Here is a 141,351-nt window from a genome sequence, read left to right on the forward strand (position 1 = left end):
GGACATGCGGGAAAGAGGGCTGGAGATGGGTGAGCAGCACGTCAACAAACCGTCACTGGAGGAACGGATCCAGAGAGCTTCACCATGGCAACGCGTCGGAGAGAGGCAGGTGATAAACCAAGGGCCCGGCGCACCCGAGGACGCCGGTCAAGACGCGGCGAACCGAGTGAAAGCAAAGCTGCAAGAATTTAGAAGATGAGGAGACGATGAAGCCTGATGCCTCCTTTTTTTAAGTTAAAGACTACACGTTGGCTGGGTAAGCAAATAGAGCCAGTAAACATTGTAGGCTACAGACAATATGTGCCCCATCCTCCTTTGTTTGTTTTTTGTTTGTTTTGTTTTGTTTTGTTTGGTTGGTTGGTTGTTTGTTTTGATGGGCAAACTGGAGGTTTGTTATTTTAATTTTATTCTTGTTACAACAGGAAGGGTACCACTAAGGAAGACTTGAAATGGGGAATTTTAAGATCAGCCCCCCCTTCCCTACAAATGAGACTTCTCTGATGTTTATGTTTACATGTGAATCGATGGAGAGAGCTATTAAGTTAGTGACTGTTGAACTTATCTAGTGGTATGAGAAGGCCTATCTTAGGTACGCCCCAAACCACTAGGGGGGGCCTTCTGTTCAGAAAAAGTTACCCCCCACTCCCACCAACAGGGAGACAAGGCCCATGGAGAGTGAGGTCCTTTTTTGCTGGGGAGTTCAGTTTTTGTGTTTGTTCATACCTTGTTCATGAGAAAACGTTGGTGGACAACATTACAGTGGAGGGACTAGGCACTATTTCAAGGGATATAAACAATGCAATATAATGATATAATGGTGGTGTCACTGAATATTAACGGCTTAAACAATATCAAAAAAAGAAATAAAACTTTATCTAAATTTAGGAGAGAGAGACTGCAGGTTATCTTTCTTCAAGAAACTCACCTATCACAGGAGGAACATGTAAAGTTTAAAAAGTTGGGCTACAGGAACTCATTTTCCAGTTCCTTTGGGCACAATCACAAGAGGGGCGTGATGATACTGATCTCTAACACAGTAAACTTTGAACTGATCAAAGAAATCAGTGACAAGAAAGGAAGATATATATCATGATAAAAGGTAAATTAGAAAACCAATTGGTGACACTGCTCAATGTGTATGCTCCTCCAGAAAGTGGAAAAGCATTTTATAAAAAAGTTATAAATTTGGAAACAGATGGGACATTAGTGTGTGGTGGGGATTTTAATGTGGTACTGAATTATGGGTTAGACACTACAAGTATGAGGAGGAACAAAAAACAAATTGATAGGTACACGAATACAATGATGTCAGAAATGGATATACAGGATGTATGGCGAGAACTTCATCCACTTGACCGGGATTATACCCACTATTCAGCTCCACATGCCATGTACTCCAGAATTGATTATTTTTTAACGAGTAAAGGAGATATACACAAAGTGAGGGAATGTAAAATAGGAGTGGCCGATGTGTCAGACCACAGTGCAATTTATTTAAAAATTAATTTGAATGACAGGAGGAAAAATACAGTATGGAGACTCAACGAAGGCATACTGAACAATATGAGATTAGTTAAAGAAATAAAAGGGGAAATAATTAGATACCGGGAGGAAAATGACAATGGGGAAGTTGATCCGACAATCTTATGGGATGCCCTGAAGGCAGTGATTAGAGGGAGGCTGATTTCTCACACAGCATTTTTAAAGAAGGTCAGACTAGAAACATATCAGAAACAAATTGAAAAACTGAAAGAACTGGAACAGCAACACAAGCAATCAAAAGATTCAGACATACTGAATCAGATTAAAGAAGTTAGGAAAAAAATAAATTATATATTGTTGGAAGAGGTGGAAAGGAAAGCAAGGTTTATAAAACAGACTTACTATGAGGGAGGATCTAAAGCCACTAAAGTCATGGCTAGACGCATTAGGAAACAACAAGTAATAACTAATAAACATAAAATAAGGGATGTTGCGACTAATAAAACTCTATATGAACCAGAAGAAATAGAAAAGATATTTGAGAAATATTACTATAACTTATATTCACAACCTACTTCTGTAGGTGAAGAACATCTGACAGAGATTCTAGACAACTTGGATTTGCCAACAATAAGCGCAAATCAGAATTCAATATTGACTTCAGAGATTACAGTAGAAGAGATTAAAGAGGCAATTAGTCGGGCAAAATCAGGAAAGTCACCAGGAGCTGACAGAATGGGAGCTTCCTTCTATAAAACATTCAAGGAAGAGTTAATCCCACTACTCCAGGACTCATTTAATTATAGTCTCAGATCAGGCAAGATCCCTCCCTCATGGAAGGAAGCCATTATTTCCATTATTCCAAAGGAAGGTAAAGACAAAGAATATTGCTGTAACTACAGACCTATATCACTTTTAAATGTGGATTATAAACTTTACACCTCAATTATAGCTAAAAGATTGGAGACATTTATGCAGGATTTGATTGACGAGGACCAGACTGGTTTTGTTAAAGGAAGACAAACACAAGATAACATAAGAAGGAGTTTACATGTTATAGAAAATATACAGAGCAAGGGGGAAAGTGCAGTCTTGGTAAGCATAGATGCCAAAAAGGCTCGATAGTGTGAGTTGGGTATTTCTATACAAGGTATTGGAAAAATTTGGTTTTAATAAAGAATCTGTGATTCTGTTGGTGTGACAATGAGTATTTTTCAAGATGGAAAAGTATAGAAATAGAGCAGGCGGGCGTTGAAGTACGAAACTTGATAGCATATAAAGGCCTACTGGGAAAAATAGGTAACCAATTGAATGTAATAACCAAAAATACAATTGAAATATGGAATACCGTTGTTGAAAGGTATAAACTAGAGAAAGAGGTAAAGAATTTGAGCTGGTTTGCATTTGACGATAGGTTTATGCCGGGGATAAATGACAAAGGGTTTAAACAATGGGCAAAAAAAGGATTAGATGAACATGAACAATATCGCTACCTGCAAATAAAGGATTATTATGAGAAAGAGATAAAAACTGGTACTGATAATGAGGTTGTTGAGGTATTTCGGAGAGCTTATGAAGGTAAAAAATGCAGAGTAATCTCAGTCCTTTATAAAAGTTTGATGTCATGTAGAAAGTCTTCCTCCCTTTATATTAAAGAAAAATGGGAAAAGGAATTAAAAGAACAGATAACAGAGGAAGAGTGGTTTAATATTTGTAAAACACAGTGCACGTCCACTAGCTCCAGGATCTGGAGAGAATTCAACTGGAAGAATACGGTCAGATGTTTTATAACCCCCAAGATTAGAAAAGGGGCGGTGTCTATTCAGCAGCCATGCTGGAGAGCGTGTGGCCACATGGATGCTGGCCATACACATATATTCTGGTCCTGCCAAAAGTTAAAAGGATACTGGCACAAAATATGGAGGGGTTTACAAAAAATAATAGGATACGAGATACCAAAAACATGTAGGATACTCTACTTGGGGAATCTAACACAAGATACAGGACAAAAAGAGGATGAGTATCTTGTTAAAGTATTGCTGTCAGCTAGTAAAAAAACAATTATCAGAATGTGGTACAAAGTAGACCCCCCGACGGAGGAGCAGTGGATGTGCACTGTGGAAGAGATTTTCACACATAAACTGAGACTACAAGAGACACAGTTTGAGGATAAATGTGAAAAATGGACAGATTACAGCAGACGAGAAGAGGACACCACCATTGCCACTGAACAATAAGGACATTGATATAAGGATGAGTGTTTAACTATGTATGTATGATGTGCCCTGACACTGTAATTGTTGAAATTTGAATAAAAAAATAAGTTAGAAAAAAAAAAATCCTCTTACCCTGTAGACGCTCAGCCAGCTCCTCCTGCTTCATTCTCCTCAGGAAGTGCACTGTGATCTTCAGAAATGCGTCTCTGCTGCTCCTCCTTTGCTCTTCCTCCTCACCGTCCAACACCTCCTCATCCTCACTCTGAGTCTCTAAGCATTCTGGGTCATCTGGACTCAGACCCCTCTGGACTCTCTTCAGCTCGTTCTTCACAAAAGTGACGATGTTCTCCTCCAGCAGCTGGAACAGAAAGATAAAGTGAACATTTCATTTAAACTGGTAGAACACAACATGTGATTCATGTGTCAGTCTGAAGGCCTGCTGGTCTAAACAGAGCAGCATGGACACTGTTAGGACCTGAATGCTACTTTACTATTTCATCTGTGGTTGATGGAGTTAATAGTAAAAGGTGTGTTTGTACATGTACACACCATAAATATGGAGTCCAGCTGTGTTTGATGCTGCTGTGCAGACTGATCACTGGGAACCTCTGAGCTCTGCTGCTGAACTCTGTGGAGAAAACATCACGTTTAAGGACATTTAATGACTCAAATCTGCACTCAGCTTATTAAAGATGTTCTGTCATGATGACTAAATGAACTCCTGTAATTGATGCTCTGATTACTGGATGTTAAACTCTTACCTTCCATCAGAAGGTTGTCCATCTTTAAACTTAATGAGACCACCCTTAGACTGGTCACTCTTCATGGACACACAGCTGGGTTCAGGAGAGTCTGCTCTCTGCTGCTGCATCCTGATATGAATAAAGAAGCTTCGTTGAGTCTCTGCTGCCCAGCTTCACTGAGTCTCTGCTGCCCAGCTTCACTGAGTCTCTGCTGCCCAGCTTCACTGAGTCTCTGTTGCCCAGCTTCACTGAGTCTCTGCTGCCTCCACAGACACCCAGCCAGCTCCCAAAACATCAGCCCCCCCTGCTGAGGTCCTCCTGTCTCTTGGTCTCCTTTCTATGTGGTTTTGTTGACACCTTGGTCTCCAATGTTTCTGCCCTGAGTCGCTCTTTCAGCCCCCAGAGTGGTCCTGCCCATCTGTCCTGCCTTCTTTCTCCTCTTTGTTATCTCCCTCCTGACCAGCCTGGAGGGACATTTGGGAGCTGTCCCTTGAGGGGCGACTGTCATGATTCCTGTTTAAGCTCTGTTTATGTTGTCCTGTCTGTTTCTGTCCCTGCCTTCAGTTTCAAACCCACCTGCTCACCTGCTGCCACTGTGTAATTCCCTCATCAGCTCCTCACTACATTTACTGCTCTCACTCATTGTCTTTCATTCTAGACACTAGATTGTGATGCTGTTCCTGTCTGTTCCTGTTCCTCTTGTTACCTGTTCCTGCTGGTTTCAACCTTATTTGAACTGCTTTCCCTTTATGGTCTGTAAGCCTGTCTGTTGACTTCTGAGCATTAAAGCTGTTTCCATTTAACCTGTCTGTGGTGTTTGTGCCTGGTTCACCTGCTCCGCCCCACATAACACAGGAGGTTTATTCAGCCCAAACAGCCAACCAACCATTATTATATTCTTACCTTCCATCAGCAGGTTGAACATCTTTAAACTCAATAGGCTGACCCTTCGACCGGTCACTCTTAAAGGACACACAGCTGGGTTCAGGAGAGTCTGCTCTCTGCTGCTGCATCCTGATACTAATAAAACAGACAAAAGCATGAAGTTAACACCAAAGAAATGAAGGATTAATCATCAGTTTAAATGTCAGATTAAATAGAAATGTTTCAGAACAGAGTGACTGATGAGTTCATATTGCTGCAGTGATGAAAAGAGGATGACAGCGACTTGGTCATGAGTCAACAGAAGAAGAAGGAAGTGAGGATGTTCCACAGCAGTTCTATGGCTCAGTAACAATCTGTGTTAACCTCAATAACTAAAGATGGAAATATAAACATCCCAGTTCACCTTCAGATGAATGAACACAGCATCAAGCAGTTTTTACTCTGTACAGACTCTGTTAGAGCAGCTACAAGGTGATCCAAACATCTTTTTAAAGACTGGCCCTGGTGCTTTATGTGTTTTCCGAGTGGAAATACTGCTCTGATTACTGGATGTTAAATTCTTACCTTCCTTCAGCAGGTTGTCCATCTTTAAACTTAACAAGACCACCCTTAGACCCGTCACTCTTCATGGACACACAGCTGGGTTCAGGAGAGTCTGCTCTCTGCTGCTGCATCCTGATACAAACAAACAACAAATCAAAGAGTTTAAAAAGATGAATTTTGAGCAGACTGTCAGCAGCTGAAGTTTTAGAAGCAGAATGAAAATCAGTAAGAAGACAGTGGATGAGAAACGTTCTCCTGTTCATCAAAATGTCATCTGATGAAAGATGCTGTCTCATCTTAGTTGATTAGTTGACTAATCAGTGGTTGAGCTCTTTGTTAACTCACAAAGTTAGTAGTTCATTCTGAGTTATTGTGACTTATTATTCAGTAGTTGAGTGTCAGATGTGACAGTGAGTGTGAATAATGATGGTGGAGTGATGTGAGTGGAGAACAGTGATGGACAGTTAGAGATCCTCATCTCACCTCTGAGCTTTGGTCTGGCTGTCATGTTCCCCACACAGAGAGCTTTTAGAGGGAGGGACTCCCTCCTCTCTGTCCTCACACTGATCCATAGCAGAGAAACAGCTGCTGGGAGAGCTGCACTCACTCACTACAACATGGAAGATGTTCAGCTGCTCAGTTCACATCCAGTCACAGAGACTTTGGAGCTTTAGAAACATGACACCACATTCATCATCAGAACTGAGTGAATGAGAAAAGTCAGTTAATTAACATTTTAAATGCACAAACATCAGTCTTCATCATGTAGTTTGTCCTCCAGTCACCTGCGTACTAAACTCCTGATTTAATGATCTCTGTGACGTTAATAGTGTCAAGTTGTAAAATAACTTTATTACAGTAAAAGTTCTGCATTCAAAACATGTAACAGGAAACATTTCATCAGTTTAATTAAATATCAGAAAGTCTTCAGCTGTTTCCTGTCAGAGGAAAACCTCCATTAACATGATGATACATTTAACATCTGCTCCCTGTATACTCTGTAGTATAGACTACTCCATAGTATACAGTATATAGACTACTATATAGTACACAACTGAGTATTTATAATATTATTATAGAAAGACCAAACTGACAAAATGGCGGACTGAGAGAAAAAGTGTGTCTGAGTCTGTTCTGGATCAAAGTTGATTCCCACTCAGTCCTGGACTAATCAGAGTCAGCTGTTAACTGAGCTGAGCTCCTCTCAACACTAACAGCAGCTTCACTTTCTGCTCTTTACACTTTTTACTGTCAAATCACTGAAAACTGTCACTTACCCGAGCTTCACACGGAGAAAATATCTGAGTCACAGCTGAGAGAGAAAAGTTAAACAACTGCTGCAACGAGGAAATGAACAGAGAGAAAAATACCTGCCAGGTGCTGCGTCATGAAACAAGTTCAACTAGTTTCTAGATGCTGGAAATGAGTTCAGGGTTAACCCTAACAGTACTGGAAGAAGTACTCTGATACTTTACTGCAGTAAAACTACTAATACACTCATGTACAAATACTCCATTACAAGTAAAAGTACTGCAGTATTACAGTGATGTAGTATGCAGTATTACAGTAAAAGTACTGCAGTATTATAGTGATGTAGTATGCAGTATTACAGTAAAAGTACTGCAGTATTATAGTGATGTAGTATGCAGTATTACAGTCAAAGTACTGCAGTATTATAGTGATGTAGTATGCAGTATTACGGTAAAAGTACTGCAGTATTATAGTGATGTAGTATGCAGTATTACAGTAAATGTACTGCAGGTATCACGAGTCATTACAAGTTTTCTCCACTAGGTGGCACACTAAGACCACAAATGAATCAGGATGCTTAGTTCAGTAAAGTTCTGGATCAATAAGTCCCAGGCGAAGCGTTCTTTAAACATAAATGATGAGTTGTCCTCACAGTAATAGTCCAGACTACGAGCTGCACGGACCAACAAGCCGTCCTCTGATGTGGAAGGATAACACGGAGCGTCTGCAAGGAAGAACTGCTCTGCTATTAAATATAAAGACTCTAAAATCAGCACACACATCAGTCTGCTCCTGCTCACACTACAACAGCTGTTTGGGAAATATATGCTGTTATCTTTTATTGAGATGAATCATTAATAACTTCAATATGAATCAATAACTGTTTAACAGTATTGAGACTCTAACTCTTTAATGTCTCTCTCAAACATTCCTCCTAATATAAAAAGATGTGTTATCCTCAGAAAACAATCACAGAAATCTAAACAGACAAAAGCAATCAAAGGAGATCGTTGAGCCGACAACCTATTAGAATAAATGAGAGGTGAAATTATACAACAATATATATTTCCCAAACAGCTGTTGTAGTATGACCATGAAGTGTACAACATTTATTATTACTATTATTATTATTATTGAAACATAAGTACCAAAGACCAATCATCAGTGTCTGTCTCAGCTCTTCCTCTTTTGTCTTCCTCTTCCTGGGTTTGTGTAAATCAATATGAAATGATGGTCTGCTTGCCTCTGATTTACTGTAACACCATAACACACTATTATATGTGAAATGACTCCAGAGTGAAGTTTGTTACTTAACATACAAGTAAAGACACATTAGCTTTTATTTAAGCTGCATTTTCACACTTTATCCTATATTCTGTATATTTGTGCTCATTTACTTTTTATTCACAATTAATGCTCAAGGAGATACTGAGACTTACTTTACTTTGATTTTCTTTTAACAAAGAATGAGATCAACCAATAATTGAGCTAATAAAATAAAAAGTGACAGATTGAATAATGTACATTGTTAGCATTGTAAGGTTATAGTTTGATCTTGTGTTTTAAATGTAGTTTAGTCAGCTGCAGCACTGTGAGAAGACTTCTTTGTGTGTTTCCTCATGTTTAGTTACTGCAGGGCTCCAGTAGAGGGAGAGGTGGTGTAGTTACCGCAGGGCTCCAGCAGAGGGAGCGGTGTAGTTACTGCAGGGCTCCAGCAGAGGGAGAGGTGGTGTAGTTACTGCAGGGCTCCAGCAGGGGGAGCGGTGGTGTAGTTACTGCAGGGCTCCAGCAGAGGGAGAGGTGGTGTAGTTACTGCAGGGCTCCAGCAGAGGGAGAGGTGGTGTAGTTACTGCAGGGCTCCAGCAGAGGGAGCGGTGGTGTAGTTACTGCAGGGCTCCAGCAGAGGGAGCGGTGGTGTAGTTACTGCAGGGCTCCAGCAGAGGGAGCGGTGGTGTAGTTACTGCAGGGCTCCAGCAGAGGGAGAGGTGGTGTAGTTACTGCAGGGCTCCAGCAGAGAGGTGGTGTAGTTACTGCAGGGCTCCAGCAGAGGGAGAGGTGGTGTAGTTACTGCTGGGCTCCAGCAGGGGGAGTGGTGGTGTAGTTACTGCGGCTCCAGCAGAGGGAGCGGTGGTGTAGCTACTGCAGGGCTCCAGCAGAGGGAGCGGTGGTGTGGTGCCTGGACGAAAACCACACTGCTCCTCCTGAATCCGAGGTTCGGACCCTCCTCTCCAGCACCCCCGAATGGACCTTACCAGGGATGCTGAGGTGTGTGATCCCCCTGTAGTTGGAACACACCCTCCTTCTTAAAAAGAGGGACCACCACCCCAGTCTGCCAATCCAGGAGCACTGCCCCCGATGTCCACGCGGTGCTGCAGAGTCGTGTCAACCATGACAGCCCCACAACATCCTGCCACCTAGGTGCTTTTTGACCACCTTGGCCACCTCAGCCCCAGAAATAGGAGAGCCCAGAATCGACCCCCAGGCCGTGCTTCCTTACCGGAAGGCGTGTCGGTGGGATTGAGGAGGTCTTCGAAGTATTCCTTCCACCGATCCACAACGTCCCGAGTCGAGGTCAGCAGCGCACCATCCCCACCGTACACAGTGTTGACGGCGCACTGCTTCCCCCTCCTGAGATGCCGGATGGAGGTCCAGAATCTCTTCGAAGCCGTCTGGAAGTCGTTCTCCATGGCTTCACCGAACTCCTCCCATGTCCGGATTTTTGCCTCAGCGACCGCCCTAGCTGCGCTCCGCTTGGCCTGCCGGTACCTGTCTGCTGCCTCCGGAGTCCCACAGGCCAATAAGGTCCTATAGGACTCCTTCTTCAGCTTGACGGCATCCCTCACCGCCGGTGCCCACCAGCGGGATTGCCGCCATGGCAGGCAACGACCACCTTACAGCCACGGCTCCAGTCAGCTGCCTTAACAACTCAATGTCCCCCGCCTCCCCCGGTACGTGGTCGAACAGCAAGGGCTCTGGAACCAGTCTCCTCCAGAGGGGTTGGACTCTCTTCCACTCTGGAGTTGCTGCTGGTGAGAGGCGCCGGGCAGGAGGGCAATATGTATGGATTATTCCAAACTGTGTTAATAAATCAGTTTCCAATAATAAAGGAGTTGCTGGTGAAATGTAATCTCATATCACATATGAATATAAATGTAACACCAGGGTTAGTTAGTTTATACTGAATAAACGTTTTAACCTCGTTAGCTTCATGGTTTCATTCATGAGGTTAAAGTTGATGCTTCTTCTTCTACTGACTAAACTAAATCACCTTATTAATATAATCAGAGTATGAACATGTTTACCGACCGAGATGAAGCTGAGACACGCTGCTGTTCATCACTTCCTGAATGGGAGGTAGAGCCTTCAGTTCTCAGGCTCCTCTCCTGTGGAACCATCTTCCAGATTTGGTCCCTACATTTAAGAGTAGGCTTAAAACTTTCCTTTGTGATAAAGCTTATAGTTAGGGCTCTTAGCTTATGCTGCTATAGGCTTAGACTGCCGGGGGACTCCCATGATACACTGACCTCTCTCCTCCTCCGTCTCTCTCTCCTCTCTACTCCAACCGGTCGAGGCAGATGGCCGCCCACTCTGTGTCTGGTTCTGAGGGTTCTTCCTGTTGAAAGGGAGTTTTTTCTCTCCACTGTTGCTCATGTGGGAATGTTGGATATCTTTAAAGTTAAAACCTGAAGAGTTCGGTTTAGAACCTGCTCTATGTGTAAAGAGCCTTGAGATAACTCTGTTGTGATTTGGCGCTATACAAATAAAGATTGACTTCTTCCTCTTCCTCTCCTCCTTCTTCTTCCTCTCCTCCTCCTTCTTCTTCTTCTTCTTCTTCTTCTTCTTCTTCTTCTTCTTCTTCTTCTTCTTCTTCTTCTTCTTCTTCTTCTCCTTCTTTGGTGTTTTCTGGCAGTTTACTTCCTGCGTGTCTCATTACTGCCACCACGTGGCCAGACGCTGCTCCTACATCAGTCCTCTGAACATCATCATGATCTAATCTGAGCCTCAGAACACAAACATGGAAATAAAATGCTTCTTCTTTTCATTTTTATTCAGCTGATACACATTTAATAGTTTGACCTGAGTTTATTAAATATCAGTATTAAAACATATATAACCTCACTATCAACCAATGGGAAGCCTTCATTAAAAGCCTTCAATGCTTGGAGCCAATGACTGTCAGTGTTACACTGCTAAAGGACACAGAGGTGATGACCTCACCTGCATTTAATAGAAGAACAGCTGACTTTATGTCTCCTAGCAACATGAACAGTTACATCATCTCATAGAATCATTAGTTTCTTGTGTTAATTAGAGATAGATAGTAAAGGAGCTGCTCATCATGTGTTGGTAGGCTGTGAATATTGAGACGCAGTAATGAACTAATATGAGACTTTGTTGTGTTTAGATGTAAAGAGTAGGGTTAGATTAGAGTTTATGACAAGACATTAATATCACATTCAACTTTCTTTATTACGATTCAAATCAAATGTGTTACACAATATTATCAGTTATGATGTTCAACAGGTAGGAGGCTCCTCTCTGCTCCTCACCGCTCCTCACTGCTCCTCTCTGCTCCTCACTGCTCCTCTCTGCTCCTCTCTGCTGCTCTCTGCTACTCTCTGCTCCTCACTGCTCCTCTCTGCTCCTCACTGCTCCTCTCTGCTCCTCACTGCTCCTCACTGCTCCTCTCTGCTCCACACTGCTCCTCTCTGCTCTTCTCTGCTCCTCACTGCTCCTCTCTGCTCCTCTCTGCTGCTCTCTGCTGCTCTCTGCTACTCTCTGCTGCTCACTGCTCCTCTCTGCTCCTCTCTGCTGCTCTCTGCTCCTCACTGCTCCTCACTGCTGCTCTTTGTTCCTCTCTGCTCCTCACTGCTCCTCTCTGCTCCTCTCTGCTGCTCACTGCTCCTCTCTGCTCCTCTCTGCTGCTCACTGCTCCTCTCTGCTCCTCACTGCTCCTCTCTGCTCCTCACTGCTCCTCACTGCTGCTCTCTACTCCTCACTGCCCCTCATTACTCCTCTCTACTCCTCACTGCTCCTCACTGCTCCTCACTGCTCCTCTCTGCTCCTCTCTGCTCCACACTGCTCCTCTCTGCTCCACACTGCTCCTCTCTAACTCCTCTCTGCTCCTCTTTGCTCCTCACTGCTCCTCCTACAGAGACACTGAGGAACCATAGCAGACTCTAAACCCAGCACACAGAGGTTGAGTGAATGTAGTGTTGAAGGTGTGGAGGTGGATCAGTGTGTCAGAGGAGACTCTGTAGAAGGACAGAGTGCCAGCAGGACAGTCCACATACACTGCTACTCTGTTAGAGACAGAGGAGATGGAGGAGGAGGAGGAGGAGGAGGAGGAGGAGGAGATGCATGTTTCTCTGTTATTGTGCCAGACAGAGTAACCATCATCAGAGCATCTCAGACTCCAGGACTGATCGTTCCCTCCAAACCAACACTCATCTCTGACTCCTTTCCTGCTGATTCTTCTGTAACTCACTGATATATAAACGGTTCCTCTCCACTCGACCTCCCAGTAACAGCGACCAGTCAGATCATTTCTACACAGCAGCTGAGACGAGGAGTCAAATCTGTCTGGATGATCAGGATATGACTGATACTCCTTCACATATGTCACCTTTCTGTTGTTATCAGACAGTTTGAGGTATCCGTTCATTGTGTTTGGATCCAGTTCCAGTTCACAGGCATCTGATGGAGAGAACGAGACACAATACAGCTGCAGTTTATCATCTGTTGATTTATGAACTACTTTACTGACACCATTCAAACTTAAAGCGTCTCCATGACGACTGTGTTGGCCTCATACCATCAGACAGAAGCAGGTGTGCACACAGTCACACAGCCTGATAACAAAGGCTGCATCTCAACTCTCTTATTTCATATTTCCTCCTCCATCCTGCCTGAACAGGAAGTAGTTCTGGTCCTCCATTTAACGTTGGTCCCAAGTCTTTCTACAGTATTTCTGCTCTGAGGAAACGTGAGAGCAGCCTTCACTCAAGTCTTTTAACGGCTCACACGCCTCCTTATTTATTGATGAGCTGCTGCAGCTGATCACACTGATCTGATTCATCACAACATCTCTGCTGTTTCATACTGAAGTGGAGACACATTACACATTCAGCTCAACTCAATCATATTTACATTTCATCTCCTGTGATTGGTTGTTGATGAGGTCACTGTTCATATCTCTGATGTTTGGTTATTGGTCTCTGACCTCAGGGAGGCAACACCTAATTATTCATTCATATTCATGTTTTTATTGATTTTTAATGATTATCTTTGATAACTATTACTTATTGCTGATAATCAAACCTGCTCCTACTGAGTCCCAACAACTGAGACATCACTGAGGAAGACCATGAGATGTGACTGAAAGCTTTGGACATACAGAGTAAGTGAACCTTTAACAGTTCAGTTAGAACATGAACAGTCAACATGACAGTGATATTCAGTAATATTCATGTTTGTTCATCAGGTTTGGTGTAAAGTGAAGGTCTTTGCACATCAAGTCTGTTATTTTCATCTCAAACTGTCGTCTGTTACAAACACATTTTAGTCCAAATGCTCCAAACAGCTGAAGTCAGTATGAATGAATGAACTTTATCTGCAGGAGAGACATGAGGGACATTTTGGAGCAGGTAGCGCCACCATGTGGACATTTATAAAACATTTCTCTTTTAACTCCTGAACTGTGACCAACAGAAGGACATTTCTGTTTCATGGATTCATTGGTTCAAGATAAATGTCAGTTTAGGCCACGCCCATTTCTGACTAAACACATTTTCTATCATTTTGAACTTTTTTCACTTCTTTTACATATTTCATCCAGTTTTTCTCAAAGTTCTCATGAATCAAACTGAAAACACACTCACACTTCCTCACACCAGGTTTCAGTCTCTGCGGTCCACCATGGTCCATCCTGGAGGAAGAGACAAAGACACAATCAGCTTCATACACATTCACTCATATCCAACATTAAACATGAACCACAGTCCCTCAGTTAGTCAGAGTGTCTGTCCCTCTCTCCATACCCGAGAGTGTCCATCTGTCCATACCTGAGAGTGTCCACCTGTCTGTCCATACCTGAGAGTGTCCACCTGTCTATCCATACCTCAGTGTCCACCTGTCCATACCTAAGAGTGTCTACCTGTCTGTCTATACCTGAGAGTGTCCACCTGTGAGTCCATGCCTGAGAGTGTCCATCTGTCCATACCTAAGAGTGTCCACCTGTCTGTCCATACCTGAGAGTGTCCACCTGTCTGTCCATACCTGAGAGTGTCCACCTGTCTGTCCATACCTGAGAGTGTCCAACTGTCTGTCCATACCTGAGAGTGTCCACCTGTCTGTCCATACCTGAGAGTGTCCACCTGTCTGTCCATACCTGAGAGTGTCCACCTGTCTGTCCATACCTGAGAGTGTCCACCTGTTCATACCTGAGAGTGTCCAGTCTCCAGTGTGGATCCTCCAGTCCAGCAGACAGAAGCTTCTCTCCTGAGTCTCCTGGATGATTGTAGCTCAGGTCCAGCTCTCTCAGATGGGAGGGGTTGGCACTCAGAGCCGAGGCCAGAGAAGCACAGCCTTCCTCTGTGATCAGACATGCTGACAGACTGAACACACACAACACTTCATCTAATGAGCTTAAAAACATTCTCAACTCAGTAAACAGGATTTTGTCTTTGAGGCCTTTATGTTCACACTCAGCGCCCCCTGCTGTATGTTTAGGTTAGTAGGAGAGTTTAATCTGATGCCATTCAGTTTTAACTGTGACAGAAGAAATGTCTTTAAAGATAAATATTATTTGACAACATTTGTAATGATAGTGAGAAGATTTAATAGAAATGTTATGATTGACTGGGGAAAACAAAATATTACTTCATATACATAATCACAAAGACTGACCTGAGAGTTTCCAGTCCACAGTGTGGACTCTCCAGTCCAGCAGAAAGCTGCTTCACTCCTGAATCCTGCAGGTTGTTGTCACTCAGGTCCAGATCTCTCAGAGTAGAGGACTGGGAGCTGAGAACTGAGGACAGAGCTGCACAGCTTCTCTCTGAGAGGTTACAATCAGTCAACCTGGAGAAGAATCAGTAGAATAGAAGAAAACTATTGTAAATATTAATTGAGCAAAGATTAATCTGGATAGTTCTGTGTGCACCTACAGAGCTTTGTTGGAGGCTTTGACCACTGGCAGCAGCCTCAGAAGAGCCTCCTCTGAAGCAGAGTATTTCTTCAGGTCAAACACGTCCAGATCTTTTTCTGATGACAGTAAGATGAAGCCCAGAGCTGACCACTGAGCAGGAGACAGTTTATCTGTGGAGAGACTTCCTGATCTCAGGTGCTGTTGGATCTCCTCCACGAGAGAACGATCATTCAGTTCATTCAGACAGTGGAACAGATTGATGTTTCTCTCTGCAGACACATTCTTACTGATCTTCTTCTTGATGTACTCAACTGTTTTCTGATTGGTCTGTGAGCTACTTCCTGTCTGTGTCAGCAGACCTCGTAGGAGAGTCTGATTGGTTTGCAGTGAAAGACCCAGGAGGAAGCGGAGGAACAAGTCCAGGTGACCATTTGGACTCTTTAAGGCCTTGTCCACAGCACTCTGGTAGAAACGTGTTGATTTGTCTTTGAACGCTTTAGACCACCTGGATGTTGTTTGTTCTTCTTCCAGCAGATTGACTCCAGACTTGATGAATGTCAGATGGACATGAAGAGCAGCCAGAAACTCCTGAAGGCTCAGATGGACGAAGCAGAACACCTTGTCCTGGTACAGCCCTCTCTCCTCTTTAAAGACCTGTGTGAACACTCCTGAGCACACTGAGGCTGCTCTGATATCGATGCCACACTCTGTCAGGTCTGATTCATAGAAGATCAGGTTGCCTTTCTGCAGCTGCTCAAAAGCCAGTTTTCCCAGAGACTCAATCATCTTCCTGCTCTCTGGACTCCAGTGCGGATCTGTCTCAGCTCCTCCATCATACTTGATGTTCTTCAGTTTGGACTGAACCACCAGGAAGTGGATGTACATCTCAGTCAGGGTCTTGGGTAGCTCTCCTCCCTCTCTGCTTTTCAACACATCCTCCAGAACTGTAGCAGTGATCCAGCAGAAGACTGGGATGTGGCACATGATGTGGAGGCTTCGTGATGTCTTGATGTGGGAGATGATGGTGCTGGCCTGCTCCTCATCTCTGAATCTCTTCCTGAAGTACTCCTCCTTCTGTGGGTCAGTGAACCCTCTGACCTCTGTCACCATGCCGACACACTCAGGAGGGATCTGATTGGCTGCTGCAGGTTGTGTGGTTATCCAGAGGCGAGCAGAGGGAAGCAGTTTCCCCCTGATGAGGTTTGTCAGCAGCACATCCACTGAGGTGGACTCTGTAACATCAGTCAGGATCTCAGTGTTGTGGAAGTCCAGAGGAAGTCGACACTCATCCAGACCGTCAAAGATGAACACAACCTGGAACTCTTCAAACCTGCAGATTTCTGCTTCTTTGGTTTCAGTAAAGAAGTGATGAACAAGTTCCACCAAGCTGTACTTTTTCTCTTTCAGCACATTCAGCTCTCTGAAAGTGAATGGAAATGTGAAGTGTATGTCCTGGTTGGCTTTGTCTTCAGCCCAGTCCAGAGTGAACTTCTGTGTTAAGACTGTTTTCCCAATGCCAGCCACTCCCTTTGTCATCACTGTTCTGATTGGTTCATCTCTTCCAGGTGAGGCTTTAAAGATGTCTTCTTGTCTGATTGTTGTTTCTGGTCTGTCTGGTTTCCTGGATGCTGTTTCAATCTGTCTGACCTCATGTTCATCATTGACCTCTGCAGTCCCTCCCTCTGTGATGTAGAGCGGTGTGTAGATCTGATTCAGAAGGGTTGGGTTTCCTGCTTTAGCGATCCCCTCAAACACACACTGGAACTTCTTCCCCAGGTTAGACTTGAGTTTACGTCGACACTCTGGAGCACCAGCTCCTGAATGAACAAACAACAAATGAAATCAGTGAGTGGATCCTACAGAAAGTCTAGAAATCTGAACATGTAAGTGTGTCTGTGTAGTTTTTCCTCCTCCATCAGTTTTATTCAGCTCATCAGTGGAGGACAAACAGCCTCTGATCTGATGCAAATGTGTGCAGCATATTTACAGCAGAGTTTGAAATATAAACCTCTCCCATGTTGCCTCCATTTCCTCTCCATCATGTTAAATCTGTTAAAATCCTCTTACTGCTCTGCAGACGCTCAGCCAGCTCCTCCTGCTTCATTCTCCTCAGGAAGTGCACTGTGATCTTCAGAAATGCCTCTCTGCTGCTCCTCCTCTGCTCTTCCTCCTCACCGTCCAACACCTCCTCATCCTCACTCTGACTCTCTAAGCATTCTGGGTAACCTTGGCTCAGACCCCTCTGGACTCTCTTCAGCTCGTTCTTCACAAAAGTGAGGATGTTCTCCTCCAGCAGCTGGAACAGAAAGATAAAGTGAACATTTCATTTAAACTGGTAGAACACAACATGTGATTCATGTGTCAGTCTGAAGGCCTGCTGGTCTAAACAGAGCAGCATGGACACTGTTAGGACCTGAATGCTACTTTACTATTTCATCTGTGGTTGATGGAGTTAATAGTAAAAGGTGTGTTTGTACATGTACACACCATAAATATGGAGTCCAGCTGTGTTTGATGCTGCTGTGCAGACTGATCACTGGGAACCTCTGAGCTCTGCTGCTGAACTCTGTGGAGAAAACATCACATTTAAGGACATTTAATGACTCAAATCTGCACTCAGCTTATTAAAGATGTTCTGTCATGATGACTAAATGAACTCCTGTAAATGCTGCTCTGATTACTGGATGTTAAATTCTTACCTTCCATCAGCAGGTTGTCCATCTTTAAACATAATAGGATGCACCATAGACCGGTCACTCTTCATGGACACACAGCTGGGTTCAGGAGAGTCTGCTCTCTGCTGCTGCATCCTGATACTAATAAAACAGACAAAAGCATGAAGTTAACACCAAAGAAATGAAGGATTAATCATCAGTTTAAATGTCAGATTAAATAGAAATGTTTCAGAACAGAGTGACTGATGAGTTCATATTGCTGCAGTGATGAAAAGAGGATGGCAGCGACTTGGTCATGAGTCAACAGAAGAAGAAGAAGGAAGTGAGGATGTTCCACAGCAGTTCTATGGCTCAGTAACAATCTGTGTTAACCTCAATAACTAAAGATGGAAATATAAACATCCCAGTTCACCTTCAGATGGATGAACACAGCATCAAGCAGCTTTTACTCTGTACAGACTCTGTTAGAGCAGCTACAAGGTGATCCAAACATCTTTTAAATTCAATTCAATTCAATCTTTGTTTCAGACCAGTTCAGTCCATAAAAACACACAAGAAACAAAACACATACTACAAGAAACAAAAAAAAACATATCTAAAAGACAAACACTCTCTCCAGTGCCTCCAAAAACTAGAGAAATAGCAGGTACTGCTCTTTTTTTTCATTTGTAGAGTGCCATCTGAAGTTTGTTAAATTCAGCCTTACTGTAACTGCACCACAAGGGGGAGTATACATTGAAGTACAAAAGGCTTTAAACAAAGCAGTTTTAACATTATGTGAACACATAACATTTGCGTGTTTCATGTCTACCTTAGTCTTTATAATCATAGATACACTCTTTTTTTTATGACTTATTTTGTATTGAAATTTTCTTTCAACAATTACAGTGTCAGGTTTTACACATTTTACAAAGCAATTATTCTCACATCAGTGTCTTTATTTCCAGTGGTGATGGTAGTGTTCTATAATCTGTCCATTTCTCCCTTTTCTCCTGAAATTGTTTCTCTTGTAAACGTAGTTTATGTGTCATTTTTTCCATTTCAAATATTTCTTCCACAGTGCACAGCCACTGCTCCATGGACGCTGGTTCTGCTCTATACCATAACCTTGCTGATAGCAGAACTTTAACAAGATACTCATCCTCTTTTTGTATTATATCTTGCATCAAATTTCCCAAATAAAGTATCTTACAAGCTGGGGTTGAGCATAGCTCAGCGGGTAGCGCACCCGCCCCATATGGTGAGGCTATAGTTCTCGTTGCAGGCGACCCCGGTTCGAATCCCGAGCCAAGCGGTCTTATCCTGCGTGTCATTCCTGTCTCTCTACACTGTCCTGAACATTAAAGGCAAAAAAGCCTGAAAAAATATACTTAAAAAAAAAAAAAGTATCTTACAAGCTTTGGGTATCTCATATCCTATTATTTTTCTTAAGCCCTGCCATGTTTTATCCCAGTATCCTATTATCTTTTGGCAAGACCAGAAAATATGCATATGGGCTACATCCACGTGTCCACATAGCCTTCAGTTTCCTTCCTGATGTTTGGAGTTATAAAAAATCTGACTATATTTTTCCAATTGAATTCTCTCCAGATCCTGGAGCTAGTATCTGTGCACTGCGTTTTACAAATATTAAACCATTCCTCCTCAGTTATCTGCTCCTTCAACTCGTTTTCCCATTTTTCTTTGATATACAGAGAGGAAGCCTTCCTACATGACAACAAACCTTTGTATAGGGCTGAGATTACTTTACATTTTTTCCCTCATAAGCTTTCAAAAACACATCAATAACTTCATTATCACTGCTATTTTTGAAGTTAACATCGCATTCTGTTTTGTACCTATTGTTGGCAAATCTAATTGGTCTAAAAATTCCCTTCAGTCCTCTTCACCCACTGAGGTAGGCTGTGTATACAATTTACTGTAATACTCCTCCAATATTTTTCTATTTCTTCTGGTTCATATAGGATTTTATTAGTTGTAGAGTCTCTTATTTTATGTATATTATTTAATGTTTGCTGTTTCTTTATACGTCTAGCAATACTTTTAGTGGCTTTAGATCCTCCCTCATAGTAAGTTTGTTTTATAAACCTAGCTTTCCTTTCCACCTCTTCCAACAGGATATCATCTACTTTGTTCCTAACTTCTTTGATCTGGTTAAGTATTACTGGATCTATTGTCTGTTTATGTTGGTGTTCCAGTTCTTTCAATTCTTCAATTTGTTTCTGGTACATTTCCAACCTGGCTGTTTTAGCAAAAGCTGTGTACGAAATCAGCTTCCCCCTCCTTATTACAGCTTTTAGGGCATCCCATAAGATTGTTGGGTCTACTTCCCCGTTATCATTTTCTTCCCCATATCTAATTATTTCCCCTTTTAATTCTTCAACTAATCCCTTATTGTTCAGTATGCCTTCGTTAAGTCTCCATACCGTATTTTTCCTCTTGTTTCACAATAAAACCATACATTACACATAGTTGGATGTTAAATTCTTACCTTCCATCAGCAGGTTGTCCATCTTTAAAGTTAATAGGATGACCCATAGAGTCGTCACTCTTCATGGACACACAGCTGGGTGTAGGAGAGTCTGCTCTCTGCTGCTGCATCCTGATACAAACAAACAACAAATCAAAGAGTTTAAAAAGATGAATTTTGAGCAGACTGTCAGCAGCTGAAGTTTTAGAAGCAGAATGAAAATCAGTAAGAAGACAGTGGATGAGAAACGTTCTCCTGTTCATCAAAATGTCATCTGATGAAAGATGCTGTCTCATCTTAGTTGATTAGTTGACTAATCAGTGGTTGAGCTCTTTGTTAACTCACAAAGTTAGTAGTTCATTCTGAGTTATTGTGACTTATTATTCAGTAGTTGAGTGTCAGATGTGACAGTGAGTGTGAATAATGATGGTGGAGTGATGTGAGTGGAGAACAGTGATGGACAGTTAGAGATCCTCATCTCACCTCTGAGCTTTGGTCTGGCTGTCATGTTCCCCACACAGAGAGCTTTTAGAGGGAGGGACTCCCTCCTCTCTGTCCTCACACTGATCCATAGCAGAGAAACACCTTCACACAAACACAACAACATGCTCATTCATTACAACCAGCTGCACATTACACAGGTCTGCACTGCTGTCTAACATCCTGTCATTATTCATTCCACCACCAGATGGAGCCAAAGTAACAAACTATTTAAAGACTTTCACTCAGCTTTAATGTTTAATAACTTAGTTTCTGAATGTTCCACTGACTTTTCATTTGCCTGATTAAATAACTGAATATCATGAATGAAAAGATGTTTTCAACAGTATTTCTGTCACCTTCTTTTAACACATTTCATAGTATATTATTATATGGCTTTTATTACCTGTTCATCACTAACCATCCCACCTGTGAAACAAACTCTCTCTGTTGTAACTGTGGATTAGTTAATATAATAACTGTTATAATGTTTGTCAGGTTCAAGATGACTGAATGAGGTGACCTTTGATACGACCAATTAAATGAATCAAACACACAATTACTGACTTCAAGAAACAGTTTTACAAAAACAACAGTCAATCACTTTAGCCGTACAATGAATGTCATCATACCCAAACCCTTTAACAGCCAGGTTCAGTTGTTGGCAGGGTGCTGTACCATTTGAAAATGACCCTAAAGATGAGTCTAATCTTTATATTATATGTTCATACTCATATTACTCATTTTATAGTATTAGCATCAGTGAAAGTTTACATAGTGCTATCATAGTGGAACAATGGGCAGTACAGTAGTAATATTAATATCAATGCACATTATTATTAGTAATAGTGTGACAGAGTTCACACATGAACAGCTAACTGCTCAGTAACACTTTAAAAACATGCAGCTGAAATACACAGGCAGGAATGGAGGCTCCTAATAAAGCTTTGAACCCAAAACTAGAGAAAAGAAAACAGCAGTACACTCTCAGAAGATCACACATCATCAGCAAGTATCCACTGAAATACAGGCAACCAGGGTTATACTAGAAACACACAAAAAGGACATCTCTGAATTTATATGGAGCTCATAACTCCTGGATGATTTAGATAGAGCTCAAGAACTGCACCAAGCAGCTTTAAATAATGACAAGAAAAGAAAAACAAAGTGAAAGTAAAGAAAAAGGATTAGAAACAAAGGCCCGTACTCTAACCAAACTGGGACTAACTATATTCCACTTGGAGATGGTCCTATAACAAGAAATATAACATGAGGCTATAATCAGTAAGTTTAGTGTCCTGATACCGATATGGAGACTTTTTAAAAACTTTAAATCATAAAAAAAGGAACAATAATACTCCGTGGTACATTTCTGCAACCAGCACTGAGTTTGTTCCTGTGTGTTTAACTACATCCGGTCTCTGAAAGTTATATTAGGATGGAAATATGTATATTTAGGTATCGATCCGCCATCACTAATAACTAGCAGCCAAACCAGCGGCCTGCTTAATGTCGTGATGACGTCATTATATCTGCGATCAGTTGTCTGGAAACCTTCATTACAGTGATACGGAGAGATTTCTCTGCTTTCTACAGGGTTCAATACATTTCTCACTTTACATCATATTCATCATATTTGTATTAATACACTGCCTACCTCTTCCTCGCGCTGCTTCTCTTCCGTGTTCGCAGACAGGTGAAAGAGAGAGAGAGAGCACTCACCTGTGTTTTAGTCCCGCCCACCATGGACTCAGAGAGAGACTATAAACCACTGATTCTAATTATTATATATTATTAAAACTCATTATCAAACGTCTTAACGAGCTTCAGCTGCTTCATTACTAATAATTAGAATCAGTTGTGTTACAGTAGAGAGAAACCTGAAACATGCAGAGTATTTATTATTATTATTATATTATATATTTTAGTATATAACTAACCAGTACTACACTAACAGCTATAAGATGCTGCTCCAAGAAAACTTTATTTAGCTATGTGAATATCAGAGTCGACAGTTTTTACACTTAAATTCAGCTCAGAGATCATTTAATGACTTCGTCCACCATCAACATTTAAACACAGCTCCAGTAGCAGTTTGTCCCACAGCACCTGAACGTCTCTCCTCCGTGTTTGCAGACAGGAAGAGAGAGAGAGAGACGCCCCTCTGCTTCTGAAGACGGAAACTCAAGTTAAAATTAAAGCTGCAGCAGCGTTGGGAGGGACCTCGCCCCCTGTTAGGGGCATTTAGATGCCTTCAGACCCGGCTTTTATCTAACACTGCAATAAGTAGATTCTCTCTCTCTCTCTCTCTCTCTCTCTCTCTCTCTCTCTCTCTCTCTCTCTCTCTCTCTCTCTCTCTCTCTCTCTCTCTCTCTCTCTCTCTCTCTCTCTCTCTCTCTCTCTCTCTCTCTCTCTCTCTCTCTCTCTCTCTCTCGACATTTAGACTGAGCAACACTTTGATGAGTCAAATAGTAGAGGAACTTATTTCCAGTGAAACCTGTAGATATGCTGACAGGCTGCACAGATATATAAAAACATAATAATACAGTCAATAAACTGAGGCACCTTTTCCTCATCAGGTACCATGAGTCATTACAAGTTTTCTCCACTAGGTGGCACACTAAGACCACAAATGAATGAGGATGCTTAGTTCAGTAAAGTTCCGGATCAGTAAGTCCCAGGCGAAGCGTTCTTTAAACATAAATGATGAGTTGTCCTCACAGTAATAGTCCAGACTACGAGCTGCACGGACCAACAAGCCGTCCTCTGATGTGGAAGGATAACACGGAGCGTCTGCAAGGAAGAACTGCTCTGCTATTAAATATAAAGACTCTAAAATCACCACACACATCAGTCTGCTCCTGCTCACACTACAACAGCTGTTTGGGAAATATATGCTGTTATCTTTTATTGAGATGAATCATTAATAACTTCAATATTAATCAATAACTGTTTAACAGTATTGAGACTCTAACTCTTTAATGTCTCTCTCAAACATTCCTCCTAATATAAAAAGATGTGTTATCCTCAGAAAACAATCACAGAAATCTAAACAGACAAAAGCAATCAAAGGAGATCGTTGAGCCGACAACCTATTAGAATAAATGAGAGGTGAAATTATACAACAATATATATTTCCCAAACAGCTGTTGTAGTATGACCATGAAGTGTACAACATTTATTATTACTATTATTATTATTATTGAAACATAAGTACCAAAGACCAATCATCAGTGTTTGTCTCAGCTCTTCCTCTTTTGTCTTCCTCTTCCTGGGTTTGTGTAAATCAATATGAAATGATGGTCTGCTTGCCTCTGATTTACTGTAACACCATAACACACTATTATATGTGAAATGACTCCAGAGTGAAGTTTGTTACTTAACATACAAGTAAAGACACATTAGCTTTTATTTAAGCTGCATTTTCACACTTTATCCTATATTCTGTATATTTGTGCTCATTAACTTTTTATTCACAATTAATGCTCAAGGAGATACTGAGACTTACTTTACTTTGATTTTCTTTTAACAAAGAATGAGATCAACCAACAATTGAGCTAAATCAAATAAAAAGTGACAGATTGAATAATGTACATTGTTAGCATTGTAAGGTTATAGTTTGATCTTGTGTTTTAAATGTAGTTTAGTCAGCTGCAGCACTGTGAGAAGACTTCTTTGTGTGTTTCCTCATGTTTAGTTACTGCAGGGCTCCAGCAGAGGGAGAGGTGGTGTAGTTACTGCAGGGCTCCAGCAGAGGGAGCGGTGGTGTAGTTACTGCAGGGTTCCAGCAGAGGGAGAGGTGGTGTAGTTACTGCAGGGCTCCAGCAGAGGGAGCGGTGGTGTAGTTACTGCAGGGCTCCAGCAGAGGGAGAGGTGGTGTAGTTACTGCAGGGCTCCAGCAGAGGGAGAGGTGGTGTAGTTACTGCAGGGCTCCAGCATAGGAAATGGTGGTGTAGTTACTGCAGGGCTCCAGCAGAGGGAGCGGTGGTGTAGTTACTGCAGGGCTCCAGCAGAGGGAGAGGTGGTGTAGTTACTGCAGGGCTCCAGCAGAGGGAACGGTGGTGTAGTTACTGCAGGGCTCCAGCAGAGGGAACGGTGGTGTAGTTACTGCAGGGCTCCAGCATAGGAAATGGTGGTGTAGTTACTGCAGGGCTCCAGCAGGGGGAGCGGTGGTGTAGTTACTGCAGGGCTCCAGCAGAGGGAGCGGTGGTGTAGTTACTGCAGGGCTCCGGCAGAGCGGTGGTGTAGTTACTGCAGGGCTCCTGCAGAGTGGTGGTGTAGTTACTGCAGGGCTCCAGCAGAGGGAGAGGTGGTGTAGTTACTGCAGGGCTCCAGCAGAGGGAGAGGTGGTGTAGTTACTGCAGGGCTCCTGCAGAGTGGTGGTGTAGTTACTGCAGGGCTCCAGCAGAGGGAGCGGTGGTGTAGTTACTGCAGGGCTCCAGCAGAGGGAGAGGTGGTGTAGTTACTGCAGGGCTCCAGCAGGGGGAGCGGTGGTGTAGTTACTGCAGGGCTCCAGCAGAGGGAGAGGTGGTGTAGTTACTGCAGGGCTCCAGCAGGGGGAGTGGTGGTGTAGTTACTGCAGGGCTCCAGCAGAGGGAGCGGTGGTGTAGTTACTGCAGGGCTCCAGCAGAGTGGTGGTGTAGTTACTGCAGGGCTCCAGCAGAGGGAGCGGTGGTGTAGTTACTGCAGGGCTCCAGCAGAGGGAGCGGTGGTGTAGTTACTGCAGGGCTCCAGGGAGAGGTGGTGTAGTTACTGCAGGGCTCCAGCAGAGGGAGCGGTGGAACTCAGGGCGGATCTCATCCACCCCAGGGGCCCTACCACCGAGGAGCTTTTTAACCACCTTGGCAACCTCAGCCCCAGAGATAGGAGAGCCCATACTCGACCCCCAGGCCCTGCTTCCTTACCGGAAGGCGTGTCGGTGGGATTGAGGAGGTCTTCGAAGTATTCCTTCCACCGATCCACAACGTCCTGAATCGAGGTCAGCAGTGCACCGTCCCCACCGTACCCTAACCCTAACCCTAACCCACAGGCCAATAAGGTCCTATAGGACTCCTTCTTCAGCTTGACGGCATCCCTCACCGTCGGTGTCCACCAGAGGGTTTGGGATTGCCACCACAGCAGGCAACGACCACCTTGCGGCCACAACACTGGGCCCCATGGGCGAAGGCCGGGCCACCAGGCGGTCGCCCCCGAGCCCCAACCACAGGCCTGGCTGCAGGGGGGGGCCCCGGTGACCCGCGTCCGGGCGAGGGACACGGAAAACCATTTATCGTACTCATCATTGGGGTCTTCTGTGCTACCCTTTGTCTGGCCCCTCCCCCCGGACCTGTTTGCCATGGGAGACCCTACCAGGGGCATAAAAACCTCCGAAAACTGAGCTCCTGGGGTCATTGGGACACGCAAACCCCTCCACCATGATAAGGTAGTAGCTCAGCAAGGGCTCTGGAACCAGTCTCCTCCAGAGGGGTTGGACTCTCTTCCACTCTGGAGTTGCTGCTGGTGAGAGGCGCCGGGCAGGAGGGCAATATGTATGGATTATTCCAAACTGTGTTAATAAATCAGTTTCCAATAATAAAGGACTTGCTGGTGAAATGTAATCTCATATCACATATGAATATAAATGTAACACCAGGGTTAGTTAGTTTATACTGAATAAACGTTTTAACCTCGTTAGCTTCATGGTTTCATTCATGAGGTTAAAGTTGATGCTTCTTCTTCTACTGACTAAACTAAATCACCTTATTAATATAATCAGAGTATGAACATGTTTACCGACCGAGATGAAGCTGAGACACGCTGCTGTTTATCACTTCCTGAATGGGAGGTAGAGCCTTCGGCTATCAGGCTCCTCTCCTGTGGAACCATCTTCCAGATTAGTTCCGGGGGGCAGAACCCTCTCTACATTTAAGAGTAGGCTTAAAACTTTCCTTTGTGATAAAGCTTATAGTTAGAGCTCTTAGCTTATGCTGCTATAGGCTTAGACTGCCGGGGGACTCCCATGATGCACTGACCTCTCTCCTCCTCCGTCTCTCTCTCCTCTCTACTCCAACCGGTCGAGGCAGATGTTCTCCCACTCTGAGTCTGGTTCTGAGGGTTCTTCCTGTTAAAAGGGAGTTTTTTCTTGCCACTGTTGCTCATGTGGGAATGTTGGGTCTCTTTAAAGTTGAAACCTGAAGAGTTCGGTTTAGAACCTGCTCTACGTGTAAAGTTCCTGAGATAATATTGTTGTGATTTGGCGCTATACAAATAAAGATTGATTGACTTCTTCTTCTTCTTCTTCTTCCTCTTCTTCAGTGTTTTCTGGCAGTTTACTTCCTGCGTGTCTCATTACTGCCACCACGTGGCCAGACGCTGCTCCTACATCAGTCCTCTGAACATCATCATGATCTAATCTGAGCCTCAGAACACAAACATGGAAATAAAATGCTTCTTCTTTTCATTTTTATTCAGCTGATACACATTTAATAGTTTGACCTGAGTTTATTAAATATCAGTATTAAAACATATATAACCTCACTATCAACCAATGGGAAGCCTTCATTAAAAGCCTTCAATGCTTGGAGCCAATGACTGTCAGTGTTACACTGCTAAAGGACACAGAGGTGATGACCTCACCTGCATTTAATAGAAGAACAGCTGACTTTATGTCTCCTAGCAACATGAACAGTTACATCATCTCATAGAATCATTAGTTTCTTGTGTTAATTAGAGATAGATAGTAAAGGAGCTGCTCATCATGTGTTGGTAGGCTGTGAATATTGAGACGCAGTAATGAACTAATATGAGACTTTGTTGTGTTTAGGTGTAAAGAGTAGGGTTAGATTAGAGTTTATGACAAGACATTAATATCACATTCAACTTTCTTTATTACGATTCAAATCAAATGTGTTACACAATATTATCAGTTATGATGTTCAACAGGTAGGAGGCTCCTCTCTGCTCCTCACTGCTCCTCTCTGCTCCTCACTGCTCCTCACTGCTCCTCTCTGCTGCTCTCTGCTCCTCTCTGCTCCTCTCTGCTCCACACTGCTCCTCTCTGCTCCTCTCTGCTCCTCTCCTCCGTGCTCCTCTCTGCTCCTCCTACAGAGACACTGAGGAACCAGGACAGACTGCAAACCCAGCACACAGAGGTCCAGTGAATGTGGTGTTGAAGGTGTGGAGGTGGATCAGTGTGTCAGAGGAGACTCTGTAGAAGGACAGAGTGCCAGCAGGACAGTCCACATACACTGCTACTCTGTTAGAGACAGAGGAGGAGGAGGAGAAGAAGGAGGAGGAGAAGGAGGAGAAGATACATGTTTCTCTGTGATTGTGCCAGACACAGTAACGACCATCATCAGAGCACCTCAGACTCCAGGACTGATCATTTCCTCCAAACCAACAGTCAGCACTGTTTCCTTTCCTGCTGATTCTTCTGTAACTCACTGATATATAAACCTTTCCGCTCAACTCGACCTCCCAGTAACAGCGACCAGTCAGATCATTTCTACACAGCAGCTGAGGACAGTAGTGAAATCTGTCTGGATGATCAGGATATGACTGAACCTCCTTCACACGTGTCACCTTCCTGTTGTTATCAGACAGTTTGAGGTATCTGTGCATTGAGTTTGGATCCAGTTCCAGTTCACAGGCATCTGATGGAGAGAACGAGACACAATACAGCTGCAGTTTATCATCTGTTGATTTATGAACTACTTTACTGAAACCATTCAAACTTAAAGCGTCTCCATGACGACTGTGTTGGCCTCATACCAGCAGACAGAAGCAGGTGTGCACACAGTCACACAGCCTGATAACAAAGGCTGCATCTCAACTCTCTTATTTCATATTTCCTCCTCCATCCTGCCTGAACAGGAAGTAGTTCTGGTCCTCCATTTAACGTTGGTCCCAAGAGGAAACGTGAGAGCAGCCTTCCCTCAAGTCTTTTAGACGCCTCCTTATTTATTGATGAGCTGCTGCAGCTGATCACACTGATCTGATTCATCACAACATCTCTGCTGTTTCACTATTTTACACCTGATGTTTCCTCTTTATGTTCCTTCTGCTAACAGGAAGTTGAATCTTTTTCTCATTTATTTGATGTTTGTACTCATTCAGTAACTTTTGGACTCAGATGTTCTTATTAATGTGGAGACTCAGAAAGTTTTGCTTCCTATTACAGAGAGTCTGCTCTTATTTTTGAATGGAGAGTCTAACAACAGTGAGGTTGATAACTTGATCTTTTATTCAAACATCATATTCACTCATTCAGATTTCTTCATTTTCTTCCAAACAAAAACTAGTTTGATGTTGAACTTCAGACTTTCTCTGATTCTGTCTGCAGAGTCTCCAAAAACTAAATAGCTTTAAAGACGTTTCATCTTTTCACAAACATTGTGACGTCATTGTCACTTTTTATAAGTTTCTTTTATTATGTAATGTTTTATAGAGTATAATTTAGGGCTGGGCAATATATCACATTTTAGTCCAAATGCTCCAAACAGCTGAAGTCAGTATGAATGAATGAACTTTATCTGCAGGAGAGACATGAGGGACATTTTGGAGCAGGTAGCGCCACCATGTGGACATTTATAAAACATTTCTCTTTTAACTCCTGAACTGTGACCAACAGAAGGAAATTTCTGTTTCATGGATTCATTGGTTCAAGATAAATGTCAGTTTAGGCCACGCCCATTTCTGACTAAACACATTTTCCATCATTTTGAACTTTTTTCACTTCTTTTACATATTTCATCCAGTTCTTCTCAAAGTTCTCATGAATCAAACTGAAAACACACTCACACTTCCTCAGACCAGGTGTCAGTGTCTGCGGTCCACCATGGTCCATCCTGGAGGAAGAGACAAAGACACAATCAGCTTCATACACCTTCACTCATATCCACCATTAAACATGAACCACAGTCCCTCAGTTAGTCAGAGTGTCTGTCCATCTGTCCATACCCAAGAGTGTCCACCTGTCCATACCTGAGTGTCCACCTGTCTGTCCATACCTGAGAGTGTCCATCTGTCTGTCCATACCTGAGAGTGTCCATCTGTCCATACCTGAGAGTGTCCACCTGTCTGTCCGTACCTGAGAGTGTCCATCTGTCTGTCCATACCTGAGAGTGTCCCCCTGTCTGTCCATACCTGAGAGTGTCCATCTGTCTGTCCATACCTGAGATTGTCCATCTGTCTGTCCATACCTGAGAGTGTTCACCTGTCTGTCCATACCTGAGAGTGTCCATCTGTCCATACCTGAGAGTGTCCACCTTTCTGTCTCTACCTGAGAGTGTCCATCTGTCTGTCCATACCTGAGAGTGTCGATCTGTCTGTCCATACCTGAGAGTGTCCACCTGTCTGTCCATACCTGAGAGTGTCCACCTGTCTGTCCATACCTGAGAGTGTCGATCTGTCTGTCCATACCTGAGAGTGTCCACCTGTCTGTCCATACCTGAGAGTGTCCATACCTGAGAGTGTCCACCTGTCTGTCCACACCTGAGAGTGTCCACCTGTCTGTCCATACCTGAGAGTGTCGATCTGTCTGTCCATACCTGAGAGTGTCCACCTGTCTGTCCGTACCTGAGAGTCCACCTGTCTGTCCATACCTGAGAGTGTCCATCTTTCTGTCCGTACCTGAGAGTGTTCATCTGTCTGTCCATACCTGAGAGTGTCCATCTGTCTGTCCATACCTGAGAGTGTCCACCTGTCCATACCTGAGAGTGTCCACCTGTCTGTCCATACCTGAGAGTGTCCACCTGTCTGTCCATACCTGAGAGTATCCAACCTGTCTGTCCATACCTCAGAGTGTCCAGTCTCCAGTGTGGATCCTCCAGTCCAGCAGACAGAAGCTTCTCTCCTGAGTCTCCTGGATGATTGTATCTCAGGTCCAGCTCTCTCAGATGGGAGGGGTTGGCACTCAGAGCTGAGGCCAGAGAAGCACAGCCTTCCTCTGTGATCAGACATCCTGACAGACTGAACACACACACAACACTTCATCTAATGAGCTTAAAAACATTCTCAACTCAATAAACAGGATTTTGTCCTTCAGGCCTTTATGTTCACACTCAGCGCCCCCTGCTGTATGTTTAGGTTAGTAGGAGAGGGTTAGGGTTACCACCCGTTGCTGCTGGAGGCTGAATTACTGAAGCTCAGAGTTTAATCTGATGCCATTCAGTTTTAACTGTGGCAGAAGAAATGCCCCCCCACCCCCCGGGCGACTTAAGGTCAGGGGTTAGTCAGTGAAGAAAGATTAATCACATCATGTTAACTCTAACAGCCATAATATTTATATAACATGTATATTATATATTTGTGTATTTATTATATATTTATATGTATGTATATTCTGACATATGGTTTGCAGCAAAAACTTTTTTTTTTTACCAAAGAACAAAACTTTCCTTTCTTGTGTGCCAAGAACCTTTTTGGTATTGTTGAGTTATCAAATGAGGTAAAAATTAATTTTTACTTTTTACTTTTGTACTTAAATACATTTCAGAGCCTGAACTCTCTTACTTTTACTCGAGTAAAGAGTTGAATGAGTACTTCTATTTTATTACAGAATGTATAGAAAGTATGTTTGGTATAAGAACTCTTCATGTAAACTAGAAACTGGAGAAAACAAATGAATATTACCTGAGAACATAATAAAAAACAATATTGTTTGACAACATTTGTAAAGACAGTGAGAAGATTTAATAGGCTGGACTACTGTAACTCATTATTATCAGGCTTTCCTAACAAGTCTCTAAAGACTCTCCAGCTGGTCCAGAATGCAGCTGCTCGTGTTCTGACAAAAACTAGAAAGAGAGATTCCTGTAAAATCTACAATACAATTAAAATCCTTCTCCATCATAACTGAAAGAGCTTATATGAACCTACTAGAACATTGCGCTCCCACCTCATAGAATCTTATGAACCTACTAGAACACTGCGTTCCCAGATCATAGAACCTTAGAACCTACTAGAACACTGCGCTCCCAGCTCATAGAATCTTATGAACCTACTAGAACACTGCGTTTCTAGCTCATAGAACCTTAGAACCTACTAGAACACTGCGCTCCCAGCTCATAGAACCATATGAACCTACTAGAACATTGCGCTCCCAGCTCATAGAACCTTATGAACCTACTAGAACACTGCGCTCCCAGTTCATAAAACCTTATGAACCTACTAGAACACTGCGCTCCCAGCTCATAGAACCTTATGAACCTACTAGAACACTGCGCTCCCAGCTCATAGAACCTTATGAACCTACTAGAACACTACGCTCCCAGCTCATAGAACCTTATGAACCTACTAGAACACTGTGCTCCCAGCTCATAGAACCTTATGAACCTACTAGAACACTGCGCTCCCAGCTCATAGAACCTTATGAACCTACTAGAACACTGTGCTCCCAGCTCATAGAACCTTATGTACCTACTAGAACACTGTGCTCCCAGCTCATAGAACCTTATGAACCTACTAGAACACTGCGCTCCCAGGCCATAGAACCTTATGTACCTACTAGAACACTGTTTTAACTGTGGCAGAAGAAGAAGAGGTGATGTAATGTCATGGGTCAGAGGTCAGGGTTAACCCCTGGCTGACTGCTCATATCTAAATGTTCTACTGAAGGAAAGTCCAACAGTGAGCATTGCTCCATATAACACAATCTGTGACAGTCAGTGACGAGAGAATTTTTTTTCTCATTTTTATGTGGCAAGAACTTTTTTCGTTTTACGAGTTATTAGAAGAGGTAAAAATTAATTTTTCATTTCGTACTTACATACATTTCAGAGACTAATATATTGTATTAAAGTTAAATATTATTTGACAACATTTGTAAAGACAGTGAGAAGATTTAATAGAAATGTAATGATGCTTACAGTATGCACATTGAGTCTTCATTAAAGATAAAATGACAGAAACACATTCTGACCCATGTTGTCTGGCCCCTGGCAGACAGCAGCAGGAAGACTTGACTATATGAACCGTTTTGGTTTTGTTGAGTTATCAAATGAGGAAAAAATAATTTTTACTTTTTATTTTTTTACTTGAGCAAAGGGTTGAATCAGTACTTCTACTTTAGTACAGAATGAGAAGACTTTTGCCACCTCTGATATTACAACACATCAGCTCAGAAGGTACAGAAAATATGTTTAGTATAAGAACTATTCATGTAAACTAGAACCTGGGAAAAACAAAATGTTATTTTATAAACATAATCATTAAAAACTGACCTGAGAGTTTCCAGTCCACAATGTGGACTCTCCAGTCCAGCAGAAAGCTGCTTCACTCCTGAATCCTGCAGGTTGTTGTTACTCAGGTCCAGATCTCACAGACTAGAGGACTGGGAGCTGAGAACTGAGGACAGAGCTGCACAGCTTCTCTCTGAGAGGTTACAGCCACTCAACCTGGAGAAGAATCAGCAGAACAAAAGAAAACTATTGTAAATATGACTTGAGCAAAGATTAATCTGGATAGTTCTGTGTGCACCTACAGAGCTTTGTTGGAGGCTTTGACCACTGGCAGCAGCCTCAGAAGAACCTCCTCTGAAGCAGAGTATTTCTTCAGGTCAAACACGTCCAGATCTTTTTCTGATGACAGTAAGATGAAGCCCAGAGCTGACCACTGAGCAGGAGACAGTTTATCTGTGGAGAGACTTCCTAAACTCAGGAACTGTTGGATCTCCTCCACTAGAGAACGATCATTCAGTTCATTCAGACAGTGGAACAGATTGATGCTTCTCTCTGCAGACACATTCTCACTGATCTTCTTCTTGATGTACTCAACTGTTTTCTGATTGGTCTTTGAGCTACTTCCTGTCTGTGTCAGCAGACCTCGTAGGAGAGTCTGATTGGTCTGCAGTGAAAGACCCAGGAGGAAGCGGAGGAACAAGTCCAGGTGACCATTTGGACTCTTTAAGGCCTCGTCCACAGCACTCTGGTAGAAAAGTGTTGGTTCAGGTTTGTCTTTAAAGACTTTAGACCACCAGGATGTTTGTTTTCCTGCCAGCAGATTGACTCCAGACTTGATGAATGTCAGATGGACATGAAGAGCAGCCAGAAACTCCTGAACACTCAGATGGACGAAGCAGAACACCTTGTCCTGGTACAGCCCTTTCTCCTCTTTAAAGATCTGTGTGAACACTCCTGAGTACACTGAGGCTGCTCTGATATCGATGCCACACTCTGTCAGGTCTGATTCATAGAAGATCAGGTTGCCTTGCTGCAGCTGCTCAAAAGCCAGTTTTCCCAGAGACTCAATCATCTTCCTGCTCTTCTTACTCCAGTGTGGATCTGTCTCAGCTCCTCCATCATACTTGACGTTCTTCAGTTTGGACTGAACCACCAGGAAGTGGATGTACATCTCAGTCAGTGTCTTGGGCAGCTCTCCTCCCTCTCTGCTTTTCAACACATCCTCCAGAACTGTAGCAGTGATCCAGCAGAAGACTGGGATGTGGCACATGATGTGGAGGCTTCGTGATGTCTTGATGTGGGAGATGATGGTGCTGGCCTGCTTTTTATCTCTGAATCTCTTCTTGAAGTACTCCTCCTTCTGTGGGTCAGTGAACCCTCTGACCTCTGTCACCATGCCGACACACTCAGGAGGGATCTGATTGGCTGCTGCAGGTCGTGTGGTTATCCAGAGGCGAGCTGAGGGAAGCAGATTCCCTCTGATGAGGTTTGTCAGCAGCACATCCACTGAGGTGGACTCTGTAACATCAGTCAGGATCTCAGTGTTGTGGAAGTCCAGAGGAAGTCGACACTCATCCAGACCGTCAAAGATGAACACAACCTGGAACTCTTCAAAGCTGCAGATTCCTGCTTCTTTGGTTTCAGTAAAGAAGTGATGAACAAGTTCCACCAAGCTGTACTTTTTCTCTTTTACCACATTCAGCTCTCTGAAAGTTAATGGAAATGTGAAGTGTATGTCCTGGTTGGCTTTGTCTTCAGCCCAGTCCAGAGTGAACTTCTGTGTTAAGACTGTTTTCCCAATGCCAGCCACTCCCTTTGTCATCACTGTTCTGATTGGTTCATTTCTTCCAGGTGAGGCTTTAAAGATGTCTTCTTGTCTGATTGTTGTTTCTGGTCTGTCTGGTTTCCAGGATGCTGTTTCAATCTGTCTGACCTCATGTTCATCATTGACCTCTGCAGTCCCTCCCTCTGTGATGTAGAGCGGTGTGTAGATCTGATTCAGAAGGGTTGGGTTTCCTGCTTTAGCGATCCCCTCAAACAGACACTGGAACTTCTTCTCCAGGTTAGACTTGAGTTTACGTCGACACTTTGCAGCACGAGCTCCTGAATGAACAAACAACAAATGAAATCAGTGAGTGGATCCTACAGAAAGTCTAGAAATCTGAACATGTAAGTGTGTCTGTGTAGTTTTTCCTCCTCCATCAGTTTTATTCAGCTCATCAGTGGAGGACCAACAGCCTCTGATTTGATGCAGATGTGTGCAGCATATTTACAGCAGAGTTTGAAATATAAACCTCTCCCATGTTGCCTCCATTTCCTCTCCATCATGTTAAATCTGTTAAAATCCTCTTACTGCTCTGGAGACGCTGAGCCAGCTCCTCCTGCTTCATTCTCCTCAGGAAGTGCACTGTGATCTTCAGAAATGCCTCTCTGCTGCTCCTCCTCTGCTCTTCCTCCTCACCGTCCAACACCTCCTCATCCTCACTCTGACTCTCTAAGCATTCTGGGTCATCTGGACTCAGACCCCTCTGAACTCTCTTCAGCTCGTTCTTCACAAAAGTGACGATGTTCTCCTCCAGCAGCTGGAACAGAAAGATAAACACAACATGTGATTCATGTGTCAGTCTGAAGGCCTGCTGGTCTAAACAGAGCAGCATGGACACTGTTAGGACCTGAATGCTACTTTACTATTTCATCTGTGGTTGATGGAGTTAATAGTAAAAGGTGTGTTTGTACATGTACACACCATAAATATGGAGTCCAGCTGTGTTTGATGCTGCTGTGCAGACTGATCACTGGGAACCTCTGAGCTCTGCTGCTGAACTCTGTGGAGAAAACATCACGTTTAAGGACATTTAATGACTCAAATCTGCACTCAGCTTATTAAAGATGTTCTGTCATGATGACTCAATGAACTCCTGTAAATGCTGCTCTGATTACAGGATGTTAACTTCTTACCTTCCATCAGCAGGTTGTCCATCTTTAAACGTAATAGGACGATCCATAGACCGGTCACTCTTCATGGACACACAGCTGGGTTCAGGAGAGTCTGCTCTCTGCTGCTGCATCCTGATATGAATAAAGAAGTGAAAAAAAGCATGTCACTGAGTCTCTGCTGCTTAGCTTCACTGAGTCTCTGCTGCCTCCACAGACACCCAGCCAGCTCCCAAAATATCAGTCCCCCCTGCTGAGGTCCTCCTGTCTCTTGGTCTCCTTTCTACATGGTTTTGTTGACAACTTGGTCTCCAAAGTTTCTGCCCTGAGCAGCTCTTCCAGCCTCCAGAGTGGTCCTGTCCATCTGTCCTGCCTTCTTTCTCCTCTTTGTTTTCTCCCTCCTGACCAGCCTGGAGGGACATTTGGGAGCTGTCCCTTGAGGGGCAACTGTCATGATTCCTGTTTAAGCTCTGTTTGTGTTGTCCTGTCTTTTTCTGTCCCTGCCTTCAGTTTCAAACCCACCTGCTCACCTGCTGCCACTGTGTAGTTCCCTCATCAGCTCCTCACTACATATACTGCTCTCACTCATTTTCTTTCATTCTAGACACTAGATTGTGATGCTGTTCCTGTCTGTTCCTGTTCCTCTTGTTACCTGTTCCTGCTGGTTTCAACCTTATTTGAACTGCTTTCCCTTTATGGTCTGTAAGCCTGTCTGTTGGTTTCTGAGCATTAAAGCTGTTTCCATTGAACCTGTCTGTGGTGTTTGTGCCTGGTTCACCTGCTCTGCCCCACATAACACAGGAGGTTTATTCAGCCCAAACAGCCAACCAAACATTTTTACATTCTTACCATCTATAAGCAGGAATTCAGACAATTTCTTCTTAACACATTAAATAGGTCAGAAATATATTTCTAAAAAATGTGTAAAAAGCATTTCAACCATTTAGATTTGAATTGTGGAGCTAGGGTTAAAACTGTGTTTCAAGATTTCTGTATTCAGGATTTAGTGGGCGGTGATTGGCATAAACCTGCCCCTACTGCCGTAGGTGAGGGTTGGAACTGAGAGCTGCACCTTCAGGCTCAGCTCTTTCTTCACCAGGACAGTCATCACTGCTGATGCCGCACAGATCCACCTGCTGCTGCACCCATCCACCTGATGCCGCACAGATCCACCTGCTGCTGCACCCATCCACCTGATGCTGCACCCATCCACCTGTCAACCTCACACTCTATCTGACCCTCACTGTGATGAAGACCCCCAGATACTTAAACTCCTCTGCTTAGGGCAGTGACCCCCTCCTCCAACCCTGAGGGGGCAGTCCACCTATTCCAGCAGAGCACCATGGTCTCAGATGTGGAGGTGTTGACTCTCATCCCAACTGCTTCACATTCAGTTGCAAACCGTCCCAGAGCCTGTTGGAGGACTTCACCTGTAGAGTCCAACAGAACATCAAGCACAAAAAGCAGAAAGGAGATTTTGAGGTCCCCAAACCGGACTCTCTCCTCCCCCCTGGCTGCACCTTGAGACTCTTTCCATGAAGATCAAAAACAGGATCAGAGACCAGGGACAGCCCTGATGGATCCCAACACCCACTGAGACCAGGTCTGACTTACTGCAGAGAAAGTGAACACAGCTCTCACAGCGGTTGTATAGGGGCCCAATGGCTCGCTGCAGAGACCTAAGTACCCCAAACTCCCACAACACCTCACACAAGGGGGGGGGGGGCACAGTCCTAAGCCTTCTCCGAGTCCACAAAGCACATGTAGACTGGATGTGTGAACTCACATGACCCCTCCAGGATCCCTGCACTGTTCAACAGGTTCTTACCTTCCATCAGTCTGTTTGCTCTGCCCCACATAACACAGGAGGTTTATTCAGCCCAAACAGCCAACCAACCATTTTTAAGTGCTTACCTTCCATCAGCAGGTTGTCCATCTTTAAACACATTGGGATGATCCATAGACCAGTCACTCATCATGGACACACAGCTGGGTCCAGGAGAGTCTGCTCTCTGCTGCTGCATCCTGATACAAACAAACAACAAATCAAAGAGTTTAAAAAGATGAATTTTGAGCAGACTGTCAGCAGCTGAAGTTTGAGAAGCAGAATGAAAATCAGTAAGAAGACAGTGGATGAGAAACGTTCTCCTGTTCATCAAAATGTCATCTGATGAAAGATGCTGTCTCATCTTAGTTGATTAGTTGACTAATCAGTGGTTGAGCTCTTTGTTAACTCACAAAGTTAGTAGTTCATTCTGAGTTATTGTGACTTATTATTCAGTAGTTGAGTGTCAGATGTGACAGTGAGTGTGAATAATGATGGTGGAGTGATGTGAGTGGAGAACAGTGATGGACAGTTAGAGATCCTCATCTCACCTCTGAGCTTTGGTCTGGCTGTCATGTTCCCCACACAGAGAGCTTTTAGAGGGAGGGACTCCCTCCTCTCTGTCCTCACACTGATCCATAGCAGAGAAACAGCTGCTGGGAGAGCTGCACTCACTCACTACAACATGGAAGATGTTCAGCTGCTCAGTTCACATCCAGTCACAGAGACTTTGGAGCTTTAGAAACATGACACCACATTCATCATCAGAACTGAGTGAATGAGAAAAGTCAGTTAATTAACATTTTAAATGATGAAGAGGCAGCAACACAAACATCAGTCTTCATCATGTAGTTTGTCCTACAGTCACCTGCATACTAAACTACTGATTTAATGATCTCTGTGACGTTAATAGTGTCAAGTTGTGAAATAACTTTATTACAGTAAAAGTTCTGCATTCAAAATGTGTAACAGGAAACATTTCATCAGTTTAATTAAATATCAGAAAGTCTTCAGCTGTTTCCTGTCAGAGGAAAACCTCCATTAACATGATGATACATTTAACATCTGCTCCCTGTATACTCTGTAGTATAGTCTACTCCATAGTATACAGTATATAGACTACTATATAGTACACAACTGAGTATTTATAATATTATTATAGAAAGACCAAAATGACAAAATGTTGGACTGAGAGAAAAAGTCTGTCTGGGTCTGTTCTGGATCAAAGTTGATTCCCACTCAGTCCTGGACTAATCAGAGTCAGCTGTTAACTGAGCTGAGCTCCTCTCAACACTAACAGCAGCTTCACTTTCTGCTCTTTACACTTTTTACTGTCAAATAACTGAAAACTGTCACTTACCCAAGCTTCACACGGAGAACATATCTGAGTCACAGCTGAGAGAGAAAAGTTAAACAACTGCTGCAACGAGGAAATGAACAGAGAGATAAATACCTGCTAGGTGCTGCGTCATGAAAGAAGTTCAACTAGTTTCTAGATGCTGGAAATGATTTAATCTGATCAGAAAGAATCTGAACTAAAAACATTCAGCAAGCTGGAAGAAGTACTCTGATACTTTACTGCAGTAAAAGTACTGCAGTATTATAGTGATGTAGTATGCTGTATTACAGTAAAAGTACTGCAGTATTATAGTGATGTAGTATGCAGTATTATAGTGATGTAGTATGCAGTATTACAGTAAAAGTACTGCAGTATTATAGTGATGTCGTATGCAGTATTACAGTAAAAGTACTGCAGTATTACAGTAAAAGTACTGCAGGTATCATGAGTCATTACAAGTTTTCTCCACCAGGTGGCACACTAAGACCACAAATGAATCAGGATGCTTAGTTCAGTAAAGTTCTGGATCAATAAGTCCCAGGCGAAGTGTTGTTTAAACATAAATGATGAGTTGTCCTCACAGTAATAGTTCAGACTACGAGCTGCACGGACCAACAAGCCGTCCTCTGATGTGGAAGGATAACACGGAGCGTCTGCAAGGAAGAACTGCTCTGCTATTAAATATAAAGACTCTAAAATCAGTCTGCTCCTGCTCACACTACAACAGCTGTTTGGGAAATATATGCTGTTATCTTTTATTGAGATGAATCATTAATAACTTCAATATGAATCAATAACTGTTTAACAGTATTGAGACTCTAACTCTTTAATGTCTCTCTCAAACATTCCTCCTAATATAAAAAGATGTGTTATCCTCAGAAAACAATCACAGAAATCTAAACAGACAAAAGCAATCAAAGGAGATCGTTGAGCCGACAACCTATTAGAATAAATGAGGTGAAATTATACAACAATATATATTTCCCAAACAGCTGTTGTAGTATGACCATGAAGTGTACAACATCTATTATTATTATTATTGAAACATAAGTACCAAAGACCAATCATCAGTGTTTGTCTCAGCTCTTCCTCTTTTGTCTTCCTCTTCCTGGGTTTGTGTAAATCAATATGAAATGATGGTCTGCTTGCCTCTGATTTACTGTAACACCATAACACACTATTATATGTGAAATAAGTCCAGAGTGAAGTTTGTTACTTAACATACAAGTAAAGACACATTAGCTTTTATTTAAGCTGCATTTTCACACTTTATCCTATATTCTGTATATTTGTGCTCATTTACTTTTTATTCACAATTAATGCTCAAGGAGATACTGAGACTTACTTTACTTTGATTTTCTTTTAACAAAGAATGAGATCAAGCAATAATTGAGCTAAATCAAATAAAAAGTGACAGATTGAATAATGTACATTGTTAGCATTGTAAGGTTATAGTTTGATCTTGTGTTTTAAATGTAGTTTAGTCAGCTGCAGCACTGTGAGAAGACTTCTTTGTGTGTTTCCTCATGTTTAGTTACTGCAGGGCTCCAGCAGAGGGAGAGGTGGTGTAGTTACTGCAGGGCTCCAGCAGAGGGAGAGGTGGTGTAGTTACTGCAGGGCTCCAGCAGGGGGAGTGGTGGTGTAGTTACTGCAGGGCTCCAGCAGGGGGAGCGGTGGTGTAGTTACTGCAGGGCTCCAGCAGGGGGAGCGGTGGTGTAGTTACTGCAGGGCTCCAGCAGAGGGAGCGGTGGTGTAGTTACTGCAGGGCTCCAGCAGGGGGAGCGGTGGTGTAGTTACTGCAGGGCTCCAGCAGAGGGAGAGGTGGTGTAGTTACTGCAAGGCTCCAGCAGAGGGAGAGGTGGTGTAGTTACTGCAGGGCTCCAGCAGAGGGAGCGGCGGTGTAGTTACTGCAGGGCTCCAGCAGGGGGAGCAGTGGTGTAAATACTGCAGGGCTCCAGCAGAGGGAGCAGTGCTGCTCCTCATTGCTGCTCACTGCTCCTCTCTAACTCCACTCTGCTCCTCACTGCTGCTCTCTCCTCCTCTCTGCTCCTCTCTGCTGCTCTCTCCTCCTCTCTGCTCCTCTCTGCTCCTCACTGCTCCTCACTGATCCTCACTGCTCTTCACTGCTCCTCTCTGCTCCTCACTGCTCCTCACTACTCCTCTCTGCTCCTCTCTGCTGCTCACTGCTCCTCACTGCTCCTCACTACTCCTTTCTCCTCTCTGCTCCTCACTGCTCCTCCTACAGAGACACTGAACCATAAACTCCAAACCCAGCATACAGAGGTTGAGTGAATGTGGTGTTGAAGGTGTGGAGGTGGATCAGTGTGTCAGAGGAGACTCTGTAGAAGGACAGAGTGCCAGCAGGACAGTCCACATACACTGCTACTCTGTTAGAGACAGAGGAGGAGGAGGAAGAGAAGAAGGAGGAGGAGAAGAAGGAGGAGATGATGGAGAAGAAGGAGGAGGAGGAGATGGATGTATAGTTCTTATTGTGCCAGACAGAGTAACCATCATCAGAGCAGCTCAGACTCCAGGACTGATCGTTACCTCCAAACACACAGTCATCACTGAGTCCTTTCCTGCTGATTCTTCTGTAACTCACTGATATATCAACATCTCCGCTCCACTCGACCTCCCAGTAACAGCGACCAGTCAGATCATTTCTACACAGCAGCTGAGCACAGGAGTCAAATCTGTCTGGATGATCAGGATATGACTGATGCTCCTTCACATATGTCACCTTCCTGTTGTTATCAGACAGTTTGAGGAATCTGTTCATTGTGTTTGGATCCAGTTCCAGTTCACAGGCATCTGATGGAGAGAACGAGACACAATATAGCTGCAGTTTATCATCTGTTGATTTATGAACTACTTTACTGAAACCATTCAAACTTAAAGCGTCTCCATGACGACCGTGTTGGCCTCATACCAGCAGACAGAAGCAGGTGTGCACACAGTCACACAGCCTGATAACAAAGGCTGCATCTCAACTCTCTTATTTCATATTTCCTCCTCCATCCTGCCTGAACAGGAAGTAGTTCTGGTCCTCCATTTAACGTTGGTCCCAAGTCTTTCTACAGTATTTCTGCTCTGAGGAAACGTGAGAGCAGCCTTCACTCAAGTCTTTTAGCGGCTCACACGCCTCCTTATTTATTGATGAGCTGCTGCAGCTGATCACACTGATCTGATTCATCACAACATCTCTGCTGTTTCATACTGAAGTGGAGACACATTACACATTCTGCTCAACTCAATCATATCTACATTTCATCTCCTGTGATTGGTTGTTGATGAGGTCACTGTTCATATCTCTGATGTTTGATTATTGGTCTCTGACCTCAGGGAGGCAACACCTAATTATTCATTCATATTCATGTTTTTATTGATTTTTAATGATTATCTTTGATAACTATTACTTATTGCTGATAATCAAACCTGCTCCTACTGAGTCCCAACAACTGAGACATCACTGAGGAAGACCATGAGATGTGACTGAAAGCTTTGGACATACAGAGTAAGTGAACCTTTAACAGTTCAGTTAGAACATGAACAGTCAACATGACAGTGATATTCAGTAATATTCATGTTTGTTCATCAGGTTTCGTATAAAGTGAAGGTCTTTGCACATCAAGTCTGTTATTTTCATCTCAAACTGTCGTCTGTTACAAACACATTTTAGTCCAAATGCTCCAAACAGCTGAAGTCAGTATGAATGAATGAACTTTATCTGCAGGAGAGACATGAGGGACATTTTGGAGCAGGTAGCGCCACCATGTGGACATTTATAAAACATTTCTCTCTTAACTCCTGAACTGTGACCAACAGAAGGACATTTCTGTTTCATGGATTAATTGGTTCAAGATAAATGTCAGTTTAGGCCACGCCCATTTCTGACTAAACACATTTTCCATCATTTTCAACTTTTTTCACTTCTTTAACATATTTCATCCAGTTTTTCTCAAAGTTCTCATGAATCAAACTGAAAACACACTCACACTTCCTCAGACCAGGTTTCAGTCTCTGCGGTCCACCATGGTCCATCCTGGAGGAAGAGACAAAGACACAATCAGCTTCATACACCTTCACTCATATCCACCATTAAACATGAACCACAGTCCCTCAGTTAGTCAGAGTGTCTGTCCATCTGTCCATACCTGACCTGAGAGTGTCCACCTGTCTGTCCATACCTAAGAGTGTCCACCTGTCTGTCCATACCTGAGAGTGTCAACCTGTCCATACCTGAGAGTGTCCACCTGTCTGTCCATACCTGAGAGTGTCCATCTGTCCATACCTGAGAGTGTCCACCTGTCTGTCCGTACCTGAGAGTGTCCACCTGTCTGTCCACACCTGAGAGTGTCCACCTGTCTGTCCATACCTGAGAGTGTCCACCTGTCTGTCCATACCTGAGAGTGTCCACCTGTCTGTCCATACCTGAGAGTGTCCACCTGTCTGTCCATACCTGAGAGTGTCCAGTCTCCAGTGTGGATCCTCCAGTCCAGCAGACAGAAGCTTCTCTCCTGAGTCTCCTGGATGATTGTAGCTCAGGTCCAGCTCTCTCAGATGGGAGGGGTTGCACCTCAGAGCTGAGGCCAGAGAAGCAGAGCCTTCCTCTGTGATCAGACATCCTGACAGACTGAACACACACACAACACTTCATCTAATGAGCTTAAAAACATTCTCAACTCAGTAAACAGGATTTTGTCCTTCAGGCCTTTATGTTGACACTCAGCGCCCCCTGCTGTATGTTTAGGTTAGTAGGAGAGGGTTAGGGTTACCACCTGTTGCTGCTGGAGGCTGAATTACTGAAGCTCAGAGTTTAATCTGATGCCATTCAGTTTTAACTGTGACAGAAGAAATGTCTGAAAACAAAATATTACTTCATATACATAATCATAAAGACTGACCTGAGAGTTTCCAGTCCACAGTGTGGACTCTCCAGTCCAGCAGAAAGCTGCTTCACTCCTGAATCCTGCAGGTTGTTGTTACACAGGTCCAGATCTCTCAGACTAGAGGACTGGGAGCTGAGAACTGAGGACAGAGCTGCACAGCTTCTCTCTGAGAGGTTACAATCAGCCAACCTGGAGAAGAATCAGCAGAACAAAAGAAAACTATTGTAAATATGACTTGAGCAAAGATTAATCTGGATAGTTCTGTGTGCACCTACAGAGCTTTGTTGGAGATTTTGACCACTGGCAGCAGCCTCAGAAGAGCCTCCTCTGAAGCAGAGTATTTCTTCAGGTCAAACACGTCCAGATCTTTATCTGATGACAGTAAGATGAAGACCAGAGCTGACCACTGAGCAGGAGACAGTCTATCTGTGGAGAGACTTCCTGATCTCAGGTACTGTTGGATCTCCTCCACTAGAGAACGATCATTCAGTTCATTCAGACAGTGGAACAGATTGATGCTTCTCTCTGCAGACACATTCTCACTGATCTTCTTCTTGATGTACTCAACTGTTTTCTGATTGGTCTGTGAGCTACTTCCTGTCTGTGACAGCAGACCTCGTAGGAGAGTCTGATTGGTCTGCAGTGAAAGACCCAGGAGGAAGCGGAGGAACAAGTCCAGGTGACCATTTGGATTCTTTAAGGCCTCATCCACAGCACTCTGGTAGAAACGTGTTGATTTGTCTTTGAACGCTTTAGACCACCTGGATGTTGTTTGTTGTTCTGCCAGCAGATTGACTCCAGACTTGATGAATGTCAGATGGACATGAAGAGCAGCCAGAAACTCCTGAAGGCTCAGATGGATGAAGCAGAACACCTTGTCCTGGTACAGCCCTCTCTCCTCTTTAAAGACCTGTGTGAACACTCCTGAGTACACTGAGGCTGCTCTGATATCAATGCCACACTCTGTCAGGTCTGATTCATAGAAGATCAGGTTGCCTTTCTGCAGCTGCTCAAAAGCCAGTTTTCCCAGAGACTCAATCATCTTCCTGCTCTCTGGACTCCAGTGCGGTTCTGTCTCAGCTCCTTCATCATACTTGACCTTCTTCAGTTTGGACTGAACAACCAGGAAGTGGATGTACATCTCAGTCAGGGTCTTGGGCAGCTTTCCTCCCTCTCTGCTTTTCAACACATCCTCCAGAACTGTAGCAGTGATCCAGCAGAAGACTGGGATGTGGCACATGATGTGGACGCTTCGTGATGTCTTTATGTGGGAAATGATTGTGCTGGCCTGCTCCTCATCTCTGAATCTCTTCCTGAAGTACTCCTCCTTCTGTGGGTCAGTGAACCCTCTGACCTCTGTCACCATGCCGACACACTCAGGAGGGATCTGATTGGCTGCTGCAGGTCGTGTGGTTATCCAGAGGCGAGCAGAGGGCAGCAGTTTCCCCCTGATAAGGTTTGTCAGCAGCACATCCACTGAGGTGGACTCTGTAACATCAGTCAGGATCTCAGTGTTGTGGAAGTCCAGAGGAAGTCGACACTCATCCAGACCGTCAAAGATGAACACAACCTGGAACTCTTCAAACCTGCAGATTCCTGCTTCTTTGGTTTCAGTAAAGAAGTGATGAACAAGTTCCACCAAGCTGTACTTTTTGTCTTTCGCCACATTCAGCTCTCTGAAAGTGAATGGAAATGTGAAGTGTATGTCCTGGTTGGCTTTGTCTTCAGCCCAGTCCAGAGTGAACTTCTGTGTTAAGACTGTTTTCCCAATGCCAGCCACTCCCTTTGTCATCACTGTTCTGATTGGTTCATCTCTTCCAGGTGAGGCTTTAAAGATGTCTTCTTGTCTGATTGTTGTTTCTGGTCTGTCTGGTTTCCTGGATGCTGTTTCAATCTGTCTGACCTCATGTTCATCATTGACCTCTGCAGTCCCTCCCTCTGTGATGTAGAGCGGTGTGTAGATCTGATTCAGAAGGGTTGGGTTTCCTGCTTTAGTGATCCCCTCAAACAGACACTGGAACTTCTTCTGCAGGTTAGACTTGAGTTTACGTCGACACTTTGCAGCACAAGCTCCTGAATGAACAAACAACAAATGAAATCAGTGAGTGGATCCTACAGAAAGTCTAGAAATCTGAACATGTAAGTGTGTCTGTGTAGTTTTTCCTCCTCCATCAGTTTTATTCAGCTCATCAGTGGAGGACAAACAGCCTCTGATCTGATGCAGATGTGTGCAGCATATTTACAGCAGAGTTTGAAATATAAACCTCTCCCATGTTGCCTCCATTTCCTCTCCATAATGTTAAATCTGTTAAAATCCTCTTACCCTACGAAAATATCGAGAACACGAATTCCAAACTGATAAACAATGAGTGGGGGACGAGGGCAGAGAAGTTTGAGGAAAAAAACAATGTCCAGAGACCAAGAAGAACACGAGTCTGAAAACGAGGCGGCAAGCGGGGAAAATTACGACTACACACAGGCCCACACGTTACTTGAGGGACTTGCTGATATTACACGCGAGAGAGATACGCGACCTAAAAAAAGGAGATGAAACAAGACCTCGCAACATTCAAAGACGAATTTAAAGAAGAGGTGAGGCGAGAGTTTGCCGGTTTAAGGATGAAACTAACCGAAAATTGGCACAAAATGTCTCGGAAATACAAGAGCAGCGGAAAGATATCACTGAGGCACAGGAGCGAGTGGCGGAGTTGGAGGAGTGGAACATCGAGGCGAAGGAAGCCATCCTCACTCTATTGAAACAGGAAACAAAACTTCAAGAGAAGTTAACCGGGGTTGAGCATAGCTCAGCGGGTAGAGCACCCGCCCCAAGTGTTGAGGCTATAGTCCTCGTATACACAAGACATGGAGAGGAGATATACACAAAGTGAGGGAATGTAAAATAGGAGTGGCCGATGTGTCAGACCACAGTGCAATTTATTTAAAAATTAATTTGAATGACAGGAGGAAAAATACAGTATGGAGACTCAACGAAGGCATACTGAACAATATGAGATTAGTGAAAGAAATAAAAGGGGAAATAATTAGATACCGGGAGGAAAATGATAATGGGGAAGTTGATCCGACAATCTTATGGGATGCCCTGAAGGCAGTGATTAGTAAGTGATTGGTAAGCATAGATGCCGAAAAGGCTTTCAATAGTGTGAGTTGGGTATTTCTATACAAGGTATTGGAAAAATGTGGTTTTAATAAGGAATCTGTGAATTGCCTTAAGTCGTTATATCAGGAACCTATGGCAAGGATTAGAATAAATGGTAGTTTGACAAATAGTTTCATTCTGGAAAGGGGGACAAGACAGGGGTGCAACCTCTCTCTGAGTCTATTCGCGTTATTTATCGAACCGCTAGCCCAAATGATCAGGCAGGAGGAAGAAATTAAAGGGGTGAAAATAGGAAGGGAGGAACATAAGATAGGATTATTTGCGGATGATATATTGATTTTTTTAAAGCAACCCAATGATAGTTTCCCAAAACTCATTAGGCTGGAAAATATTCAGGTTACAAAATTAATGTTACAAAAACACAGATCTTGTCAATAAACTACTCCCCGGCCCAAGAGATAAAGGACACATATAAACTCAATTGGAATGCCAAATCAATAAAGTACTTGGGAATAAATGTTACAAAAGGAATAGACAAGCTATATGATGCAAATTACACTAAAATAAATCAAGAAATTCGGAGAGACTTGGAGAGATGGTCTGCTATTTTTTTTACTTCAGCTCAAGGATAGAAATAATTAAGATAAATGTCTTACCGAGACTCTTATACTTATTTCAGTCTCTGCCAGTAAAGATTCCACCGAAGCAGTTTACTGAATGGGACAGGTGGATATCAAGGTTTATATGGGGAGGAAAGAAACCTAGGACCAGGTACAAAACTCTGCAGCTCCCCAAAGATAAGGGAGGAATGGCTCTGCCAAACCTCGAGGAGTACTTCTATGCCGCACAAATCAGACCCTTGATATGTTGGTGTGACAATGAGTATTTTTCAAGATGGAAAAGTATAGAAATAGAGCAGGCGGGTGTTGAAGTACGAAACTTGATAGCATATAAAGGCCTACTGGGAAAAATAGGCAACCAATTGAATGTAATAACCAAAAATACAATTGAAATATGGAATACCGTTGTTGAAAGGTATAAACTAGAGAAAGAGGTAAAGAATTTGAGCTGGTTTGCATTTGACGATAGGTTTATGCCGGGGATAAATGACAAAGGGTTTAAACAATGGGCAAAAAAAGGATTAGATGAACATGAACAATATCGCTACCTGCAAATAAAGGATTATTATGAGAAAGAGATAAAAACTGGTACTGATAATGAGGTTGTTGAGGTATTTCGGAGACCTTATGAAGGTAAAAAATGCAGAGTAATCTCAGTCCTTTATAAAAGTTTGATGTCATGTAGAAAGTCTTCCTCCCTTTATATTAAAGAAAAATGGGAAAAGGAATTAAAAGAACAGATAACAGAGGAAGAGTGGTTTAATATTTGTAAAACACAGTGCACGTCCACTAGCTCCAGGATCTGGAGAGAATTCAACTGGAAGAATACGGTCAGATTTTTTATAACCCCCAAGATTAGAAAAGGGGCGGTGTCTATTCAGCAGCCATGCTGGAGAGCGTGTGGCCACATGGATGCTGGCCATACACATATATTCTGGTCCTGCCAAAAGTTAAAAGGATACTGGGACAAAATATGGAGGGTTTACAAAAAATAATAGGATACGAGATACCAAAAACATGTAGGATACTCTACTTGGGGAATCTAACACAAGATACAGTACAAAAAGAGGATGAGTATCTTGTTAACGTATTGCTGTCAGCTAGTAAAAAAACAATCATCAGAATGTGGTACAAAGTGGACCCCCGACGGAGGAGCAGTGGATGTGCACTGTGGAAGAGATTTTTGTAATGGAGAAAATCACGAACTGAGACTACAAGAGACACAATTTGAGGATAAATGTGAAAAATGGACTGATTACAGCAGACGAGAAGAGGACACCACCATCGCCACTGAACAATAAGGACATTGATATAAGGATGAGTGTTTAACTATGTATGTATGATGTGCCCTGACACTGTAATTGTTGAAAGAAAATTTGAATAAAAAAATAAGTTACAAAAAAAAAAAATCCTCTTACCCTGCAGACGCTCAGCCAGCTCCTCCTGCTTCATTCTCCTCAGGAAGTGCACTGTGATCTTCAGAAATGCCTCTCTGCTGCTCCTCCTCTGCTCTTCCTCCTCACCGTCCAACACCTCCTCATCCTCACTCTGACTCTCTAAGCATTCTGGGTCATCTGGACTCAGACTCCTCTGGACTCTCTTCAGCTCGTTCTTCACAAAAGTGAGGATGTTCTCCTCCAGCAGCTGGAACAGAAAGATAAAGTGAACATTTCATTTAAACTGGTAGAACACAACATGTGATTCATGTGTCAGTCTGAAGGCCTGCTGGTCTAAACAGAGCAGCATGGACACTGTTAGGACCTGAATGCTACTTTACTATTTCATCTGTGGTTGATGGAGTTAATAGTAAAAGGTGTGTTTGTACATGTACACACCATAAATATGGAGTCCAGCTGTGTTTGATGCTGCTGTGCAGACTGATCACTGGGAACCTCTGAGCTCTGCTGCTGAACTCTGTGGAGAAAACATCACGTTTAAGGACATTTAATGACTCAAATCTGCACTCAGCTTATTAAAGATGTTCTGTCATGATGACTAAATGAACTCCTGTAAATGCTGCTCTGATTACTGGATGTTAAACTCTTACCTTCCATCAGCAGGTTGTCCATCTTTAAACGTAATAGAACGATCTATAGACCGGTCACTCTTCATGGACACACAGCTGGGTTCAGGAGAGTCTGCTCTCTGCTGCTGCATCCTGATATGAATAAAGAAGTGAAAAAAAACATGTAGTTAACACCAAAGAACTGCTGCTCAGCTTCATTGAGTCTCTGCTGTCCAGCTTCACTGAGTCTCTGCTGCCTCCACAGACACCCAGCCAGCTCCCAAAACATCAAACCTTTCTACATGGTTTTGTTGACACCTTGGACCTTTATGGTCTGTAAGCCTGTCTGTTGGTTTCTGAGCATTAAAGCTGTGTCCATTTAACCTGTCTGTGGTGTTTGTGCCTGGTTCACCTGCTCCGCCCCAAATAACACAGGAGGTTTATTCAGCCCAAACAGCCAACCAACCATTTTTAACTTCTTACCTTCCATCAGCAGGTTGTCCATCTTTAAAATCAGGAGGAAGCCACATAGACGCGTCACTCTTCATGGACAGACAGCTGGGTTCAGGAGAGTCTGCTCTCTGCTGCTGCATCCTGATACAAACAAACAACAAATCAAAGAGTTTAAAAAGATGAATGTTGAGCAGACTGTCAGCAGCTGAAGTTTTAGAAGCAGAATGAAAATCAGTAAGAAGACAGTGGATGAGAAACGTTCTCCTGTTCATCAAAATGTCATCTGATGAAAGATGCTGTCTCATCTTAGTTGATTAGTTGACTAATCAGTGGTTGAGCTCTTTGTTAACTCACAAAGTTAGTAGTTCATTCTGAGTTATTGTGGCTTATTATTCAGTAGTTGAATGTCAGATGTGACAGTGAGTGTGAATAATGATGGTGGAGTGATGTGAGTGGAGAACAGTGATGGACAGTTAGAGATCCTCATCTCACCTCTGAGCTTTGGTCTGGCTGTCATGTTCCCCACACAGAGAGCTTTTAGAGGGAGGGACTCCCTCCTCTCTGTCCTCACACTGATCCATAGCAGAGAAACACCTTCACACAAACACAACAACATGCTCATTCATTACAACCAGCTGCATATCACACAGGTCTGCACTGCTGTCTAACATCCTGTCATTATTCATTCCACCACCAGATGGAGCCAAAGTAACAAACTATGTAGAAGCAAATCCTATATTTGTGTGTATCAGAAAGGAGAACGAGGAAAACACCAGTAGAGGCGAAAGGTTAGTAGATTGCTCAACAGGCCTTACCATGTTTATTCCATCAACTCCTTATAAGGAGTTGTTTTTCACAATGTCTAATATTCCCAGGAAGATCTGGCTACCAACACTTAAGAATAGAGTTCCAGGAACTTGACCTGTTGCACGCACACAATGACGCACGACACCACACGCAATCAATGGTATAAAGGGTCTGTAAGGGCGTGCCTCGGGGCTGTTAATAAAGATCCCAGTTGGCTGTTTGACGACTTCTGTTCTCCGTCTCATATTTTAAGATTACTGAGTTTGGGTAATCGGGTAAAGTTACTATACTATTTAAAGACTTTCACTCAGGTTTAATGTTTAATAACTTAGTTTCTGAATGTTCCACTGACTTTTCATTTGCCTGATTAAATAACTGAATATCATGAATGAAAAGATGTTTTCAACAGTATTTCTGTCACCTTCTTTTAACACATTTCATAGTATATTATTATATGGCTTTTATTACCTGTTCATCACTAACCGTCCCACCTGTGAAACAAACTCTTTCTGTTGTAACTGTGGATTAGTTATTATAATAACTGTCGTAATGTTTGTCAGGTTCAACATGACTGAATGAGGTGACCTTTGATACGACCAATTAAATGAATCAAACACACAATTACTGACTTCAAGAAACAGTTTTACAAAAACAACAGTCAGTCACTTTAGCCTATTTGTCTAAAGTTTAGTAGCATGAATGTCATAATCTTTATATTATATGGAGAAATATTCACATTATTATTAGTAATAGTGTGACAGAGTTCACACATGAACAGCTAACTGCTCAGTAACACTGATGACGTCATTATATCTGCGATCAGTTCTCTGGAAACCTTCATTACAGTGATACGGAGAGATTTCTCTGCTTTCTACAGGGTTCAATACATTTCTCACTTTACATCATATTCATCATATTTTTAAACCTCTGAGGAGAGAGGAGCTGTGACACGTCTTTTCTTCCAAAGTTTCACAGCCTGTTATATTATGTTATATTATATTATATTAATTATATTATATTACAACATATTTAAGGCTGGATTAGTCCCCCTGCTTCCTGAAACAGGCCCCTGGTCTGAGAGCTGAAAATAGTGCTGCTCTCACAAATCACAATAAATCATCTGAAGGCAGAGTATGGCTGAAGATGATGGTAATATTAGTGTTCACTAACAACCATCCAAGCAGACAGCACACCAGTTATTACTGATACATGTGTCTGAGTGACCACAAAAACAAAAGGTTTGAAAATAAGAGTCAGTAAGTGAGTGAGGCAACTTCACACACTGTAAAAGCCAACATGTAATGTAGCTGCTACACAGGACTACAGCAGCATCACACCACACTGATATAAAACACATGATGAACAAACAGCATATCATATATGTATATATCTGCTCAATCACAACAGATCATATTACTGAATGCACACATAGAATAATGGTTCTTACCATTAAAGGTTCTTCTTTCTTTCTCTTTGCAGAGTCAGAGATCAGGTGTTAATAGTTCAGCTCCTTCACAGACTCGAGTCATCAGAGAGAAAGAACACAGAAAGCCTCTTCACCGTAAATATTACTTTATTCACGGGACTTTTTTTATTGCAGCCGTTTCTTTCTGTTCCTTTTTTCTTAGTTTTGACTTCCCCATTGGTCTCTAGGTTACAGCTAGTACTGCTCATTTCCTGCTGAGTGATCATTTTTCACACAAACCAGATGATGCCAACTAACCTCAGTTTAACCTCTGCTTCTGAAGACGGAAACTCAAGTTAAACAAGATCAACACAACAAGTAACAGCGAAACATATTTATACTAATAAATCACACAACTATACATACTATCATTTTAAAAATACACCTCACATTTATTATTATTATTATTATTATTATTGAAACATAAGTACCAAAGACCAATCATCAGTGTCTGTCTCAGCTCTTCCTCTTTTGTCTTCCTCTTCCTGGGTTTGTGTAAATCAATATGAAATGATGGTCTGCTTGCCTCTGATTTACTGTAACACCATAACACACTATTATATGTGAAATGACTCCAGAGTGAAGTTTGTTACTTAACATACAAGTAAAGACACATTAGCTTTTATTTAAGCTGCATTTTCACACTTTATCCTATATTCTGTATATTTGTGCTCATTTACTTTTTATTCACAATTAATGCTCAAGGAGATACTGAGACTTACTTTACTTTGATTTTCTTTGAACAAAGAATGAGATCAAGCAATAATTGAGCTAAATCAAATAAAAAGTGACAGATTGAATAATGTACATTGTTAGCATTGTAAGGTTATAGTTTGATCTTGTGTTTTAAATGTAGATTAGTCAGCTGCAGCACTGTGAGAAGACTTCTTTGTGTGTTTCCTCATGTTGAGTTACTGCAGGGCTCCAGCAGAGGGAGCGGTGGTGTAGTTACTGCAGGGCTCCAGCAGATGGAGAGGTGGTGTAGTTACTGCAGGGCTCCAGCAGAGGGAGCGGTGGTGTAGTTACTGCAGGGCTCCAGCAGAGGGAGCGGTGGTGTAGTTACTGCAGGGTTCCAGCAGAGGGAGCGGTGGTGTAGTTACTGCAGGGCTCCAGCAGAGGGAGAGGTGGTGTAGTTACTGCAGGGCTCCAGCAGGGGGAGAGGTGGTGTAGTTACTGCAAGGCTCCAGCAGAGGGAGCGGTGGTGTAGTTACTGCAGGGCTCCAGCAGAGGGAGAGGTGGTGTAGTTACTGCAGGGTTCCAGTAGAGGGAGCGGTGGTGTAGTTACTGCAGGGCTCCAGCAGAGGGAGCGGTGGTGTAGTTACTGCAGGGCTCCAGCAGAGGGAGTTTTGTAGTTACTGCAGGTCTCCAGCAGAGGGAGCGGTGGTGTAGTTACTGCAGGGCTCCAGCAGAGGGAGAGGTGGTGAAGTTACTGCAGGGATCCAGCAGAGGGAGCGGTGGTGTAGTTACTGCAGGGCTCCAGCAGAGGGAGCGGTGGTGTAGTTACTGCAGGACTCTAGCAGAGGGAGCGGTGGTGGTGTAGTTACTGCAGGCTCCAGCAGAGGGAGAGGTGGTGTAGTTACTGCAGGGCTCCAGCAGAGAGGTGGTGTAGTTACTGCAGGGCTCCAGCAGAGGGAGCGGTGGTGTAGTTACTGCAGGGCTCCAGCAGAGGGAGCGGTGGTGTAGTTACTGCAGGGCTCCAGCAGAGGGAGAGGTGGTGTAGTTACTGCAGGGCTCCAGCAGGGGGAGAGGTGGTGTAGTTACTGCAGGGCTCCAGCAGAGGGAGCGGTGGTGTAGTTACTGCAGAGCTCCAGGGAGAGGTGGTGTAGTTACTGCAGGGCTCCAGCAGAGGGAGCGGTGGTGTAGTTACTGCAGGGCTCCAGCAGAGGGAGCGGTGGTGTAGTTACTGCAGGGCTACAGCAGAGGGAGAGGTGGTGTAGTTAATGCAGGGCTCCAGCAGAGGGAGCGGTGGTGTAGTAACTGCAGGGCTCCAGCAGGGGGAGAGGTGGTGTAGTTACTGCAGAGCTCCAACAGGGGGAGAGGTGGTGTAGTTACTGCAGGGCTCCAGCAGAGGGAGAGGTGGTGTAGTTACTGCAGGGCTCCAGCAGAGGGAGCGGTGGTGTAGTTACTGCAGGGCTCCGGCAGAGAGAGCGGTGGTGTGGAGCCTGGACGAAAACCACACTGCTCCTCCTGAATCCAAAGTTCGGACCCTCCTCTCCAGCACCCCCAAATAGACCTTACCAGGGAGGCTGAGGAGTGTGATCCCCCTGTAGTTGGAACACACCCTCCTGTCCCCCTTATTAAAAAGAGGGACCACCACCCCAGTCTGCCAATCCAGAGGCACTGACCCCAATGTCCACGCGGTGCTGCAGAGTCGTGTCAACCATGACAGCCGATCCACGACGTCCCGAGTCGAGGTCAGCAGCATACCGTCTCCACCGTACACAGTGTTGACGATGCACTGCTTCCCCCTCCTAAGATGCCGGATGGTGGCCCAGAATCTCTTCGAAGCCGTCCGGAAGTCGTTCTCCATGGCCTCGCCGAACTTCTCCCATGTCCAGGTTTTTGCCTCAGCGACCACCGCAGCTGCACTCCGCTTGGCCTGCCGGTACCTGCCTGCTGCCTCCAGAGTCCCACAAGCCAATAAGGTCTGATAGGACTCCTTCTTCAGCTTGACGGCATCCCTCACCGCCGGTGTCCACCAGTGGGTTCGGGGAATGACGCCACAACAGGCACCGACCACCTTGCGGCCCCAGCTCCGGTCATCCACCTTAACAATGGAGGCATGGAACATGGCCCACTCGGATTTGAAACTCTCTGACAGGAGACTCTGCCAGACGTTCCCAGCAGACCCTCACAATACGTTTGGGTCTGCCAGGTCAAACCGGCATCCTCCGCCACCATCGGAGTCAACCCATGACCAGGTGGTGATCAGTTGACAGCTCCGCCCCTCTCTTCACCCGAGTGTCCAAGACATGCGGCCGCAAGTCCAACGACACGACTACAAATCATCGACTCAATCATGGAACTGCGGCCTAAGGTGTCCTGGTGCCAAGTGCACATATGGACCCCCTTATGCTTGAACATGGTGTTCGTTATGGACAATCTGTGACAAGCACAGAAGTCCAATAACAGAACACCGCTTGGGCTTAGATCGGGGGGGCCGTTCCTCCCAAACACACCCTTCCAGGTCTCACTGTCGCTGCCAACGTGGTCGTTGAAGTCCCCCAGCAGAACGAGGGAATCCCCAGAGGGAGACTCTCCAGCCCCCCCTCCAAGGAGTCCAAGAAGGGTGGATACTCTGAGCTGCTGTTTGGACCATAGGCACAAACAACAGTCAGGATCCGTCCCCCCAACCGAAGGCGGCGGGAGGCTACCCTCTCGTCTACCGGGGTAAACTCCAACATACAGGCACCAAGCCGGGGGGCAATAAGTATTGCCACCCCTGCCCGGCGCCTCTCACCAGTGGCAACTCCAGAGTGGAAGAGAATCCAACCCCTTTGGAGGAGACTGGTTCAAGACTGGTTCCAGACTGGTTCCAGAGCCTTTGCTGTGCGTTGAGGTGAGGCCGACTATATCTAGCCGGAAATTCTCAACCTTGCAAACCAGCTCAGCCTGGCTCCAAGGGGGGGCCCCGGCGACCCGCGTCCGGGCGAGGGACATGGAAAACCATTTTTCGTACTCATCATTAGGCTCTTCTGAGCTACCCTTTGTCTGGCCCCTCCCCCCGGGCCTGTTTGCCATGGGAGACCCTACCAGGGGCATAAAAGCCCCCGACAACTGAGCTCCTGGTGTCATTGGGACACGCAAACCCCTCCACCATGATAAGGTAGTAGCTCAGCAAGGGCTCTGGAACCAGTCTCCTCCAGAGGGGTTGGACTCTCTTCCACTCTGGAGTTGCTGCTGGTGAGAGGCGCCGAGCAGGAGGGCAATATGTATGGATTATTCCAAACTGTGTTAATAAATCAGTTTCCAATAATAAAGGACTTGCTGGTGAAATGTAATCTCATATCACATATGAATATAAATGTAACACCAGGGTTAGTTAGTTTATACTGAATAAACGTTTTAACCTCGTTAGCTTCATGGTTTCATTCATGAGGTTAAAGTTGATGCTTCTTCTTCTACTGACTAAACTAAATCACCTTATTAATATAATCAGAGTATGAACATGTTTACTGACCGATATGAAGCTGAGACACGCTGCTGTTCATCACTTCCGCTTCTTCTTCCTCTTCTTCTTCTTCTTCTTCTTCTTCTTCAGTGTTTTCTGGCAGTTTACTTCCTGCGTGTCTCATTACTGCCACCACGTGGCCAGACGCTGCTCCTACATCAGTCCTCTGAACATCATCATGATCTAATCTGAGCCTCAGAACACAAACATGGAAATAAAATGCTTCTTCTTTTCATTTTTATTCAGCTGATACACATTTAATAGTTTGACCTGAGTTTATTAAATATCAGTATTAAAACATATATAACCTCACTATCAACCAATGGGAAGCCTTCATTAAAAGCCTTCAATGCTTGGAGCCAATGACTGTCAGTGTTACACTGCTAAAGGACACAGAGGTGATGACCTCACCTGCATTTAATAGAAGAACAGCTGACTTTATGTCTCCTAGCAACATGAACAGTTACATCATCTCATAGAATCATTAGTTTCTTGTGTTAATTAGAGATAGATAGTAAAGGAGCTGCTCATCATGTGTTGGTAGGCTGTGAATATTGAGACGCAGTAATGAACTAATATGAGACTTTGTTGTGTTTAGATGTAAAGAGTAGGGTTAGATTAGAGTTTATGACAAGACATTAATATCACATTCAACTTTCTTTATTACCATTCAAATCAAATGTGTTACACAATATTATCAGTTATGATGTTCAACAGGTAGGAGGCTCCTCTCTGCTCCTCTCTGCTCCTCTCTGCTCCTCTCTGCTGCTCACTGCTCCTCACTGTTCCTCTCTGCTCCTCACTGCTCCTCTCTGTTCCTCTCTAACTCCTCTCTGCTGCTTCTCTCTGCTCCTCACTGCTCCTCAATTGCTCCTCTCTGCGGCTCTCTGCTCCTCACTGTTAGTCTCTGCTGCTCACTGCTCTGCTCCTCACTGCTGCTCTCTGCTCCTCTCTAACTCCTCTCTGCTCCTCACTGCTCCTCTCTGCTCCTTACTGCTCCTCAATGCTCCTCACTGCTCCTCACTGCTCCTCTCTGCTCCTCACTGCTCCTCACTGCTCCTCTCTGCTCCTCACTGCTGCTCTCTGCTCCTCTCTGCTCCTCAGTGATCCTCTCTGCTCCTCACTGCTCCTCTCTGCTCCTCTCTGCTCCTCACTGCTGCTCTATGCTCCTCACTGCTCCTCTCGGCTCCTCACTGCTCCTCTCTGCTCCTCTCGGCTCCTCTCTGCTCCTCCCTGCTCCTCTCTGCTCTCAATGCTCTACTCTGCTCCTCTCTGCTCCTCACTGCTCCTCTCTAACTCCTCTCTGCTCCTCTCTAACTCCTCACTGCTCCTCTCTGCTGCTCACTGCTCCTCTCTGATCCTCTCTGCTCCTCACTGCTCCTCACTGCTCCTCACTGCTCCTCTCTGCTCCTCATTACTCCTCACTGCTCCTCTCTGCTCCTCTCTGCTCCTCTCTGCTCATCTCTGCTCCTCCTACAGAGACACTGAGGAACCGAAGCCAACCCAGAACCCAGCATAGAGAGGTTGAGTGAATGTGGTGTTGAAGGTGTGGAGGTGGATCAGTGTGTCAGAGGAGACTCTGTAGAAGGACAGAGTGCCAGCAGGACAGTCCACATACACTGCTACTCTACCAGAGACAGAGGAGGAGGAGGAGAAGGAGGAGGAGATGATGGAGAAGAAGGAGGAGGAGGAGATGGATGTATACTTATTATTGTGACGGACAGAGTAACCACCATCAGAGCACCACAGACTCCAGGACTGATCATTCCCTCCAAACCAACAGTCAGCACTCTTTCCTTTCCTGCTGATTCTTCTGTAACTCACTGATATATAAACGTCTCCTCTCCACTCGACCTCCCAGTAACAGCGACCAGTCAGATCATTTCTACTCAGCAGCTGAGGACAGGAATCAAATCTGTCTGGATGATCAGGATATGACTGAACCTCCTCCACACGTGTCACCTTCCTGTTGTTATCAGACAGTTTGAGGATTCTGTACATTGTGTTTGGATCCAGTTCCAGTTCACAGGCATCTGATGGAGAGAACGAGACACAATACAGCTGCAGTTTATCATCTGTTGATTTATGAACTACTTTACTGAAACCATTCAAACTTAAAGCGTCTCCATGACGACTGTGTTGGCCTCATACCAGCAGACAGAAGCAGGTGTGCACACAGTCACACAGCCTGATAACAAAGGCTGCATCTCAACTCTCTTATTTCATATTTCCTCCTCCATCCTGCCTGAACAGGAAGTAGTTCTGGTCCTCCATTTAACGTTGGTCCAAGTCTTTCTACAGTATTTCTGCTCTGAGGAAACGTGAGAGCAGCCTTCACTCAAGTCTTTTAGCGGCTCACACGCCTCCTTATTTATTGATGAGCTGCTGCAGCTGATCACACTGATCTGATTCATCACAACATCTCTGCTGTTTCACTATTTTACACCTGATGTTTCCTCTTTATGTTCCTTCTGCTAACAGGAAGTTGAATCTTTTTCTCATTTATTTTATGTTTGTACTCATTCAGTAACTTTTGGACTCAGATGTTCTTATTAATGTGGAGACTCAGAAAGTTTTGCTTCCTATTACAGAGAGTCTGCTCTTATTTTTGAATGGAGAGTGTAACAACAGTGAGGTTGATAACTTGATCTTTTATTCAAACATCATATTCACTCATTCAGATTTCTTCATTTTCTTCCAAACAAAAACTAGTTTGATGTTGAACTTCAGACTTTCTCTGATTCTGTCTGCAGAGTCTCCAAAAACTAAAAAGCTTTAAAGACGTTTCATCTTTTCACAAACATTGTGACGTCATTGTCACTTTTTATAAGTTTCTTTTATTATGTAATGTTTCATATAGTATAATTTAGGGATGGGCAATATATCCATATTATATTGATATTGTCTTAGAATTTGGATATTATAATGTCATGATACAGCATCAGTTTCTTTTCCTGGTTTTAAAGGCTGATTACAGTAAATGATGTAATGTTGTGAACTTACCAGACTGTTCTGTTATTTGTCTTTTACCCAGATTGTCTTTATATCCACATTACTGATGATTATTATCAAACATCTCATTGTGTTAATATTTTGTGAAAGCACTGTTCTTTTCCCTGTCTGCCTTGATTGATAACTGAGGTGATTAAAATCAGAAGAAGTTTATAATAAATGTATAAAATCATTATCGATATCTGTTAATAAAGTCTCTAATTGATGATGCTGATGTCTCCTGTGATTGGTTGTTGATGAGGTCACTGTTTATATCTCTGATGCTTGGTTATTGGTCTCTGACCTCAGAGAGGCAACACCTAATTATTCATTCATATTCATGTTTTTATTGATTTTTAATGATTATCTTTGATAACTATTACTTATTGCTGATAATCAAACCTGCTCCTACTGAGTCCCAACAACTGAGACATCACTGAGGAAGACCATGAGATGTGACTGAAAGCTTTGGACATACAGAGTAAGTGAACCTTTAACAGTTCAGTTAGAACATGAACAGTCAACATGACAGTGATATTCAGTAATATTCATGTTTGTTCATCAGGTTTGGTGTAAAGTGAAGGTCTTTGCACATCAAGTCTGTTATTTTCATCTCAAACTGTCGTCTGTTACAAACACATTTTAGTCCAAATGCTCCAAACAGCTGAAGTCAGTATGAATGAATGAACTTTATCTGCAGGAGAGACATGAGGGACATTTTGGAGCAGGTAGCACCACCATGTGGACATTTATAAAACATTTCTCTTTTAACTCCTGAACTGTGACCAACAGAAGGACATTTCTGTTTCATGGATTCATTGGTTCAAGATAAATGTCAGTTTAGGCCCCGCCCATTTCTGACTAAACACATTTTCCATCATTTTGAACTTTTTTCACTTCTTTTACATATTTCATCCAGTTTTTCTCAAAGTTCTCATGAATCAAACTGAAAACACACTCACACTTCCTCAGACCAGGTTTCAGTGTCTGCGGTCCACCATGGTCCATCCTGGAGGAAGAGACAAAGACACAATCAGCTTCATACACCTTCACTCATATCCACCATTAAACATGAACCAGAGTCCCTCAGTTAGTCAGAGTGTCTGTCCATCTGTCCATACCTGAGAGTGTCCATCTGTCCATACCTGAGAGTGTCCATCTGTCCATATCTGAGAGTGTCCATCTGTCTGTCCATACCTGAGAGTGTCCACCTGTCTGTCCATACCTGAGAGTGTCCATCTGTCCATACCTGAGAGTGTCCATCTGTCTGTCCATATCTGAGAGTATCCACCTGTCCATACCGAAGAGTGTCTACCTGTCTGTCCATACCTGAGAGTGTCCACCTGTAAGTCCATGCCTGAGAGTGTCCACCTGTCTGTCCATGCCTGAGAGTGTCCATCTGTCCATACCTGAGAGTGTCCATACCTGAGAGTGTCCATCTGTCCATACCTGAGAGTGTCCAGCTGTAAGTCCATACCTGAGAGTGTCCACCTGTCTGTCAATGCCTGAGAGTGTTCACCTGTAAGTCCATACCTGAGAGTGTCCACCTGTCTGTCCATGCCTGAGAGTGTCCACCTCTAAGTCCATGCCTGAGAGTGTCCACCTCTAAGTCCATGCCTGAGAGTGTCCACCTGTCTGTCCATACCTGAGAGTGTCCACCTGTCTGTCCATGCCTGAGAGTGTCCATCTGTCCATACCTGCGAGTGTCCACCTGTCTGTCCATACCTGAGAGTGTTCATCTGTCTGTCCATACCTGAGAGTGTCCACCTGCCTGTCCATACCTGAGAGTGTCCACCTGTCTGTCCATACCTGAGAGTGTCCACCTGTCTGTCCATACCTGAGAGTGTCCAGTCTCCAGTGTGGATCCTCCAGTCCAGCAGACAGAAGCTTCTTTCCTGAGTCTCCTGGATGATTGTAGCTCAGGTCCAGCTCTCTCAGATGGGAGGGGTTGGCACTCAGAGCTGAGGCCAGAGAAGCACAGCCTTCCTCTGTGATCAGACATCCTGACAGACTGAACACACACAACACTTCATCTAATGAGCTTAAAAACATTCTCAACTCAGTAAACAGGATTTTGTCCTTCAGGCCTTTATGTTGACACTCAGCGCCCCCTGCTGTATGTTTAGGTTAGTAGGAGAGGGTTAGGGTTACCACCTGTTGCTGCTGGAGGCTGAATTACTGAAGCTCAGAGTTTAATCTGATGCCATTCTGTTTTAATTGTGGCAGAAGAAATGTCTTTGACGTTAAATATTGTTTGACAACATAAAGACAGTGAGACGATTTAATAGAAATGTTATGATGCTTACAGGATGCATTGAGTCTTCATTAAAGATTAAATGTTGGTGTGAAAGGAATTGTACTTACTGTATACTTGATATTACACAGAGGAGGGAAGTAAGAAAGTATCTGTACTTGGCTACTGTACTGACTGGGGAGAACAAAATATTACTTCATATACATAATCATGAAAACTGACCTGAGAGTTTCCAGTCCACAGTGTGGACTCTCCAGTCCAGCAGAAAGCTGCTTCACTCCTGAATCCTGCAGGTTGTTGTTACTCAGGTCCAGATCTCTCAGACTAGAGGACTGGGAGCTGAGAACTGAGGACAGAGCTGCACAGCTTCTCTCTGAGAGATTACAGTCAGTCAACCTGGAGAAGAATCAGCAGAACAAAAGAAAACTATTGTAAATATGACTTGAGCAAAGATTAATGTGGATAGTTCTGTGTGCACCTACAGAGCTTTGTTGGAGGCTTTGACCACTGGCAGCAGCCTCAGAAGAGCCTCCTCTGAAGCAGAGTATTTCTTCAGGTCAAACACGTCCAGATCTTCTTCTGATGACAGTAAGATGAAGACCAGAGCTGACCACTGAGCAGGAGACAGTTTATCTGTGGAGAGACTTCCTGATCTCAGGTACTGTTGGATCTCCTCCACTAGAGAACGATCATTCAGTTCATTCAGACAGTGGAACAGATTGATGCTTCTCTCTGCAGACACATTCTCACTGATCTTCTTCTTGATGTACTCCACTGTTTTCTGTTTGGTCTGTGAGCTACTTCCTGTCTGTGTCAGCAGACCTCGTAGGAGAGTCTGATTGGTCTGCAGTGAAAGACCCAGGAGGAAGCGGAGGAACAAGTCCAGGTGTCCATTTGGACTCTCTAAGGCCTCATCCACAGCACTCTGGTAGAAACGTGTTGATTTGTCTTTAAAGACTTTAGACCACCTGGATGTTGTTTGTTGTTCTTCCAGCAGATTGACTCCAGACTTGATGAATGTCAGATGGACATGAAGAGCAGCCAGAAACTCCTGAACACTCAGATGGACGAAGCAGAAGACCTTGTCCTGGTACAGCCCTCTCTCCTCTTTAAAGACCTGTGTGAACACTCCTGAGCACACTGAGGCTGATCTGATATCGATGCCACACTCTGTCAGGTCTGATTCATAGAAGATCAGGTTGCCTTTCTGCAGCTGCTCAAAAGCCAGTTTTCCCAGAGACTCAATCATCTTCCTGCTCTCTGGACTCCAGTGTGGATCTGTCTCAGCTCCTTCATCATACTTGATGTTCTTCAGTTTGGACTGAACCACTAGGAAGTGGATGTACATCTCAGTCAGGGTCTTGGGCAGCTCTCTTCTCTTTCTGCTTTTCAACACATCCTCCAGAACTGTAGCAGTGATCCAGCAGAAGACTGGGATGTGGCACATGATGTGGAGGCTTCGGGATGTCTTGATGTGGGAGATGATGGTGCTGGCCTGCTTCTCATCTCTGAATCTCTTCCTGAAGTACTCCTCCTTCTGTGGGTCAGTGAACCCTCTGACCTCTGTCACCATGCCAACACACTCAGGAGGGATCTGATTGGCTGCTGCAGGTCGTGTGGTTATCCAGAGGCGAGCAGAGGGAAGCAGTTTCCCCCTGATGAGGTTTGTCAGCAGCACATCCACTGAGGTGGACTCTGTAACATCAGTCAGGATCTCAGTGTTGTGGAAGTCCAGAGGAAGTCGACACTCATCCAGACCGTCAAAGATGAACACAACCTGGAACTCTTCAAACCTGCAGATTCCTGCTTCTTTGGTTTCAGTAAAGAAGTGATGAACAAGTTCCACCAAGCTGTACTTTTTCTCTTTCACCACATTCAGCTCTCTGAAAGTGAATGGAAATGTGAAGTGTATGTCCTGGTTGGCTTTGTCTTCAGCCCAGTCCAGAGTGAACTTCTGTGTTAAGACTGTTTTCCCAATGCCAGCCACTCCCTTTGTCATCACTGTTCTGATTGGTTCATCTCTTCCAGGTGAGGCTTTAAAGATGTCTTCATGTCTGATTGTTGTTTCTGGTCTGTCTGGTTTCCTGGATGCTGTTTCAATCTGTCTGACCTCATGTTCATCATTGACCTCTGCAGTCCCTCCCTCTGTGATGTAGAGCGGTGTGTAGATCTGATTCAGAAGGGTTGGGTTTCCTGCTTTAGCGATCCCCTCAAACAGACACTGGAACTTCTTCTCCAGGTTAGACTTGAGTTTACGTCGACACTTTGCAGCACGACTTCCTGAATGAACAAACAACAAATGAAATCAGTGAGTGGATCCTACAGAAAGTCTAGAAATCTGAACATGTAAGTGTGTCTGTGTAGTTTTTCCTCCTCCATCAGTTTTATTCAGCTCATCAGTGGAGGACAAACAGCCTCTGATCTGATGCAGATGTGTGCAGCATATTTACAGCAGAGATTGAAATATAAACCTCTCCCATGTTGCCTCCATTTCCTCTCCATCATGTTAAATCTGTTAAAATCCTCTTACTGCTCTGCAGACGCTCAGCCAGCTCCTCCTGCTTCATTCTCCTCAGGAAGTGCACTGTGATCTTCAGAAATGCGTCTCTGCTGCTCCTCCTCTGCTCTTCCTCCTCACCGTCCAACACCTCCTGATCCTCACTCTGACTCTCTAAGCATTCTGGGTAACCTTGGCTCAGTCCCCTCTGGACTCTCTTCAGCTCCTTCTTCACAAAAGTGAGGATGTTCTCCTCCAGCAGCTGGAACAGAAAGATAAAGTGAGCATTTCATTTAAACTGGTAGAACACAACATGTGATTCATGTGTCAGTCTGAAGGCCTGCTGGTCTAAACAGAGCAGCATGGACACTGTTAGGACCTGAATGCTACTTTACTATTTCATCTGTGGTTGATGGAGTTAATAGTAAAAGGTGTGTTTGTACATGTACACACCATAAATATGGAGTCCAGCTGTGTTTGATGCTGCTGTGCAGACTGATCACTGGGAACCTCTGAGCTCTGCTGCTGAACTCTGTGGAGAAAACATCACGTTTAAGGACATTTAATAACTCAAATCTGCACTCAGCTTATTAAAGATGTTCTGTCATGATGACTAAATGAACTCCTGTAAATACTGCTCTGATTACTGGATGTTAACTTCTTACCTTCCATCAGCAGGTTGTCCATCTTTAAACACAACAAGACCACCCTTAGACCAGTCACTCTTCATGGACACACAGCTGGGTTCAGGAGAGTCTGCTCTCTGCTGCTGCATCCTGATATGAATAAAGAAGTGAAAAAAACATTTAGTTAACATCAAAGAACTGCTGCCCAGCTTCACTGAGTCTCTGCTGTCCAGCTTCACTGAGTCTCTGCTGTCCAGCTTCACTGAGTCTCTGCTGCCTCCACAGACACCCAGCCAGCTCCCAAAACATCAGCACCCCCTGCTGAGGTCCTCCTGTCTCTTGGTTTCCTTTCTACGTGGTTTCGTTGACACCTTGGTCTCCAAAGTTTCTGTCCTGAGCAGCTCTTTCAGCCTCCAGAGTGGTCCTGCCCATCTGTCCTGCCTTCTTTCTCCTCTTTGTTTTCTCCCTCCTGACCAGCCTGGAGGGACATTTGGGAGCTGTCCCTTGAGGGGCGACTGTCATGATTCCTGTTCAAGCTCTGTTTGTGTTGTCCTGTCTGTTTCTGTCCCTGCCTTCAGTTTCAAACCCACCTGCTCACCTGCTGCCACTGTGTAATTCCCTCATCAGCTCCTCACTACATATACTGCTCTCACTCATTTTCTTTCATTCTAGACACTAGATTGTGATGCTGTTCCTGTCTGTTCCTGTTCCTCTTGTTACCTGTTCCTGCTGGTTTCAACCTTATTTGAACTGCTTTTCCTTTATGGTCTGTAAGCCTGTCTGTTGGCTTCTGAGCATTAAAGCTGTTTCCATTTAACCTGTCTGTGGTGTTTGTGCCTGGTTCACCTGCTCCGCCCCACATAACACAGGAGGTTTATTCAGCCCAAACAGCCAACAAACCATTTTTAACTTCTTACCTTCCATCAGCAGGTTGTCCATCTTTAAAACTTATAGGATGATGCTTAGACCAGTCACTCTTCATGGACACACAGCTGGGTTCAGGAGAGTCTGCTCTCTGCTGCTGCATCCTGATACTAATAAAACAGACAAAAGCATGAAGTTAACACCAAAGAAATGAAGGATTAATCATCAGTTTAAATGTCAGATTAAATAGAAATGTTTCAGAACAGAGTGACTCATGAGTTCATATTGCTGCAGTGATGAAAAGAGGATGGCAGCGACTTGGTCATGAGTCAACAGAAGAAGAAGGAAGTGAGGATGTTCCACAGCAGTTCTATGGCTCAGTAACAATCTGTGTTAACCTCAATAACTAAAGATGGAAATATAAACATCCCAGTTCACCTTCAGATGGATGAACACAGCATGAAGCAGCTTTTACTCTGTACAGACTCTGTTAGAGCAGCTACAAGGTGATCCAAACAAGAAACAAACAAAAAACACTCTCTCCAGTGCCTCCAAAAACTAGAGAAATAGCAGGTACTCTTTTTAGGCATGACTAGAGCCATAATAATTTAATTTGTAGAGTGCTTCAGCTGAAGTTTGTTAAATTCAGCCTCACTGGAACTGCACCACAAGGGGGCAGTATACAGTGAAGTACAAAAGGCTTTAAACAAAGCAATTTTAACATTATCTGAACACATATTTTCCTATCTCATCATCACTCAGGTCATCCCTGATCATGTGACCAAGACATTTCACCTTGTCCACAACAGTCAGTGGATTCTCTGCCAAGAGGAAAGAGGCGAATGTTCTTTTCATGTCTACCTTAGTCTTTATAACCGTGGTACTCTTTTTTACTGGCACATTTACCACTTTGGACAAAAGTGTCCAACGTGTTTGATGCCATAAAAAAAGCAGATTTGAGAATTTTCTTCCACTTCTCCTCTATTGGTCCAAACCATTGATTTAATTCATTTCACACTTTTAACCCCTTCAATGCCACAAAATAGAGTCCCTGGTAAAGGTGATTATTACCAATATACTGCATGCAAATTGAATTTGGTTTGGGGGATTGATTTCCAGGTTTTTAGTTTTTTTTGTAGTGTCACATTAAAGAAATGGCTCCCATAGACTTCCATTATAAAAACATGTACATGACACAGATTAGCACAGACTAGCACACACACATACACACACACATCACACGATCAGTTGTCTGGAAACCTTCATTACAGTGATACGGAGAGATTTCTCTGCTTTCTACAGGGTTCAATACATTTCTCACTTTACATCATATTCATCATAGTTTTAAACCTCTGAGGAGAGAGGAGCTGTGACACATCTTTTCTTCCAAAGTTTCACAGCCTGTTATATTATGTTATATTATAGTATATTATATTATATTATATTATATTATATTATACTATATTATATTATATTATATTCATTATATTATATTCATTTTATTATATTATAACATATTTAATGCTGGATTAGTCCCCCTGCTTCCTGAAACAGGCCCCTGGTCTGAGAGCTGAAAATAGTGCTGCACTCACAAATCACAATAAATCATCTGAAGGCAGAGTATGGCTGAAGATGATGGTAATATTAGTGTTCACTAAAAACCATCCAAGCAGACAGCACAGCAGTTATTACTGATACATGTGTCTAAGTGACAACAAAACAAAAGGTTTCAAAATAAGAGTCGGTAAGTGAGTGAGGCAACTTCACACACTGTAAAAGCCAACATGTAATGTAGCTGCTACACAGGCCTACAGCAGCATCACACCACACTGATATAAAACACATGATGAACAAACAGCATATCATATATGTATATATCTGCTCAATCACAACAGATCATATTACTGAATGCACACATAGAATAATGGTTCTTACCATTAAAGGTTCTTCTTTCTTTCTCTTTGCAGAGTCAGAGATCAGGTGTTAATAGTTCAGCTCCTTCACAGACTCGAGTCATCAGAGAGAAAGAACACAGAAAGCCTCTTCACCGTGAATATGACTTTATTCACGGGACTTTTTTTATTGCAGACGTTTCTTTCTGTTCCTTTTTTCTTTGTTTTGACTTCCCCATTGGTCTCTAGGTTACAGCTAGTACTGCTCATTTCCTGCTGAGTGATCATTTTTCACACACACCAGATAATACAAACTAACCTCAGAGGATTGTGAGCAGTCGTCAAAATGAGAAATGAAACAAACGATCATGAGACTTGATTTTCTTCACATGAAAACATCAAGAGAGATGAGACGCTCCTCTGCTTCTGAAGACAGAAACTCAAGTTAAACAAGATCAATACAACAAGTAACAGTGAAACATATTTATACTAATATATCACACAACTATACATACTATCATTTTAAAAATACACCTAACATTTATTATTATTATTATTATTATTATTGAAATCAAACATAAGTACCAAAGACCAATCATCAGTGTCTGTCTCAGCTCTTCCTCTTTTGTCTTCCTCTTCCTGGGTTTGTGTAAATCAATATGAAATGATGGTCTGCTTGCCTCTGATTTACTGTAACACCATAACACACTATTATATGTGAAATAAGTCCAGAGTGAAGTTTGTTACTTAACATACAAGTAAAGACACATTAGCTTTTATTTAAGCTGCATTTTCACACTTTATCCTATATTCTGTATATTTGTGCTCATTTACTTTTTATTCACAATTAATGCTCAAGGAGATACTGAGACTTACTTTACTTTGATTTTCTTTTAACAAAGAATGAGATCAACCAATAATTGAGCTAAATCAAATAAAAAGTGACAGATTGAATAATGTACATTGTTAGCATTGTAAGGTTATAGTTTGATCTTTTAAATGTAGTTTAGTCAGCTGCAGCACTGTGAGAAGACTTCTTTGTGTGTTTCCTCATGTTTAGTTACTGCAGGGCTCCAGTAGAGGGAGCGGTGGTGTAGTTACTGCAGGGCTCCAGCAGAGGGAGAGGTGGTGTAGTTACTGCAGGGCTCCAGCAGAGGGAGAGGTGGTGTAGTTACTGCAGGGCTCCAGCAGAGGGAGAGGTGGTGAAGTTACTGCAGGGCTCCAGCAGAGGGAGAGGTGGTGTAGTTACTGCAGGGCTCCAGCAGGGGGAGAGGTGGTGTAGTTACTGCAGGGCTGCAGCAGAGGGAGAGGTGGTGTAGTTACTGCAGGGCTCCAGCAGAGGGAGCGGTGGTGTAGTTACTGCAGGGCTCCAGCAGAGGGAGAGGTGGTGTAGTTACTGCAGGGCTCCAGCAGAGGGAGTTTTGTAGTTACTGCAGGGCTCCAGCAGAGGGAGCGGTGGTGTAGTTACTGCAGGGCTCCAGCAGAGGGAGAGGTGGTGTAGTTACTGCAGGGCTCCAGCAGAGGGAGCGGTGTAGTTACTGCAGGGCTCCAGCAGAGGGAGCGGTGGTGTAGTTACTGCTGGGCTCCAGCAGAGAGAGCAGTGGTGTAGTTACTGCAGGGCTCCAGCAGAGGGAGAGGTGGTGTAGTTACTGCAGGGCTCCAGCAGAGGGAGCGGTGGTGTAGTTACTGCAGGGCTCCAGCAGAGGGAGCGGTGGTGTAGTTACTGCAGGGCTCCAGCAGAGGGAGCGGTGGTGTAGTTACTGCAGGGCTCCAGGGAGAGGTGGTGTAGTTACTGCAGGGCTCCAGCAGAGGGAGCGGTGGTGTAGTTACTGCAGGGCTCCAGCAGAGGGAGCGGTGGTGTAGTTACTGCAGGGCTCCAGGGAGAGGTGGTGTAGTTACTGCAGGGCTCCAGCAGAGGGAGCAGTGGTGTGGAGCCTGGACAAAAACCACACTGCTCCTCCTTAATCTGAGGTTCGGACCCTCCTCTCCAGCACCCCCGAATGGACCTTACCAGGGAGGCTGAGGTATGTGATCCCCCTGTAATTGGAACACAAACTCCTTCTTAAAAAGAGGGACCACCACCCCAGTCTGCCAATCCAAGGGCAATGCCCCCGATGTCCACACGCAGAGTCGTGTCAGCCATGACAGCCCCACAACATCCAGGGCCTTGAGGAACTCGGGGCGGATCTCATCCTCCCCCGGGGCCCTCCCACCGAGGAGCTTTTTGACCACCTTGGCGACCTCAGCCCCAGACAGGCAGGCACCGACCACTTTGCGGCCAAAGCTCCGGTCGGCCGCCTTAACAATGGAGGCACGGAACATGGCGCACTGAGACTCAATGTCCCCCGCCTCCCCCGGTACATGGTCGAAGCTCTCCCGGAGGTGTGAGTTGAAACTCTCTCTGACAGGAGACTCTGCCAGACGTTCCCAGCAGACCCTCACAATACGTTTGGGTCTGCCAGGTCTGACCGGCATCCTCCCCCACCATAAGAGCAAACTCACCACCAGGTGGTGATCAGTTGACAGCTCCGCCCCTCTCTTCACCCGAGTGTCCAAGACATGCGGCCGCAAGTCTGACGACACAACTACAAAGTCAATCATCGAACTGCGGACAAGGGTGTCCTGGTGCCAAGTGCACATATGGACACCCTTATGCTTGAAAATGGTGTTTGGGTGAACTCCAACATACAGGCACCAAGCAGGGGGGCAATAAGTATTGCCACCCCCGCCCGGCGCCTGACACCAGTGGCAACTCCAGAGTGGAAGAGAGTCCAACCCCTCTGGAGGACACTGGTTCCAGAGCCCTTGCTGTGCGTCGAGGTGAGGCCGACTATATCTAGCCGGAACTTCTCAACCAACCCCAGGCCTGGCTGCAGGGGGGGGCCCCGGTGACCCGCGTCCGGGCGAGGGATACGGAAAACCATTTTTCGTACTCATCATTAGGGTCTTCTGTGCTACCCTTTGTCTGGCCCCTCCCCCCAGACCTGTTTGCCATTGGAGACCCTACCAGGGGCATAAAAGCCCCCGACAACTGAGCTCCTGGGGTCATTGGGACACGCAAACCCCTCCACCACGATAAGGTAGCAGCTCAGCAAGGGCTCTGTAACCAGTCTCCTCCAGAGGGGTTGGACTCTCTTCCACTCTGGAGTTGCTGCTGGTGAGAGGCGCCGGGCAGGAGGGCAATATGTATGGATTATTCCAAACTGTGTTAATAAATCAGTTTCCAATAATAAAGGACTTGCTGGTGAAATGTAATCTCATATCACATATGAATATAAATGTAACACCAGGGTTAGTTAGTTTATACTGAATAAACGTTTTAACCTCGTTAGCTTCATGGTTTCATTCATGAGGTTAAAGTTGATGCTTCTTCTTCTACTGACTAAACTAAATCACCTTATTAATATAATCAGAGTATGAACATGTTTACCGACCGAGATGAAGCTGAGACACGCTGCTGTTCATCACTTCCTGAATGGGAGGTGGAGCCTTCAGCTGTCAGGCTCCTCTCCTGTGGAACCATCTTCCAGATTTGGTCCGGAGGGCAGAACCCTCTCTACATTTAAGAATAGGCTTAAAACTTTCCTTTGTGATAAAGCTTATAGTTAGGGCTCTTAGCTTAAGCTGCTATAGGCTTAGACTGCCGGGGGACTCAGATGATGCACTGACCTCTCTCCTGCTCGGTCTCTCTCTCCTCTATGCTCCAACCGGTCGAGGCAGATGTTCTCCCACTCTGAGTCTGGTTCTGAGGGTTCTTCCTGTTGAAAGGGAGTTTTTTCTCTCCACTGTTGCTCATGTGGGAATGTTGGGTCTCTTTAAAGTTAAAACCTGAAGAGTTTGGTTTAGAACCTGCTCTATGTGGAAAGTGCCTTGAGATAACTTTGTTGTGATTTGGCGCTATACAAATAAAGATTGATTGACTTCTGCTTCCTCTTCTTCTTCCTCTTCTTCTTCTTCTTCTTCTTCTTCTTCTTCTTCTTCTTCTTCTTCAGTGTTTTCTGGCAGTTTACTTCCTGCGTGTCTCATTACTGCCACCACGTGGCCAGACGCTGCTCCTACATCAGTCCTCTGAACATCATCATGATCTAATCTGAGCCTCAGAACACAAACATGGAAATAAAATGCTTCTTCTTTTCATTTTTATTCAGCTGATACACATTTAATAGTTTGACCTGAGTTTATTAAATATCAGTATTAAAACATATATAACCTCACTATCAACCAATGGGAAGCCTTCATTAAAAGCCTTCAATGCTTGGAGCCAATGACTGTCAGTGTTACACTGCTAAAGGACACAGAGGTGATGACCTCACCTGCATTTAATAGAAGAACAGCTGACTTTATGTCTCCTAGCAACATGAACAGTTACATCATCTCATAGAATCATTAGTTTCTTGTGTTAATTAGAGATAGATAGTAAAGGAGCTGCTCATCATGTGTTGGTAGGCTGTGAATATTGAGACGCAGTAATGAACTAATATGAGACTTTGTTGTGTTTAGATGTAAAGAGTAGGGTTAGATTAGAGTTTATGACAAGACATTAATATCACATTCAACTTTCTTTATTACGATTCAAATCAAATGTGTTACACAATATTATCAGTTATGATGTTCAACAGATAGGAGGCTCCTCTCTGCTCCTCTCTGCTCCTCTCTGCTCCTCACTGCTCCTCTCTGCTGTTCACTGCTGCTCTCTGCTCCTCACTGCTCCTCTCTGCTGCTCTCTGCCCCTCACTGCTCCTCTCTGCTCCTCTCTGCTCCTCACTGCTCCTCTCTGCTGCTCACTGCTCCTCTCTGCTGCTCTCTCTCCTCTCTGCTGCTCTCTCTCCTCTCTGCTCCTCACTGCTCCTCTCTGCTCCTCACTGCTCCTCTCTGCTGCTCTCTCTCCTCTCTGCCCCTCACTGCTCCTCTCTGCTCCTCTCTGCTCCTCACTGCTCCTCTCTGCTGCTCACTGCTGCTAACTGCTCCTCTCTGCTCCTCTCTGCTCCTCACTGCTCCGCTCTGCTGTTCACTGCTCCTCTCTGCTCCTCACTGCTCCTCACTGCTCCTCACTGCTCCTCTCTGCTGTTCACTGCTCCTCTCTGCTCCTCACTGCTCCTCTCTGCTGCTCTCTCTCCTCTCTGCCCCTCACTGCTCCTCTCTGCTCCTCTCTGCTCCTCACTGCTGCTCACTGCTCCTCTCTGCTGCTCTCTCTCCTCTCTGCTGCTCTCTGCTCCTCTCTGCTCGTCATTGTTCCTCTCTGCTCCTCACTGCTCCTCTCTGCTCCTCACTGGTCCCCTCTGCTCCTCTCTGCTGCTCTCTGCTCCTCACTGCTCCTCTCTGCTGTTCACTGCTCCTCTCTGCTCCTCACTGCTCCTCTCTGCTGCTCACTGCTCCTCTCTGCTGCTCTCTCTCCTCTCTGCCCCTCATTGTTCCTCTCTGCTCCTCACTGCTCCTCTCTGCTCCTCTCCGCTCTGCTCCTCACTGCTCCTCTCTGCTGCTCTCTGCTCCTCACTGCTCCTCTCAGCCCCTCTCAGCTGCTCTATGCTCCTCTCTGCTCCTCACTGCTCCTTTCTCCTCCTCTCTGATCCTTTCCTCACTGAAACTCTACAGAGGAACCAGAGAGACTGAACCAGAACCAGACCAGACTGTAAACCCAGCACACAGAGGTTCAGTGAATGTGGTGTTGAAGGTGTGGAGGTGGATCAGTGTGTCAGAGGAGACTCTGTAGAAGGACAGAGTGCCAGCAGGACAGTCCACATACACTGCTACTCTGCCAGAGACAGAGGAGGAGGAGGAGATGTATGTTCTGTTCTTATTGTGCCAGGCAGAGTAACGACCATCATCATCAGAGCACTCCAGACTCCAGGACTGATCATTCCATCCAAACACACAGTCTTCACTGTTTCCTTTCCTGTTGATTCTTCTGTAACTCACTGATATATAAACGTTATCTGTCCACTCGACCTCCCAGTAACAGCGACCAGTCAGATCATTTCTACACAGCAGCTGAGACCTGTAGTCAAATCTGTCTGGATGACGAGGATATGACTGATTGCACACACGTGTCACTGTCCTGTTGTTATCAGACAGTTTGAGGTATCTGTGCATTGTGTTTGGATCCAGTTTCAGTTCACAGGCATCTGATGGAGAGAACGAGACACAATACAGCTGCAGTTTATCATCTGTTGATTTATGAACTTTACTGAAACCATTCAAACTTAAAGCGTCTCCATGACGACTGTGTTGGCCTCATACCAGCAGACAGAAGCAGGTGTGCACACAGTCACACAGCCTGATAACAAAGGCTGCATCTCAACTCTCTTATTTCATATTTCCTCCTCCATCCTGCCTGAACAGGAAGTAGTTCTGGTCCTCCATTTAACGTTGGTCCCAAGTCTTTCTACAGTATTTCTGCTCTGAGGAAACGTGAGAGCAGCCTTCACTCAAGTCTTTTAGCGGCTCACACGCCTCCTTATTTATTGATGAGCTGCTGCAGCTGATCACACTGATCTGATTCATCACAACATCTCTGCTGTTTCATACTGAAGTGGAGACACATTACACATTCAGCTCAACTCAATCATGTTTACATTTCATCTCCTGTGATTGGTTGTTGATGAGGTCACTGTTCATATCTCTGATGATTGGTTATTGGTCTCTGACCTCAGGGAGGCAACACCTAATTATTCATTCATATTCATGTTTTTATTGATTTTTAATGATTATCTTTGATAACTATTACTTATTGCTGATAATCAAACCTGCTCCTACTGAGTCCCAACAACTGAGACATCACTGAGGAAGACCATGAGATGTGACTGAAGGCTTTGGACATACAGAGTAAGTGAACCTTTAACAGTTCAGTTAGAACATGAACAGTCAACATGACAGTGATATTCAGTAATATTCATGTTTGTTCATCAGGTTTGGTGTAAAGTGAAGGTCTTTGCACATCAAGTCTGTTATTTTCATCTCAAACTGTCGTCTGTTACAAACACATTTTAGTCCAAATGCTCCAAACAGCTGAAGTCAGTATGAATGAATGAACTTTATCTGCAGGAGAGACATGAGGGACATTTTGGAGCAGGTAGCGCCACCATGTGGACATTTATAAAACATTTCTCTTTTAACCACTTAACACACGCCCCTGTTTTTTATGCTGTTAGCCTAAACGACATGCCCAAGTTCTGAGCATCACAGATCCCACATAGTTTGAGACTCAGAGATGTGTCTGGTATCATTGGAAAGGAAACACGGGACCTCTCAGCAGGATATAGACACGATGAGGCCACAGCCACAGGTCTTGGCTTCATGCAGTCCAAATTTGGAGTCAAAAGACCAAAAGATGAATTTTTCTGAATTATTTTTCAACAGGTATGTCCATGCGTTTTCCTCAGGTCCTTTTTGGAGACTCCAAATGGACACTTGGTTACCATGGTTACCAAAGCTGTATAACCGCAATCAAACACCTATAACTTCACATCCCCTTTGCCTACAATCAAAATCTTGGTCTCTAATGAAAGCTGACGCCATATTATTATTATTATTATTATTATTACATATAACCATATATTTTTTGTTTGGCCATATCTATCTATCTATCTATCTGTTTATTTTGCTATAAGTCATATGTCAAGTCGAAGAAGAACCAACCGTGTACCAAAATGCCGAGTGCGTAATGATATATGGTTCAACTCTTTACGCACAGGGTGCACGCTGGTTACGCTTGGAGTTTGTTTATGGACAGTCAAACCTGATAGCTTAGTGTCATACACCGTTGGAAACCTCTGACTATTGGCTAAAAGGTTATCAACTTCATTTCACTGAATATTTCCATAGGCTGGAACAGCTGTCAATCAAAGCCATGTCCTCATTGGCTTTGGAGACATGTACTGCCTAATCCTAAACACCGATTGGCTTGTGTGTGGTGTCGTCAGAAGCAGGAGAGGCTCACGGTCGTAAACATCTAGTCACGTGTACTCTGAGATGGACGTGCAGGTCAGGAAATGACGTAAACGGACCGTATATGGTTTGTTATTTGTGTTATTACGTTACGTGTTGGACTAAATACATGTTGACATATTGAGGAAAGTATTTCGGTTAGAAGGAAACGGATTTCATATTTCACAAGAATGGATACTTGGCGAGCTGTACAGAAAGTCCTGAGTCATAAGATGATCGTTGTGGATAAAGGGAAGACTTTGAAGGTATGTAGCATCATAGTTTTTCTTACTTAGCTGAGGGGCTAGCCGAGCTAATCGCTAATACTATTACGGCTGTGAGCAACCATATAAGTCGTGAGTGGTCTTGAATGAGGAGGACAATCTAAGCTTTCCAACGATGTACGGCATGAATATACATGTTTAAGGGTTGGTGTTTAAAACATTCAGAAGAACTTGTGGCTCCTAACATCCGTCCCGTTCCGTCGATGGAACAGCGTGCGTTAAGTGGTTAACTCCTGAACTGTGACCAACAGAAGGAAATTTCTGTTTCATGGATTCATTGGTTCAAGATAAATGTCAGTTTAGGTCACGCCCATTTCTGTCTAAATACATTTTCCATCATTTTCAACTTTTTTCACTTCTTTTACATATTTCATCCAGTTTTTCTCAAAGTTCTCATGAATCAAACTGGAAACACACTCACACTTCCTCACACCAGGTTTCAGTGTCTGCGGTCCACCATGGTCCATCCTGGAGGAAGAGACAAAGACACAATCAGCTTCATACACCTTCACTCATATCCACCATTAAACATGAACCACAGTCCCTCAGTTAGTCAGAGTGTCCACCTGTCTGTCCATACCTGAGAGTGTCCACCTGTCCATACCTGAGAGTGTCCACCTCTCTGTCCATACCTGAGAGTGTCCACCTGTCTGTCCATACCTGAGAGTGTCCACCTGTCCATACCTGAGAGTGTCCATCTGTCTGTCCATACCTGAGAGTGTCCACCTGTCCATACCTGAGAGTGTCCACCTCTCTGTCCATACCTGAGAGTGTCCACCTGTCCATACCTGAGAGTGTCCATCTGTCTGTCCATACCTGAGAGTGTCCATCTGTCTGTCCATACCTGAGAGTGTCCACCTGTCTGTCCATACCTGAGAGTGTCCATCTGTCTGTCCATACCTGAGAGTGTCCACCTGTCTGTCCATACCTGAGAGTGTCCATACCTGAGAGTGTCCAGTCTCCAGTGTGGATCCTTCAGTCCAGCAGACAGAAGCTTCTCTCCTGAGTCTCCTGGATGATTGTAGCTCAGGTCCAGCTCTCTCAGATGGGAGGGGTTGGCACTCAGAGCTGAGGCCAGAGAAGCACAGCCTTCCTCTGTGATCAGACATCCTGACAGACTGAACACACACAACACTTCATCTAATGAGCTTAAAAACATTCTCAACTCAATAAACAGGATTTTGTCTTTGAGGCCTTTATGTTGACACTCAGCGCCCCCTGCTGTATGTTTAGGTTAGTAGGAGAGGGTTAGGGTTACCACCTGTTGCTGCTGGAGGCTGAATTACTGAAGCTCAGAGTTTAATCTGATGCCATTCTGTTTTAACTGTGGTAGAAGAAATGCCCCCCCCCTCCCCCCCCGGGTGACTTAGGGTCAGGGGTCAGAGGTCAGGGTGAACCCCTGGGTGACTGATCATATCTAAATGTTCTACTGAAGTAAGGTCCAACAGTGAGCAGACAGAGCAGGAATATAATATATAACATTTTATATATTTGTTTGTTTATTATATATTTACATGTAGGCTATATATATTCTTTTTTTTTTACAAAAGAGCAAAACTTTCCTTTTTTGTGTGCCAAGAACTTTTTTGGATTTGTTGAGTTATCAAATGAGGTAAACATTAATTTTTACTTTTTACTTTTGTACGTAAATACATTTCAGAACCTGAACTTTCTGACTTTTACTTGAGCAAAGAGTTGAATCAGTACTTCTACTTTAGTACAGAATGAGAAGACTTTTACCACCCCTGATATTACAACACATCGACTCAGAAGGTACAGAAAATATGTTTAGTATAAGAACTCTTCATGTAAACTAGAAACTGGGGAAAACAAAATATTACTTCATAAACATAATTATAAAAAATGACCTGAGAGTTTCCAGTCCACAGTGTGGACTCTCCAGTCCAGCAGAAAGCTGCTCCACTCCTGAATCCTGCAGGTCGTTGTTACTCAGGTCCAGATCTCTCAGACTAGAGGACTGGGAGCTGAGAACTGATGACAGAGCTGCACAGCTTCTCTCTGAGAGGTTACAGTCAGTCAGTCTGAAGAAGAATTTTAATAAGTTAACTCACAGATCCAATATATAAAGACAAGAAACGTTTGGTGGGTAAACTTTGACAGACAGTTGAATCCTGACCCAAGAGTTTCCAGTCCACAGTGTGGACTCTCCAGTCCAGCAGAAAGCTGCTTCACTCCTGAATCTGGCAGGTTGTTGTTACTCAGATCCAGATCTCTCAGACTAGAGGACTGGGAGCTGAGAACTGAGGACAGAGCTGCACAGCTTCTCTCTGAGAGGTTACAGCCATTCAACCTGGAGAAGAATCAGCAGAACAAAAGGAAACTATTGTAAATATGACTTGAGCAAAGATTAATCTGGATAGTTCTGTGTGCACCTACAGAGCTTTGTTGGAGGCTTTGACCACTGGCAGCAGCCTCAGAAGAGCCTCCTCTGAAGCAGAGTATTTCTTCAGGTCAAACACGTCCAGATCTTTTTCTGATGACAGTAAGATGAAGACCAGAGCTGACCACTGAGCAGGAGACAGTTTATCTGTGGAGAGACTTCCTGATCTCAGGTACTGTTGGATCTCCTCCACTAGAGAACGATCGTTCAGTTCATTCAGACAGTGGAACAGATTGATGCTTCTCTCTGCAGACACATTCTCACTGATCTTCTTCTTGATGTACTCGACTGTGTTCTGATTGGTCTGTGAGCTACTTCCTGTCTGTCTCAGCAGGCCTCGTAGGAGAGTGTGATTGGTCTGCAGTGAAAGACCCAGGAGGAAGCGGAGGAACAAGTCCAGGTGTCCATTTGGACTCTTTAAGGCCTCGTCCACAGCACTCTGGTAGAAACGTGTTGGTTCAGGTTTGTCTTTAAAGACTTTAGACCACCAGAATGTTGTTTGTTCTTCTTCCAGCAGATTGACTCCAGACTTGATGAATGTCAGATGGACATGAAGAGCAGCCAGAAACTCCTGAAGGCTCAGATGGACGAAGCAGAACACCTTGTCCTGGTACAGCCCTCTCTCCTCTTTAAAGACCTGTGTGAACACTCCTGAGCACACTGAGGCTGCTCTGATATCGATGCCACACTCTGTCAGGTCTGATTCATAGAAGATCAGGTTGCCTTTCTGCAGCTGCTCAAAAGCCAGTTTTCCCAGAGACTCAATCATCTTCCTGCTCCCTGGACTCCAGTGTGGATCTGTCTCAGCTCCTCCATCATACTTGATGTTCTTCAGTTTGGACTGAACCACCAGGAAGTGGATGTACATCTCAGTCAGGGTCTTGGGCAGCTCTCCTCCCTCTCTGCTTTTCAACACATCCTCCAGAACTGTAGCAGTGATCCAGCAGAAGACTGGGATGTGGCACATGATGTGGAGGCTTCGTGATGTCTTGATGTGGGAGATGATGGTGCTGGCCTGCTCCTCATCTCTGAATCTCTTCCTGAAGTACTCCTCCTTCTGTGGGTCAGTGAACCCTCTGACCTCTGTCACCAGGCCGACACACTCAGGAGGGATCTGATTGGCTGCTGCAGGTCGTGTGGTTATCCAGAGGCGAGCAGAGGGAAGCAGTTTCCCCCTGATGAGGTTTGTCAGCAGCACATCCACTGAGGTGGACTCTGTAACATCAGTGAGGATCTCAGTGTTGTGGAAGTCCAGAGGAAGTCGACACTCATCCAGACCGTCAAAGATGAACACAACCTGGAACTCTTCAAACCTGCAGATTCCTGCTTCTTTGGTTTCAGTAAAGAAGTGATGAACAAGTTCCACCAAGCTGTACTTTTTCTCTTTCACCACATTCAGCTCTCTGAAAGTGAATGGAAATGTGAAGTGTATGTCCTGGTTGGCTTTGTCTTCAGCCCAGTCCAGAGTGAACTTCTGTGTTAAGACTGTTTTCCCAATGCCAGCCACTCCCTTTGTCATCACTGTTCTGATTGGTTCATCTCTTCCAGGTGAGGCTTTAAAGATGTCTTCTTGTCTGATTGTTGTTTCTGGTCTGTCTGGTTTCCTGGATGCTGTTTCAATCTGTCTGACCTCATGTTCATCATTGACCTCTGCAGTCCCTCCCTCTGTGATGTAGAGCGGTGTGTAGATCTGATTCAGAAGGGTTGGGTTTCCTGCTTTAGCAATCCCCTCAAACAGACACTGGAACTTCTTCTCCAGGTTAGACTTGAGTTTACGTCGACACTTTGCAGCACGAGCTCCTGAATGAACAAACAACAAATGAAATCAGTGAGTGGGTCCTACAGAAAGTCTAGAAATCTGAACATGTAAGTGTGTCTGTGTAGTTTTTCCTCCTCCATCAGTTTTATTCAGCTCATCAGTGGAGGACAAACAGCCTCTGATCTGATGCAGATGTGTGCATCATATTAACAGCAGAGTTTGAAATATAAACCTCTCCCATGTTGCCTCCTTTCCTCTCCATCATGTTAAATCTGTTAAAATCCTCTTACTGCTCTGCAGACAGTCAGCCAGCTCCTCCTGCTTCATTCTCCTCAGGAGGTGCAGTGTGATCTTCAGAAATGCCTCTCTGCTGCTTCTCCTCTGCTGCTCCTCCTCACCGTCCAGCCCCTCCTCATCCTCACTCGGACTCTCTAAGCATTCTGGGTCATCTGGACTCAGACCCCTCTGGACTCTCTTCAGCTCGTTCTTCACAAAAGTGACAATGTTCTCCTCCAGCAGCTGGAACAGAAAGATAAAGTTAACATTTCATTTAAACTGGTAGAACACAACATGTGATTCATGTGTCAGTCTGAAGGCCTGCTGGTCTAAACAGAGCAGCATGGACACTGTTAGGACCTGAATGCTACTTTTCATCTGTGGTTGATGGAGTTAATAGTAAAAGGTGTGTTTGTACATGTACACACCATAAATATGGAGTCCAGCTGTGTTTGATGCTGCTGTGCAGACTGATCACTGGGAACCTCTGAGCTCTGCTGCTGAACTCTGTGGAGAAAACATCACGTTTAAGGACATTTAATGACTCAAATCTGCACTCAGCTTATTAAAGATGTTCTGTCATGATGACTAAATGAACTCCTGTAAATGCTGCTCTGATTACTGGATGTCAAATTCTTACCTTCCATCAGCAGGTTGTCCATCTTTAAAGTCAATAAGACGACCTATAGAGTCGTCGCTCCTCATGGACACACAGCTGGGTTCAGGAGAGTCTGCTCTCTGCTGCTGCATCCTGATATGAATAAAACAGACAAAAGCATGAAGTTAAAACCAAAGAAATGAAGGATTAATCATCAGTTTAAATGTCAGATTAAATAGAAATGTTTCAGAACAGAGTGACTGATGAGTTCATATTGCTGCAGTGATGAAAAGAGGATGGCAGTGACTTGGTCATGAGTCAACAGAAGAAGAAGGAAGTGAGGATGTTCTACAGCAGTTCTATGGCTCAGTAACAATCTGTGTTAACCTCAATAACTAAAGATGGAAATATAAACATCCCAGTTCACCTTCAGATGGATGAACACAGCATCAAGCAGCTTTTACTCTGTACAGACTCTGTTAGAGCAGCTACAAGGTGATCCAAACATCTTTTAAATTCAATTCAATTCAATCTTTGTTTCAGACCAGTTCTGTCCATAAAAACACACAAGAAACAAAACACATACTACAAGAGACAAAAAAAACATATCTAAAAGACAAACACTCTCTCCAGTGCCTCCAAAAACTAGAGAAATAGCAGGTACTGCTCTTTTTTTTCATTTGTAGAGTGCCACCTGAAGTTTGTTAAATTCAGCCTTACTGTAACTGCACCTCAAGGGGGAGTATACCGTGAAGCACAAAAGGCTTTAAACAAGCAGTTTTAACATTATGTGAACACATAACATTTGCGTGTTTCATGTCTACCTTAGTCTTTATAATCATAACTACACTCTTTTTTTATAACTTATTTTTTATTGAAATTTTCTTTCAACAATTAGTGTCAGGTTTTACACATTTTACAAAGCAATTATTCTCACATCAGTGTCCTTATTTCCAGTGGTGATGGTAGTGTTCTATAATCTGTCCATTTCTCCCTTTTCTCCTGAAATTGTGTCTCTTGTAAACGTAGTTTATGTGTAATTCTCCACGGTCGGTGGACCAATATATCAGAGGTCTTATTTGTGCAGCGTAAAAGTATTCCCTAAGGCTTGGTAATGCCGGACGTCCTTTGTCCTTTGGGAGCTGCAGAGTTTTGTATCTGATCCTGGGTTTCTTTCCTCTCCATATAAACCTTAATACCCACTTATCCCATTCCATGAATTGTTTTTGTGGGATCTTCACTGGCAGTGATTGGAATAGATATAAAAGCCTTGGTAGAATATTTATCTTAATTATTTCTATCCTTGAGCTAAAATCCAAACTAGATATCGACCATCTCTCCAAGTCCCTCCTAATTTCTTGATTTAGTTTTGTGTAATTCGCATCATAAAGCTTGTCTAAACCTTTTGTGACATTTACCCCTAAATATTTTATTGAGAATAATTTATTGACAAAATCTGTGTTTAAGTTTGTATCCTGAGTAGAAGCCATAGTTGTCTAATAATCTCACAATTTTTGGAAAACTTTCATTAGGTTGTTTTAGGAAGATTAATATATCATCCGCGAACAACCCTATCTTGTGTTCCCCCTGTCCTATTGTCACCCCTTTAATTTCTTCCTCTTGCCTAATCATTGAGTTAATGGCTCGACAAACAGCGCGAAGAGACTTAGTGAGAGGCAACAACCTTGTCGTTGATCCTTGTCGTTGGTTCCTGATATATTGACCTAATACAGTTCACAGAATCCTCATTAAATCCGATTTTTTCCAACACCTTATACAGAAATACCCAATTCACGCTATCAAAAGCCTTTTCCGCATCTATGCTTACCAGAATTACACTTTCTCCCTTCTTTTGTACCTTTTCAATGACATGTAGACTCCTTCTTATGTTATCTTGTGTTTGCCTTTCTTTAATAAAGCCGGTCTGATCCTCATCGATCAAATCCTGCAAAAATGTTTCTAACCTGGCAGAGTTTAGCTCAGTGGGAGGAGCGCCCGCCACGTGTGTTGAGGCTGTAGTCCTCACTGCAGGCGACCCCGGTTCGAATCCCGCACAGAGCGGTCCTATCCTGCATGTCATTGCCTCCTGTTTCCTGTCTATCTCTACTAACCTGTCCATTAAAGGGGAAAAGCCCGAAAAAAATATACTTTAAAAAATGTCTCTAACCTCTTAGCTATAATGGAGGTGTAGAGTTTATAATCAACACTTAAAATTGATATAGGTCTGTAATTACAACAATATTCTTTATCTTTACCTTCCTTTGGAATGACGGAAATAATAGCCTCTTTCCATGAGGGAGGGATCCTGCCTTTCTTGAGACTATAGTTAAATGAGTCACATAATAGTGGGGTTAACTCCACTTTAAATGTTTTATAAATGGAGGCACCCAATCCATCTGCTCCTGGTGATTTCCCCGATTTAGCCCGACTAATTGCCTTTTCTATCTCTTCCACTGTATTTAAGTTAACATCACATTCTGTTTTGTACCTATTGTTGGCAAATCTAATTGGTCTAAAAATTCCCTTAAGTCCTCTTCACCCACTGAGGTAGGCTGTGTATACAATTTACTGTAATACTCCTCCAATATTTTTCTATTTCTTCTGGTTCATATAGGATTTTATTAGTTGTAGAGTCTCTTACTTTATGTATATTATTTAATGTTTGCTGTTTCTTTATACGTCTAGCAATACTTTTAGTGGCTTTAGATCCTCCCTCATAGTAAGTCTGTTTTATAAACCTTGCTTTCCTTTCCACCTCTTCCAACAGGATATCATCTACTTTGTTCCTAACTTCTTTGATCTGGTTAAGTATTACTGGATGTTTTGTCTGTTTATGTTGGTGTTCCAGTTCTTTCAATTCTTCAATTTGTTTCTGGTACATTTCCAACTTGGCTGTTTTAGCAAAAGCTGTGTACGAAATCAGCTTCCCCCTCCTTATTACAGCTTTTAGGGCATCCCATAAGATTGTTGGGTCTACTTCCCCATTATCATTTTCTTCCCTATATCTAATTATTTCCCCTTTTAATTCTTCAACTAATCCCTTATTGTTCAGTATACCTTCGTTAAGTCTCCATACCGTGTTTTTCCTCTTGTTTCACAATAAAACCATACATTACACATAGTTCTTCTGCTCTGATTACTGGATGTTAACTTCTTACCTTCCATCAGCAGGTTGTCCATCTTTAAAGTTAATAGGCTCATACATAGACCGGTCACTCTTCATGGACACACAGCTGGGCTCAGGAGAGTCTGCTCTCTGCTGCTGCATCCTGATACAAACAAACAACAAATCAAAGAGTTTAAAAAGATGAATTTTGAGCAGACTGTCAGCAGCTGAAGTTTTAGAAGCAGAATGAAAATCAGTAAGAAGACAGTGGATGAGAAACGTTCTCCTGTTCATCAAAATGTCATCTGATGAAAGATGCTGTCTCATCTTAGTTGATTAGTTGACTAATCAGTGGTTGAGCTCTTTGTTAACTCACAAAGTTAGTAGTTCATTCTGAGTTATTGTGACTTATTATTCAGTAGTTGAGTGTCAGATGTGACAGTGAGTGTGAATAATGATGGTGGAGTGATGTGAGTGGAGAACAGTGATGGACAGTTAGAGATCCTCATCTCACCTCTGAGCTTTGGTCTGGCTGTCATGTTCCCCACACAGAGAGCTTTTAGAGGGAGGGACTCCCTCCTCTCTGTCCTCACACTGATCCATAGCAGAGAAACACCTTCACCACCAACACCTAATAAAGCTTTGAACCCAAAACTAGAGAAAAGAAAACAGCAGTACACTCTCAGAAGATCACACATCATCAGCAAGTATCCCCTGAAATACAGGCAACCAGTGTTAGACTAGAAACACACAAAAAGGACATCTCTGAATTTATATGGAACTCATAACTCCTGGATGATTTAGATAGAGCTCAAGAACTGCACCAAGCAGCTTTAAATAATGACAAGAAAAGAAAAACAAAGTGAAAGTAAAGAAAAAGGATTAGAAACAAAGGCCCGTACTCTAACCAAACTGGGACTAACTATATTCCACTTGGAGATGGTCCTATAACAATAAATATGACATGAGGCTATAATCAGTAAGTTTAGTGTCCTGATACCGATATGGATACAGGAGTCCAGAACCCCGAAATATGAACATTTTAACATCACTAGAGATGTCCCACAGAACCTGAACGCAGCACGAGTATTAGCGCTCAGTGAAAGTTTACATAGTGCTTCATACTGAGTTTGTTCCTGTGTGTTTAACTACATCCGGTCTCTGAAAGTTATATTTGGATGGAAATATGTATATTTAGGTATCGATCCGCCATCACTAATAACTAGCAGCCAAACCAGCGGCCTGCTTAATGTCGTGATGACGTCATTATATCTGCGATCAGTTGTCTGGAAACCTTCATTACAGTGATACGGAGGTGTTCACAAGTCATTTTTTGCAAGTCTCAAGTCTTTGAGGGTCAAGTCCAAGTCAAGTCTCAAGTCTCTGGTTAAGAGTCCAAGTCAAGTTTCAAGTCTCTCGCAAACACTAAATCAAATACAAATTCTATGAGCTGTAAAATCCTCTATATAAGACAGTATTGATGAATCTACAGCAATGTGATGTGGAAAAAATACAAAGGATTGTTTCAATTTCATAACTGTATTTTTCTTTAACAAGAGTTTTTTTTAACAATGCTGTAAAATACAATAAAAGAAATACATCGCACCAACAATGTGTTTTGATAACAGGCACGCAGCACACAATATTTTGCATTTTAACAATAAATGAAAAAACACACCCACAATGGTGCAAGTCAATTATGAGTTGTACTCATTTGACTTACTACGCGTGTACACACACGGCGCGTGCGTGATGTTGGTGTTTACTGTCATCCTCAGTCACAGCCAGAGATCACTTCCCAAATGCAAACAGAGAAGACGAATGACAGATAATAAATAATGAGAATATAAATGATAACATGAAAATAATGGTCATTTGCGAGTCTCCAGCCTCGAGTCCGAGTCGAGTCTGAAGCCAATGTGTAGTGCGAGTCGCAAGTCCGAGTCACCAGCTCTACGGAGAGATGTCTCTGCTTTCTACAGGGTTCAACACATTTCTCACTTTACATCATATTCATCATATTTGTATTAATACACTGCCTACCTCTTCCTCGCGCTGCTTCTCTTCCGTGTTTGCAGACAGGAAGAGAGAGAGATGAGACGCTCCTCTGCTTCTGAAGACGGAAACTCAAGTTAAACAAGATCAATACAACAAGTAACAGCCAAACATATTTATACTAATAAATCACACAACTATACATACTATCATTTTAAAAATACACCTAACATTTATTATTATTATTATTATTATTGAAACATAAGTACCAAAGACCAATCATCAGTGTCTGTCTCAGCTCTTCCTCTTTTGTCTTCCTCTTCCTGGGTTTGTGTAAATCAATATGAAATGATGGTCTGCTTGCCTCTGATTTACTGTAACACCATAACACACTATTATATGTGAAATAAGTCCAGAGTGAAGTTTGTTACTTAACATACAAGTAAAGACACATTAGCTTTTATTTAAGCTGCATTTCCACACTTTATCCTATATTCTGTATATTTGTGCTCATTAACTTTTTATTCACAATTAATGCTCAAGGAGATACTGAGACTTACTTTACTTTGGAACAAAGAATGAGATCAAGCAATAATTGAGCTAAATCAAATAAAAAGTGACAGATTGAATAATGTACATTGTTAGCATTGTAAGGTTATAGTTTGATCTTGTGTTTTAAATGTAGTTTAGTCAGCTGCAGCACTGTGAGAAGACTTCTTTGTGTGTTTCCTCATGTTTAGTTACTGCAGGGCTCCAGCAGAGGGAGCGGTGGTGTAGTTACTGCAGGGCTCCAGCAGGGGGAGAGGTGGTGTAGTTACTGCAGGGCTCCAGCAGAGGGAGAGGTGGTGTAGTTACTGCAGGGCTCCAGCAGAGTGGTGGTGTAGTTACTGCAGGGCTCCAGCAGGGGGAGCGGTGGTGTAGTTACTGCAGGGCTCCAGCAGAGGGAGCGGTGGTGTAGTTACTGCAGGGCTCCAGCAGAGGGAGCGGTGGTGTAGTTACTGCAGGGCTCCAGCAGAGGGAGAGGTGGTGTAGTTACTGCAGGGCTCCAGCAGAGGGAGAGGTGGTGTAGTTACTGCAGGGCTCCAGCAGAGGGAGCGGTGGTGTAGTTACTGCAGGCCTCCAGCAGAGTGGTGGTGTAGTTACTGCAGGGCTCCAGCAGAGGGAGCGGTGGTGTAGTTACTGCAGGGCTCCAGCAGGGGGAGTAGTGATGTGGAGCCTGGAAGAAAACCACACTGCTCCTCCTGAATCCGAGGTTCGGACCCTCCTCTCCAGCACCCCCGAATAGACCTTACCAGGGAGGCTGAGGAGTGTTATCCCCCTGTAATTGGAACACACCTTCTGGTCCCCCTTCTTAAAAAGAGGGACCACCACCCCAGTCTGCCGAACCAGAGGCACTGCCCCCGATGTCCACGCGATGCTGCAGAGTCGTGTCAACCATGACAGCCCCACAACATCCAGGGCCTTGAGGAACTCAGGGCGGATCTCATCCACCCCCGGGGCCCTGCCACCGAGGAGCTTTTTAACCACCTCGGCGACCTCCACCCCAGAGATAGGAGAGCCCACACCCGAGTCCCCCGGCCCTGCTTCCTTACTGGAATGCCTGTCGGTGGGATTGAGGAGGTCTTCGAAGTTTTCCTTCCACCGATCCACAACGTCCCGAGTCGAGGTCAGCAGCCCCCCCCCCCCCACCGTACACAGTGTTAACGGCGCATCAGTTGACAGCTCCGCCCCTCTCTTCACCCGAGTGTCCAAGACATGCGGCCGCAAGTCCGACGACACGACTACAAAGTCAATCATGGAACTGCGGCCTAGGGTGTCCTGGTGCCAAGTGCACATGTGGACCCCCTTATGCTTGAACATGGTGTTCATTATGGACAATCTGTGACGAGCATAGAAGTCCAATAACAGAACACCGCTCGGGTTCAGATCGGGGGGGGCGTTCCTCCCAATCACACCCTCCAGGTCTCACTGTCGCTACCAACGTGAGCGTTGAAGTCCCCCAGCAGAACGAGGGAATCCCCAGAGGGAGACTCTCCAGCCCCCCCTCCAAGGAGTCCAAGAAGGGTGGATACTCTGAGCTGCTGTTTGGACCATAGGCACAAACAAGGGACATGGAAAACCATTTTTCGTACTAATCATTAGGCCCTTCTGAGCTACCCTTTGTCTGGCCCCTCCCCCCGGACCTGTTTGCCATGGGAGACCCTACCAGGGGCATAAAAGCCCCCGACAACTGAGCTCCTGGGGTCATTGGGACACGCAAACCCCTCCACCACGATAAGGTAGTAGCTCAGCAAGGGCTCTGTAACCAGTCTCCTCCAGAGGGGTTGGACTCTCTTCCACTCTGGAGTTGCTGCTGGTGAGAGGCGCCGGGCAGGAGGGCAATATGTATGGATTATTCCAAACTGTGTTAATAAATCAGTTTCCAATAATAAAGGACTTGCTGGTGAAATGTAATCTCATATCACATATGAATATAAATGTAACACCAGGGTTAGTTAGTTTATACTGAATAAACGTTTTAACCTCGTTAGCTTCATGGTTTCATTCATGAGGTTAAAGTTGATGCTTCTTCTTCTACTGACTAAACTAAATCACCTTATTAATATAATCAGAGTATGAACATGTTTACCGACCGAGATGAAGCTGAGACACGCTGCTGTTCATCACTTCCTGAATGGGAGGTAGAGCCTTCAGCTATCAGGTTCCTCTCCTGTGGAACCATCTTCCAGATTTGGTCCGGGGGGCAGAACCCTCTCTACATTTAAGAGTAGGATTAAAACTTTCCTTTGTGATAAAGCTTATAGTTAGAGCTCTTAGTTTATGCTGCTATAGGCTTAGACTGCCGGGGGACTCAGATGATGCACTGACCTCTCTCCTGCTCGGTCTCTCTCTCCTCTATGCTCCAACCGGTCGAGGCAGATGTTCTCCCACTCTGAGTCTGGTTCTGAGGGTTCTTCCTGTTGAAAGGGAGTTTTTTCTCACCACTGTTGCTCATGTGGGAATGTTGGGTCTCTTTAAAGTTAAAACCTGAAGAGTTCGGTTTAGAACCTGCTCTATGTGTAAAGTGCCTGAGATAACTTTGTTGTGATTTGGCGCTATACAAATAAAGATTGATTGACTTCTTCTTCTTCTTCTTCTTCTTCTGCTTCTTCTTCTTCTTCCTCTTCTTCTTCAGTGTTTTCTGTCAGTTTACTTCCTGCGTGTCTCATTACTGCCACCACGTGGCCAGACGCTGCTCCTACATCAGTCCTCTGAACATCATCATGATCTAATCTGAGCCTCAGAACACAAACATGGAAATAAAATGCTTCTTCTTTTCATTTTTATTCAGCTGATACACATTTAATAGTTTGACCTGAGTTTATTAAATATCAGTATTAAAACATATATAACCTCACTATCAACCAATGGGAAGCCTTCATTAAAAGCCTTCAATGCTTGGAGCCAATGACTGTCAGTGTTACACTGCTAAAGGACACAGAGGTGATGACCTCACCTGCATTTAATAGAAGAACAGCTGACTTTATGTCTCCTAGCAACATGAACAGTTACATCATCTCATAGAATCATTAGTTTCTTGTGTTAATTAGAGATAGATAGTAAAGGAGCTGCTCATCATGTGTTGGTAGGCTGTGAATATTGAGACGCAGTAATGAACTAATATGAGACTTTGTTGTGTTTAGATGTAAAGAGTAGGGTTAGATTAGAGTTTATGACAAGACATTAATATCACATTCAACTTTCTTTATTACGATTCAAATCAAATGTGTTACATAATATTATCAGTTATGATGTTCAACAGGTAGGAGGCTCCTCTCTGCTCCTCACTGCTCCTCTCTGCTCCTCACTGCTCCTCACTGCTCCTCTCTGTTGCTCCTCTCTGCTCCTCACTGCTCCTCACTGCTGCTCACTGCTCCTCACTGCTCCTCTCTGTTGCTCCTCTCTGCTCCTCTCTGCTCCTCTCTGTTGCTCACTGCTCCTCATTGCTCCTCTCTGCTCCTCTCTGCTGCTCACTGCTCCTCTCTGCTGCTCTCTGCTCCTCTCTACTCCTCACTGCTGCTCTCTGTTCCTCTCTGCTGCTCTCTGTTCCTCACTGCTCCTCTCTGCTCCTCACATAGAGACACTGAGGAACCATAGTCGACTCCAAACCCAGCATACAGAGGTTGAGTGAATGTGGTGTTGAAGGTGTGGAGGTGGATCAGTGTGTCAGAGGAGACTCTGTAGAAGGACAGAGTGCCAGCAGGACAGTCCACATACACTGCTACTCTGTCAGAGACAGAGGAGGAGGAGGAGGAGGAGGAGATGGGTGTTTCTATCTTATTGTGACAGACAGAGTAACCACCAGCAGAGCAGTCCAGACTCCAAGACTGATTGTTCCCTCCAAACAAACAGTCATCTCTGCCTCCTTTCCTGCTGATTCTTCTGTAACTCACTGATATAAGAACTTCTCCGCTCCACTCGACCTCCCAGTAACAGCGACCAGTCAGAACATTTCTACACAGCAGCTGAGGCCACCAGTCAAATCTGTCTGGATGATCAGGATATGATTGAACCTTCTCCACAAGTGTCACCGTCCTGTTGTTATCAGACAGTTTGAGGTTTCTGTTCATTGTGTTTGGATCCAGTTCCAGTTCACAGGCATCTGATGGAGAGAACGAGACACAATACAGCTGCAGTTTATCATCTGTTGATTTATGAACTACTTTACTGAAACCATTCAAACTTAAAGCGTCTCCATGACGACTGTGTTGGCCTCATACCAGCAGGCAGAAGCAGGTGTGCACACAGTCACACAGCCTGATAACAAAGGCTGCATCTCAACTCTCTTATTTCATATTTCCTCCTCCATCCTACCTGAACAGGAAGTAGTTCTGGTCCTCCATTTAACGTTGGTCCCAAGTCTTTCTACAGTATTTCTGCTCTGAGGAAACGTGAGAGCAGCCTTCACTCAAGTCTTTTAGCGGCTCACACGCCTCCTTATTTATTGATGAGCTGCTGCAGCTGATCACACTGATCTGATTCATCACAACATCTCTGCTGTTTCATACTGAAGTGGAGACACATTACACATTCTGCTCAACTCAATCATATCTACATTTCATCTCCTGTGATTGGTTGTTGATGAGGTCACTGTTCATATCTCTGATGTTTGGTTATTGGTCTCTGACCTCAGGGAGGCAACACCTAATTATTGATTAATATTCATGTTTTTATAGATTTTTAATGATTATCTTTGATAACTATTACTTATTGCTGATAATCAAACCTGCTCCTACTGAGTCCCAACAACTGAGACATCACTGAGGAAGACCATGAGATGTGACTGAAAGCTTTGGACATACAGAGTAAGTGAACCTTTAACAGTTCAGTTAGAACATGAACAGTCAACATGACAGTGATATTCAGTAATATTCATGTTTGTTCATCAGGTTTGGTGTAAAGTGAAGGTCTTTGCACATCAAGTCTGTTATTTTCATCTCAAACTGTCGTCTGTTACAAACACATTTTAGTCCAAATGCTCCAAACAGCTGAAGTCAGTATGAATGAATGAACTTTATCTGCAGGAGAGACATGAGGGACATTTTGGAGCAGGTAGCGCCACCATGTGGACATTTATAAAGCATTTCTCTTTTAACTCCTGAACTGTGACCAACAGAAGGAAATTTCTGTTTCATGGATTCATTGGTTCAAGATAAATGTCAGTTTAGGCCACGCCCATTTCTGACTAAACACATTTTCCATCATTTTCAACTTTTTTCACTTCTTTTACATATTTCATCCAGTTTTTCTCAAAGTTCTCATGAATCAAACTGAAAACACACTCACACTTCCTCAGACCAGGTTTCAGTCTCTGCAGTCCACCATGGTCCATCCTGGAGGAAGAGACAAAGACACAATCAGCTTCATACACCTTCACTCATATCCACCATTAAACATGAACCACAGTCTCTCAGTTAGTCAGAGTGTCTGTCCATCTGTCCATACCTGAGAGTGTCCACCTGTCTGTCCATACCTGAGAGTGTTCATCTGTCTGTCCATACCTGAGAGTGTCCACCTGTCTGTCCATACCTGAGAGTGTCCATCTGTCTGTCCATACCTGAGAGTGTCCACCTGTCTGTCCATACCTGAGAGTGTCCACCTGTCTGTCCATACCTGAGAGTGTCCACCTGTCTGTCCATACCTTAGAGTGTCCACCTGTCCATACCTGAGTGTCCACCTGTCTGTCCATACCGGAGTGTCCACCTGTCTGTCCATACCTGACAGTGTCCACCTGTCTGTCCATACCTGAGAGTGTCCATCTGTCTGTCCATACCTGAGAGTGTCCATCTGTCTGTCCATACCTGAGAGTGTCCACCTGTCTGTCCATACCTGAGAGTGTCCACCTATCTGTCCATACCTGAGAGTGTCCAGTCTCCAGTGTGGATCCTCCAGTCCAGCAGACAGGATCTTCTCTCCTGAGTCTCCTGGATGATTATAGCTCAGGTCCAGCTCTCTCAGATGGGAGGGGTTGGCACTCAGAGCTGAGGCCAGAGAAGCACAGCCTTCCTCTGTGATCAGACATCCTGACAGACTGAACACATGGAACACTTCATCTAATGAGCTTAAAAACATTCTCAACTCAATAAACAGGATTTTGTCCTTCAGGCCTTTATGTTGACACTCAGCGCCCCCTGCTGTATGTTTAGGTTAGTAGGAGAGGGTGAGGGTTACCACCTGTTGCTGCTGGAGGCTGAATTACTGAAGCTCAGAGTTTAATCTGATGCCATTCTGTTTTTATTTTGGCAGAAGAAATGTCTTTACAGTGAGAAGATTTAATAGCAATGTAATGATGTTTACAGTATGCACATTGAGTCTTCATTAAAGATTAAATGTTGGTGTGAAAGGAATTGTACTTACTGTATACTTGATATTACACAGAGGAGGGAAGTAAGAAAGTATCTGTACTTGGCTACTGTACTGACTGGGGAAAACTTCTACTTTAGTACAGAATGAGAAGACTTTTAACACCTTTGATGTTACAACACATCATCTCAGAAGGTACAGAAAGTATGTTTAGTATAAGAACTCTTCATGTACACTAGGAACTGGGGAAAACAAAATATTACTTTATAAACAGAATCATAAAAACTGACCTGAGAGTTTCCAGTCCGCAGTGTGGACTCTCCAGTCCAGCAGAAAGCTGCTTCACTCCTGAATCCTGCAGTTCGTTGTGACTCAGGTCCAGATCTCTCAGACTAGAGGACTGGGAGCTGAGAACTGAGGACAGAGCTGCACAGCTTCTCTCGGAGAGGTGACAGTCAGTCAGTCTGGAGATACAATAATGAACAAGACGACAAATAATATTTGTGTTGAAATAAGTCTAAACTTTGATGATAAATCAGCTGTAGATGTGACAGTTAATAATAAAGTAATCAGAATAAATAGTAATATTGTAATATAAATCACTTATCAAACCTGAGAGTTTCCAGTCCGCAGTGAGGACTCTCCAGTCCAGCAGAAATCTGCTTCACTCCTGAATCCTGCAGGTCGTTGTTACTCAGGTCCAGATCTCTCAGACTAGAGGACTGGGAGCTGAGAACTGAGGACAGAGCTGCACAGCTTCTCTCTGAGAGGTCACAGTCAGCCAGTCTGGAGAAGAATCAGCAGAACAAAAGAAAACTATTGTAAATATGTCTTGAGCAAAGATTAATCTGGATAGTTCTGTGTGCACCTACAGAGCTTTGTTGGAGGCTTTGACCACTGGCAGCAGTCTCAGAAGAGCCTCCTCTGAAGCAGAGTATTTCTTCAGGTCAAACACATCCAGATCTTTTTCTGATGACAGTAAGACGAAGACCAGAGCTGACCACTGAGCAGGAGACAGTTTATCTGTGGAGAGACTTCCTGATCTCAGGTACTGTTGGATCTCCTCCACTAGAGAACAATCATTCAGTTCATTCAGACAGTGGAACAGATTGATGCTTCTCTCTGCAGACACATTCTCACTCATCTTCTTCTTGATGTACTCCACTGTTTTCTGTTTGGTCTGTGAGCTACTTCCTGTCTGTGTCAGCAGACCTCGTAGGAGAGTCTGATTGGTCTGCAGTGAAAGACCCAGGAGGAAGCGGAGGAACAAGTCCAGGTGTCCATTTGGACTCTTTAAGGCCTTGTCCACAGCACTCCGGTAGAAACGTGTTGGTTCAGGTTTGTCTTTGAAGACTTTAGACCACCTGGATGTTTGTTTTCCTGCCACCAGATTGACTCCAGACTTGATGAATGTCAGATGGACATGAAGAGCAGCCAGAAACTCCTGAAGGCTCAGATGGATGAAGCAGAACACCTTGTCCTGGTACAGCCCTCTCTCCTCTTTAAAGACCTGTGTGAACACTCCTGAGTACACTGAGGCTGCTCTGATATCGATGCCACACTCTGTCAGGTCTGATTCATAGAAGATCAGGTTGCCTTTCTGCAGCTGCTCAAAAGCCAGTTTTCCCAGAGACTTAATCATCTTCCTGCTCTTTTTACTCCAGTGTGGATCTGTCTCAGCTCCTCCATCATACTTGACCTTCTTCAGTTTGGACTGAACCACCAGGAAGTGGATGTACATCTCAGTCAGGGTCTTGGGCAGCTCTCTTCTCTTTCTGCTTTTCAACACATCCTCCAGAACTGTAGCAGTGATCCAGCAGAAGACTGGGATGTGGCACATGATGTGGATGCTTCGTGATGTCTTGATGTGGGAGATGATGGTTCTGGCCCGCTCCTCATCTCTGAATCTCTTCCTGAAGTACTCCTCCTTCTGTGGGTCAGTGAACCCTCTGACCTCTGTCACCATGCCGACACACTCAGGAGGGATCTGATTGGCTGCTGCAGGTCGTGTGGTTATCCAGAGGCGAGCAGAGGAAAGCAGGTTTCCCCTGATGAGGTTTGTCAGCAGCACATCCACTGAGGTGGACTCTGTAACATCAGTCAGGATCTCAGTGTTGTGGAAGTCCAGAGGAAGTCGACACTCATCCAGACCGTCAAAGATGAACACAACCTGGAACTCTTCAAACCTGCAGATTCCTGCTTCTTTGGTTTCAGTAAAGAAGTGATGAACAAGTTCCACCAAGCTGTACTTTTTCTCTTTCACCACATTCAGCTCTCTGAAAGTGAATGGAAATGTGAAGTGTATGTCCTGGTTGGCTTTGTCTTCAGCCCAGTCCAGAGTGAACTTCTGTGTTAAGACTGTTTTCCCAATGCCAGCCACTCCCTTTGTCATCACTGTTCTGATTGGTTCATCTCTTCCAGGTGAGGCTTTAAAGATGTCTTCATGTCTGATTGTTGTTTCTGGTCTGTCTGGTTTCCTGGATGCTGTTTCAATCTGTCTGACCTCGTGTTCATCATTGACCTCTGCAGTCCCTCCCTCTGTGATGTAGAGCGGTGTGTAGATCTGATTCAGAAGGGTTGGGTTTCCTGCTTTAGCGATCCCCTCAAACAGACACTGGAACTTCTTCTGCAGGTTAGACTTGAGTTTACGTCGACACTTTGCAGCACAAGCTCCTGAATGAACAAACAACAAATGAAATCAGTGAGTGGATCCTACAGAAAGTCTAGAAATCTGAACATGTAAGTGTGTCTGTGTAGTTTTTCCTCCTCCATCAGTTTTATTCAGCTCATCAGTGGAGGACAAACAGCCTCTGATCTGATGCAGATGTGTGCAGCATATTAACAGCAGAGTTTGAAACCTCTCCCATGTTGCCTCCATTTCCTCTCCATCATGTTAAATCTGTTAAAATTCTCTTACTGCTCTGCAGACGCTCAGCCAGCTCCTCCTGCTTCATTCTCCTCAGGAAGTGCACTGTGATCTTCAGAAATGCCTTTCTGCTGCTCCTCCTCTGCTCTTCCTCCTCACCGTCCAACACCTCCTCATCCTCACTCTGACTCTCTAAGCATTCTGGGTCACCTGGACTCAGACCCCTCTGGACTCTCTTCAACTCCTTCTTCACAAAAGTGAGGATGTTCTCCTCCAGCAGCTGGAACAGAAAGATAAAGTGAACATTTCATTTAAACTGGTAGAACACAACATGTGATTCATGTGTCAGTCTGAAGGCCTGCTGGTCTAAACAGAGCAGCATGGACACTGTTAGGACCTGAATGCTACTTTACTATTTCATCTGTGGTTGATGGAGTTAATAGTAAAAGGTGTGTTTGTACATGTACACACCATAAATATAGAGTTCAGCTGTGTTTGATGCTGCTGTGCAGACTGATCACTGGGAACCTCTGAGCTCTGCTGCTGAACTCTGTGGAGAAAACATCACGTTTAAGGACATTTAATGACTCAAATCTGCACTCAGCTTATTAAAGATGTTCTGTCATGATGACTAAATGAACTCCTTTAAATGCTGCTCTGATTACTGGATGCCAAAGTCTTACCTTCCATCAGCAGGTTGTCCATCTTTAAACTTAACAAGACCACCCTTAGACCGGTCACTCTTCATGGACACACAGCTGGGTTCAGGAGAGTCTGCTCTCTGCTGCTGCATCCTGATATGAATAAAGAAGTGAAAAAAAACATGTAGTTAACACCAAAGCTGCTTCACTGAGTCTCTGCTGTCCACCTTCAATGAGTCTCTGCTGGCCAGGCCAGAAGGGATATATAATCCGTGGAACTCCTCTAATGGGGGGATTCCAGGAGGATCCTGACCAGATGCCTGAACCACTTCAGCTGGCTCCTTTCCATGTGAAGGAGCAGCGACTCGACTCCTAGCCTCCCCCGGATGGCTGAACTCCTGACCCTATCTCTAAGGCTGAGCCCAGACACTCTGTTTTCAGCCACTTGTATCCACGGTCTTATTCTTTTGGTCACTACCCAAAGCTCATGACCATAGGTGAGGGTTGGAACGTCGACTGACCCGTAAACTGAGAGCTTCACCTTCAGGCTTAGCTCTTTCTTCACCAGGGCGGTCCGATACAACACCGGCATCACTGCTGATGCCGCACTGATCCACTTGTCGATCTCATGCTCCATCTGACCCTCACTGTGATGAAGACCCGTGAGATACTTCAACTCCTCTGATTGGGGCAGTGACTCCCCCCCCCAACCCTGAGGGGGGCAGTCCACCGTTTTCCAGCAGAGCAGCATGGCCTCAGATGTGGAGGTGCTGACGCTCATCCCTACCGCTTCACTCGGCTGCAAACTGTCCCAGAGTCTGTTGGAGGACTTCACATGTAGAGTCCAACAGAATAACATCAACCGTAAACAGCAGAGAGGTGATTCTGAGGTCCTCAAACTGGACTCTCTCCTTTCCCCAGCTGCACTTTGACACTCTGTTCATGAAGATCACAAACAGGATCAGAGACCAGGGACAGCCCTGATGGAGCCCAACACCCACTGAAACCAGGTCTGACTTACTGCATAGAATGTGAACACAGCTCTCACAGCGGTTGTATAGGGACCCAATGGCTCACAGCAGAGACCCTGGTACCCCAAACTCCCAGAGAACACCTCCCAGCCTCCTAAGCCTTCTCCAAGTCCACAAAACACATGTAGACTCGATGTGTGAACTTCCATGACCCCTCCAGTAAAAGAAATTGAAAAAGCATGTAGTTAACACCAAAGAACTGCTGCCCAGCTTCACTGAGTCTCTGCTGTCCAGCTCCTCCATAAAGCTAATTTATAATTTTATGCTGCAATCTTATATTTAATGCTCAATTCTAGCATTTTGTGTATGTCTTTCTATTTTTCTGTACTTTGTTTTTATTATGGGGGGGTGGGGGTTAATTGTATGTTTTAATGTTTCTGTTTTATGTAAAGCACATTGAGTTGCCATTGTGTATGAAATGCGCTATATAAATAAAACTGCCTTGCTTCACTGAGTCTCTGCTGACCAGCTTCACTGAGTCTCTGCTGCCTCCACAGACACCCAGCCAGCTCCCAAAACATCAGCCCCCCCATGCTGAGGTCCTCCTGTCTCTTGGTCTCCTTTCTACATGGTTTTTTTGACAACTTGGTCTCCAAAGTTTCCTGCCTTCTTTCTCCTCTTTGTTTTCTCCCTCCTGACCAGCCTGGAGGGACATTTGGGAGCTGTCCCTTGAGGGGCGACTGTCATGATTCCTGTTTAAGCTCTGTTTGTGTTGTCCTGTCTGTTTCTGTCCCTGCCTTCAGTTTCAAACCCACCTGCTCACCTGCTGCCACTGTGTAATTCCCTCATCAGCTCCTCACTACATATACTGCTCCCACTCATTTTCTTTCACTCTAGACACTAGATTGTGATGCTGTTCCTGTCTGTTCCTGTTCCTCTTGTTACCTGTTCCTGCTGGTTTCAACCTTATTTGAACTGCTTTCCCTTTATGGTCTGTAAGCCTGTCTGTTGGTTTCTGAGCATTAAAGCTGTTTCCATTTAACCTGTCTGTGGTGTTTGTGCCTGGTTCACCTGCTCCGCCCCACATAACACAGCAGGTTTATTCAGCCCAAATAGCCAACCAACCATTTTTAACTTCTTACCTTCCATCAGCAGGTTGTCCATCTTTAAACTTAACAAGACCACCCTTAGACCGGTCACTCTTCATGGACACACAGCTGGGTTCAGGAGAGTCTGCTCTCTGCTGCTGCATCCTGATATGAATAAAGAAGTGAAAAAAAACATGTAGTTAACACCAAAGCTGCTTCACTGAGTCTCTGCTGTCCACCTTCAATGAGTCTCTGCTGGCCAGGCCGGAAGGGATATATAATCCGTGGAACTCCTCTAATGGGGGGATTCCAGGAGGATCCTGAACAGATGCCTGAACCACTTCAGCTGGCTCCTTTCCATGTGAAGGAGCAGCGACTCGACTCCTAGCCTCCCCCGGATGGCTGAACTCCTGACCCTATCTCTAAGGCTGAGCCCAGACACTCTGTTTTCAGCCACTTGTATCCACGGTCTTATTCTTTTGGTCACTACCCAAAGCTCATGACCATAGGTGAGGGTTGGAACGTCGACTGACCCGTAAACTGAGAGCTTCACCTTCAGGCTTAGCTCTTTCTTCACCAGGGCGGTCCGATACAACACCGGCATCACTGCTGATGCCGCACTGATCCACTTGTCGATCTCATGCTCCATCTGACCCTCACTGTGATGAAGACCCGTGAGATACTTCAACTCCTCTGATTGGGGCAGTGACTCCCCCCCCCAACCCTGAGGGGGGCAGTCCACCGTTTTCCAGCAGAGCAGCATGGCCTCAGATGTGGAGGTGCTGACGCTCATCCCTACCGCTTCACTCGGCTGCAAACTGTCCCAGAGTCTGTTGGAGGACTTCACATGTAGAGTCCAACAGAATAACATCAACCGTAAACAGCAGAGAGGAGATTCTGAGGTCCTCAAACTGGACTCTCTCCTTTCCCCAGCTGCACTTTGTCACTCTGTTCATGAAGATCACAAACAGGATCAGAGACCAGGGACAGCCCTGATGGAGCCCAACACCCACTGAAACCAGGTCTGACTTGTGAACACAGCTCTCACAGCGGTTGTATAGGGACCCAATGGCTCACAGCAGAGACCCTGGTACCCCAAACTCCCAGAGAACACCTCCCAGCCTCCTAAGCCTTCTCCAAGTCCACAAAACACATGTAGACTCGATGTGTGAACTTCCATGACCCCTCCAGTAAAAGAAATTGAAAAAGCATGTAGTTAACACCAAAGAACTGCTGCCCAGCTTCACTGAGTCTCTGCTGTCCAGCTCCTCCATAAAGCTAATTTATAATTTTATGCTGCAATCTTATATTTAATGCTCAATTCTAGCATTTTGTGTATGTCTTTCTATTTTTCTGTACTTTGTTTTTATTATGGGGGGTGGGGGTTAATTGTATGTTTTAATGTTTCTGTTTTATGTAAAGCACATTGAGTTGCCATTGTGTATGAAATGCGCTATATAAATAAAACTGCCTTGCTTCACTGAGTCTCTGCTGACCAGCTTCACTGAGTCTCTGCTGCCTCCACAGACACCCAGCCAGCTCCCAAAACATCAGCCCCCCCATGCTGAGGTCCTCCTGTCTCTTGGTCTCCTTTCTACATGGTTTTTTTGACAACTTGGTCTCCAAAGTTTCCTGCCTTCTTTCTCCTCTTTGTTTTCTCCCTCCTGACCAGCTTGGAGGGACATTTGGGAGCTGTCCCTTGAGGGGCGACTGTCATGATTCCTGTTTAAGCTCTGTTTGTGTTGTCCTGTCTGTTTCTGTCCCTGCCTTCAGTTTCAAACCCACCTGCTCACCTGCTGCCACTATGTAATTCCCTCATCAGCTCCTCACTACATATACTGCTCTCACTCATTTTCTTTCACTCTAGACACTAGATTGTGATGCTGTTCCTGTCTGTTCCTGTTCCTCTTGTTACCTGTTCCTGCTGGTTTCAACCTTATTTGAACTGCTTTCCCTTTATGGTCTGTAAGCCTGTCTGTTGGTTTCTGAGCATTAAAGCTGTTTCCATTTAACCTGTCTGTGGTGTTTGTGCCTGGTTCACCTGCTCCACCCCACATAACACAGCAGGTTTATTCAGCCCAAATAGCCAACCAACCATTTTTAACTTCTTACCTTCCATCAGCAGGTTGTCCATCTTTAAACTTAACAAGACCACCCTTAGACCGGTCACTCTTCATGGACACACAGCTGGGTTCAGGAGAGTCTGCTCTCTGCTGCTGCATCCTGATATGAATAAAGAAGTGAAAAAAAACATGTAGTTAACACCAAAGCTGCTTCACTGAGTCTCTGCTGTCCACCTTCAATGAGTCTCTGCTGGCCAGGCCGGAAGGGATATATAATCCGTGGAACTCCTCTAATGGGGGGATTCCAGGAGGATCCTGAACAGATGCCTGAACCACTTCAGCTGGCTCCTTTCCATGTGAAGGAGCAGCGACTCGACTCCTAGCCTCCCCCGGATGGCTGAACTCCTGACCCTATCTCTAAGGCTGAGCCCAGACACTCTGTTTTCAGCCACTTGTATCCACGGTCTTATTCTTTTGGTCACTACCCAAAGCTCATGACCATAGGTGAGGGTTGGAACGTCGACTGACCCGTAAACTGAGAGCTTCACCTTCAGGCTTAGCTCTTTCTTCACCAGGGCGGTCCGATACAACACCGGCATCACTGCTGATGCCGCACTGATCCACTTGTCGATCTCATGCTCCATCTGACCCTCACTGTGATGAAGACCCGTGAGATACTTCAACTCCTCTGATTGGGGCAGTGACTCCCCCCCCCAACCCTGAGGGGGGCAGTCCACCGTTTTCCAGCAGAGCAGCATGGCCTCAGATGTGGAGGTGCTGACGCTCATCCCTACCGCTTCACTCGGCTGCAAACTGTCCCAGAGTCTGTTGGAGGACTTCACATGTAGAGTCCAACAGAATAACATCAACCGTAAACAGCAGAGAGGAGATTCTGAGGTCCTCAAACTGGACTCTCTCCTTTCCCCAGCTGCACTTTGTCACTCTGTTCATGAAGATCACAAACAGGATCAGAGACCAGGGACAGCCCTGATGGAGCCCAACACCCACTGAAACCAGGTCTGACTTGTGAACACAGCTCTCACAGCGGTTGTATAGGGACCCAATGGCTCACAGCAGAGACCCTGGTACCCCAAACTCCCAGAGAACACCTCCCAGCCTCCTAAGCCTTCTCCAAGTCCACAAAACACATGTAGACTCGATGTGTGAACTTCCATGACCCCTCCAGTAAAAGAAATTGAAAAAGCATGTAGTTAACACCAAAGAACTGCTGCCCAGCTTCACTGAGTCTCTGCTGTCCAGCTCCTCCATAAAGCTAATTTATAATTTTATGCTGCAATCTTATATTTAATGCTCAATTCTAGCATTTTGTGTATGTCTTTCTATTTTTCTGTACTTTGTTTTTATTATGGGGGGTGGGGGTTAATTGTATGTTTTAATGTTTCTGTTTTATGTAAAGCACATTGAGTTGCCATTGTGTATGAAATGCGCTATATAAATAAAACTGCCTTGCTTCACTGAGTCTCTGCTGACCAGCTTCACTGAGTCTCTGCTGCCTCCACAGACACCCAGCCAGCTCCCAAAACATCAGCCCCCCCATGCTGAGGTCCTCCTGTCTCTTGGTCTCCTTTCTACATGGTTTTTTTGACAACTTGGTCTCCAAAGTTTCCTGCCTTCTTTCTCCTCTTTGTTTTCTCCCTCCTGACCAGCTTGGAGGGACATTTGGGAGCTGTCCCTTGAGGGGCGACTGTCATGATTCCTGTTTAAGCTCTGTTTGTGTTGTCCTGTCTGTTTCTGTCCCTGCCTTCAGTTTCAAACCCACCTGCTCACCTGCTGCCACTATGTAATTCCCTCATCAGCTCCTCACTACATATACTGCTCTCACTCATTTTCTTTCACTCTAGACACTAGATTGTGATGCTGTTCCTGTCTGTTCCTGTTCCTCTTGTTACCTGTTCCTGCTGGTTTCAACCTTATTTGAACTGCTTTCCCTTTATGGTCTGTAAGCCTGTCTGTTGGTTTCTGAGCATTAAAGCTGTTTCCATTTAACCTGTCTGTGGTGTTTGTGCCTGGTTCACCTGCTCCACCCCACATAACACAGCAGGTTTATTCAGCCCAAATAGCCAACCAACCATTTTTAACTTCTTACCTTCCATCAGCAGGTTGTCCATCTTTAAACTTAACAAGACCACCCTTAGACCGGTCACTCTTCATGGACACACAGCTGGGTTCAGGAGAGTCTGCTCTCTGCTGCTGCATCCTGATATGAATAAAGAAGTGAAAAAAAACATGTAGTTAACACCAAAGCTGCTTCACTGAGTCTCTGCTGTCCACCTTCAATGAGTCTCTGCTGGCCAGGCCGGAAGGGATATATAATCCGTGGAACTCCTCTAATGGGGGGATTCCAGGAGGATCCTGAACAGATGCCTGAACCACTTCAGCTGGCTCCTTTCCATGTGAAGGAGCAGCGACTCGACTCCTAGCCTCCCCCGGATGGCTGAACTCCTGACCCTATCTCTAAGGCTGAGCCCAGACACTCTGTTTTCAGCCACTTGTATCCACGGTCTTATTCTTTTGGTCACTACCCAAAGCTCATGACCATAGGTGAGGGTTGGAACGTCGACTGACCCGTAAACTGAGAGCTTCACCTTCAGGCTTAGCTCTTTCTTCACCAGGGCGGTCCGATACAACACCGGCATCACTGCTGATGCCGCACTGATCCACTTGTCGATCTCATGCTCCATCTGACCCTCACTGTGATGAAGACCCGTGAGATACTTCAACTCCTCTGATTGGGGCAGTGACTCCCCCCCCCAACCCTGAGGGGGGCAGTCCACCGTTTTCCAGCAGAGCAGCATGGCCTCAGATGTGGAGGTGCTGACGCTCATCCCTACCGCTTCACTCGGCTGCAAACTGTCCCAGAGTCTGTTGGAGGACTTCACATGTAGAGTCCAACAGAATAACATCAACCGTAAACAGCAGAGAGGAGATTCTGAGGTCCTCAAACTGGACTCTCTCCTTTCCCCAGCTGCACTTTGTCACTCTGTTCATGAAGATCACAAACAGGATCAGAGACCAGGGACAGCCCTGATGGAGCCCAACACCCACTGAAACCAGGTCTGACTTGTGAACACAGCTCTCACAGCGGTTGTATAGGGACCCAATGGCTCACAGCAGAGACCCTGGTACCCCAAACTCCCAGAGAACACCTCCCAGCCTCCTAAGCCTTCTCCAAGTCCACAAAACACATGTAGACTCGATGTGTGAACTTCCATGACCCCTCCAGTAAAAGAAATTGAAAAAGCATGTAGTTAACACCAAAGAACTGCTGCCCAGCTTCACTGAGTCTCTGCTGTCCAGCTTCACTGAGTCTCTGCTGCACAGCTTCACGGAGTCTCTGCTGTCCAGCTTCACTGAGTCTCTGCTGTCCAGCTCCTCCATAAAGCTAATTTATAATTTTATGCTGCAATCTTATATTTAATGCTCAATTCTAGCATTTTGTGTATGTCTTTCTATTTTTCTGTACTTTGTTTTTATTATGGGGGGGTGGGGGTTAATTGTATGTTTTAATGTTTCTGTTTTATGTAAAGCACATTGAGTTGCCATTGTGTATGAAATGCGCTATATAAATAAAACTGCCTTGCTTCACTGAGTCTCTGCTGACCAGCTTCACTGAGTCTCTGCTGCCTCCACAGACACCCAGCCAGCTCCCAAAACATCAGCCCCCCCATGCTGAGGTCCTCCTGTCTCTTGGTCTCCTTTCTACATGGTTTTTTTGACAACTTGGTCTCCAAAGTTTCCTGCCTTCTTTCTCCTCTTTGTTTTCTCCCTCCTGACCAGCCTGGAGGGACATTTGGGAGCTGTCCCTTGAGGGGCGACTGTCATGATTCCTGTTTAAGCTCTGTTTGTGTTGTCCTGTCTGTTTCTGTCCCTGCCTTCAGTTTCAAACCCACCTGCTCACCTGCTGCCACTGTGTAATTCCCTCATCAGCTCCTCACTACATATACTGCTCCCACTCATTTTCTTTCACTCTAGACACTAGATTGTGATGCTGTTCCTGTCTGTTCCTGTTCCTCTTGTTACCTGTTCCTGCTGGTTTCAACCTTATTTGAACTGCTTTCCCTTTATGGTCTGTAAGCCTGTCTGTTGGTTTCTGAGCATTAAAGCTGTTTCCATTTAACCTGTCTGTGGTGTTTGTGCCTGGTTCACCTGCTCCGCCCCACATAACACAGGAGGTTTATTCAGCCCAAACAGCCAACAAACCATTTTTAACTTCTTACCTTCCATCAGCAGGTTGTCCATCTTTAAACACAGGAGGAAGACGACTCATAGAGTCGTCACTCTTCATGGACACACAGCTGGGTTCAAGAGAGTCTGCTCTCTGCTGCTGCATCCTGATACTAACAAACAACAAATCAAAGAGTTTAAAAAGATGAATTTTGAGCAGACTGTCAGCAGCTGAAGTTTTAGAAGCAGAATGAAAATCAGTAAGAAGACAGTGGATGAGAAACGTTCTCCTGTTCATCAAAATGTCATCTGATGAAAGATGCTGTCTCATCTTAGTTGATTAGTTGACTAATCAGTGGTTGAGCTCTTTGTTAACTCACAAAGTTAGTAGTTCATTCTGAGTTATTGTGACTTATTATTCAGTAGTTGAGTGTCAGATGTGACAGTGAGTGTGAATAATGATGGTGGAGTGATGTGAGTGGAGAACAGTGATGGACAGTTAGAGATCCTCATCTCACCTCTGAGCTTTGGTCTGGCTGTCATGTTCCCCACACAGAGAGCTTTTAGAGGGAGGGACTCCCTCCTCTCTGTCCTCACACTGATCCATAGCAGAGAAACACCTTCACACAAACACAACAACATGCTCATTCATTACAACCAGCTGCACATCACACAGGTCTGCACTGCTGTCTAACATCCTGTCATTATTCATTCCACCACCAGATGGAGCCAAAGTAACAAACTATTTAAAGACTTTCACTCAGCTTTAATGTTTAATAACTTAGTTTCTGAATGTTCCTTTGACTTTTCATTTGCCTGATTAAATAACTGAATATCATGAATGAAAAGATGTTTTCAACAGTATTTCTGTCACCTTCTTTTAACACATTTCATAGTATATTATTATATGGCTTTTATTACCTGTTCATCACTAACCGTCCCACCTGTGAAACAAACTCTTTCTGTTGTAACTGTGGATTAGTTATTATAATAACTGTCATAATGTTTGTCAGGTTCAAGATGACTGGATGAGGTGACCTTTGATACGACCAATTAAATGAATCAAATACACAATTACTGACTTCAAGAAACAGTTTTACAAAATCAACAGTCAATCACTTTAGCCTGTTTATCTAAAGTTTAGTACAATGAATGTCATAATCTTTATATTATATGGAGAAATATTCACATTATTATTAGTAATAGTGTACCAAAGACCAATCATCAGTGTCTGTCTCAGCTCTTCCTCTTTTGTCTTCCTCTTCCTGGGTTTGTCTAAATCAATATGAAATGATGGTCTGCTTGCCTCTGATTTACTGTAACACCATAACACACTATTATATGTGAAATAACTCCAGAGTGAAGTTTGTTACTTAACATACAAGTAAAGACACATTAGCTTTTATTATTTATCCTATACTCTGTATATTTGTGCTCATTTACTTTTTATTCACAATTAATGCTCAAGGAGATACTGAGACTTACTTTACTTTGATTTTCATTTCACAAAAATGAGATCAAGCAATAATTTAGCTAAATAAAATAAAAAAGTAGGAGCCCTCTGCCCTTATTAGACAGGACTACAGCAGCATCACACACCACTGATATAAAACACATGATGAACAAACAGCATATCATATATGTATATATCTGTTCAATCACAACAGATCATATTACTGAATGCACACATAGAATAATGGTTCTTACCATTAAAGGTTCTTCTTTCTTTCTCTTTGCAGAGTCAGAGATCAGGTGTTAATAGTTCAGCTCCTTCACAGACTCGAGTCATCAGAGAGAAAGAACACAGAAAGCCTCTTCACCGTAAATATGACTTTATTCACAGGACTTTTTTTATTGCAGACGTTTCTTTCTGTTCCTTTTTTCTTTGTTTTGACTTCCTCATTGGTCTCTAGGTTACAGCTGGTACTGCTCATTTCCTGCTGAGTGATCATTTTTCACACAAACCAGACAATGCCAACTAACCTCAGAAGATTGTGAGCAGCCGTTAAAATGAGAAATGAGACAATCGATCATGAGACTTGATTTTCTTCACATGAAAGCATCAAGAGAGATGAGACGCTCCTCTGCTTCTGAAGACGGAAACTCAAGTTAAACAAGATCAATACAACAAGTAACAGCGAAACATATTTATACTAATAAATCACACAACTATACATACTATCATTTTAAAAATACACCTAACATTTATTATTATTGCTGATTTTGCAGGTTTTCCCACTTACAAAGCATGTAGAAGTCTGTAATCTTTATCATAGGTTCTCTTCAACTGTGGCCTGGAGGGATCATGGGACCACCTTCCCACGGATTCACCACCAGTAGGTAGGGCCAAAGGGGTCGGGTGCAGTGTGAGCTGGGTGACAGCCGAAGGCGGGGACCCTGACGGTCTGACCCTCGGCTGCAGAAGCTAGCTCTAGGGACGTGGAACGTCACCTCTCTGGGGGGGAAGGAGCCTGAGCTGGTGCGAGAGGTTGAGAAGTTCCGGCTAGATATAGTCGGCCTCACCTCGACGCACAGCAAGGGCTCTGGAACCAGTCTGGAACCAGTCTGGAACCAGTCTGGAACCAGTCTGGAACCAGTCTCCTCCAGAGGGGTTGGACTCTCTTCCCCTCTGGAGTTGCCACTGGTGAGAGGCGCCGGGCAGAGGTGGCAATACTTATTGCCCCCCGGCTTGGTGCCTGTATGTTGGAGTTTACCCTGGTAGACGAGAGGGTAGCCTCCCTCCGCCTTCGGGTGGGGGGACGGATCCTGACTGTTGTTTGTGCCTATGGTCCAAACAGCAGCACAGAGTATCCACCCTTCTTGGACTCCTTGGAGGGGGTGCTGGTCCCTCTGGGGATTCCCTCGTTCTGCTGGGGGACTTCAACGCCCATGTTGGCAGAGACAGTGAGACCTGGAGGGGTGTGATTGGGAGGAACGCCCCCCCGATCTGAACCCGAGCGGTGTTCTGTTATTGGACTTCTGTACTCGTCACAGGTTGTCCATAACGAACACCATGTTCAAGCATAAGGGGCGGGGGGGGTCCATATGTGCACTTGGCACCAGGACACCCTAGGCCGCAGTTCCATGATTGACTTTGTAGTCGTGTCGTCGGACTTGCGGCCGCATGTCTTGGACACTCGGGTGAAGAGAGGGGTGGAGCTGTCAGCTGATCACCACCTGGTGGTGAGTTGGCTCCGATGGTGGGGGAGGATGTCGGTCAGACCTGGCAGACCCAAACGCATTGTGAGGGTCTGCTGGGAACGTCTGGCAGAGACCCGGACATGGGAGGAGTTCGGCGAGGCTATGGAGAACCACTTCCGGACGGCTTCGAAGAGATTCTGGACCACCATCCGGCGTCTCAGGAGGGGGAAGCAGTGCGCCGTCAACACTGTATACGGTGGGGACGGTGCGCTGCTGACCTCGACTCGGGACGTTGTGGATCGGTGGAAGGAATACTTCGAAGACCTCCTCAATCCCACCGACACGCCTTCCGGTAAGGAAGCAGGGCCTGGGGTTGAGTATGGGCTCTCCTATCTCTGGGGTGGAGGTCGCCGAGGTGGTTAAAAAGCTCCTCGGTGGCAGGGCCCCGGGGGTGGATGAGATCCGCCCCGAGTTCCTCAAGGCCCTGGATGCTGTGGGGCTGTCATGGTTGACACGACTCTGCAGCGTCGCGTGGACATCGGGGGCAGTGCCTCTGGATTGGCAGACTGGGGTGGTGGTCCCTCTTTTTAAGAAGGGGGACTGGATGGTGTGTTGGCGGATCGGTGCGGCATCTGCAGTAATGCGGACTCTGCACAGATCCGTCGTGGTGAAGAGAGAGCTGAGCCGAAAGGCAAAGCTCCGGATTTACCAGTCGGTCTTGGTTCCTACCCTCACCTCTGGTCATGAGCTTTGGGTTCCTACCCTCACCTCTGGTCATGAGCTTTGGGTTCCTACCCTCACCTCTGGTCATGAGCTTTGGGTTCCTACCCTCACCTCTGGTCATGAGCTTTGGGTCGTGACCCAAAGAACAAGATGGCGGGTACAAGCGGCTGAAATGAGCTTCCTCCGTAGGCTGGCTGGGCTCTCCCTTAGAGATAGGGTGAGAAGCTCAGTTATCCGGGAGGAGCTCGGAGTAGACCCGCTGCTCCTCCACGTTGAGAGGAGCCAGATGAAGAGGCTCGGGCATCTAGTCAGGATGCCTCCCGGACGCCTCCCTGGTGAGGCGTTCAGGGCCCGTCCCACCGGTAGGAGACCCGGGACACGCTGGAGAGACTATGTCTCTCGGCTGGCCTGGGAACGCCTCGGGATCCCCCGGGAAGAGCTGGACGAAGTGGCTGGGGAGAGGGAAGTCTGGGCTTCCTGCTTAGGCTGCTGCCCCCCCGACCCGACCAGGATAAGAGGAAGAGGACGGTAACGGTAACTGCTTTTATGTCTGTTAGCTGAAGAGTTTTTAAATTCAGTCATTTTATTAAACTTCAGCTGGAATAACAATAAACTTCAACTTCAGTTTAATTGAAATATAAACTTCACACTTTTATTATTTTTCCACCAACATGCAAAAATCACACAGAACACCGATCAGATAATCAATAAACCTCTACGACCAATCACAGACCGATCAGATAATCAATAAACCTCTACGACCAATCACAGACCGATCAGATAATCAATAAACCTCTACGACCAATCACAGACTGTACACGCTGTGACATCATCAGCAGACAGAAGGTAACAAACTGAAGCTGGGGATGACATCATCATCAATCCTAATGACATCACATATTACTTAGCAGAGTGCATCATGGGATGGATGTGAGTCTGTGGTTACCACGGCGACGCTGAATCAGCAGCAACACGTCCAATCACAAAAATACTTAAAAATATTTACAGGAAAAAAAAAAATATTTCTTTAAATTAAAAATTAAACAGAAATGTCTTTTAAATCAAAACATTTAAAATAAATACATTAATAAATAATTTAATTAAAGATAAAATTATTTAAAAATGAGAAACTTTAAAAAATACAAAAATCTGAAGTCATGTGATCAAACAGCTGATTAACAACTAGAACAATAATTATTAATAATCAATAAAGTTTCAGTTTCTCTCCTCTCCTCCTCTTCCTCTCCTCTCCTCCTCTCCTCTCCTTTCCTCTCCTCCTCTCCTTTCCTCTCCTCTCCTCTCCTCTCCTCTCCTCTCCTCCTCCTCCTCTCCTCTCCTCTCCTCCTCCTCCTCTTCCTCTCCTCCTCCTCTTCTCTCCTCCTCCTCTCCTCAGTCAGACCACTCCTCCTCTCCTCTCCTCTCCTCTCCTTCTCTCCTCCTCCTGCTCTCCTCTCCTCCTCCTGCTCTCCTCTCCTCTCCTCTCCTCTCCTCTCCTCCTCTCTTCCTCCTCTCCTCCTCTCCTTTCCTCTCCTCTCCTCTCCTCCTCTTCTCTCCCCCCTCCTCTCCTCTCCTCCTCCTCTCCTCTCCTCTCCTCCTCTCCTCTCCTCCCCTCTTCCCCTCTTCTCCTCTCCTCCTCCTCCTCTCCTCCTCAGTCAGACCACTCCTGCTCCTCAGGCTCTGACTCCTCCTCTGACTCGCTGTACTCGACAGCGATGCGTCTCGACAGAATCGTGGCGACGTCGTTTCCTGCCGGCTCGCGTTTCTTCGCCTCCTCCTGCTCCCTCTGCTCCTGGACCTTCCTGAGCTGGATCCCTGTAGACCAGGACCAGGACAGACCGGGTCAGACCAGGACAGAACCGGTGCTGGACTCAGAGGAAGCTTCTCATAGGGTTGAATTATCCTCTACTAATTATTGGGGGCTACTTTTGGCTCCACAACCCCCCCCCCCCCCCCCCCATCACACTCTTTGACAACAACAAGGCGGTTATACAACAAGGCGGGGGGGGGGGGTGTCATGTGAGGGGGTGGGGGGGGTGGGGGTCATGTGACTTACCTCTGCGGATGGCGGCCAGCAGGTCACTGCGGGCGTCGTTCATCGGCACGTTCAGAACAGACGGTTTCCTGCCGTCGGTCGCCAGGGGCAACGGAGGTGTGTTTAAGGGCGGAGCCTGGCCTGTGGGCCGGGAGGGGGAGGGGGTGTAGTTAGCTGGGGGAGGGGGGGGGGGGAGGGGAGGGGCTGTAAGGGCGAGACAGGACAGCGCCACCTGGAGACCAAAAAACCAGATCACAGTGAAGACCACGTCCCGATCAATGAACCTGATCAGTGAACCTGATCGATCGTCGTTACCTTGGTTACCGGAAACAGCTGCAGGATGCAGCGGGGTTGCCATGGCAGCAGAGCGGGTGGCGCTGTTGGGGAACGCCATCTGTCCCGATGATGTCATCAGAGGGGGCGGTGGGGGGGGGGGCAGGTGGGATCTGGTGGTCACTGTAGAGGGAGAGAGGTCAAAGGTCAGAACCCCAAAAACCACATCCTGGTCCCCCCAAACACAGAACCACGTCAGTCCTGGTCCCGGGTCTTACGTGGCCTCCTTGACAGCGTTGGGCCGTCCTCCGTTCTGATTGGCCGAGCCGGCAAGCGTTGCTAGGTGATGGTGATGATGCGGCTGGTTGCGGCCCAGTGAGTGTTGCCGGGCGGTTGTCGTGGCGACAGCAGAGGATGCTGACGCGGGTCGGAGGGCGCGGTCCAACGACTGAGTCTGCCCGCTGCCTCCCGTCACCATGGTAACGTGATCCTTCCCATCATACCCCGGGACGTCGGGGTGGTGGGGGCTGCAGGGGTCGTCTGACACCCCCGATCTGTGGGGGGGGGGGGGGGGGGGCATGAATTCATTAAGCCAGCAGGGGGCGATACGAGCTAGATTTTATGTCTTTACCTGAAGTCTGACTCAGTGTTTTATAATAACTGATAATAATTGATCATGTGATCGTGAACCTGTCAGGTGACAGCGAGCCGTCAGACGTGTGGTGAGGAGACGGAGTGACCCGAGCATCAGGACGCAGCTCCTTATCGTACGCCATCAGGTTCCACTCCTGACGTCTGTTACGAGCCTTCCTCACCTGGAGGGGGGGGGGGGGGGTTAATACTGGAGTTATTAAAGGGTTAATACCGGAGTCATTAAAGGGTTAATACCGGAGCCATTAAAGGGTTAATACTGGAGTCATTAAAGGGGAGGTGTAGGAGTCATTAAAGGGGAGGTGTAGGAGTCATTAAAGGGTTAATACTGGAGTCATTAAAGGGTTAATACCGGAGCCATTAAAGGGTTAATACCGGAGTCATTAAAGGGTTAATACCGGAGCCATTAAAGGGTTAATACCGGAGTCATTAAAGGGTTAATACTGCAGTCATTAAAGGGTTAATACTGGAGTCATTAAAGGGGAGGTGTAGGAGTCATTAAAGGGTTAATACTGCAGTCATTAAAGGGTTAATACTGGAGTCATTAAAGGGGAGGTGTAGGAGTCATTAAAGGGGAGGTGTAGGAGTCATTAAAGGGTTAATACCGGAGTCATTAAAGGGTTAATACTGGAGTCATTAAAGGGTTAATACCGGAGTCATTAAAGGGTTAATACTGGAGTCATTAAAGGGGAGGTGTAGGAGTCATTAAAGGGGAGGTGTAGGAGTCATTAAAGGGGAGGTGTAGTGATGTCATCGCTCACCTTCTTCACCTCCCGTCCTGAAGACTCCTCCACATGTTTCTGCTCCTGCACACAAACACACATGATATACACACACAGATCAATAATCAGTAAACACAGACTGGTCAACCTCCAGATCAATAATCAATAACTACAGACTGGTCAACCTCCAGATCAATAATCGATAACTGAAGCTACTGATCACCTTCTGTCGTCTCTTCTCTTTGCGTTTGTTCTCGGTGGCCTGAAGCATCTTTTCTCTCCACAGACTGAAGAAGTACGACGGATCGGTGTAGAACTTCAGCCCGTCCTTCTGATCGTCCCTGAACGCAACAGACAGTTTATTATTATAGTCCTCGAACGCAACACAAGTTTATTATTATAGTCCCTGAACGCAACACACAGTTTATTATTATAGTCCCTGAACGCAACACACAGTTTATTATTATAGTCCTCGAACGCAACACACAGTTTATTATTATAGTCCCTGAACGCAACACACAGTTTATTATTATAGTCCCTGAACGCAACACACAGTTTATTACGATCGTCCCTGAACGCAACACACAGTTTATTACGATCGTCCCTGAACGCAACACACAGTTTATTACTATCGTCCCTGAACGCAACACACAGTTTATTATTATAGTCCCTGAACGCAACACACAGTTTATTACGATCGTCCCTGAACGCAACACACAGTTTATTATTATAGTCCTCGAACGCAACACACAGTTTATTATTATAGTCCCTGAACGCAACACACAGTTTATTATTATAGTCCCTGAATGCAACACAACATGTTTATTATTACAGTCCCTGAACGCAACACACAGTTTATTAATATAGTCCCTGAACGCAACACACAGTTTATTACGATCGTTCCTGAACGCAACACACAGTTTATTACGATTGTCCCTGAACGCAACACACAGTTTATTACGATCGTCCCTGAACGCAACACACAGTTTATTATTATAGTCCCTGAACGCAACACACAGATTATTACGATCGTCCCTGAACGCAACACACAGTTTATTATTATAGTCCTCGAACGCAACACACAGTTTATTATTATAGTCCCTGAACGCAACACACAGATTATTACGATCGTCCCTGAACGCAACACACAGTTTATTATTATAGTCCCTGAACGCAACACACAGTTTATTACTATAAAGTTTTGATAAAGTGTTGTGCTTATAATACACTTCATAATAAACCTGTAGGGGGTCAGGATGTTGGGGGGGGGGGGGGCTGACTAACCTGTAGGGGGTCAGGATGTTGAGGGGGGGGGGCTTGTCGCAGCGGTGGTACATCTCTAGAACCGGGTTCAGGATGGAGCTGCGTGACACCACCTGCTGGTCCTGGATGGTACTGCTCCTGAAGGCCTTCCTCATGTTGATGTCCTGCAGAGACACTGGGGGGGGGGGGGGGGGGGGGGCAGTAATATTAATGAGGGGGGGCAGTAATGATGGGGGGGGGGGGGGTAGTAGTGATGAGGGGGGGGGCAGTACCTTCCTCCACAGTAGAGTCCAGCTGTGTCACCTTCACTGCCAGCAGGTCGACTCTCTCCTGCAAGCTGCTCATTCTGACGTAGAAACAGTTCGCCTCCGAGAAGAGTTCCCCAAAGATGTCCTCCGCATGGCGACCTGCACACACACAGAGAACAGGGTTTGGGGTAGAACCAGAGAACAGGGTTTGGGGTAGAACCAAAGAACATGGTTAGAGCCAGAGAACAGGGTTTGGGGTAGAACCAAAGACCCATGGTTAGAGCCAGAGAACAGGGTTTGGGGTAGAACCAAAGACCATGGTTAGAGCCAGAGAACAGAGTTAGGGGTAGAACCAGAGAACAGGGTTTGGGGTAGAACCAGAGAACAGGGTTAGGGGTAGAACCAAAGACCATGGTTAGAGCCAGAGAACAGAGTTAGGGGTAGAACCAGAGAACAGGGTTAGGGGTAGAACCAGAGAACAGAGTTAGGGGTAGAACCAGAGAACAGGGCTAGGGGTACAACCAGAATAACAGGGTTTGGGGAGGAACCAGAGAACATGGTTAGGGGTAGAACCAGAGAACAGAGTTAGGGGTAGAACCAGAGAACATGGTTTGGGGTAGAACCAGAGAACAGGGTTTGGGGTAGAACCAGAGAACAAAGTTAGGGGTAGAACCAAAGACCATGGTTAGAGCCAGAGAACAGGGCTAGGGGTACAACCAGAATAACAGGGTTTGGGGAGGAACCAGAGAACATGGTTAGGGGTAGAACCAGAGAACAGGGTTTGGGGTAGAACCAGAGAACATGGTTAGGGGTAGAACCAGAGAACAGGGTTAGGGGTAGAACCAGACTAACAGAGTTAGGGGTAGAACCAGAGTAACAGGGTTTGGGGTAGAACCAGAGAACAGGGTTAGGGGTAGAACCAGAGAACAGGGTTTGGGGTAGAACCAGAGAACAGGGTTAGGGGTAGAACCAGAGTAACAGAGTTAGGGGTAGAACCAGAGAACAGGGTTTGGGGTAGAACCAGAGAACAGGGTTAGGGGTAGAACCAGAGAACAGGGTTTGGGGTAGAACCAGAGAACAGGGTTAGGGGTAGAACCAGAGTAACAGAGTTAGGGGTAGAACCAGAGTAACAGAGTTAGGGGTAGAACCAGAGAACAGGGTTTGGGGTAGAACCAGAGAACAGGGTTAGGGGTAGAACCAGAGTAACAGAGTTAGGGGTAGAACCAGAGAACAGGGTTTGGGGTAGAACCAGAGTAACAGGGTTAGGGGTAGAACCAGAGAACAGGGTCTGGGGTAGAACCAGAGAACAGAGTTAGGGGTAGAACCAGAGAACAGAGTTAGGGGTAGAACCAGAGAACAGGGTTTGGGGTAGAACCAGAGAACAGGGTCTGGGGTAGAACCAGAGGACAAGGTTAGAACCAGAGAACAGGGTTAGGGGTAGAACCAGAGAACAGGTTTAGGGGTAGAACCGGAGAACAGGCTTAGGGGTAGAACCAGAGAACAGAGATAGGGGTAGAACCAGAGAACAGGATCTGGGTTAGAACCAGAGAACAGGGTTTGGGGTAGAACCAGAGTAACAGGGTTTGGGGAGGAACCAGAGAACAGGGGTAGAACCGGAGAACAGGCTTAGAACGTGCGGTACTCACTGAGTCCTCCCAGCTGCTTGATGACGGCGGCCAGCGTGCTGTTGGTGACACACTCCAGCTCACTGGCGACTCCGTCCGGCAGAGCACCGCGGCACAAGAACCGAGGTTCTATGATCCGTTTCACCAGCGGCATGGTTCCCCTGCAGAGAACACACAGACCGTTACTCTGCTGACCCCTGACCCCTGACCCCTGACCCTGACCCCTGACCCGCTGCCCTCTACCTGCCACCAGCTGATTGACAGGTCTGTCAGCCAATCACACGCAGCTGCTGGAATGTCCTGAGGAACAGAAGTGTGTGATTATGTATGTGTGTGTGTGTGTGTGAGAGTGTGTGTGTGTGTGTCTGAGTGTGTGTGTGTGTGTGAGAGTGTGTGTTACTGTGTGTGTGTCAGAGTGTGTGTGTAAGTATGTGTTACTGTGTGTGTGTGTGAGTGTGTGTGTGCCCAGCAGTCTAAGGGCATCGCCATGGTAACACAGCCAGCCTGTTACATCATGCTCTGCTTCCCACTGTAGAACATGTTACTGTTGCTAGGAGACGGGGGGGGGGGGGGGGGGTTAACCCTAACCCTGCCAGTTAGACCTCCTACCTGCCCTCCTTAACCCTAACCCTGCCAGTTAGACCCCCCTCCTTAACCCTAACCCTGCCAGTTAGACCCCCCTCCTTAACCCTAACCCTGCCAGTTAGACCCCCCACCTGCCCTCCTTAACCCTAACCCTGCCAGTTAGACCCCCTACCTGCCCTCCTTAACCCTAACCCTGCCAGTTAGACCCCCCACCTGCCCTCCTTAACCCTAACCCTGCCAGTTAGACCCCCTACCTTAACCCTAACCCTGCCAGTTAGACCCCCTACCTGCCCTCCTTAACCCTAACCCTGCCAGTTAGACCCCCCACCTGCCCTCCTTAACCCTAACCCTGCCAGTTAGACCCCCTACCTGCCCTCCTTAACCCTAACCCTGCCAGTTAGACCCCCCCACCTGCCCTCCTTAACCCTAACCCTGCCAGTTAGACCCCCCACCTGCCCTCCTTAACCCTAACCCTGCCAGTTAGACCCCCCACCTGCCCTCCTTAACCCTAACCCTGCCAGTTAGACCCCCTACCTGCCCTCCTTAACCCTAACCCTGCCAGTTAGACCCCCTACCTGCCCACCTTAACCCTAACCCTGCCGGTTAGACCCCCCACCTGCCCTCCTTAACCCTAACCCTGCCAGTTAGACCCCCTACCTGCCCTCCTTAACCCTAACCCTGCCAGTTAGACCCCCTACCTGCCCTCCTTAACCCTAACCCTGCCAGTTAGACCCCCCACCTGCCCTCCTCAACCCTAACCCTGCCAGTTAGACCCCCTACCTGCCCCCCTTAACCCTAACCCTGCCAGTTAGACCCCCTACCTGCCCCCCTTAACCCTAACCCTGCCAGTTAGACCCCCCTCCTCAACCCTAACCCTGCCAGTTAGACCCCCTACCTGCCCCCCTTAACCCTAACCCTGCCAGTTAGACCCCCTACCTGCCCTAACCCTGCCAGTTAGACCCCCTACCTGCCCTCCTTAACCCTAACCCTGCCAGTTAGACCCCCCTCCTTAACCCTAACCCTGCCAGTTAGACCCCCTACCTGCCCTCCTTAACCCTAACCCTGCCAGTTAGACCCCCCACCTGCCCTCCTTAACCCTAACCCTGCCAGTTAGACCCCCTACCTGCCCTAACCCTGCCAGTTAGACCCCCCACCTGCCCTCCTTAACCCTAACCCTGCCAGTTAGACCCCCTACCTGCCCTCCTTAACCCTAACCCTGCCAGTTAGACCCCCCACCTCAACCCTAACCCTGCCAGTTAGACCCCCTACCTGCCCCCCTTAACCCTAACCCTGCCAGTTAGACCCCCTACCTGCCCTAACCCTGCCAGTTAGACCCCCTACCTGCCCTCCTTAACCCTAACCCTGCCAGTTAGACCCCCCTCCTCAACCCTAACCCTGCCAGTTAGACCCCCTACCTGCCCCCCTTAACCCTAACCCTGCCAGTTAGACCCCCTACCTGCCCTAACCCTGCCAGTTAGACCCCCTACCTGCCCTCCTTAACCCTAACCCTGCCAGTTAGACCCCCTACCTGCCCTAACCCTGCCAGTTAGACCCCCCACCTGCCCTCCTTAACCCTAACCCTGCCAGTTAGACCCCCTACCTGCCCTCCTTAACCCTAACCCTGCCAGTTAGACCCCCCACCTGCCCTCCTTAACCCTAACCCTGCCAGTTAGACCCCCTACCTGCCCTCCTTAACCCTAACCCTGCCAGTTAGACCCCCTACCTGCCCTCCTTAACCCTAACCCTGCCAGTTAGACCCCCCACCTGCCCTCCTTAACCCTAACCCTGCCAGTTAGACCCCCCTACCTGCCCTCCTTAACCCTAACCCTGCCAGTTAGACCCCCCACCTCAACCCTAACCCTGCCAGTTAGACCCCCTACCTGCCCCCCTTAACCCTAACCCTGCCAGTTAGACCCCCCTCCTCAACCCTAACCCTGCCAGTTAGACCCCCTACCTGCCCTAACCCTGCCAGTTAGACCCCCCACCTGCCCTCCTTAACCCTAACCCTGCCAGTTAGACCCCTACCTGCCCTCCTTAACCCTAACCCTGCCAGTTAGACCCCCTCCTTAACCCTAACCCTGCCAGTTAGACCCCCCACCTGCCCTCCTTAACCCTAACCCTGCCAGTTAGACCCCCCACCTGCCCTCCTTAACCCTAACCCTGCCAGTTAGACCCCCTACCTGCCCTCCTTAACCCTAACCCTGCCAGTTAGACCCCCCACCTGCCCTCCTTAACCCTAACCCTGCCAGTTAGACCCCTACCTGCCCTCCTTAACCCTAACCCTGCCAGTTAGACCCCCCACCTACCCTCCTTAACCCTAACCCTGCCAGTTAGACCCCCTACCTGCCCTAACCCTGCCAGTTAGACCCCCCACCTGCCCTCCTTAACCCTAACCCTGCCAGTTAGACCCCCTACCTGCCCCCCTTAACCCTAACCCTGCCAGTTAGACCCCCCACCTCAACCCTAACCCTGCCAGTTAGACCCCCCACCTGCCCTCCTTAACCCTAACCCTGCCAGTTAGACCCCCCACCTCAACCCTAACCCTGCCAGTTAGACCCCCTACCTGCCCCCCTTAACCCTAACCCTGCCAGTTAGACCCCCCTCCTCAACCCTAACCCTGCCAGTTAGACCCCCTACCTGCCCTAACCCTGCCAGTTAGACCCCCTACCTGCCCTCCTTAACCCTAACCCTGCCAGTTAGACCCCCCTCCTCAACCCTAACCCTGCCAGTTAGACCCCCTACCTGCCCCCCTTAACCCTAACCCTGCCAGTTAGACCCCCTACCTGCCCCCCTTAACCCTAACCCTGCCAGTTAGACCCCCCTCCTCAACCCTAACCCTGCCAGTTAGACCCCCTACCTGCCCCCCTTAACCCTAACCCTGCCAGTTAGACCCCCTACCTGCCCTAACCCTGCCAGTTAGACCCCCTACCTGCCCTCCTTAACCCTAACCCTGCCAGTTAGACCCCCTACCTGCCCTAACCCTGCCAGTTAGACCCCCTACCTGCCCTCCTTAACCCTAACCCTGCCAGTTAGACCCCCCACCTCAACCCTAACCCTGCCAGTTAGACCCCCTACCTGCCCCCCTTAACCCTAACCCTGCCAGTTAGACCCCCTACCTGCCCTAACCCTGCCAGTTAGACCCCCTACCTGCCCTCCTTAACCCTAACCCTGCCAGTTAGACCCCCTACCTGCCCTAACCCTGCCAGTTAGACCCCCCACCTGCCCTCCTTAACCCTAACCCTGCCAGTTAGACCCCCTACCTGCCCTAACCCTGCCAGTTAGACCCCCCACCTGCCCTCCTTAACCCTAACCCTGCCAGTTAGACCCCCTACCTGCCCTCCTTAACCCTAACCCTGCCAGTTAGACCCCCCACCTCAACCCTAACCCTGCCAGTTAGACCCCCTACCTGCCCCCCTTAACCCTAACCCTGCCAGTTAGACCCCCCTCCTCAACCCTAACCCTGCCAGTTAGACCCCCTACCTGCCCTAACCCTGCCAGTTAGACCCCCTACCTGCCCTCCTTAACCCTAACCCTGCCAGTTAGACCCCCCTCCTCAACCCTAACCCTGCCAGTTAGACCCCCTACCTGCCCCCCTTAACCCTAACCCTGCCAGTTAGACCCCCTACCTGCCCTAACCCTGCCAGTTAGACCCCCTACCTGCCCTCCTTAACCCTAACCCTGCCAGTTAGACCCCCTACCTGCCCTAACCCTGCCAGTTAGACCCCCCACCTGCCCTCCTTAACCCTAACCCTGCCAGTTAGACCCCCTACCTGCCCTCCTTAACCCTAACCCTGCCAGTTAGACCCCCCACCTGCCCTCCTTAACCCTAACCCTGCCAGTTAGACCCCCCTCCTTAACCCTAACCCTGCCAGTTAGACCCCCTCCTTAACCCTAACCCTGCCAGTTAGACCCCCCTCCTTAACCCTAACCCTGCCAGTTAGACCCCCCTCCTTAACCCTAACCCTGCCAGTTAGACCCCCCTCCTTAACCCTAACCCTGCCAGTTAGACCCCCCTCCTTAACCCTAACCCTGCCAGTTAGGCCCCCCTCCTGCCCTCTTTAACCCTAACCCTGCCAGTTAGACCCCCCACCTGCCCTCCTTAACCCTAACCCTGCCAGTTAGACCCCCTACCTGCCCTCCTTAACCCTAACCCTGCCAGTTAGACCCCCCTCCTTAACCCTAACCCTGCCAGTTAGACCCCCCTCCTTAACCCTAACCCTGCCAGTTAGACCCCCTACCTGCCCTCCTTAACCCTAACCCTGCCAGTTAGACCCCCTACCTGCCCCTCCTTAACCCTAACCCTGCCAGTTAGACCCCCCTCCTTAACCCTAACCCTGCCAGTTAGACCCCCCACCTGCCCTCCTTAACCCTAACCCTGCCAGTTAGACCCCCTACCTGCCCCTCCTTAACCCTAACCCTGCCAGTTAGACCCCCCTCCTTAACCCTAACCCTGCCAGTTAGACCCCCCACCTGCCCTCCTTAACCCTAACCCTGCCAGTTAGACCCCCTACCTGCCCCTCCTTAACCCTAACCCTGCCAGTTAGACCCCCCTCCTTAACCCTAACCCTGCCAGTTAGACCCCCCTCCTGCCCTCCTTAACCCTAACCCTGCCAGTTAGACCCCCTACCTGCCCTCCTTAACCCTAACCCTGCCAGTTAGACCCCCCCTCCTTAACCCTAACCCTGCCAGTTAGACCCCCCTCCTTAACCCTAACCCTGCCAGTTAGACCCCCCACCTGCCCTCCTTAACCCTAACCCTGCCAGTTAGACCCCCTACCTGCCCTAACCCTATCCTGGTACACACCTAGGGTTAGGGTTTGGGGGGTGGGGGGGTTGGGGGTAACCCTATCCTAACCCTAACCCTCCAGTCTGGACTACTGGAACTCTCTCCTCTTTGGTCTTCCTCTGAAATCTCTCCACAAACTCCAACTGGTCCAGAAGCAGCCGCTCGTATCATAACCAGAACTCCCCCCCCCCAACCCTACTCCCCCCCCCCCCCCCCCCCCCCCGAACCTTGGCTCCATCATATCTCTCTGAACTTATTCACATCTACACACCTTCCTGAACTCTCTGATCCTCCTCTGCCAACCAGCTCTCTGCTCCATCTGCCACCCTAACCCCATTGGGTCAAGAGCCTTCAGCCGATCAGACCCCCCCACCCCCCGACCCTAAGTCTAACCCCCCCCCCCAACCCTAACCCCCCGCCTCAGGAACTCTCTCCCACCAGACATTCACACTTCTCACACTGACTCCATACACATCCATATTTATTATCTTTGTAAAATGATAACAACTCACATCACATTCATGTTGTTTCATGTGTTGTAAAGCGCCTTTAAATGAAATGCATTATTATTATTATCATCACATTGTTCACACATCACGTGCACAATTATATTTCTCTCACACACACACACACACACACACACACACAGACACTCACATACATTGCTATGCAGACGTGACTATATGATGTAATGCTTATAGTGTGTGTATATGTGTATGTGTGTGTGTGTGTGTGTGTGTGCATGTGTGTGTGGATGTGTGTGCACATACACCTGCTGACACTATCGATCCATCGATCAGCTGATCCATCGATCAGCGCATATCAGAGATGCTGTCTGGCCGCGGATGACGTCATGCCCAGGCCGGGTGACTGACAGCTCTGATCAGTGTCTGCGTGAAGCTGTGGAGGCACGTGACCGATCGATAACACACCGCGTTACAAACCGATAAAGAGCCGATGACAGATCGATCAGACTCACCGCGGCTGAGGACGATCCGGTGTCCGCTGAGTCCTGCTGAGGCTCCTCTGACCGGGATGATGCTGAGAGAGGAGGAGGAGGAGGAGGAAGAGCAGGAGGAGGAGGAGGAGGAAGAGGAGCCAATCTGCTTCTCCTCCTGACGCCTCATCGGAGCTGCTCGGCTTCTGTCGGGAAGCTTCGGCCCGAAAACACGAGAACCGCTCAAATCTAAACATATAATAATAATAATTATACAATAATACTACAAACAAGTACTCAGATACAATACTGCAGTAAAAGTACTGCAGTATTATAGTGATGTAGTATGGAGTATAACAGTAAAAGTACTGCAGTATTATAGTGATGTAGTATGCAGTATTACAGTAAAAGTACTGCAGTATTATAGTGATGTAGTATGCAGTATTACAGTAAAAGTACTGCAGTATTATAGTGATGTAGTATGCAGTATTACAGTAAAAGTACTGCAGTATTATAGTGATGTAGTATGCAGTATTACAGTAAAAGTACTGCAGTATTATAGTGATGTAGTATGCAGTATTACAGTAAAAGTACTGCAGTATTATAGTGATGTAGTATGCAGTACTACAGTAAAAGTACTGCAGTATTATAGTGATGTAGTATGCAGTACTACAGTAAAAGTACTGCAGTATTATAGTGGTGTAGTATGCAGTATTACAGTAAAAGTACTGCAGTATTATAGTGATGTAGTATGCAGTATTACAGTAAAAGTACTGCAGTATTATAGTGATGTAGTATGCAGTATTACAGTAAAAGTACTGCAGTATTATAGTGATGTAGTATGCAGTATTACAGTAAAAGTACTGCAGTATTATAGTGATGTAGTATGCAGTATTACAGTAAAAGTACTGCAGTATTATAGTGATGTAGTATGCAGTATTACAGTAAAAGTACTGCAGTATTATAGTGATGTAGTATGCAGTATTACAGTAAAAGTACTGCAGTATTACAGTAAAAGTACTGCAGTATTATAGTGATGTAGTATGCAGTATTACAGTAAAAGTACTGCAGTATTATAGTGATGTAGTATGCAGTATTACAGTAAAAGTACTGCAGTACTATAGTGATGTAGTATGCAGTATTACAGTAAAAGTACTGCAGTATTATAGTGATGTAGTATGCAGTATTACAGTAAAAGTACTGCAGTATTATAGTGATGTAGTATGCAGTATTACAGTAAAAGTACTGCAGTATTATAGTGATGTAGTATGCAGTATTACAGTAAAAGTACTGCAGTATTATGAGTGATGTAGTATGCAGTATTACAGTAAAAGTACTGCAGTATTATAGTGATGTAGTATGCAGTATTACAGTAAAAGTACTGCAGTATTATAGTGATGTAGTATGCAGTATTACAGTAAAAGTACTGCAGTATTACAGTAACAGTAGTGATATATTATTATGACATCATTGTTAGAGCAGCATGTTACTGTTGCTAGTTTAGTCCAGTGGTTCCCAACCTAAGGCTGGGGCCCCTCCAAAGGGTCAGCAGATAAATGTGGGAGGGGTTGGTTAACAGATCTTACCTCTCATCTGTGTTTGTGTGTTTCCTGTTGATTTGAACTTTGACCTAAAGGTGACAGTTTGTACAGGTGAGAGGAAGCAGAGGGGCTGATGGGATATGTAGTTCAACACTGAGAGAAAAGACGAGACCGCTGCTGCTTTGTTTTAATCATCAGATTTTATTACAACAATGATTGACAGGTGAGTCACAGGCTAACGGGCCAATCACAGGAGAGGTGGGAGGGGCCACAGTGTGCTGGTCACTCAGCTTTGGCTCTTTTCACAGCTCCTGGTAACCTGTCATGGAGCCTACACACACACACACACACACACACACACACACACACACACAGAATGATGATAAAGTCTCTCATTGATTTTCATTAAAGTTCAGTTTTCAGCTCTCCACTTGAACTCACTTCTGCAGCGTTTCCTCAACTCTGGACCGAATCTTCTCGATGTGCTGATCAATCTGTGCCTGAACACACACACACACACACACACACACACACACACACACACACACACACACACAGAGTCAGACGTGTGTTTCTGATATTTTGTCCACCTGATGGAGGTGAATGAGTACCTTTCTCTTCTGGTAGATGAGCGGTGTGGTGAAGAAGATGATGTCCGCTGCAGAGAGAGAGAGAGTTTACCGTTTACTGCTCATCAATCAATCAATCAATCAATCAATCAATCAATCAATCAATCAATCAATCAATCAATCAATCAGTCAATCAGTCAATCAATCAATCAATCAATCAGTCAATCAATCAATCAATCAATCAGTCAATCAGTCAATCAATCAATCAATCAATCAATCAATCAATCAATCAATCAGTCAATCAATCAATCAATCAATCAATCAATCAATCAGCTGATCCATCAATCAATCAATCAACTGAATCAATCAATCAGTTTAATTAATGAATCAATAAGAAGCAGACTCACCGAGGATGAGGATGGTGATGCCGTTAAAGATGGCTCCAACATACGTCATCACCCACATGACAGCAGCCAGCTGCAACACACACACTAACTGACTCACAGCCAGAGGAGGACACTACTAACCCTAACCCTAACCCACTACCTGAGTAAAAGTACAGATACTCAATACAAGTAAAAGTAGCTTAGTCAAAATATTACTTAAGTAAAAGTACTAAAGTATTTGCTTAAAGTAAAAGTACTTAAACATATCTCAGGAAATACAGGAAGTAGTTTTATTGTCAGTATACACTACACTGATGTGATTCTGCTCCAGACTGTTTATAGCTCAAACACATAAAGTCAAGAAGCCTCAGAACACATTTCAACACACCTAACCCCTACCTCAGACTCTAACCCCAACCATGAAACCCCCCCCCACCCTAACCCTAACCCCTACCTCAGACTCTAACCCCAACCATGAAACCCCCCCCCACCCTAACCCTAACCCCTACCTCAGACTCTAACCCCCAACCATGACCCCCCCCCCACCCTAACCCTAACCCCTACCTCAGACTCTAACCCCCAACCATGACCCCCCCCCCCCCCACCCTAACCCTAACCCCTACCTCAGACTCTAACCCCCAACCATGAAACCCTCCCCCCCACCCTAACCCAAACCCCTACCTTGGACTCTTTGATATGAATTATATAAAAAACATGAACAGAAAGTCAACTTAATCATTCTTCACTGCAACAGTTCTCGTATGTTTAAACTGTTTAAAAATGGCAACTATGATACTAAAGCACAATTATGTTTAAAATGTTCATCTGCAATTTAACAAACATTAAGCTAGCTAACATTAGTAGCTACTTTACCACGACATACTTTTTCAGGTTGGAAGATGAGTTTTTGTGATATAATTAGTTTGCGGTAAACTCAACAAACATTTAAACTGAAACTAACAATCATGGGTTTGAGATCAGGCCACGGGGGCTCGGTGGGAGTCTCTCCAGTTTCTTCCTCCATGTCTTCATATGGCAATACGTAGTTCAGGTACGGATATATGACTAAGACAAACCATACACAAATCAGCAGAAACAGTTTATTTATCAGCTGACGTGAGCTCAACAGTAGAGTAACGAGAGCATCAGTAGAAATGTAGTAAAAAGTACAATATCTGTCCTTCAAATGTAGTGAAAGTAAAATAATACTCAAGTTAAGTTCAGATACTCAAAAACTGTACTTAAGTAAATTTACTTCGTTACTGTCCACCACTGCTAACAGCACCCGCCATGCCCCCCCATGTCCCCCCATATACCCCCATACCCCGCCATGACCCCCCATACGCCCCATATACCCCCCCATACGCTGCATGTCCCCCATATGCCGCATGTCCCGCCACACCCTCCCATGACCCCCCCCATATCCCATGTGACCCAGGTTCTGTTCTACTGATCCACAGCCTCTGACTCAGGTTCTACACTATAACTCAGGTTCTACAGTATAACTCAGGTTCTGTTCTACTGATCCACAGCCGTAACATATCTGACCTTCAGAGAGTCCACCAGGTCCTCCACCAGCAGCAGCCTCCGGGTCTGACTGCTCAACCAGTTCACATGAACCAGACTCTGATCCGCCAGCATCCGGACCGACTCCGGGGACAGAGAGATGTCCCGGTCCAACAGAGACCTGGCAGGAGAACAGAAGACGGTTCTATGACTCGGGTTCTACTGTATGACTCAGGTTCTACAGTAGGACTGTGGTTCTACACTATAACTCAGGTTCTGTTCTATAACTCAGGTTCTACATTATAACTTAGCTTGTGTTCTATAACTCAGGTTCCACATTATAACTTAGCTTGTGTTCTATAACTCAGGTTCTACACTATATCTCAGGTTATCTTTGTGGTTCTACTCTATATCTCAGGTTCTGTGTGGTTCTACTCTGTATTTCAGGTTCTGTGTGGTAGTGTGTGGTTCTGTGTGGTTCTTACTTGAACGGGTGGCCTTCATCAGACTTCTGGACGGCCTGGATCACAGATTTATAAACCCTGCAGACAGGAAGCAGATCATTGTTAGGATGACATCTTTTGAGCCCCCCCCCCCCCCACCTGAAGGTGATGGTGATGCAGAAGAACCCCCCCCCCCATGGTGATGCAGAGGAACCCCCCCCGCCCCCCCCCCCCCACCTGAAGGTGATGGTGATGCAGAGGCAGGCCAGCAGCAGGTAGGACACCACACTGATGACGGACAGCGTTGCCACGGAGACCAGAATCAGCAGCGATAGGCCGAATGCTGCAGCAGATTTCTTTGGTTGTTTCCAGTGAACGAGCTGAACAGCTGCAAAGAGACAGAAGGACAGGTTCATACTGACCCCTACCGACACAGTAAGACCCCCCCCCCACAGTATGACTCCTCTACAGTATGACCCCTCTCCTACAGCATGACCCCTCTACAGTATGACCCCTCTACAGTATGACCCCTCCTACAGTATGACCCCTCTACAGTATGACCCCTCCTACAGTATGACCCCTCTACAGTATGACCCCTCTACAGTATGACCCCTCTCCTACAGCATGACCCCTCTACAGTATGACCCCTCCTACAGTATGACCCCTCCTACAGTATGACCCTCCTACAGTATGACCCTCCTACAGTAAGACCCCTCCTACAGTATGACCCCTCTACAGTATGACCCCTCCTACAGTATGACCCCTCCTACAGTATGACCCCTCTACAGTATGACCCTCCTACAGTATGACCCCTCCTACAGTATGACCCCTCTACAGTATGACCCCTCCTACAGTATGACCCTCCTACAGTATGACCCCTCCTACAGTATGACCCCTCCTACAGTATGACCCCTCTACAGTATGACCCCTCCTACAGTATGACCCCTCCTACAGTATGACCCCTCCTACAGTATGACCCCTCTACAGTATGACCCCCTCCTACAGTATGACCCCTCCTACAGTATGACCCCTCTACAGTATGACCCTCCTACAGTATGACCCCTCCTACATTATGACCCCTCTACAGTATGACCCCTCTACAGTATGACCCCTCCTACAGTATGACCCCTCTACAGTATGACCCCTCTACAGTATGACCCCTCCTACAGTATGACCCCTCCTACAGTATGACCCCTCTACAGTATGACCCCTCCTACAGTATGACCCCTCCTACAGTATGACCCCTCCTACAGTATGACCCCTCTACAGTATGACCCCTCCTACAGTATGACCCCTCCTACAGTATGACCCCTCTACAGTATGACCCCTCTACAGTATGACCCCTCCTACAGTATGACCCCTCTACAGTATGACCCCTCTACAGTATGACCCCTCTACAGTATGACCCCTCCTACAGTATGACCCCTCCTACAGTATGACCCCTCCCACAGTATGACCCCTCCTACAGTATGACCCCTCCTACAGTATGACCCCTCCCACAGTATGACCCTCCTACAGTATGACCCCTCCTACAGTATGACCCCTCTACAGTATGACCCCTCCTACAGTATGACCCCTCCTACAGTATGACCCCTCTACAGTATGACCCTCCTACAGTATGACCCCTCTACAGTATGACCCTCCTACAGTATGACCCCTCCTACAGTATAACCCCTCTACAGTATGACCCCTCCTACAGTATGACCCCTCCTACAGTATGACCCTCCTACAGTATGACCCCTCCTACAGTATGACCCTCCTACAGTATGACCCCTCTACAGTATGACCCTCCTACAGTATGACCCCTCCTACAGTATGACCCCTCCTACAGTATGACCCTCCTACAGTATGACCCCTCCTACAGTATGACCCCTCTACAGTATGACCCCTCCTACAGTATGACCCTTCTACAGTATGACCCCTCTACAGTATGACCCCTCCTACAGTATGACCCCTCTACAGTATGACCCTCCTACAGTATGACCCCTCCTACAGTATGACCCCTCCTACAGTATGACCCCTCCTACAGTATGACCCCTCCTACAGTATGACCCCTCTACAGTATGACCCCTCCTACAGTATGACCCCTCTACAGTATGACCCCTCTACAGTATGACCCCTCTACAGTATGACCCCTCCTACAGTATGACCCCTCTACAGTATGACCCCTCTACAGTATGACCCCTCCTACAGTATGACCCTCCTACAGTATGACCCCTCCTACAGTATGACCCTACTACAGTATGACCCCTCCTACAGTATGACCCCTCCTACAGTATGACCCCTCTACAGTATGACCCCTCCTACAGTATGACCCCTCTACAGTATGACCCCTCCTACAGTATGACCCTCCTACAGTATGACCCCTCTACAGTATGACCCTCCTACAGTATGACCCCTCCTACAGTATGACCCCTCCTACAGTATGACCCCTCCTACAGTATGACCCTCCTACAGTATGACCCCTCCTACAGTATGACCCCTCTACAGTATGACCCTACTACAGTATGACCCCTCCTACAGTATGACCCCTCCTACAGTATGACCCCTCCTACAGTATGACCCTCCTACAGTATGACCCCTCTACAGTATGACCCTCCTACAGTATGACCCCTCCTACAGTATGACCCCTCCTACAGTATGACCCTCCTACAGTATGACCCCTCCTACAGTATGACCCCTCTACAGTATGACCCCTCCTACAGTATGACCCTTCTACAGTATGACCCCTCCTACAGTATGACCCCTCTACAGTATGACCCCTCTACAGTATGACCCCTCCTACAGTATGACCCCTCCTACAGTATGACCCCTCTACAGTATGACCCCTCTATAGTATGACCCCTCTACAGTATGACCCTCCTACAGTATGACCCTCCTACAGTATGACCCCTCCTACAGTATGACCCCTCTACAGTATGACCCCCCCACAGTAAGACCCCTCCTACAGTATGACCCCTCTACAGTATGACCCCTCCTACAGTATGACCCCTCTACAGTATGACCCCTCATATAGTATGACCCCTCTACAGTATGACCCCTCCTACAGTATGACCCTCCTACAGTATGACCCCTCCTACAGTATGACCCCTCTACAGTATGACCCCTCTACAGTATGACCCCTCCTACAGTATGACCCCTCTACAGTATGACCCTCCTACAGTATGACCCCTCTACAGTATGACCCCTCTACAGTATGACCCCTCCTACAGTATGACCCTCCTACAGTATGACCCCTCTACAGTATGACCCCTCTACAGTATGACCCCTCCTACAGTATGACCCCTCCTACAGTATGACCCCTCCTACAGTATGACCCTCCTACAGTATGACCCCTCTACAGTATGACCCTCCTACAGTATGACCCCTCCTACAGTATGACCCCTCCTACAGTATGACCCCTCCTACAGTATGACCCTCCTACAGTATGACCCCTCTACAGTATGACCCCTCCTACAGTATGACCCTCCTACAGTATGACCCCTCCTACAGTATGACCCCTCCTACAGTATGACCCCTCCTACAGTATGACCCTCCTACAGTATGACCCCTCTACAGTATGACCCCTCTACAGTATGACCCCTCCTACAGTATGACCCTCCTACAGTATGACCCCTCCTACAGTATGACCCTCCTACAGTATGACCCCTCTACAGTATGACCCCTCCTACAGTATGACCCCTCCTACAGTATGACCCCTCCTACAGTATGACCCCTCCTACAGTATGACCCCTCTACAGTATGACCCTCCTACAGTATGACCCCTCCTACAGTATGACCCTCCTACAGTATGACCCCTCTACAGTATGACCCTCCTACAGTATGACCCCTCCTACAGTATGACCCCTCTACAGTATGACCCCTCTACAGTATGACCCCTCTACAGTATGACCCTCCTACAGTATGACCCTCCTACAGTATGACCCCTCTACAGTATGACCCCTCTATAGTATGACCCCTCCTACAGTATGACCCCTCCTACAGTATGACCCCTCTACAGTATGACCCCTCTATAGTATGACCCCTCCTACAGTATGACCCCTCTACAGTATGACCCCTCTACAGTATGACCCCTCCTACAGTATGACCCCTCCTACAGTATGACCCCTCCTACAGTATGACCCCTCTACAGTATGACCCCTCTATAGTATGACCCCTCCCCCTCCTACAGTATGACCCTCCTACAGTATGACCCCTCCTACAGTATGACCCTCCTACAGTATGACCCCTCCTACAGTATGACCCCTCCTACAGTATGACCCCTCCTACAGTATGACCCCTCTACAGTATGACCCCTCTACAGTATGACCCCTCCTACAGTATGACCCCTCCTACAGTATGACCCCTCCTACAGTATGACCCCTCCTACAGTAAGACCCCTCTACAGTATGACCCTCCTACAGTATGACCCCTCCTACAGTATGACCCTCCTACAGTATGACCCCTCCTACAGTATGACCCCTCCTACAGTATGACCCCTCCTACAGTATGACCCCTCTACAGTATGACCCCTCTACAGTATGACCCCTCCTACAGTATGACCCCTCCTACAGTATGACCCCTCCTACAGTATGACCCCTCTACAGTATGACCCTCCCACAGTATGACCCCTCTACAGTATGACCCCTCCTACAGTATGACCCCTTCTACAGTATGACCCCTCCTACAGTATGACCCTCCTACAGTATGACCCCTCTACAGTATGACCCCTCCTACAGTATGACCCCTCTACAGTATGACCCCTCTACAGTATGACCCCTCTACAGTATGACCCCTCTACAGTATGACCCCTCCTACAGTATGACCCCTCTACAGTATGACCCCTCTACAGTATGACCCCTCCTACAGTATGACCCTCGTACAGTATGACCCCTCCTACAGTATGACCCCTCTACAGTATGACCCCTCCTACAGTATGACCCCTCCTACAGTATGACCCCTCTACAGTATGACCCCTCTATAGTATGACCCCTCCTACAGTATGACCCTCCTACAGTATGACCCCTCTACAGTATGACCCCTCCGACAGTATGACCCTCCTACAGTATGACCCCTCCTACAGTATGACCCCTCTACAGTATGACCCCTCCTACAGTATGACCCCTCTACAGTATGACCCCTCCTACAGTATGACCCCTCCTACAGTATGACCCCTCCTACAGTATGACCCCTCCTACAGTATGACCCTCCTACAGTATGACCCCCTCTACAGTATGACCCCTCCTACAGTATGACCCCTCCTACAGTATGACCCCTCCTACAGTATGACCCCTCCTACAGTATGACCCTCCTACAGTATGACCCTCCTACAGTATGACCCTCCTACAGTATGACCCCTCTACAGTATGACCCCTCCTACAGTATGACCCCTCTACAGTATGACCCCCCCCTCCTACAGTATGACCCCTCCTACAGTATGACCCCTCCTACAGTATGACCCCTCTACAGTATGACCCTCCTACAGTATGACCCCTCTACAGTATGACCCCCCCCTCCTACAGTATGACCCCTCCTACAGTATGACCCCTCTACAGTATGACCCCTCTACAGTATGACCCCCCTACAGTATGACCCCTCTACAGTATGACCCTCCTACAGTATGACCCTCCCACAGTATGACCCCTCCTACAGTATGACCCTCCTACAGTATGACCCTTCTACAGTATGACCCCTCTACAGTATGACCCCTCCTACAGTGTGACCCCTCTACAGTATGACCCCTCCTACAGTTTGACCCCATCTACAGTATGACCCCTCCTACAGTATGACCCCTCTACAGTATGACCCCTCTACAGTATGACCCCTCTACAGTATGACCCCTCTACAGTAAGACCCTCCTACAATATGACCCTCCTACAGTAAGACCCTCCTACAGTATGACCCCTCCTACAGTATGACCCTCCTACAGTATGACCCCTCTACAGTATGACCCCTCCTACAGTATGACCCCTCTACAGTATGACCCCTCCTACAGTATGACCCCTCCTACAGTATGACCCCTCCTACAGTATGACCCCTCTACAGTATGACCCCTCCTACAGTATGACCCTCCTACAGTAAGACCCTCCTACAGTGTGACCCCTCCTACAGTATGACCCTCCTACAGTAAGACCCTCCTACAGTATGACCCCTCTACAGTATGACCCCTCTACAGTATGACCCTCCTACAGTATGACCCTCCTACAGTATGACCCTCCTACAGTAAGACCCTCCTACAGTGTGACCCCTCCTACAGTATGACCCTCCTACAGTAAGACCCTCCTACAGTATGACCCCTCTACAGTATGACCCCTCCTACAGTATGACCCTCCTACAGTATGACCCCTCTACAGTATGACCCTCCCACAGTATGACCCCTCCTACAGTATGACCCCTCCTACAGTATGACCCCCCTACAGTATGACCCCTCTACAGTATGACCCCTCTACAGTATGACCCCTCTACAGTATGACCCTACTACAGTATGACCCTCCTACAGTATGACCCCTCCTACATTATGACCCCTCCTACAGTATGACCCTCCTACAGTATGACCCCTCCTACAGTATGACCCCTCCTACAGTATGACCCCTCTACAGTATGACCCCTCTACAGTATGACCCCTCCTACAGTATGACCCCTCTACAGTATGACCCTCCTACAGTATGACCCCTCCTACAGTATGACCCTCCTACAGTATGACCCCTCCTACAGTATGACCCCTCCTACAGTATGACCCCTCTACAGTATGACCCCTCTACAGTATGACCCCTCCTACAGTATGACCCCTCTACAGTATGACCCTCCTACAGTATGACCCCATCTACAGTATGACCCCTCTACAGTATGACCCCTCTACAGTATGACCCCTCTACAGTATGACCCCTCCTACAGTATGACCCTCCTACAGTATGACCCTCCTACAGTATGACCCTCCTACAGTATGACCCCTCCTACAGTATGACCCCTCCTACAGTATGACCCTCCTACAGTTTGACCCTCCTACAGTTTGACCCCTCCTACAGTATGACCCCTCTACGGTATGACCCCTCTACAGTATGACCCCTCTACGGTATGACCCCTCCTACAGTATGACCCCTCCTACAGTATGACCCTCCTACAGTTTGACCCTCCTACAGTTTGACCCCTCCTACAGTATGACCCCTCTACGGTATGACCCCTCTACAGTATGACCCCTCCTACAGTATGACCCCTCCTACAGTATGACCCCTCTACAGTATGACCCCTCCTACAGTATGACCCCCCCTCCTACAGTATGACCCCTCTACAGTATGACCCCTCCTACAGTATGACCCCTCTACAGTATGACCCTCCTACAGTATGACCCTCCTACAGTATGACCCCTCCTACAGTATGACCCCTCCTACAGTAAGACCCCTCCCCCTCCTACAGTATGACCCCCTCTACAGTATGACCCCTCTACAGTATGACCCCTCTACAGTATGACCCCTCCTACAGTATGACCCCTCTACAGTATGACTCCTCTACAGTATGACCCTCCTACAGTATGACCCTCCTACAGTATGACCCCTCCTACAGTATGACCCCTCTACAGTATGACCCCTCTACAGTATGACCCCTCCTACAGTATGACCCCTCTACAGTATGACCCTCCTACAGTATGACCCCTCCTACAGTATGACCCCTCTACAGTATGACCCTCCTACAGTATGACCCCTCTACAGTATGACCCCTCTACAGTATGACCCCTCCTACAGTATGACCCCTCTACAGTATGACCCCTCTACAGTATGACCCCTCCTACAGTATGACCCCTCCTACAGTATGACCCCTCTACAGTATGACCCTCCTACAGTATGACCCCTCCTACAGTATGACCCCTCTACAGTATGACCCTCCTACAGTATGACCCCTCTACAGTATGACCCCTCTACAGTATGACCCCTCCTACAGTATGACCCCTCTACAGTATGACCCCTCTACAGTATGACCCCTCCTACAGTATGACCCCTCCTACAGTATGACCCCTCTACAGTATGACCCCTCTACAGTATGACCCCTCCTACAGTATGACCCCTCTACAGTATGACCCTCCTACAGTATGACCCCTCCTACAGTATGACCCCTCTACAGTATGACCCCTCCCCCTCTACAGTATGACCCCTTTACAGTATGACCCTCCTACAGTATGACCCCTCCTACAGTATGACCCCTCTACAGTATGACCCCTCCCCCTCTACAGTATGACCCCTCTACAGTATGACCCTCCTACAGTATGACCCCTCTACAGTATGACCCCTCCTACAGTATGACCCCTCTACAGTATGACCCCTCTACAGTATGACCCCTCTACAGTATGACCCCTCTACAGTATGACCCCTCCTACAGTATGACCCCTCCTACAGTATGACCCCTCTACAGTATGACCCCTCTACAGTATGACCCCTCTACAGTATGACCCCTCTACAGTATGACCCTCCTACAGTATGACCCCTCTACAGTATGACCCCTCTACAGTTTGACCCTCCTACAGTATGACCCCTCTACAGTATGACCCCTCCTACAGTATGACCCCTCCTACAGTATGACCCCTCCTACAGTATGACCCCTCTACAGTAAGACCCTCCTACAGTATGACCCTCCTACAGTATGACCCCTCTACAGTATGACCCCTCTACAGTATGACCCCTCTACAGTATGACCCTGCTACAGTATGACCCCTCTACAGTATGACCCCTCCTACAGTATGACCCCTCCTACAGTATGACCCCTCCTACAGTATGACCCCTCCTACAGTATGACCCCTCCTACAGTATGACCCCTCTACAGTATGACCCCTCCTACAATATGACCCCCCTACAGTATGACCCCTCCTACAGTATGACCCCTCCTACAATATGACCCTCCTACAGTATGACCCTCCTACAGTATGACCCCTCCTATAGTATGACCCTCCCTACAGTATGACCCCCCCTACAGTATGACCCTCCTACAGTATGACCCCCCCTACAGTATGACCCCTCCTACAGTATGACCCCTCCTACAGTATGACCCTCCTACAGTATGACCCCTCTACAGTATGACCCCTCTACAGTATGACCCTCCTACAGTATGACCCTCCTACAGTATGACCCTCCTACAGTATGACCCCTCTACAGTATGACCCCTCTACAGTATGACCCCTCTACAGTATGACCCCTCTACAGTATGACCCCTCCTACAGTATGACCCCTCTACAGTATGACCCTCCTACAGTATGACCCCTCTACAGTATGACCCCTCTACAGTATGACCCCTCCTACAGTATGACCCCTCTACAGTATGACCCCTCTACAGTATGACCCCTCCTACAGTATGACCCCTCCTACAGTATGACCCCTCTACAGTATGACCCTCCTACAGTATGACCCCTCCTACAGTATGACCCCTCTACAGTATGACCCTCCTACAGTATGACCCCTCTACAGTATGACCCCTCTACAGTATGACCCCTCCTACAGTATGACCCCTCTACAGTATGACCCCTCTACAGTATGACCCCTCCTACAGTATGACCCCTCCTACAGTATGACCCCTCTACAGTATGACCCCTCTACAGTATGACCCCTCCTACAGTATGACCCCTCTACAGTATGACCCTCCTACAGTATGACCCCTCCTACAGTATGACCCCTCTACAGTATGACCCCTCCCCCTCTACAGTATGACCCCTTTACAGTATGACCCTCCTACAGTATGACCCCTCCTACAGTATGACCCCTCCTACAGTATGACCCCTCCTACAGTATGACCCCTCTACAGTATGACCCCTCTACAGTATGACCCCTCCTACAGTATGACCCCTCCTACAGTATGACCCTCCTACAGTATGACCCCTCCTACAGTATGACCCCTCCTACAGTATGACCCTCCTACAGTATGACCCCTCTACAGTATGACCCCTCCTACAGTATGACCCCTCCTACAGTATGACCCCTCCTACAGTATGACCCCCTCCTACAGTATGACCCCTCTACAGCATGACCCCTCTACAGTATGACCCTCCTACAGTATGACCCTCCTACAGTATGACCCCTCCTACAGTATGACCCTCCTACAGTATGACCCTCCTACAGTATGACCCCTCCTACAGTATGACCCCTCCTACAGTATGACCCTCCTACAGTATGACCCTCCTACAGTATGACCCCTCCTACAGTATGACCCCTCTACAGTATGACCCTCCTACAGTATGACCCCTCCTACAGTATGACCCTCCTACAGTATGACCCTCTACAGTATGACCCCTCCTACAGTATGACCCCTCTACAGTATGACCCTCCTACAGTATGACCCCTCTACAGTATGACCCCTCCTACAGTATGACCCCTCCTACAGTATGACCCCTCCTACAGTATGACCCCTCCTACAGTATGACCCCCTCCTACAGTATGACCCCCTCCTACAGTATGACCCCCTCCTACAGTATGACCCCTCTACAGTATGACCCCTCCTACAGTATGACCCCTCCTACAGTATGACCCCCTCCTACAGTATGACCCCTCTACAGTATGACCCCTCCTACAGTATGACCCCTCCTACAGTATGACCCCTCTACAGTATGACCCCTCTACAGTATGACCCCTCCCACAGTATGACCCCTCCTAAAGTATGACCCCTCTACAGTATGACCCCTCTACAGTATGACCCTCCTACAGTATGACCCTCCTACAGTATGACCCTCCTACAGTATGACCCCTCTACAGTATGACCCCCTCTACAGTATGACCCTCCTACAGTATGACCCCTCTACAGTATGACCCCTCCTACAGTATGACCCCTCTACAGTATGACCCCTCTACAGTATGACCCCTCTACAGTATGACCCCTCTTACAGTATGACCCCTCCTACAGTATGACCCCTCTACAGTATGACCCCTCCTACAGTATGACCCCTCTACAGTATGACCCCTCTACAGTATGACCCCTCTACAGTATGACCCCTCCTACAGTACGACCCCTCCTACAGTATGACCCCTCTATAGTATGACCCCTCCTACAGTATGACCCCTCCTACAGTATGACCCCTCCTATAGTATGACCCCTCTACAGTATGACCCCTCTACAGTATGACCCCTCCTACAGTATGACCCCTCCTACAGTATGACCCTCCTACAGTATGACCCTCCTACAGTTTGACCCCTCTACAGTATGACCCCCCACAGTATGACCCTCCTACAGTATGACCCCTCCTACAGTATGACCCTCCTACAGTATGACCCCTCCTACAGTATGACCCCTCTACAGTATGACCCCTCTACAGTATGACCCCTCCTACAGTATGACCTCTCCTACAGTATGACCCCTCTACAGTAAGACCCTCCTACAGTATGACCCCTCTACAGTATGACCCCTCTACAGTATGACCCCTCCTACAGTATGACCCCTCTACAGTATGACCCCTCCTACAGTATGACCCCTCCTATAGTATGACCCCTCTACAGTATGACCCCCTCTACAGTATGACCCCTCCTACAGTATGACCCCTCTACAGTATGACCCCTCCTACAGTATGACCCTCCTACAGTATGACCCTCCTACAGTATGACCCCTCTACAGTATGACCCCTCCTACAGTATGACCCCTCTACAGTATGACCCTCCTACAGTATGACCCCTCCTACAGTATGACCCCTCTACAGTATGACCCCTCCTACAGTATGACCCCTCTACAGTATGACCCCTCTACAGTATGACCCTCCTACAGTATGACCCCTCCTACAGTATGACCCCTCTACAGCCTCCTACAGTATGACCCCTCTACAGTATGACCCCTCTACAATATGACCCCTCCTACAGTATGACCCTCCTACAGTATGACCCCTCCTACAGTAAGACCCTCCTACAATATGACCCCTCTACAGTATGACCCCTCCTACAGTATGACCCTCCTACAGTATGACCCCTCTACAGTATGACCCCTCTACAGTATGACCCTCCTACAGTATGACCCCTCCTACAGTATGACCCTCCTACAGTATGACCCCTCTACAATATGACCCCTCCTACAGTATGACCCCTCCTACAGTATGACCCCTCTACAGTATGACCCCTCCTACAGTATGACCCCTCCTTGAGTATGACCCCTCCTTGAGTATGACCCCTCCTACAGTATGACCCCTCCTACAGTATGACCCCTCCTACAGTATGACCCCTCCTACAGTATGACCCCTCCTACAGTAAGACCCCTCTACAGTATGACCCCTCCTACAGTATGACCCCTCTACAGTATGACCCTCCTACAGTATGACCCCTCTACAGTATGACCCCTCCTACAGTATGACCCCTCTACAGTATGACCCCTCTACAGTATGACCCCTCTACAGTATGACCCCTCTACAGTATGACCCTAAAGCATGACCCCTCCTACAGTATGACCCCTCCTACAGTATGACCCCTCCTACAGTATGACCCCTCCTACAGTATGAGCCTCCTACAGTATGAGCCTCCTACAGTATGACCCCTCCTACAGTATGACCCTCCTACAGTGCGACCCCTCCTACGGTATGACCCCTCTACAGTATGACCCCTCTACAGTATGACCCCTACCACAGTATGACCCCTCCTACAGTATGACCCCTCCTACAGTGCGACCCCTCTACGGTATGACCCTCCTACATTATGACCCCTCTACAGTACGACCCCTCCCACAGTATGACCCTCCTACATTATGACCCCTCTACAGTATGACCCCTCCTACATTATGACCCCTCTACAGTATGACCCCTCTACAGTATGACCCCTCCTACAGTATGACCCCTCCTACAGTATGACCCTCCTACAGTATGACCCTCCTACAGTATGACCCTCCTACAGTATGACCCCTCTACAGTATGACCCCTCTACAGTATGACCCCTCTACAGTATGACCCCTCCTATAGTATGACCCCTCCTACAGTATGACCCCTCCTACAGTATGAGCCTCCTACAGTATGACCCTCCTACAGTATGACCCCTCTACAGTATGACCCCTCCTACAGTATGACCCTCCTACAGTATGACCCCTCAACAGTATGACCCCTCCTACAGTATGACCCCTCTACAGTATGACCCCTCTACAGTATGACCCCTCTACAGTATGACCCCTCCTACAGTATGACCCCTCTACAGTATGACCCCTCCTACAGTATGACCCCTCCTACAGTATGACCCCTCTACAGTATGACCCCTCCTACAGTATGACCCCTCTACAGTGTGACCCCTCTACAGTATGACCCCTCCTACAGTATGACCCCTCTACAGTATGACCCTCCTACAGTATGACCCCTCCTACAGTATGACCCCTCCTACAGTATGACCCCTCCTACAGTATGACCCCTCTACAGTATGACCCCTCCTACAGTATGACCCCTTTACAGTATGACCCTCCTACAGTATGACCCCTCCTATAGTATGACCCCTCCTACAGTATGACCCCTCTACAGTATGACCCCTCCTACAGTATGACCCTCCTACAGTATGACCCCTCTACAGTATGACCCCTCTACAGTATGACCCCTCTACAGTATGACCCCTCTACAGTATGACCCCTCTACGGTATGACCCCTCCTACAGTATGACCCCTCCTACAGTATGACCCCTCCTACAGTATGACCCCTCTACAGTATGACCCCTCTACAGTATGACCCCCCTACAGTATGACCCCTCCTACAGTATGACCCTCCTACAGTATGACCCCTCTACAGTATGACCCCTCCTACAGTATGACCCTCCTATAGTATGACCCCTCCTACAGTATGACCCCTTTCCTTCCTCCATGCCTTCTTTCCTCCCTTCCTCTTTTCCTTTCTCCCTCCCTCGTTCCTTATTTCCTCCGTCCTTCCTTTCCTTCCTTCCATCTGTCCTTCCTCCCTCCCTCCTTCTCTCCTCCCTTCCTTCTTTCCTTCCTGTCCTTCCTTCCATCCTTCCTCCCTCCCTCCTTCTCTCCTCCCTTCCTTCTTTCCTTCCTCCATCCCCCTTTCTTCTTCCTTCATTCCTTCCTTCTTTCTTCCCTTCCTCCCTCCCTCCTTCTCTTTCTTTCCTCCCTCCTACCTTCCTTCCCTTCCTTCCTTCCATCTGTCCTTCCTCTCTCCCTCTTTCTCTCTTCCCTTCCTTCTTTCCTTCCTCCATCCCCCTTTCTTCTTTCTTCCCTTCCTCCCTCCCCCCTTCTCTCTTTCTTTCCTCCCTCCTACCTACCTTCCTTCCTTCCTTCCATCTGTCCTTCCTCCCTCTGTCCTTCTCTCCTCCCTTCCTTCTTTCCTTCCTCTGTCCCTCCCTCCTTCTCTCTTTCTTTCCTCCCCCCTACCTTCCTTCCTTCTTTCCTCCTTCCTTCCTTCCTCCCTCTCTCCTTCTCTCCTCCCTTCCTTCTTTCCTTCCTCTGTCCTTCCTTCCTTCCATCTGTCCTTCCTCCCTCCCTCCTTCCATCTGTCCTTCCTCCCTCCCTCCTTCTCTCCTCCCTTCCTTCTTTCCTTCCTCCATCCCCCTTTCTTCTTCCTACCTTCCTTCTTTCCTTCCTCCATCCCTCCTTCTCTCTTTCTTTCCTCCGCCTACCTTCCTTCCTTCTTTCTTCCCTTCCTCCCTCCCTCCTTCTCTCTTTCTTTCCTCCCCCTACCTTCCTTCCTTCTTTCCTCCCTCCTACCTACCTTCCTTCCTTCCTTCCATCTGTCCTTCCTCCCTCTGTCCTTCTCTCCTCCCTTCCTTCTTTCCTTCCTCTGTCCCTCCCTCCTTCTCTCTTTCTTTCCTCCCCCCTACCTTCCTTCCTTTCCTTCCTTCTTTCCTCCTTCCTTCCTTCCTTCCTCTGTCCTTCCTTCCTTCCATTTGTCCTTCCTCCCCCCTACCTTCCTTCCTTCTTTCCTCCGTCCTTCCTTCCTTCCTTTCCTTCCTTCCATCCATCCTTCTTTCCTTCCTCCCTTCCTTTCAATGAGTGTCCTATAAAGGGTTAACTCTTCTTTCTATTGAAGCTCAACATGAGAAGTTGTAAATATTAAAGAATAAGACGTTAGAGCACTGAGAGAGTCATCCCCCTTTCTTCTTCCTTCCTTCCTTCCTCCCTCCTTCTCTCTTTCTTTCCTGAGAGAGTCATCCCCCTTTCTTCTTCCTTCCTTCCTTCCTCCCTCCCTCCTTCTCTCTTTCTTTCCTGAGA

The 141,351-nt window shown here is 45.9% G+C and overlaps 2 protein-coding genes and 1 pseudogene across 2 annotated transcripts; all 3 read right to left on the reverse strand.

Annotated features, from left to right (window-relative positions):
- Nucleotides 1-58,031: 58,031 nt before the first annotated feature.
- On the reverse strand, nucleotides 58,032-105,408 carry LOC128378879 (NLR family CARD domain-containing protein 3-like). The gene is made up of 11 exons (XM_053338455.1): nucleotides 105,320-105,408; nucleotides 102,724-102,834; nucleotides 96,325-96,403; nucleotides 95,905-96,133; nucleotides 93,860-95,660; nucleotides 93,278-93,451; nucleotides 92,542-92,715; nucleotides 91,971-92,017; nucleotides 90,608-90,786; nucleotides 73,415-73,748; nucleotides 58,032-58,162 (listed from the first exon to the last, which is right to left on the reverse strand). Exons 1-11 carry the CDS (start codon nucleotides 105,406-105,408, stop codon nucleotides 58,152-58,154), a joined length of 3,228 nt encoding a protein of 1,075 aa, XP_053194430.1. The 3' UTR covers nucleotides 58,032-58,151.
- A 4,905-nt stretch (nucleotides 105,409-110,313) lies between these two features.
- On the reverse strand, nucleotides 110,314-115,633 carry LOC128378925 (actin-binding protein WASF3-like; annotated as a pseudogene).
- Nucleotides 115,634-123,609: 7,976 nt separating this feature from the next.
- On the reverse strand, nucleotides 123,610-126,647 carry LOC128375659 (reticulon-3-B-like). The gene is made up of 7 exons (XM_053336056.1): nucleotides 126,469-126,647; nucleotides 126,274-126,330; nucleotides 125,831-125,969; nucleotides 124,304-124,373; nucleotides 123,939-123,985; nucleotides 123,769-123,827; nucleotides 123,610-123,658 (listed from the first exon to the last, which is right to left on the reverse strand). Exons 1-7 carry the CDS (start codon nucleotides 126,645-126,647, stop codon nucleotides 123,610-123,612), a joined length of 600 nt encoding a protein of 199 aa, XP_053192031.1.
- Nucleotides 126,648-141,351: the final 14,704 nt, after the last annotated feature.

This window comes from Scomber japonicus, chromosome 2 (genome assembly GCF_027409825.1).
Source record: "Scomber japonicus isolate fScoJap1 chromosome 2, fScoJap1.pri, whole genome shotgun sequence".
Taxonomy (NCBI): domain Eukaryota; kingdom Metazoa; phylum Chordata; class Actinopteri; order Scombriformes; family Scombridae; genus Scomber; species Scomber japonicus.

Coding starts and splice junctions, on each gene's coding strand:
- LOC128378879 (XM_053338455.1), bottom strand. CDS start 105,408: ATGGATCAGTGTGAGGACAGAGAGGAGGGAGTCCCTCCCTCTAAAAGC. Junction 96,404..102,723: donor GGACAACCTGCTGATGGAAG/GTAAGAAGTTAA, acceptor TTTTCTCCACAG/AGTTCAGCAGCAGAGCTCAG. Junction 92,716..93,277: donor TGCGGACTGGAAACTCTCAG/GTCAGTTTTTAT, acceptor CCATGTGTTCAG/TCTGTCAGGATGTCTGATCA.
- LOC128375659 (XM_053336056.1), bottom strand. CDS start 126,647: ATGAACCTGTCCTTCTGTCTCTTTGCAGCTGTTCAGCTCGTTCACTGG. Junction 126,331..126,468: donor TGCATCACCATCACCTTCAG/GTGGGGGGGGGG, acceptor TCCTGTCTGCAG/GGTTTATAAATCTGTGATCC. Junction 123,659..123,768: donor GTTGAGGAAACGCTGCAGAA/GTGAGTTCAAGT, acceptor GTGTGTGTGTAG/GCTCCATGACAGGTTACCAG.